At 44.6% G+C, this 134,555-nt stretch overlaps 4 protein-coding genes across 18 annotated transcripts; 3 read left to right on the top strand and 1 right to left on the bottom strand.

The window, feature by feature from the left end:
• Positions 1–24,375: 24,375 nt before the first annotated feature.
• CDC23 (cell division cycle 23) lies at positions 24,376–52,681 on the top strand. The gene is made up of 16 exons (XM_002710235.5): positions 24,376–24,571; positions 24,659–24,731; positions 29,127–29,264; positions 31,569–31,611; positions 32,788–32,893; positions 32,996–33,128; positions 36,957–37,134; positions 37,216–37,313; positions 37,738–37,819; positions 43,634–43,787; positions 43,906–44,025; positions 45,909–45,984; positions 46,292–46,353; positions 48,991–49,069; positions 49,146–49,265; positions 51,236–52,681. The coding sequence occupies exons 1-16, from the start codon at positions 24,411–24,413 to the stop codon at positions 51,404–51,406; spliced, it is 1,794 nt and encodes a 597-aa protein (XP_002710281.1). The 5' UTR covers positions 24,376–24,410; the 3' UTR covers positions 51,407–52,681.
• KIF20A (kinesin family member 20A) lies at positions 52,666–61,491 on the bottom strand. Of its 2 annotated transcripts, XM_002710234.5 has the most exons (19): positions 61,269–61,491; positions 60,659–60,845; positions 58,788–58,874; positions 58,572–58,691; positions 57,854–57,992; positions 57,541–57,728; positions 57,323–57,452; positions 56,965–57,159; positions 56,747–56,858; positions 56,571–56,639; positions 55,630–55,773; positions 55,326–55,491; positions 55,071–55,235; positions 54,799–54,938; positions 54,587–54,689; positions 54,119–54,317; positions 53,859–53,950; positions 53,493–53,630; positions 52,666–53,221 (listed from the first exon to the last, which is right to left on the bottom strand). In XM_002710234.5, the coding sequence occupies exons 2-19, from the start codon at positions 60,821–60,823 to the stop codon at positions 52,901–52,903; spliced, it is 2,673 nt and encodes an 890-aa protein (XP_002710280.2). In that variant the 5' UTR covers positions 60,824–60,845; positions 61,269–61,491; the 3' UTR covers positions 52,666–52,900. The 2 variants fall into 2 exon arrangements, with proteins under 2 accessions (XP_002710280.2, XP_051700213.2); XM_051844253.2 differs by lacking the exon at positions 55,071–55,235 and having other exon boundaries at positions 61,269–61,409.
• A 234-nt stretch (positions 61,492–61,725) lies between these two features.
• BRD8 (bromodomain containing 8) lies at positions 61,726–98,622 on the top strand. 12 transcript variants are annotated; one of them, XM_070076173.1, is made up of 29 exons: positions 61,726–61,859; positions 63,080–63,176; positions 66,361–66,430; positions 68,387–68,436; positions 68,637–68,759; positions 68,879–68,959; positions 69,381–69,445; positions 70,890–71,026; positions 71,532–71,750; positions 72,122–72,266; positions 73,119–73,328; positions 73,719–73,999; positions 74,336–74,788; positions 75,108–75,201; positions 75,400–75,446; positions 76,202–76,416; positions 77,671–77,763; positions 77,951–78,019; positions 78,548–78,725; positions 80,080–80,184; positions 80,640–80,684; positions 85,021–85,299; positions 87,412–87,681; positions 88,686–88,840; positions 93,429–93,512; positions 94,005–94,094; positions 95,313–95,381; positions 97,685–97,862; positions 98,430–98,622. In XM_070076173.1, exons 1-29 carry the CDS (start codon positions 61,841–61,843, stop codon positions 98,478–98,480), a joined length of 3,972 nt encoding a protein of 1,323 aa, XP_069932274.1. In that variant the 5' UTR covers positions 61,726–61,840; the 3' UTR covers positions 98,481–98,622. The 12 variants fall into 12 exon arrangements, with proteins under 12 accessions (XP_069932274.1, XP_069932277.1, XP_069932276.1 ...); XM_070076176.1 differs by lacking the exon at positions 71,532–71,750; XM_070076175.1 differs by lacking the exon at positions 73,119–73,328.
• NME5 (NME/NM23 family member 5) lies at positions 98,614–121,558 on the top strand. 3 transcript variants are annotated; one of them, XM_008255078.4, is made up of 6 exons: positions 98,614–98,748; positions 99,576–99,750; positions 109,771–109,976; positions 110,556–110,656; positions 113,413–113,531; positions 121,384–121,558. In XM_008255078.4, the coding sequence occupies exons 2-6, from the start codon at positions 99,622–99,624 to the stop codon at positions 121,462–121,464; spliced, it is 636 nt and encodes a 211-aa protein (XP_008253300.1). In that variant the 5' UTR covers positions 98,614–98,748; positions 99,576–99,621; the 3' UTR covers positions 121,465–121,558. The 3 variants fall into 3 exon arrangements, with proteins under 3 accessions (XP_008253300.1, XP_008253301.1, XP_002710156.1); XM_008255079.4 differs by lacking the exon at positions 98,614–98,748 and adding an exon at positions 99,057–99,129 and having other exon boundaries at positions 113,413–113,505; XM_002710110.5 differs by lacking the exon at positions 98,614–98,748 and adding an exon at positions 99,057–99,129.
• Positions 121,559–134,555: the final 12,997 nt, after the last annotated feature.

The raw sequence follows: 134,555 nt of genomic DNA, 5'->3' as shown, positions 1-134,555 counted from the left end.
GAGAAAGAGAGAAAGGTCTTCCTTCCGTTGGTTCACCCCCCAAATGGCTGCTACGGCTGGTGTGCTGCGCCGATCTGAAGCCAGGAGCCAGGCACTTTCCTCCTGGTCTCCCATGCAGGTGCAGGGGCCCAAGCACTTGGGCCATCCTCCACTGCCTTCCCGGGCCACAGCAGAGAGCTGGACTGGAAGAGGAGCAACCGGGACTAGAACGCGGCGCCCATATGGGATGCCGGCACTGCAGGTGGAGGATTAACCAAGTGAGCCATGGGCGCCAGCCCTGTGTCTTAGCTCAGTTTTAAAGCAGTGGAGGAGGTAACCGGGGATAGGATATACTTAGGAGCTGCTGGAGTGGTGGGTGGAATAGGCCAGCCTCACCCTGAGCATTCTTGTATTCCCATAGCCTGCCAAGCCCCAGGAAATGCTCAGCCAAGCTGACTCCCTGCAAACTCCAGAGGTACACTGGGTCGACCTTCCTTCCTCCTCCCTCCCAGAAAGATCTCTGAGCAGTCAAGGCTCCTCCATTTGACTTAGCTCCATTAGGCTGGGGCTGGGGGTGTGAATGGTACAGACATTCCTTGCTAAGTGCTTGAATTAGACTAATAGGTCATCTATGCTTTTCTCTGAAGAGGGTCCAAATTCCTGGTAAACAATCAGACTACTCTTGCAGCCCAGGGACCAGAGCCAAGACCTGGAGTGGGGGCACAATGACTGGGCTAAAGCTTTAAATGGTGTTATGGCTGGCTGAGATGGTTAATGCCATTAGCGTAGCTTCTGGGTGACACGGTGGGAAGGGCTACTGCAGCTTTGGTAAATGGAGAGGGCTGAATTACAGTCTGGAGTAGAAAGGCTGTCTTTTAAACAACTGTCTCCAAATTCAATCATTCATTCATTCAGTAAACCCTTGTTGTTGTTTGTTGTTTTATCATTCAGTAAACCTTTAATAACCGGTGTCTCTGTCTGAGGCTTTGAATTTTTTACAAAAAAAAAAAAAAAAAAAAAAAAAAAAAAGTCTGTCTCTGTCCACTCATGAGCTACAATTTCAGGGAAGTGGCAACCCAGGACTCACCTAAGTTTAGGCAGTTGGGAGTCTCCAGTTATCCTGATTGATTTATTTATTTTGTTTTCATTGCTTAGATGTTTTGTTTATTTTTAAATATTTATTGATTTGTTTGAAATATCTTGGTTGATTTTAACATTCATCTGTTTGACCTTGGGAAACCTTGTATACTTCTCTGAGCCAATGTTTCTTCATTGTTTTTGCTTTGCTATTTTTTTCTTAACAAATACATTAGCCAAAATCTGATTTAATTTAATTTCTATCAAAAGTTTAATTGGCAATGTCAAATAATATATCAATTTTAATGGTTTTATTTGGCAATGTTTTTGGCTTCCAATTTCTATTTATTTATTTGAAAAGTAGAGAAACGCAGACAGAGGCAACCAAAGAGAGATCTTCCATCTGCTGATTTACTCCTCAGTTGACTGCACTAGCCAGGGATGGGTCACATTGAAATCAGGAACCTAGAACTCAATTCCTATCTCCCACTTGGGTGGCAGGGACTACTTGAGCCATCACCTGCTGCCTCCCAGGGTGTGCATTATCAGGAAGCTGGAATGGAGGGTGGAGCCAGAACTCAAATCCAGGTACTTGAATATGAGATATTTCAAGCAGTATCTTAACATATCTTCCTGACTTCCTATTTCTACAGATGCTTATAAACGTGAAGTATCTGTGCCCATTTTTATATCCATGCATATTTAATTTAGATAACAGTAAAAATATTTAAAGTCAACTCAGTTATTTTGAGGAATGGAACTTGTAACACTTACTATGGTGCCTGGTACAGGTTGAACACTCAGTAAATGACAGCTTTCATTTTTACTACTTCTGGGAGGTACCATGTATTCTGTTCTCTGTCCAGGAACAGTAGTAAGATGATGGTGCTGACTCCCCCTCCAGTCGACTGAATTTTGGGTGGAGAAAGCAGGAGGACTTATTAATCAAGATGGAAGCCAGAGGTCTGAGTCTGTAACACAGGCCTTGAGGGGCCTTGAACAAATCATGAAAGCAGAGGAAGTCACTGTCTTAGCTAGTGCTCTGATGGGTAGGAGGAACAGAAACATGGCAAGGGTGGGGTTGGGAGGAGGCACAGGCATTTCATGTAGGGGTTAAGTTACCTCTTGGGTTGCTTCCATACCCTATCAGAGTGCCTGGTTAAAGTGCTGGCTAATCTGCTTCCAATCCAGCTTGCTGAGAACACACACCCTGGGATGCAGTGGTGATGGCCCAAGTACTTGGGTCCCTGCCACCTATGTGAAACACCTAGATTGAGTTCTGGGCTCCTAACTTCAGCCTGGCCCAGCTCTGCTTGTTGCAGGCATATAGAGAGTGAATAAGCAATTGCAGGATCTCCTTCCCTTTGTCTCTATTATTTTCAGATAAAATGAAAATAAAAAGAAACAACAGCAAAAAGAAACACTGGAATTACTTTGTAAAAGGGGAATGTTTTGCAACCCAGTCCCAGGAAGTTCGGCCAGCCCTTGGGAAAGTGAGGAACCAGTCTTGGGCCTCATCCCTTGAATGGCTGGACACCTTAGACCATCCACTGGACTCTCTGCAGACCTGCTTCCTTTGCATGACCTTCCACTCCAGGGTCTGCAGCTGCCTAATCTCCTACACCCATCCCAATTCCAAATTCACAGAGAAAAGAAATCTGATTATTTGGGTTCAGGTTCTAGACTGGCTTTTCGGGGTGAAGGATCCAGCCCAGACCTGTTAACTGGGTAAAAGAAACAAAGGGACATATACCACTGAAGTAATTATATGACCCCAAACCTTTTAGTGGAGAACAGTTCAGAGAAGGCAGTGCAGGTCCGGAGGACCCCCCAGGGAGTTGGAGTATCTATTAACAATCACCTGGGTTCTGACTTGGTTTCTTCTGTGGCTTACTCCCAGGCCTAGGAGTATCTTCCCTCAGTTTCCTTCTTGGATGCACTGAAGAGGTGGGCTACAGGATCGCAGAAGCAATGCTACAGCTCCTCCGTTTCTGAGAACCATCCTGGGAGTAGATCTGAGTGGAGGTGGTTCATGGGTGCAGGAGGGGGATTTGCTGTTGGGGTGCTTGCTAGACTTCTGGGGCTGACAGCTGAAGAATAAGGCAAAGGCAGGGCATCAGAATATCCCACGCCCTATGTGCCGCTTTGGGCGGAGCTGGCTTAGGGCTGAAGGCAGTTGAGTAGCAGCAGCAGCTGGAAGAGTTCTCTGTCCTCCCTTTAACTGCCTGAAAGCAGGATATAAATTTTCCTTTGAGGAAGGTGCCTTCCCTCTAGCAGAATGAGGAGAGTGACTTAGGATCAAAAACAGGGGCTTGACATCAAGATGAGTTTTCATAAACAGACCTTACCCAAATAGCACTTGGCTTTCGTTAGTTCTCTCGGTATATCCTGGTCGCCTTCCCACTTACTGTCCCTTCAAGTCCAAATCCTTTTTCTTAAGTTCCCAAGTCTAGCTGCTTCTTGCCTTTTGCTTCTTTTCTGTGAACTCTCATGCATATATTAATAAAAGTTGTGTGCCTTTTCTCCTGCTAATCTGTCATTTGTTAGGTTCGTGGGCCTCCACGCACTGAACATAAGAGAAAAAAGGAAAAGCTTTTTTTTCCTACCCAACAAAAACAGTACTACTTTCCTGGCTGATAACCTGCCATCTTCCCCTCTGTAGCCCATCTGACCAATAGTTGTGGGCTCTTGCCCTCATTCCTCTCTTGGGTTCTCTGGTTCTTAGAAACTTCAGTCTCTTTTTGGCATCTCTGTTTCTCTCTGGAGGAGGTCTGGAACCTGAGAAATTTGATTCAAAAAATTCTACCTTTAAATACTGAGCTAGTCAAAGGCTTATCTGGGATTCTGTGGATGGATGACAATAATGAAATATTGTATTTATTGAGAGTTTAATGTGTACCAGGCTCCCTGTTAATGACTTAATATGCATATTACATTTAATTTTCATAACTATCCTGTATTATTTTTCTGATTTTATAAGAAGGATTTAGCAAAGCCTACAAATTTGTCCAAGGTTATAGAGCCGATCCCAGAATCAAACCCAAGTCTTCCTGATTCTCTGGCACAGTGTGTGACTCGTCACATTCGTGTAGTATTTGGGTGAGATCACACATCCTGCACTATAGCAGAGGCCAGGATTGGGGGGTAGGGTGGGAGGGTTTTCTGTAAGAGAAGCTATTTGGGTCAAGCCTTGAAGAATGGGGAGGATTTAATAGGCAGAAACAGGAAAAGGGCACCCCAGAGATCAGAATGAGCAAACCCAGAGAAAGGAAAGGGCAGAGAGCATTGGGGGATGACAAGGAGGCTGCTGTGACTGGAGCTGTGTGAGCAGATTTGCTCCCAGGTCTTCCTGTCACTCTTCTCCCCACCACCCTCACCCCCTCACTGTGCAAGGGGAAGGGACAGCCTCTGCAGACACACCCAGCTGCGGGACTGTGGGTCTGCAAGCCTGGCCCAGTGAGCAGGCAGCAATCCTAGGAAACAGGTATGCAGAATTCTGCCCTAGCATGCTTAGTATCTCTGGCTGTGGGAAGCTCCATAGCTTCTCAACCCTTGTGTGACATCTCAGGGCAGAGGTCAGTGTGTGTGGGTGAGAGGATGAAGGGAGCCTGTGTTTGGGCTGGGAACAGTGACAAGCAGCATGGGATAGCCCATCCCCCACAGAAGGGGCCCTGCACACAGCCCTTGCCTGGCGCTGACCCTAATACCAGTTCCTGTGGTCTGCTGAAGCGGTAGGACATTTGTTCCGAAAGCCTAGTCTTCCCTGAACGTTGGTTGGCTTTGGGTTTCTGAGCACCTGCTGTGACCTGGGGAAGGCAGGCAGTAGGTTGACACAGAGATAGATAAAGACAAGTTTTGTTGTGGAAACAACCAATAGAGATGGCATGATTTGAGTACTTGGTTAAGTGTAAAACACTGCATTAAGAGCTCTATAAGTAAGTATATCTATTTTAAAGCTGAGCTGCCTAACGGTTTTGTCTCCACATGGTGCCAATCTGGGAAAAAATTAAATAATAATTGCAGTCTTTTGAAAAATATATTCAGAAAGATATAATACATTAATTTATTTTTATTTGAAAGACAGAGACATACAAATCTTCCATCTGTTGGCTCATTCCCCAAATGCCCACAACAGCCAGAGTTGGGCCCAGGCCAAAGCCAGGAGCCCAGAACTCAATCCAGTTTTCCCACGTGAGTGGCAGGTACTGAAGTACTTGAGTCATCATCTGCTGCCTCCAAGATTTAAAACCCTCTGTCCTCATCTCTCTGTGTATTGCACGCACAAAGCAGTCCCCCAGCCCAATCCTCTCTTCCCCTCCATACTCTCCCAGAGGAGAGACTGAGGCCACGAAATAGTATATAGTTAATGTTTTTTTCTTTAGCTCACATATGTAATAAAATTTAAACTTCCTCACAGAGCTGTGAGGGCGAGCACCTATGAATATTGTTCCCCTTTTACAGATGTAGAAGCAGATGTCTAGAGGTTAAATCTTGCCCAAGGTCACAAAACTAATCACTGACAAGTGGGTTTGGAGCAGATTCTGTGCTTGCTGTGGGTCTCTGAGATGTCTGAGGAGGAGGCAGGTAATTCAGCTTGGAGTGATCGAAACACAAATGATAGAGAAGCCCAGCCAGCAACGTAGCAGTGTCAAGTGTTTCTCAAGAAGGGAGGGCAGGAGGCCCAGGGAGAGAGCCTGTGGAATAATGGGATGTCAGAGGAGAGCCGATTTCACCCCTTTCCAGTAAAGGGGTGAGTCTGGCCCTTAGGACACTGGCCTGCTTCCCAACTTTGCCCCAGGCAGATCTGCTGTGGCCTTCAAACAGCCTCCACCACAAAGCCTCCTGTGTCTTCCGAAAGAGGCCTTCTGACTCAGACTGACTCCCCACTATAGGAAAGACAGCAAGATCTGTGATGCAGGGGCCCAGAAATGAACTCTCAAGTGAAAGGGACTTGGTTCCCCAGGAATTACATGTCACGACTGTCTTAGGGAACAGGGCCCTTTGGTTGTACAAGAAAAGCATGTTGTCATCTAACAGGTACAAGGCAAAGGGGTTCCAGCCCGATCTGGGTTTGAGTCAGCAAAACCACTTAGCTGGTGAACTTAGACAAGTTGCTTGGTCTTGCTGAGTTTCAGTCTCTCCATCTAAAAACTGATGCCCTGTTAGCTACAGAGTGGTGTCCAATGGACTTGTCAGGACAAGAAAGGTCTGACTGGGGAGTACACTGATCTAACAGTTAGGTGTTGGGTGGTAAGGACTTGTCAAATCCAGGTGTTTCCTACAGGAAGTGCACGGAGTATGAGATACCAGGAGCTTGGGCAGGAAGACAACGCCCAGCAAGTGAAGGGAAAGAGATGGTAGATGAAACAGGTGCGGGAGGTTTCCAGGCCTTACGCCTCATTGCCATGGCAGGACAATTCCATGATGCTCTCCCAAGCCTGTACCCTCACCTTCAAATGCCAGTGCAGGGGCAATGAGAGGTCCAAGACCCCTGGGAGTGCCTGCATTCCCATGCCTTGCTCCAGCTCCTGACTGCAGCTTCCTCTAATGCAGATCCTGGGATGCAGTGATGGCTCAAGTCACTGGGTCCCTGCCACGCATGTGGGAGACCTGGAGTGAGTTTTTCCCTTCTGCCTTAGCCCAGCCCCAGCGGTTGCAAGCATCTGGGGGTGTGACCCAGGGATGGGAGCTTTCTCTCCGTGTCTGCCTCTCAAAAAAAAAAAAAAAAAAAAAAAAAAAAAAAAAAGAGTTTGTGAGTGCCCACAGTCTGCCAGCTCCTCTTCTTCAATCTAGTATCTTTGGGAAGTCTTAATTATACACTGGAAGGTGGCCTGCCTGGAGGTTATCCACACAGACTTGTAGCTCAGCGGGCTGGTTCGGAGGGCTGGGAGCGCGGCCTGCCCAGTGTGTCTCGCTGCGCAGCCGCGGTCCCTGCAAGTGTCTCCCCAAACCTCCTCCCCAGTTTCGGCTCTGCCTCAGTCTGTGAGGTGCTTAGCGCAGTGTTGGCGCCCAGGGAGCCGCTTACATAAGGGAGGATAGAAATCCCCAACACTGGCTCTCCCCACTCCGGTAGCAGAACCCCGGCTGAGTGAAGGCGGTAGCTGCGGGTGGAGACGCGGCGGGAAGCCGCGGGCGGTGGGCAGAGGAGGTTCGCAGCCTAATGCAGTTGTCAGTTAATTAGGGGAGAAGGTTATGTCATTAACAGCGAGATCGATGCAAAGGGAATGAAGAGACTCTGGCAGCGCCGCCGCACTCTGAGCGAGCCGCGGGCCCAAGCGAGCAGAGATTTGATTCTCATTAGCCGACCCTCGGCCCGCAGCGCTCACACGGGTCCCTGCTGGGAAGGCTGGAAAGGCGGCGCGCAGGCTCTGCCTGACTGTGGGGGCGTGACCCAGGGCAGGCAGGGTCCGCACTGGGACCTCGGGAAGTGCTCCTGGCGCTGCTTCCAGTCTAGGTGTCATGGACTATGCTTAGATTTCATTTACATTTGCTCATTCAGTTTTCACAACAACCCTGTGAAATGGAAATCTTGCTTTATTTTAAATTTATTTATTAATTTGAAAGGCAAGAGTTACAGAGAGAGGGGAAGAGACAGAAATCTTCCATTTACTAGTTAATTCCCCAAATGGCTGCAAGGGCAGGAGCTGGGCCAGGCTGAAGCCAGGACCCAGTAGCTTGTTCTGTTTCTTCCACATGTGTGTAGGGGCCAAAGGACTTGGGCCATCTTCCACTGTTTTCCCAAGCACATTACCATCGAGCTGGAAGTGGAGCAGCCAGGTCTTGAACCAGCGCCCAGATGGGATGCCAGCACTGCAGATGGTGTCTTAATTCTCTGTGCCACAGCGCCAGCCCCAAGATGGAAATCATTTTATAAAGGAAGCCCTTAACTGGCAGGCGCTGGGCCCCTGCTTTGCCTGTTTGCCCTCAGATCCATTGCTCCCCTATGTCACCGCAGGTCACCAGAACTTATTGCATTGTGGCATAGCAGGTTAAGTCACTGCCTGCAACACCAGCATCCCATATGAGCACTGGTTCGAGGCCCAGCTGCTCCACTTCCCATCCAGCTTTCTGCTATGGCCTGGGAAAGCAGTAGAAAATGGCCCAAGTCCTTGGGCCATCTCTCTCTCTGCCTCTGCCTCTCTCTAATTCTGCCTTTAAAATAAATTTTTAAAAAATCAATCTTAAAAAAAACAGAAGAGGAAGCTTCTGGCTTCCTCCTGGCCCACCTCCAGCCACTGCAGCCATTTAGGGAGTGAACCAGCAGATGAAAGATCTATCTTCCTTCTCCCTCTTTCTGTCTCTCCTCCTCTCTCTGTAATGCTTCCTTTCAAATAAATAAAAAGTAAATCTTTTTTTTTTTTTTTTTTGACAGGCAGAGTGGACAGTGAGAGAGAGAGACAGAGAGAAAGGTCTTCCTTTTGCTGTTGGTTCACCCTCAAATGGCCGCCACGGCTGGCGTGCTGCCCACCGCACTGATCTGATGGCAGGAGCCAGGTGCTTCTCCTGGTCTCCCATGCGGGTGCAGGGCCCAAGGACTTGGGCCATCCTCCACTGCACTCCTGGGCCATAGCAGAGAGCTGGCCTGGAAGAGGGGCAACCGGGACAGAATCCGGTGCCCCGACCGGGACTAGAACCCAGTGTGCCGGCACCGCAAGGCGGAGGATTAGCCTAGTGAGCCGCGGCGCCGGCCAAAAGTAAATCTTATATCTGTCTTCCATAGCTAATATATTATTTACACTTGCCCAAAAGTATGAAGGTAATAATAACATCTACCTGGTAGACTTATGAAGATTAAATGAGCATCAGCATCAGTACACTGAGAATCTGATAAACCCACCCCCAACTCCTTATATATTAAACACAGAATATATATTTTTATTTTTTGAGAGGTAGAGTTAGAGGGAGAGACAGAGAGAAAGGTCTTCCATCTGCTGGTTCTCTCCCTAGATGGCCACATGGAATGGCCAAAGCTAGGCTGATTCAAGCCAGGAGCCAGCAGTTTCTTCCAGGGCTCCCACGTGGGTAAGGGGCCCAAGCACTTTGGCCATCTTCCATTTATTTCCCAGGCCATAGCAGAGAGCTGGATTGGAAGGAGGAGCAACAGGGACTGGAACTGCCATCTGTATGGGATGCCAGTGCCGCAGGTGGATGATTAAGCTGTGCCACAGTGCTGGCCCCAATATTATATATGTAAATGTTAACATATATTTAACATTGAATTTTTCACTATTTTTTTAAAGATTTATTTATTTATTTTAGAGTCAGAGTTACACAGAGAAAGGAGAGGCAGAGAGGAGGTCTTCCATCAGCTGGTTCACTCCCCAGTTGGCTGCAAGGGCCAGGACTGCACTGGTTCTAAGACAAGAACCAGGAGTTTCCTCCAGGTTTTCTCATACAGGTACAGGGGCCCAAGTACCTGGGCCATCCTCTACTGCTTTCCCAGGCCACAACAGAGAGCTGGATGGGAAGTGGAGCAGCCTGGACTTGAACTGGTGCCCATATAGGATGCCGGCACCATAGGCGGCAGCTTTATCCGCTATGCCACAGCGCCAGCCCCTGTTCATTATTTTTAAAAGATTTATTTATTTATTTATTTGAACAGCAGAGTTATAGAGAGAGAGGGAAGAGACAGAGAGAGAGAGGGAGAGAGAGACAGGAAATCTTCCATCCATTGATTCACTTCCCAAATGACCAAAATGGCTGGGCCTGTCGCTCCCCCTCTTCGTGGAGGAGCAACACTGAACCCTGCCTAGGCTTCATATCCGAGTCACGGCACCATTATGTCGCTCCCCCTCTTCATGGAGGAACGACACAGGACCCTGCGCTGTTCTTTCGTCTGCTCGGCCCTCCCCGGGTTTGCTGCTGGTTCTTCCCGGGTTGGCTACTATCCCTTCCACCTCCGTGGAAGGGCAGTTCCCCGTGGCCACATTCCCCACTTCCGCAGGGGAGCGGCACACCACCGGCCGGCTTTCTCGGGGGCTGCACGGGTGTTCCTTCAGCTAGATGTTCCCCCCAGATGTTCCCCATAGATGTTCCTGGTGCATGCCGTCTCTCTCCTCCTTTATAGTCCTCCTCCGCCAATCCCAACTCGGCTGCCCACACGCCGAGCACGCTGCTCTCCAATCAGGAGCCAGTCCTACAGTTTATTGGTTGAACTGGAGGCAGCTGTGCGGAAGCTGTTTACTTCTCTCCCAGCGCCATATTGTGGGAGAGCAGATGCATAGAATAAGTCTTAATTCCAGTAACTCAGTCCAGTCCGGATTGCTCCCCACATGGGCCTGTCCCAGGCTGAAGCCAGGGGCCAGGAGCTTCTTCTGGGTCTCCCATGTGTGTGCAGGGGCCCAAGCATGTGAGCCTTTTCTGCTGCTTTCCCAGGCTCATTGGAAGGGAGCTGGATTGGAAATGGTGCAGCCGGATTGCAAACTGAAACCCATGTGGGATGCCTGCATTGCAGGCAGTGGTTAAATTGCTATGCCACAAAGCCAGTCCTGACTTTATTTATTTTTATTTGAGAAGCAGAGAGACCGTGACAAAGATCTTGCATCTGCTGGTTCACTCCCCAAATACCTGTGATGGTGGAGGTTGAGTCAGGCTCAAGCCTGGGGGCTGGAACTCCTGCTTGGGTGGCAGACACTCAAGGACTAGAGCCGTCTTCTGCTGCCTCCTAGCACACACAATAGTAAAATGGGAAGTGGAGCCAGGAGTTGAACGTAGGCACTTGATAGGGGATTCAGGCCTAACCACAGAGCCAAATGCCTCTGCCCACGACTCCTTTAAAACTGCAACAATTTGCCATGCCTCAGTCTTCTGAGCTCAGTAGTCCTGGACTGTGGAGGACAATAGCTCTGTCTTTCATTCCCTAGTATTCTCCTTACCACACTGTATGCTCATCTTGCCCCTTGGGGCAGTAAACGTGAAGTTGTAATCAGATGGCTGACCTGGCAGCTACAACGCACAGAAGATGTATGCCGTGAACGTTCGCTCTGACTGAAGGCTTCCAAATCAATTGGACTGCCCCAGAGACTCAGCTGGCAATGAACGAGAGTGTGAGGTGCTTTTGACACACACACTCATGGCCTGATTTGAGCGAAGATGTCTGCTCAGTGGTCCCCAGGGTAATTTTCTCCTGATTGATTTGCAACTTTCAATCTTAATGGAAAAGAAGCCCAGTATAAATCAGGTAGTTTTCTCCCTAACCAGAAATCCTTGTTGTGTGTTTCTGCCTAAACGTGAGGGATACCATCTCTTATTATCAGCAAGGAGGTTACAGAGGCCAAAGTTTGCTGGGGGAGGGTACACAGGTTGGAGTGGGAGTTGGGGAGAGGAACTTCTAAAACCCACACAATCCTCAGTGACGCAGGAGAACCATGAGACTGGGGCATCTGTGGAGGTCCAGAAACTGCTCTTGACAACCAGACAACTACTGATAATAGACAGGTCTTCAGCCATGGAACCAGGAGTCCCACCTTTGTGGCTAGACAAAGCACTTGGTGTGAACCTGACCTGTTTCACATGTTGCTGTGGGCTCCTATGAGTCATTGATGTAATGCAATTTAAGGAAGTTTGTAGACCTTACATAAGCATTTGAGATTACAGTTTTAAGCTAATCCAGCAGCTAAAAACTGCTCTTTACTGAAATAGCAGAAACTTCCTATCTAGTGGTTAAAAGCCACCACCTGCAGTGCTGACATCCCATATGGGTGCCAGTTTGAGTCCTGGCTGCTCCACTTCCCGATCCAGCTCCCTGTTAATGTGCCTGGGAACGCAGCAGAAGATAGCCCAAGTCCTTGGGCCTCTGTACCCATGTGGGAGACTGGAAGAAGCTCCTGGCTCCTGGCTTCAGATCAACCCAGCTCCAGCTGTTGTGGTCATTTGGCGAGTGAACCAGCGGATGGAAGACCTCTTTCTTTCTCTGCCTCTGCCTCTCTGTAATTGCCTTTTAAATAAACAAATAAATCTTTGGGGAAAAAAAAAAAAAAAAGCACGATTCGGGCACCAGCACTGTAGCGCAGCACATTTAACTGCTGCCTGAGATGCCAGCATCCATATGAGTGCCAGTTGGAGTCCCAAGTGCTCCATTTCCAGTCCAGCTCCCCACTAATGCTCCTGGGAAAGCAACGGAAGATGGTCCAAAGGCTTGGGGACCTGCCTCCCATGTGGCAGACTCAGAGTTCCAGGCTCCTCATTTCAGCCTGGCCCAGCCATGGCTGTTGCATCCATTTGGGGAATGAACCAGCAATGGATGGAAGGCTTGTCTCTCTCCCTCCCTTTCTTCTCTCTACCATTAAATAAATAAAACTAAATAAACAAAGTAAATATCTGTTGTTTTAGCCATTTAGTTGTTGTACTTTGTTATGGCAGTCCTAGAAAAATGATACACAAAAACAAAAAAATCCAAGAATGCTACCTTTCTGGCTCTCCCAGGTCCAGGTATTTACTTCTGTATCTTCTCACCTTGAGTCATTTCTGCTATAACGGCTCCTGCCACGTGTGTTAGGTAAAACAAGGTAGAGGGGCCAGTGCTGTGGCATAGTGGGCTAAGCCTCCACCTGCGGCATCCAGGCTGCTCTCTGCTTATGGCCTGGGAAAGCAGTAGGAGATGGCCCGAGTGCTTGCTCCTGGCTCCTGGCTTCAGATTGGCCTGGCCCCAGCAACTGTGGCCATGTTGGGAGTGAACCAGCAGATGGAAGACCTCTCTGTCTCTCCCTCTCCCTGTCTGTAACTCTGCCTCTCAAATAAACAAATAAATAAATATCTTTAAAAAATGAAAAAACAAGGTGGAAAGCCCTTGACCTGTCAGTCACAAGGAGCACAGTAACTTGAAGTCCACTCAACATCAGCTATATAATTAAGAAATTACAATAATAATTGCTACTTAGATCTGAAGAGCTTTAAAAAGATGCTTGGAGTTACTTGGCTATTTCACCTTCACACTAATTTAATAAGTAATAATAACTGCTATACATTGATTATTAATGGGTCAGGGACTTGGCCAAGCACTGCGCACGTCATTTCTTTAATCAACCCCAGGAGATGAGAGCTGCTATTATCTAAGCTTCGTACATGAAGAAACTGAGACTCAGAGAATTAGCTTATCTATAAATGCACTGCTTGTCAGCAATGAAGCTGACTTCAGACCCAAGTCTGCGTGAACTCCAAGTTCACCTTCTGGCTCCTGAGAGGGTCCTGGGCAGCAAATCAAAAAACTCATGGGATATTAGATCCCGCCCCTTGTCTGACTTATTCTTGTTGTAATTGACATAAAAGCTGTTGCTGGTTCCGCCTGCACTTTTCAGCTCAAGATGAAAAAAGAAAAAGTGAGTGGCACATAGTAAGTGTTCATTAAGTGTAAGCTGTTTTGATTAATCTTGAATTATCTGTGTTTCTGTCTGGTAAGGGAGGTGAATCCCCAGTCTGTTGGTGATGGTAGGTATTTAGAAGTGTTCTTGAATGGGCAAGATCAGTGGGGTGGGAACCTGGAAAGCCAAGTTGATTGAGGGAAGAATGAGAAGCGGGGGGTGGAGAGGTTGGGACTGGGGGAAGGAAGGGGGAGGGGGGCACAGAGAAAGCAGTTGGCAGGGCGCCAGACTCCACTTTGCCTTTGGTGTGGCTGCCCCTGGGGGTTGGGAGGTGGGGGCTGAATGGCTCCTCTACTCCTGATTGGTCATGGCACCTTGCTTTCTCCTTTATTTCCTCCCTTTTGGGGTGATGGGGAAGCGGAACTTTGTGGTTACATAAAGCTTCCTGGAATTCTCCTAGGAAGAGGGCAAGTGTGGAGGTCTTGGCAAACAAAAATTCAGGGGTAAGGCAGCACGTGACAGAATATCTGTGTCAGCAGCCAGCACCACTGTGAGGCTGGAGGGCATCAGAACCAAGAAGATTGAGGTGTAAATCCCACCCCTCTGCCTTTTTCAAATTTTTAATTTTTACTGACTATTTATTTGAAAGGCACAGAGACAAAGACAGAGAGAGATGGTCCATCTGTTGATTCACTCCCCAAATGTCCACAACAACCAGCGTTGGGCCTGGCCAAGCCCAGAGCCCAGAACTCAACCTAGGTCTCTCACGTGGATGACAGAGACCCAAGTACTTGAGCAATAACCTGTTGCCTCCCAGGGTGTACATTAGCAGGAACCTAGGATAGAGAGTAGCACTAGGTACTTGGATACGGCATGTGGGCACCCAAGTGGCATCATTACCGCTGCACCAAATGCCAAATGCTGTGGCACCTTAACAGCTGCATGACCTTTGACAGGCAACTTACCTGCCGGAGACTGATTTCCTCTTCTGTAATAAGAGTGATGAAGGGCACCTCCCAAATAAGAATTTTGTGAGACAAAGCATTTAAATGCTTAACACAGTGCCTCATAAATAATAACCATTATTATTATTATTAAGTGTTTTTAACATTTGATTTCTCTGCTTCAATGTGTGGATCCCCTAGTTTCCTCCTCTTTCATTTGTTTCCTCACTCCTGAAAGTCTGGGACTAAGGCTCCTTGCTATCTCCACTGTCCCCTGGACACCGCACCCCCACCACCGTGGGGTCAGGCCTGCTGGGACCTCTGGGCAGGCCCAGAACAGTGGAAAGTGTCCCTCCATGACCCTGGGATGGTCTTTTTGTTCCACAGCCTGGGAAGCACTGATTTTAAAAGCCTTATCTGAGTCACATTCCATTATGGGATTAAATCAGTTGCTCTGGGGCCTTCTGGCTGCTACCTCAGGCTGGATGCCGGCAGCTCCTGGTTATTGCCTTTGGCCCAATCTGAGGTCATCACACTTCTTTGGGCCCAAGGGACCTTTAGAGACAAGGGCTAAGAAGAGGCTCTGGCAGGCATCGGGGCTTTGTTTCAATTAGCAAGCCCTGGCTACGTGAGGAGGCTACAGGCAGATCCATCCTGGGCACAGCACAGGAGCAAAGAGGGAGGCCTGGACCCCTGCTCAGTAGCTCCTTCTGAAACAGCATCAGCAGGGATGTGGGCCATCAGCAAACAGTCAGAGGGACAGAGGAATAGTTGTGGGATGGATTGCAAGGTTGTTACTAAATTTCTCTGAGTCTTTTTTTTCATCTGTGAGTTTGGAACATTAACCTTCCCTACAGAATAGTAATTTAAATGGAAATAGAGGCAGGCATTTAGTTCAGAGGTTCAGAAGCTTAGAAGCTTGATTCCCACATTAGAGTGCTTGGTTCAAGTCCCGGCTTCTCTGCTTCTGATTCCGGCTTCTTGCTAATGGGCACCCTGGGAGGCAGCAGATGATGGCTCAAGTCCTTGTGTTCCTGCATGGGAGACTCAAATGGAATTCCAGGCTCTTGGCTTCAGCCTGGCCCAGCCCAGCTTGCTGTGGGCATTTTGGGGAGTGATACAGCAGATGGAAATTCTTTCTGTGTCTATCTCTCTGTTTTTGAAATACAGTGAAAATAAATGCTGAAAAATGAAAAAAAAAAATCACATAATTATAAATAAATGGAAATGCACTGGTTAAAACAAGGTTTTGAGATAAATCTGGGTTTGGGTCCTAGCTTGGCCACACACCAGCTTCCTCCTTTTTCTGTTAACTTCTCACAGCCTGTTTCCTCCTGTGTGAAAAGAAAATGGTAACACTTCCCTCCCAGGGTGGTAAGGATTGGAGAAACCAGGCACCTGAAGTTGTTAGTGTTTTCCTGCATGTGCACTCCCATTCCTAACGCTGCTCCATAAATGGGAACTCACAGTCTTCCTCCTTAGGGCAGCATGAATGGGGCCATTTACTGGCCCCTCAGGGAAGATCCTGAAGCCACCTCCAGCATGTTACCACTGTAGAGATGTGTTTATGGAACCTGGGTCAGCCTGAGACCTGCCTCAGCTTGGAGGGCAGAGCAGGAGGAGGCGAGAACCACAAAGTTCAGCCTCCAACATTCAGATGGGGCTTGGAGTAGGCAGGTATGAGCTGCGTTATCTGGAGGCCATCCAAAGACAGGGGGAGACCTGTCACATACAACAGCTGGAGCTGGACTGGTTGAACCCTGAAAATGAGAACTCATTCCAAGTGCTCCCTTTGAAGTTTGAATCCAGGCAATCCAATAAGGGATGCAGGCATCCCAATCATCATGATAACCACTAGGCCAAAGACCTATCCCAAAAAGTTAATGTTAAGTAAACGTTCAGTTTTTGTACTTAAAAAAACGTTGGGGTAGACTGGCGCTGAGGCTCACTAGGCTAATCCTCCACCTGCAGCGCCGGCACACCGGGTTCTAGTCTCGGTCGAGGCACCGGATTCTGTCCCCGTTGCTCCTCTTCCAGTCCAGCTCTCTGCTGTGGCCCGGGAAGGCAGTGGAGGATGGGTAAAGTCCTTGGACCCTGCGCCCGCATGGGAGACCGGGGAAGCACCTGGTTCCTGGCTTCAGATCGGCGCAGTACGCCAGCCGCAGCAGCCATTGGGAGGTGAAACAACGGAAAAGGAAGACCTTTCTCTCTGTCTCTCTCTCTCACTATCCACTCTGCCTGTCAAAAAAAAAAAAAAAAAAAAAAAAAAAGTAAGGCCGGCGCTGCGGCTCACTAGGCTAATCCTCCGCCTAGCGGCACCGGCACACCGGGTTCTAGTCCCGGTCGGGGCGCCGGATTCTGTCCCGGTTGCCCCTCTTCCAGGCCAGCCCTCTGCTGTGGCCAGGGAGTGCAGTGGAGGATGGCCCAGGTGCTTGGGCCCTGCACCCCATGGGAGACCAGGAAAAGCACCTGGCTCCTGGCTCCTGCCATCGGATCAGCGCGGTGCGCCGGCCGCAGCGCACAGGCCGCGGCGGCCATTGGAGGGTGAACCAACGGCAAAGGAAGACCTTTCTCTCTGTCTCTCTCTCTCACTGTCCACTCTGCCTGTCCAAAAAAAAAAAAAAAAAAAAAAAGTAAACGTTCAGTTTTTGTACTTAAAAAAATGTGGGAGTAGACATTTGGCATAATGATGAAGTTGCCACTGGGGTGTCCACATTTCCCATCAGTTCCAGTCATGGCTACTCTGCTTCCCATCCAGCTTCCTCAATGCACATCCTGGGAGGCAGCAGTGATGGCTCAACTACTTTAGCCCCTGCCACCCATGTTGGGAGACCTGGGTAGAGTTCCAGGCTTCTGGTTTAGGCCTGGCCCAGACTCAATTATGTTGCAGGCATTGGGGAGATGAATCATCAGAGGGAAGATCTCCATCTCCCCGCCTTTCAAATAAAATGAAAATACATAAACTTAAAAAAAAAAAAAAGGTAAGCACCTCTCTCTTTGATAAGGGTTAGTAGTGGGACCCTCATCCCAACAGGATAAGGATGAAGCCAAGGCAGTCAACACAGAGCTGGGCTTAGCCTGCCTCTGTCCTCGGACTACTGGAACCATTGAAGTGCCTGGGTATAGGGTGTGAGTTGCTCTTGCCTGTCTGAGGGGAAGCTTGCTGCAATCAGGCTCAGCCTGTTGCCCCGAAGGGGAGTTCCGCTGGATCACTTTCCCTAGACAGATGGAAAAGCAGAGCAACACAGTGACGTCAGCCCAATCAATTCTCCCTCTTTCCAGCAGTGCTCAACAGTGACCTTGGAGGTGAGGCATCCTTGGGGGAACTTTGTTGAGTAATAGGAACGAAGGATGCTGGAAAGGGAAGGTACCCAGGCTGAGCCATACAGGGTAGGAGCCCCCAACACGCTGAGTTGGCAATGAAGGATCCCATTATGTCCTGGGGTCATTACCATGGGGAGCTGGAATTGGACAAGCTTGCCTTTCCATTATGCAAAGAAAGGGCTTTTCAAGTGAATTTCCATTTAAGTATGAGCTTCATCAGTGAAGATGGGGCCATAATAGCTTTGACGGCCATCATCGCTATTAAAAACACATTTCTCCCTTGCTCAGGCTTCCTTGTCATCCTCATGGCATTCATCCCCAGAAGGCAGTGACTCAACCTTCCCCAAGCTTCTGGGAGGCGCGTTAATGTTGATCTGTATTTTCAATTTTTGGTTCTTCAACATACCATAGTGGATGAGATGTAGGTACTTGACACAGCCCATGGATGTACCTAGAATGTGATAAAACCTAAAAGTTGGCCCAGGGATGGAGGTGGATGGTGGGTGGTAAGTCAAACACTGCCCTCACTGGTCAGGGTCTACTTAACCTAAGTGTAAGTTGGGGCATAAAGATAAGTGGAAGACAGACTAGTAGAGCACAAGGGAATGGCACCCAGGCAGCAGAGACAACACTTGGAGGGCTTTGTGCTAAGAACTACATCTACCTCTTCAAGGAAGCCTTCCCTGGTCCCCTATCCTACCCCAAGCCAGGTTAGGGTAGGGACTTGTATCAATTTCCCATTGCTGCACAGCAAACAGTTCCCAATCAGGTATTTACTCTTGATTCTGCATTTCTGGCTGGGCTATGTCTTTTTTTAAAAATTAATTTATTTGAAAGGCAGATTTACAGCAAAAGGTAGAGACAGAGATCTTCCATGTGCTGGTTCACTCCCTAAATGGTTACAATGACAATGACTCAGGCTGGGCCAGGCCAAAGACAAGCCTGGAACTCCATCCAGGTCTCCCTTTTGGGTAGAGGGGCCCAAAGATTTGGGCCATCTTCCACTGCATTCCCAGATGCACTAACAGGAAGCTGGATCAGAAGTGGTGCAGCCAGGAATAATACTGGCATCCATAGGGCATGCTGGTGTCGCAGTTTGTGCTTTAACCCACTGAGCCGCAACGCTGGCCTCCTGGGGAGGTCTTGCTGGGGCCACCTCTGCAGCTGCAGTCAGTTGTCAGGTTGACTGATGCTGGCTGGTCCTGCATATCCTTGGGCATAGGTGTGGAGCCTTAGGTAAAGTGGTGGGGACAGCAGGAGGCGCTGAAAGGACTGGGACAGCTAACAGGCCAATCTGGGGCTTCCTTGCGTGGCGGCTTCAGTGAAGCCAGAGAACAAAAGTTAAAGGTGCAAGGTCTCTTGAGGTCAAGACTCACTTCTAATGAATACATTCTTTTGGCTAAAGCAGTTCACAGGGCCAGTGCAGATTCAAGATCCGGGATATAGACTCATCTCCGATGCAAAGTAATATTGCAAAAGAGCATATAGCCAGGGGTGGAGGACTTGTGGCCATCTTTGCCCACAGCCTAGCACAAGCTTCTGATGTAGCTCCATAAGAAAATAGTTGCTGGGGCTGGCATAGTGGTGCATCAGGTTAAGCAACTGTTGGTAATACTATCATCCCATATTGGAGCACAGGTTCAAATCTCAGCTGCTCTGCTTCTGATCTGGCTCCTGATACTGTTCCCAGGAAAGCAGTAGAAGATGGGCTCAAGTACTTTGGCCCCTACCACCCACACTGGGGACCAGAAGGGTGTTCCTGACTCCTGGCTTTGGCCTGGCCCAACCTTGGCTGCTGCAGGAATTAGAGGAGGAAACCAGCAAATGGAAGATCTCTCTTTGCCTTTCTGTTCCTCTGCCTTTCAAACAAACAAACAAAAAATGTCCACAAGAATAAAGACTGACTATCACGTTCATCCGTCTATTCCCATACCTTGGCACATAGTAGGGGCTAAGAAGTTGTTAAATGGGTACACTGCTCATCCTAAAATCATTCAGGCCAAAATGTCACTTGTGCTGGAGTTCAGAAACTTTGCTGGGAACTGGCTGTTTTTTCAGGGTGCAGATTTATTAAGTTCTTCCAGGTAGCAGCCAGGCCTTGCATTGCTTTCGTCCCCCTTGTGCTTCCACGAGCGGGGAAAGGAGGGAATGGCTCCACCTGTTGGCCAGATCCGGGACCACAACAGGAGAAGGCAACAGTTTTCCAGGAAGGGCCTCTGGTGGGTCGACTTTGGGAGTGGGACAAAGTTCTCTGGGGCAGCATGTAACTGGAAAGTTGTTACTGAAGCTAGCATGTGTGACAAGCGTGAGTTTAAGGCCTGGAGTTATATTTAGCAGCCTGAAATGCATTCCTTCTGATTATTTCAAATTGTGAAACGTGATACATTTATGTCATTTGCAACACATTCATGTATGTACATATAGTACACAGTATACAGATATAGTTTAAATAATAAGATTAAAGGCTGGTGCTGTGGTGTAGCAGTTAAAGCTGCCGCCTGCAGTGCCGGCATCCCATATAGGCGCTAGTTTGAATCCCGGCTGCTCCACTTCCGATCCAGCTCTCTGCTATAGCCTGGGAAAGCAGAAGAAGATGGACCAAGTGCTTGGACCCCTGTACCCGCATGGGAGACTCGGAGGAAGCTCCTGGGTCCTGGCTTCAGATCGGCCCAACTCCAGCCATTACGGCCATTTGGGGTTTGAACCAGGGAATGGAAGTTTCTCTCTCTCTCTCTCTCTCTCTCTGCCTCTGCCTCACTGTAATTCTTTGCCTTTAAAATAAATAAATAAATCTTTTTTTTTTTTAAATAAGACTAAAGGAATCAGGCACATCCCTCTACCCAGATTAAGACAGACCACGACCAGATCTTTAGAAACCTGCATGTTGCAGTGACACAAACAGCTCTGTTTCCTTCCTTTCTCATTTTCTCTTTGATTTTTTCCCTTTCCTTTTTTCCATATATGCTGTACTTCTTCCATTCTAGAGGAAAATTCCTTCTTTTTTCTCTTTTTCAAGACTTATTTGTGTTTTATTTATTTGAAAGGCAGAGTAACAGAGAGAGAACTTGTCCATCCACTGGTTCACTCTCCACTTGGCCACAGCAGCCAGGGCTGGGCCAGGGCAAAGTTAGAAGCCTGGAACTCCATCTGGGTGTGGGAAACCCACATATTGGGCTTGGCAGGGACCCAAGCACTTGGGCCATCTTCTGCTGCCTTCCCAGGTGTATTAGCAGTGAGCTGGATAGGAAATGGAGCAGCTGGGACTCGAACTGGCATTCATATGGGTTGGTGGCACCTCAGCCATTGGCTTTACCTGCTATGCCAAAGCACTGGCCCTCAAAGGAATCAAGTTGGAGAAGCTGGGGCTCAAACTGGTTCTTCCATCTGGGATGCCCATGTCACAGGCAGAGGCTTAGCCCACTGTGCCACAGTGCAGCCCTTTTTTTTCACATCTTTTTTCCCCCACATTGTCCTTTTCCATAAAATGGGAATAATAACAGTACCATTCTTACTGTCTTATTGTGAAACTTAGTGACATAATGTCTGTGTAAGGGTTAAATGGGAGCCTTTGTGTCAAGCCCTAGCACAGATATTGGCATACAATTGGCACTCAATAACTGGGAGCTGTTTCTATATATATTATTATTTTAAAACACCTTCTCCTCTGATAGGACTCTGTGGCACCATGGAGATAAGCGTGCACTTTGGAATCAGAGACACTGGTTCTCTGATTCTCCAGCAGTGTGGCTTTTTTTTTTTTTTTTTTTTTTTGACAGGCAGAGTGGACAGTGAGAGAGAGAGACAGAGAGAAAGGTCTTCCTTTTCTGTTGGTTCACCCCCCAATGGCCGCTGCGGCTGGCGCATTGTGGCCGATCCGAAGCCAGGAGCCAGGTGCTTCTCCTGGTCTCCCATGCAGGTGCAGGGCCCAAGCACTTGGGCCATCCTCCACTGCCTTCCCGGGCCACAGCAGAGAGCTGGACTGGAAGAGGAGCAACCGGGACAGAATCCGGCGCCCCGACCGGGACTAGAACCCGGTGTGCCGGTGCCGCAGGCGGAGGATTAGCCTATTGAGCCACGGTGCCGGCCGGCAGGGTGGCTTTATGCAAATCACAGACATCCACAGAGTGAGGGTGATGCCACCCATGGGTGGCACTGACCACACAGCAGACATAAAGGTTGATGTTTCTCTCCTCCCTCTCACTTCTTCCTCTTTATACAGATCCATTTTCCCACAAATGGAGAATTAACAACAGCTGTGTGCTTGCAGCAGCTTCTCCAGAACTCAGAATTCAGCTCTGCTAGCTTTACTTTTTTTTCATTAAACAAAATTTTTTTTAGAATATTTGCCACTGAAGTAGTCATTTTTTTAAATTAAAGATTCATTTATTTGAAAGTCAGAGAAACAGAGAACGCGGCCTTTCATCCTCTGGTTCACTTCCCAAATGGTCGAATTGACCAGGGCTGGGCCAGGCCAAAGCCAGGAGCTGCATCTGAGTCTCCCACGTGGGTGTAGGGGCCCAAGCACTTGGGCCATCCTCTGCTACCCTCGCAAGCATATCAGTAGGGAACTGAATTGGAAGTGGAGCTTTATCCGAGTCTGTCAAGTGCAGGGGCCTAAGCATTTGGGCCATCTTTTGCTGCTTTTCCCAGGCCATTAGCAGGAACTCGAACCAGCACCCATATGGGATGCTGGTGTCGCAGGCAGAGGCTTTACCTGTTAAACTAAAACTCTGGTCCCATGCTGAACATTGTTGTTCAGACTTAAGAGAGAGCATCCCGACCAATGAACAGATACAGTGGGGACTCATTCCAAGGGAAAATACAACCTGGGACAATAGTACAGAGATCCACAGGGAGCTAGGGGACTGGGACTCTGGTCTCCTCTGTACCCTCCTTCCTTTGGGGGGGAGGGCTCCGTTTCATCTTATGGGGAGGGAGTTTTAGTGGTAAATCAGGTAAGATAATTAGAGAAAGGCCTGGGTCTCCGACTTGTTTCTGGAGGAGGCTCAAGAGTTTCCACAGAACCAGGAGCTGCACATTCTAAACACAGCAGTGACTTATTATACATTTTTTTAAAAGTTTGTTTATCCTCATTTTATTTGAAAGGCAGAGAGATCTTCCATCCACTGGCTCAATCCCCAAATGCCTACAGTATTCAGGGCTTGGCCAAGTTGAAGCCAGGGGTCTAGAACTCCATCAAGAAAGCTCTGAGGTTTCAGAAAGCAGTGTTACTGGGACAGTGGTTAAGATGCTGCTTGGGATGCCAGAGTCCCCTATCAGAATGTTTCCAATTCCAGCTTCCTGTTAATGCACACCGTGGGAGACAACAGGTGATAGCTCAACTACATGGGTCCCTGCTACCCATATGGGAGCCCTATTGTGGGCATCTGGGGATGAATCAGCAGGTGGAAGACTTATTTCTGTGTGTCTGTCTCTGCCTTTTAAGTAATTATAATAAACAAATAAAAATTTTTAAAAGCAAAAAAATGTTGAAAAGGGGCCGGCACTGTGGTGTAGCAAGTAAAGCTGCCACCTGCAGTGCCAGCATCCCATATGGGTACTGGTTTGAGACCTGGCTGCTCCACCTCCGATCCAGCTCTCCGCTATGGCCTGGGAAAGCAGAAGAAGATGGCCCAAGTCCTTGGGCCCCTACACCCAAGTGGGAGACCCGGAAGAAGCTCCTGGTTCCTGGCTTCAGATCGGCCCAGTTCTGGCTGTCGCAGCTATCTGGGGAGTGAACCAGTGGATGGAAGACCTCTCTTTCTCTCTGTGCCTCTGCCTCTCTGTAACTCTGCCTTTTAAATAAATAAATAAATAAATATTTTTTTAAATGTTGAAAAATATTCATGTAATGTTTAAGAACAACAGGCTGTGGCGTCAGATCTGAGTTATAATCTAGACACTCTCCCTGGAAGAGTAACAGAACCTAGGTGAGCTGGTATCAATATCCTCCTGCTGTTTCTAAGGTTTCCTGAGAAAGTACAGAACCCAGGGGCGGTACTGTGGCATAGTGAGTAAAGTCACTGCCTGCAGTGCTGGCATCCCATATGAACGCAGGTTTGAGTCCTGGCTGCTCCATTTCCTATCCATCTCCCTGCTGATCCACCTAGGAAAGCAGAGGAAGATGGCCCAAGTGCTTGGGCCCCTGCACCATCACGGGAGAACCTGAAGAAGCTCCTGGCCCCTGGCTTCGGATCTGCGCAGCTCTGACCATTGCAGCCATCTGGAGAGTCAACCAGTGGATGGAAGATCTCGCGCTCTCTGCAACTCTGCCTTTTAAAAAAAAAAAAAAAAGGCACAGAACCTGTCGCAGCGTAAATCCTCGGTTAGCTGTCTACCCCGGGGATTTAAAAATAAAAAGGTAAACAAAGAGGAAGAATCCTCCGCATGGGGCGATTCACCCTCTTAGGGTAGCTGAAAGAAAAATCCAGAGGCTACTCCGCATCCTTGCTAGACCACGGACAAGCACAGATCTTCCCTGAAACCACACCTTCACCCTTTCTCGTTCCAGCCCGCCTTTCCAGGGCTTTTATTCCTCTGTGCCCCTTGCGGAGCTCTCAGATCCTGTCCTTCCTTAGCTCTTACTCTACCTTTCCCGCCTCCGCAGCCCGTGGCCAATCGGGGATGTAATTGTCTATTTTTCCCGCCTTTTCGTGACGTTTACAAGAGAGACTTGTGATTGGTTTTTGCGGAACAAGATCCGGCCAATGCTAGGCAGACGTTTTAGAGGCATCCGATCAGTTAGTATTGTCTCCGGTGATTGGCTGGAGTGGCCCGAGCCAGGAAAATGGCTGCGAGTACGTCTGTAGTCCCGGTGGCTGTGACGGCGGCTGTGGCGCCTGTTCTGGCCACGAACGCCGATTTCTCAGATTTGCGGGAAATTAAAAAGCAGCTGCTGCTTATCGCAGGCCTTACCCGGGAGCGGGGCCTGCTGCACAGTAGCAAATGGTGAGCTATGGGGGTTGGCAGGGGCCGGGCTCGGATACGTGGCCTCGGGGGCTTGTGGAGCTGATGCAGTTTGTGTGGGTGTTGCAGGTCGGCGGAGTTGGCCTTCTCCCTCCCGGCCCTGCCTTTGGCCGAGCTGCAGCCGCCGCCGCCTGTTACCGAGGTAAGGAGCGGTGTCCGTGCACTAAGGGTTGTATCTCGGGAGGATCGCCGACAAACGGAATCCGAAGATAAACTTATTTTGGTGGGAGGAGTTTTGCAATCTGTGCCAAGTTTTTTTTTTTTTTTTCCCCATTTCCACGAACTTTTGGGGGGCCCCGCGTGCTGAGGGCTCTGTGATGGAGGAGAGCGGATTGCTCTGCCCAGCAGGAGGGAGTCGCGGGGAAGGCGCGCCTTGGAAGAGCAGGGTGCTAACCAGCGGTTTTACCCGTTTTGAAACATCTGGCGATGCTCTTACTTGTGCTGGAGAGAATTGCTAAATAGTCATTGCTAAAAATTTCAACCTTTTAAATTTCTGTACCCCAAGTTGGAGACAGCCCTCATGAAAATGAGAACCGACTTTTTTGTTTGTTTGTTTTTAATTTTTTTACAGCAGCGTGAAACTGTTCCTGTGCTGTTCGTGTGGCGTAGAGAATTGGTTAAAAGTGTGGTCTCTGCGCTAAGAAGGTTTTGAGTTCAAGTCTCAGTCAAACTGGTGGCATTTGGCACCTGTCTCTCCTGATCCCGTTTCCTTATTCGTGAAATAAAGACAAAAAGTTTGTAGTTTATGGGGATATTGAGAGAATTAAGTAAATAATATTTACATTCTGAAACCCCTTAGAAGTGTACCTGGCACATGGGACTGAGTAAAATGAGCTGTTATCATTGTTTCGATTGTGAATAAGGAGTGATAGTGGATTGCTAGGTGGGCGTAGATTTGCATCTGGATTCTAGACAGGTTCTTAACTAGTAGCATCGATGTGGGCAAATGATTTCTAAATGACACCGATCTCATTTGTAGATACTATTAAGTAATCATTGCTGGGCTTTTAAAAAGATTTATTAAGACCATAAGGATAAAATGTACATTATACTTATATTAATTTTTGTATGAATGTGAGTTATATCTATATTATTAGCATTCTCCCCTCTGTATCTCCTTTCACTGTGCCTAGGCACCTTCTCCATCCTGTAAAGGAAAATCAGTTGTTGAATGAGTAAATAGAGCACAGAGCCTGAGGAAAAGAGTCTGTTAATAGCCCGCTCTCCCGAGTTTGTATAATACGTCGGGATTAACATACTGCAGATACCTGACCATTATTGAATTATTGGAAAGTATTAGCTATTGGTTGGTTTAGTAACTTTCTTTTTTTTTTTTTTTTGTTTTTTTTTGTTTTTGTTTTTTTGACAGGCAGAGTGGACAGTGAGAGAGAGAGACAGAGAGAAAGGTCTTCCTTTTGCCGTTGGTTCACCCTCCAATGGCCGCCGCGGCCGGCGCGCTGCGGCCGGCGCACCGCGCTGATCCGATGGCAGGAGCCAGGAGCCAGGTGCTTTTCCTGGTCTCCCATGGGGTGCAGGGCCCAAGCACCTGGGCCATCCTCCACTGCACTCCCTGGCCACAGCAGAGGGCTGGCCTGGAAGAGAGGCAACCGGGACAGAATCTGGCGCCCCGACCGGGACTAGAACCCGGTGTGCCGGCGCCGCAAGGCGGAGGATTAGCCTAGTGAGCCGCGGCGCGGGCTTGGTTTAGTAACTTTCAACTTGCTGTGGGGTATATTGCTTCAGTAGCCTGTTGGCTAATTTGTTGCACATTTAGTGTTTTGTGGTGGTCTCTAGGTAAGGAGTATCTCTGAAAAACCCCAGAGAGACATTTTGTTTTAATTTTCTGCCTTGACCTAAACTAGACCAAACTTCTTGTTGTCTTTAAAGAGTTGCTGATATTAATTATTATGCTTTGCTCAAATCTGTTTAGTAGATGTTTGTTATAGCTTACTGTTGATGTTATATAAACATTAACAAGAAAACATTTGAGTATTTTAGCTTGTTATACTCTTGTCTTGAACCCTAAACTTACCTTTTCTGAATATGAAATGTGACTAGGACCAATTGTGACAACTTGATTTAAAAGCTTAACCACACTGCTAAATGCTTCTTGATGTTATATGTAACTTTCAGTGGATCTTTTTAGGTATTTCCCATATGCAAGGATGGAATTGGAGTTGGCATTGTGGCATGGTAGGTGAAGCCTTTGCTTGAGACACTGACATCCCATATGGATGCCAGTTCATGTCCTGGTTGTTCCTCTTCCAATCCAGCTCTCTGCTTATGGCCTGGGAAAGCAGTGGAAGATGGCTTAAGTGCTTGGGCACCTGCATTAATGTGGGAGACCAGGAAGAAGCTCCTGGCTTCAGATCAGCTCAGTGCTGGCGTTGTGACCATCTGGGGAGTGAACCAGTGAATGGAAGACCTTCCTCTCTCTCTCTCTCTCTCTCTCTGTCTATAATTCTACCTCTCAAATGAAGAAATAAAATCTGAATAAAAAATAAAGAATGGAACTAAAATTTTAAGCACTTTATAATTCAAATACTAAAACTTTCTGAGTTATAAAGATAAAAGGATAATTATTAATATGTATATATTTTTAAGATTTTGATTTGAGAAGATTACAGATAGAGACAGACAGAAAGGTCTTCCATTCACTGGTTCACTCCCAAATGGATGCAATAGCCAGAGCTGGGCTGATCTATTTTATTTATTTGAGAGGCAGAGTTACAAAGAGAGAGGTCTTCCACCTGCTGGTTTACTCCCCAAATGGCTTAAACAGCCGGAGCTGGGCTGATCCAGAGCTGGGGCCAGGAGTTTCATCTGGATCTCCCACCTGGGTGCAGGTGCCCAAGCACTTGGGCCATCTTCCACTGTTTACCCAGGCCATCAGCAAGGAGCTGGATCGGAAGTGGAGCAGCTGGGACTTGAACCAACCCCCATATAGGATGCTAGTACTGCAGGCGACATCTTAACCTACTATGCCACAGTGACAGCCCCGTGAATGTATTTTAATGTATGGACTATAGTGTGTATGTTTACATAGCCTTTTGTAATCTAAATGATTTTCATCATAATCCATTTGTTTTTCCTGAAGATACAATTTATTTTTTTCCTCCACTCAAAACCAATAAATATCTCTTACTCAAAAAATGGTATAATGCAAGTGAGGGTGGCAGGGGCAAAGAAATAAGCACTTAGTGAGTGGATATGAAGAGTGTTTAGAATCTGAAAGCTGAACGGCTCCATTTAGTATATGTTGATCCAGTGGAACAAAACACCAAGTATGTTTTAGTTCCAGTTTTGTACTGGTTATATTTGGGATTAGAAGAATGAGGAAAATTAAATTCAAGTTTTAATCAACTCATCCCTAGAATTTGGGGAATTGTGGTTTTGATTGTGCCATTTTTTACATAGAGAATTATGGCCATGTTCTATGCTCTCAGCAATACTAACTTATGACAAAACTATTGAAATGTAAAACATATAAGTAACTGCACGGTAGAGTACATTTATAAAGGAATTTATTTGAGAGTGGATGCATTTCTAGCTGCTGGTTCACTTCTCAAATGTGTACAATGGCTAGGGCTAGGCCAGATTAAGAGCTGGGAACTTCATCTGGGTCTCCCACGTGGATAATAGGAACCCAATTACTTGAGCCATCACTGCTGCTTCTCAGGCTCTGCGTTAACAAGAAGCTGGAGTCTGGGGCCTGGCATTGTGGCAGAGTAGGTTTAGCTGGCACCTGCAGCGCCAGCATCTCATTTGGGCTAATCCACCTGGGAAAGCAGCAGAGAACGGCTGAGTTCTCAGCTTTCAGCTTTGGCACCTGGCCCAGTTCTAGCTCTTGTGGGCATTTGGAGAGTGAACCAGTGGATGAGAGAGCTCTTTGTCTCTCTGTTCCCCTCTCAAATAAATTTAAAAATATATATATATATATTTTTTACTTTTTATTTATTTATTTATTTATTTATTTATTTATTTATTTTTTGACAGGCAGAGTGGACAGTGAGAGAGAGAGACAGAGAGAAAGGTCTTCCTTTGCCGTTGGTTCACCCTCCAATGGCCGCCGTGGTTGGCGCGCTGCGGCCGGCGCACCGCGCTGATCCGATGGCAGGAGCCAGGAGCCAGGTGCTTTTCCTGGTCTCCCATGGGGTGCAGGGCCCAAGCACCTGGGCCATCCTCCACTGCACTCCCTGGCCACAGCAGAGGGCTGGCCTGGAAGAGGGGCAACCGGGACAGAATCCGGCACCCCAACCGGGACTAGAACCTGGTGTGCTGGCGCCGCAAGGCGGAGGATTAGCCTAGTGAGCCGCGGCGCCGGCCCAAAAATATATATATATTTTGGAAAAAAATTCTATAGCTTTACATGGTAATGAAATATAGCAATAGTATATATACATCTTTATGTATGTTAAAGTTCTAGAAGGAGGAAAACAACATTTTTGCTGTGTTTTGAATTTAGTGGCTGTGCTTCTTAGATCTGAACTTTTGTCATCCTGTTCACAACCATTTATATAAACCTGTCTCTTTCCAGGAGGATGCCCAGGACATGGATGCTTACACCCTGGCCAAGGCCTACTTTGATGTTAAAGAGTATGATCGGGCAGCACATTTCCTGCACGGCTGCAATAGCAAGAAAGCCTATTTCCTGTACATGTATTCCAGATATCTGGTGAGGACTGTTTGAAGCTGCCATTATGCTTGCAGTGAAGCATCCATTTTGAAAGCCCAGTAGAAAAAGTTTAATCTTTTAAATAGCTTAGCAGTGGCCCAGATATACCATAAATAAATTTTTAAAAACACAGTATGATAGGTAATATCTTTAGAAATAAGAGGATGATTAGTAACAATCCTGATCATTTTCTTTAGATTACATATGATATTATATATATTATATAACATAATATATATATTATATATGATATTATTGTTTAAGAATTAAGTTAGAAAAAAAATAAAGTTCAAAAGCCTGGGTTGATTTTTAAATTTATAAAATCAATCATAGCATTTATATTGTTTTAATTTCTTGGCTATTAAAATTATGAAAGTGAAGAAATGCAAGTAAAATAATTTAATACTATATTGAATAACAATTCAAGTATGATTTATTAGTATACTTTCTTAGTTTTTCTTTGTTCTATTCTATGTAAATGAATTTTAAAAAAATTTTCTGTATTCATACCCAGGTTATTAGCATAGTCTATTTGCAGTATGGATTACATTTAATTCATCTTTTTCCCCCAGTTTTTTTTGGTAATAAATTATATGTAAAATTCACCATCTTAATCATTCTTTAATGTGTAGTTCAGTGGTATTAAATACATTCATAATATTATATAGCCATCATTACTATCCATTTGCAGAACTCTTTTCATCTGGTCAAACTGAAACTCTACCAGTTTAACAATAACTCCCTATGTTCCCTTCCCCAACCCTTTAAGCCACCTTTGTGTTTTCTGAGATTTTTGACTACTAAAGAACTATCCGTGGAATCCTACAGTATTTATGGTTTTATGGCTGGCTTCTTTTTTTTCTTTCTTTTTTTTTTTTTTAAGATTTATTTACTTGAAAGTCAGAGTTAGAGAGAGAGGTCTTCCATTCGCTGGTTTACTACCCCGATGGCTGCAACAGCTGGAGCTGGGCCAGTCTGAAGCCAGGAGCCAGGAGTTTGTTTCGGGTCTCCCAAGCAGGTTCAGGGGCCCAAGGACTTGGGCCATCTTCTACTGCTTTCCCAGGCCACAGCAGAGAGCTGGATAGGAAGTGGAGCAAGCCGGGTCCCGAACCAGTGCCCATATGGGATGCCGGCGCTTCAGGCCAGCGCGTTAACCCGCTGCACTACAACGCTGGCCCCTTACCATTGAATTCTAATCTTGTCAGTTGACCCAGCAATGTCTTCTGTAGTGTTTCCCCCTCAGTAAAACTATTATCAGGAATTATATTTACTTTGCATGTTCCTTTAATCTATAATACAGAAAGTTTTTGTCTTTTACAACATTGAGAAGTTTCAAAGCTGACAGTTCTCCCTTTCTCCTTTTCCTTTTTAATTGACAGACTTTATTGTTTTACAGCAGTTTTAGATTCACAGCATAATTGAGCAGGGAATACGTGAGTTCCCATATGCCACCTTCCTCTCTATCAGTATCCTGCACTAGTATGGTATATGTATTATAACTAGTGAAATAGCATTGACACATTATGTTCAACAAAAATGCATGTTTCGCTCTGTATTTTGCGTTCTATGGGTTTTTATCCCTTTTCTTTTTAAAAATAGAACATTTTTTACTCTGGGTATGTCTGATATTTCTTCATAGTTTTATTCTAGTTATATACAACCTAGCCAGTATAGTATGTAAGTAGAATCTCACAAGGGCATTGTATCTGGTGGTATGTGATATTTGTACACCCCTCACTGATAATGTTAATTTTGATCATTTGTTAATAGTGTTGATAGTCCTTCTCCACTGTATTTATCACTTCTCTAGCAGCTAATCAGCAGTCTATAAGAATACACTGAAGGATATGCAGATGTCCTGCTCTTCAAAATTTCTCCCTAAATTTAATATCTATTGTTAATTATTGCCTAAAGCACTCTTTACTATGATGTTGCAAAATGATGATTTTCTACTGAAGCATGAATAATAGTACATTTACTATTGAACACTTGATACTCTAAGCAAGAGCCTTCCTTCTCCTTCCCCTTTTATTTATCCACTTATCACCAATATGGACTCATTAATTCTTCTTTTTTCATGAATTCCTATATTTTAATTGTTTATAATTCATTACTTAATTGCTTTGATACTCAGTTGTCCCAGATTTGTCTGGTGAAAGCCCTGCAATACTTATTTTACATAGTAATTAAAGGTAGATGCATTTTGGTTGGACTTGGGCCTTTTAGGTAGAATCACATTGCAAGTTTTAGAATGTATTTTAGAATAAACTGAAAAAAGACCTATTTGTTGATTTTCTCTTACAGTCTGGAGAGAAAAAGAAGGATGATGAAACAGTTGATAGCCTAGGTATGACTGTCTTTCTCTTACCTTTTCACCTAAAAATCAGTTGCAAACTGAAATGCCTGCTGAGGCAGGCAGATAATACAAATGGACTGAGAGGACTGTTGCAAATTGGAGAGTACATGGCTTATGTCAGCTGCCTGGTTGTCACCTAGCTGCGGTTGAGCTTCAGTGCAGGCATCTGGGCCTGATGTTGTAGTGTTTTTATCCCTTGGCCCTTCTCTGTCCCTTTAATATGAAGCTGGAAATTCAGATTTTTAGTTGAGGTTTCTTTGAAACACAAATTCAAAATTTTTTTGCTTTTAAAAATTTATTATTTATTTGTAAGGCAGAGCCATGAGAGGGAGTGGCAGAGAGAAAGAGAAAGAGAGCTTCATCTACTGGTTCACTCCCCAAATGGCCACAATGGCCAGGGCTGGGCCAGGCTGCTGCTAGGAGCCAGGAGCTTCACCTAGATCTCCCACGTGGGTGCAGGGGTCCAAGTACCTGGGCCATCCTCCACTGCTTTCCCAGGTACACTGGCAGGGAGCTGGATCACAAGTGGAATAGCTTGGATTAGAACCAGTGCCCATATGGGACACCTACGCTGTAGCAGTAACTTTACCCACCATGCCATAGCGCTGTCCCATGAATTCAAAAATTTTAAAAACTGTATGAGTCTAGCAAAATATGACTACAGACCCATTATCAGTGACAAATTTTAGAATAAAGTAAATTAATTGTGTAAGATACTATTGGCCACTTGGGAATGTGTTTTTTTTTTTTTTTTTTGACAGGCAGAGTGGACAGTGAGAGAGAAAGGTCTTCCTTTTGCCATTGGTTCACCCTCCAATGGCTGCCGCGGCCTGCACGCTGCGGCCAGCGCACCGCGCTGATCCGATGGCAGGAGCCAGGTACTTATCCTGGTCTCCCATGGGGTGCAGGGCCCAAGTACTTGGGCCATCCTCCACTGCACTTCCCTGGCCACAGCAGAGAGCTGGCCTGGAAGAGGGGCAACCGGGACAGAATCCGGTGCCCCGACCGGGACTAGAACCCGGTGTGCCGGCGCCGCAAGGCAGAGGATTAGCCTAGTGAGCTGCGGCGCCGGCCGGGAGTGTTTTCTAGAGGTTTCAGGGATTGTCTAGGTCTATGAAAATGAAAACCATTATCCTTCCCCTGGATTAGAGACTGTTTCTTTCCTAGGCCCCTTGGAAAAAGGACAAGTGAAAAATGAGGCTCTTAGAGAACTGAGAGTGGAGCTTAGCAAAAAACACCAAGCTCGGGAACTTGATGGATTTGGCCTTTATCTGTAAGTGTAATAGTAATTTGGAACGTTCCATAGCATATTCTTATGAGTAGAAGGGTGATGTTATAAAGCATTAACTTGTGTGGTTGTGTCTTTCTTTCCCAGATATGGTGTGGTGCTTCGAAAACTGGACTTGGTGAAAGAGGCCATTGATGTGTTTGTGGAGGCCACCCATGTTTTACCTTTGCATTGGGGAGCCTGGTTAGAACTTTGTAACCTGATCACAGACAAAGAGATGGTAAATTGAGAGGAGCTACATGAAAATGTTCTGCTCCAATCTTATATAATTTTGCAGTAATGTAGGAAGGAGTAGGCAGAGTTTTGCCTGACCTTTGGTTAAAGCCAGCTCTTTGCTGTGTCTCTTTCACTGATTTAGAATTCAAGTCTTGATTTGAAAGACAGATGACTACATTTTGTTCAGTAGTTGTTGAATTTTTTTCCAGTTCTATTAGAATATTTTCTCTCCTTTTTTAAAAGATTTGTTTCTTTATTTGAAAAAGTTATAAAGAGGGAGAGACAGAAAGAGGAAGAGAGATCTTCCATTCGTTGGTTCACTCCCTAAATGGCTGCAATGGCTGGGGCTCAGCCAGGCCGGAGCCAGGAGCCAGAGCTTTATCCCTGTCTCCCATGTGTGTGCAGGGGCCCAAGCACTTGGACCATTTTCCACTGCTTTCCCAGGTGCATTAGCAGGGAACTGGATCAAAAGTAGAGCAGTGTCCATATGGGATGCCAGCATTGCAGGTGGTGGCTTTACTTACTACACCACTATTCTGGCCTCAGAATATTTTTTCATATTCAAGTTTTCAATTCAATTTTTACTATAATTTGTTTTGTATACTAAATGCTGCAAATATTAGAGTTCTTCCCTAATTCCAAAGATGGCATAGGAAAGTTCTTTCTGATATCAAGGATTGAATTAAAACATTTTTTAGGCCTCTTTTTTTTTTTTTTTTTTTTTTTGGTCAGGCAGAGTTAGACAGTGAGAGAGACAGAGAGAAAGGTCTTCCTTTTCCGTTGGTTCACCCCCTAAATGGCCACTACGGCCGGAGCTGCGTCGATCTGAAGCCAGGTGCCAGGTGCTTCTTCCTGGTCTCCCAAGCGGGTGCAGGGCCCAAGCAGAGAGCTGGACTGGAAGAGGAGAACCGGGACAGAATCTGGCGCTCCAACCAGGACTAGAACCCCCGGTGCCGGCACCGCAGGTTGAGGATTAGCCTAGTGAGCCATGGTGCCGACCTAGGCCTCTTTTGAGCTATAATGGATTCTATAAAAATTTGAAGAGTTGTTTGTTAATGAAATAATGTATGTGAATACTTTATAAACTACAGTCATTTTATTAGTCATTATTAGAGAACATTGTTCATTGTGTTAATTTTGCTGTTCTTTATAGTTAATAGAAGCAATGACACTCTTCCTTTTGTTGGCTCTAAAGAGCCAAAGACTGGTTGATTTTCCCTAATAATGATTCAAACTACTAATTCTGTGTCTAGAACCTTATCTTGGTTTATTTGTATTCCTGTCTTTCTAATAGACTTTAATTGGAAGTTTCTTTTATCTCTGAATTCAAAATATGCAAAACCAAATTTCTTTTCTTGATTTCCAAATTCTCTTTCTTCATCTCAACCTAATAGACCCTCACTGATGTCACTAGTGTTTTTCTTTTCTTTTTTTTTTTTTTTCTTTTTGACAGGCAGAGTGGACAGTGAGAGAGAGAGAGACAGAGAGATAGGTCTTCCTTTTTGCCGTTGGTTTACCCTCCAATGGCTGCCGTGGCCGGCGCATCGTGCTGATCCGAATCCAGGAGCCAGGTGCTTTTCCTGGTCTCCAATGCAGGTGTAGGGCCCAAGCACTTGGGCCATCCTCCACTGCCCTCCTGGGCCATAGCAGAGAGCTGGACTGGAAGAGGGACAACCGGGACAGGATCCCGTGCCCCGACCGGGACTAGAACCCGGTGTGCCGGCGCCGCTAGGCGGAGGATTAGCCTAGTGAGCCGCGGCGCCGGCCTCTCTTTTCTCTCTTTAACTAGTCAGTCATGAGACATTGCCATGGTTACTTTTGTATACATCTCTTCTCTTGGTGTCTCTTGCCATCTCAATTATCATCTCACATTTGGATTACATATAGATAATAGTTTCCATCTAGCTTTTCCATTCTTGCACTTCCATTTCCAATCCATCTTTTATCATTTTTCCAAACTTACTCTTTTTTTTTTTTTTAAGATTTATTTGAAAGTCAGAGTTATACAGAGAGAAGGAAAGGCAGAGAGAGAGAGAGAGGCTTCCATCTGCTGGCTCACTCCCCAGTTGGCCACAATGACTGGAGCAGTGCCTATCCGAAGCCAGAAGCCAGGAGCTTCCTCTGGATCTCACACGCGGGTGCGGGGGCACAAGGACTTGGGCCATCTTCTGTTGCTTTCCCAGACTGTAGCAGAGAGCTGGATTGGAAATGGAACAGCCGGATGTGGAACCATCAGCCATACGGCATGCCGGCACTTCAGGCGGTGGCTTTACCTGCTGTGCCACAGCATTGGCCCCAAACTTATTTTTAAGATTTTTATTTATTTATTTGAAAGAGTTACACAGAGAGAGGAGAGGCAGAGAGAGAGGTCTTCCATCCGCTGGTTCACTCCCCAGATGGCCACAACGGAAAGAGCTGCGCTGATCTGAAGCCAGGAGCCAGGAGCTTCTCTTCTTCTGGGTCTCTCATGCGGGTGCAGGGACCCAGGACTTGGGCCATCTTCTACTGCTTTCCCAGGCCACAGCAGAGAGCTGGATTGGAAGTGGAGCAACCGGGACTAGAACCAGCACCCATATGGGATGCCGGCACTTCAGGCTAGAGAGTTAACCCACTGCGCCACAGTGCTGGCCCCCCAAACTTATAACACACGTCATGTCATTTTCTTGCCAAAAATTTACAGTAGTTTTTTATTACATTGCCTTTTCTGTTGCACAGTAGAACCTCTCCTACCAGTTCAGTCTTATTTTTCCACTTCTTTGCAATGCATAGCCTCATGTCAGACCAAGCTAGTTTCCTTATCCTGCTTGCATACACTTATGACTTCCATTTTTGTTGTTGCCTGAGCCTACAATACTGTTTTCTTTCTCTCCCTTTCCTCTTTTCTATTCAGATCTTTCTCATCCTGTAAGATTTACCTCAGATCCTTTCCTGACCAGGCCATTCTTCCCTGTTGTGCTTGTATGTCATATTCACTTAATTGGACTACCTGTGTTCATTAGTAGGCACTCTAATAAAATTTTAGTGACAAAATTTCTTTTAGAGGGGCTGGCATGGTGGCATAGCAGTTAAAGCCACGGCCTGCAGTGTTGACATCCCACATGGGCGCCAATTTGAGTCCCAGCTGCTCCTCTTCCGATCCAGCTCTCTGCTGTGGCCTGGGAACGCAGTGGAAGATGACCCAAGTGCTTGGGCCCCTGCACACGTGTGGGAGACCCGGAGGAAGCAACTGAATCCTGGCTTTGGATAGGCACAGCTCTGGCCATTGTGGCCTACTGGGGAGTGAACCAGTGGATGGAAGACTTCTCTTTCTCTCTCTCTTTTTTTTTTTTTTTTTTTTTTGACAGGTAGAGTGGACAGTGAGAGAGACAGAGAGAAAGGTCTTCCTTTACTGTTGGTTCACCCTCCAATGGCCGCTGAGGCTGTCGTGCTGCGGCTAGCGCACCGTGCTGATCCGAATCCAGGAGCCAGGTGCTTCTCCTGGTCTCCCATGCGGGTGCAGGTCCCAAGCACTTGGGCCATCCTCCACCACACTCCCGGGCCGTAGCAGAGAGCTGGCCTGGAAGAGGGGCAACCGGGACAGAATCTGGCGCCCTGACCGGGACTAGAACCTGGTGTGCCAGCGCTGCAGGCGGAGGATTAGCCTATTGAGCCACAGCACCGACCTTTCTCTCTCTTTCTCTGTGCCTCTCCTTCTCTCTCTCCTTAACTCTGACTTTCAAATAAATAAATAAATAAATATTTTTTAAAGAATTGTTTTAGATAATATAGTTTCTTGATGTTTGGGGTAGAAGTCAAATTATATTAATATGTCCCTCTCTCTCCTGCTGCCCAGCTGAAGTTCCTGTCTTTGCCAGACACCTGGATGAAAGAGTTTTTTCTGGCTCATATATACACAGAGTTGCAGTTGATAGAGGAGGCCCTTCAGAAGTATCAGAATCTCATTGATGTGGGCTTTTCTAAAAGCTCTTATATTGTTTCCCAAATTGCAGTTGCCTATCACAATATCAGAGGTGAGTTAATAAGGACAATGAAATACCATCATTCCTGGAGTGCGCTTGATGTTTTTTCTGAATTCTGTCATCTTTCTGCAGATATCGACAAAGCCCTGTCCATTTTTAATGAGCTAAGGAAGCAAGACCCTTACAGGATTGAAAATATGGACACATTCTCCAACCTGCTTTATGTCAGAGTGAGCTGCTTCCCTTTCTCAGGCTTGATTATGCTCATTTATGTTGTACTGCTGGGTTGGATCGTCACTTAGTACATGAAAAATTGAGTCAGTTCCTGTTTGTTTAATATGGGAGACATAGAGAATGTTCCCATCTGTTTGTTCACTCCCCAAAAGCTTGCAACAACTGGGACTGGGCCAGGCAGAAGCCAGGAGCTGGAACACAATCCGGGTCCCCTATATGGGTGACAAGAATCAGCCACTTGAACCATCACTGCTGCCTCCTAGGGTCTGCAGTAGCAGGAAGATGGAGTCAGGAGTGGGGGCAGGTATTAAACCTAGGCTGTTTGACACAGGCATCATAGCTAGTATTTTAACCACTAGGCCAGATGTGCACCCCTTAGGGAGTTCTTTTTCATGCTTAGATTATCTTTGTCTTTTCCAGAGTATGAAATCTGAATTGAGTTATTTGGCTCATAACCTCTGTGAGATTGATAAATATCGTGTAGAAACATGCTGTGTAATTGGTAAGAGTTAACTACATTTTTTCTTAATAATATTTTAAGTAACAAATATAAAAATAACTATTAAGCTGTCAAAAGTAATAAAATAAATACACCATAGAATGTGAGAACTCACTATAATCCCACTGTAAGACTGATGAATGTGACTCTAGGATGTTTTTCTGTGCAAATACTTTGAAAGTGTGACTGTGGCATGGAATAGTTTGTTTGCAATGACTAGATCAATATGCTACCTATTACTTTGCAACTCCCTTTTTAAAAGTTTGATATATCTTTGCTGTATTTCCCTGTTAGTACATGTTAATTTATATTACTTTTATGTAAGTTTTCTATTATGTAAATTGTGATTAGTGTTTCTATTATAAAGATTGTTTCAGGGAATATGTTTGTGTATGTACATTTGTTTCTGCATGCCTGTGCAACTGTCTCTGTATAATAAGTTCATAGCAGTGAAAGGCTGGGGCAAAGGTGAGTATGTTTAAACTTTAATGTAACTAAAATGTTTCTAAGACAATCCTACAGAAAGATATGAGAGTGCCTATTTCCTGGATTAGGATGTCCCATTCTCAGGAGTGTTGACTTTGGGGACTAGGTCATTTTGTTGTTGTTGTTTGGGATGGTCTGTCCTATTTTAGGTGTGAGTAGTATCCTTGGGCTCTACTCACTATATGCTAGAAACCCATTTCCCCCAGTTAAGACAATTAAAAGTGTTTCTAGACATTGTCAAATGCCTTGTGGAAGTTAGAGTCATCCTTGGTTGAGAATCATGGTTCTGTATACTTGGCCATACTGTGGCATGATAATCAGTTGACAGGTAAATAACCATTCCTTGATGAAAGTAACCTTGGTTGGTTGTGATTGAGAACCTAGGCTTCTTGGAGATGAAAGAGAGATGTGTGTTCCTTGGGCTTTGATCACATTACATTGAAATCATACATTTGTGCTTTTGCAGTTCAGGATATTACTAATGAACTGATGGGATTTTAATTTATCAGTGATTCAATAAGTATTTCTGGCTCTTTTGAGAAAGTTAGGTTCTAGTATGGGAAGTGCTGTGAAACACAAATAAGGTAGGAATAAGTGATCTTTTCAACATTATAGCTTTACGGATTAAAGTCTATTAAGGTGAGAGTAGAACCCTAGTTTGGGCCGGCGCCGCAGCTCAATGGGCTAATCCTCCACCTGTGGCACTGGCACCCCGGGTTCTAGTCCTGGTCAGGGCGCCGGATTCAGTTCCAGTTGCTCCTCTTCCAGTCTAGCTCTCTGCTGTGGCCCGGGAGTGCGGTGGAGGATGGCCCAGGTCCTTGGACCCTGCACCCGCATGGGAGACCAGGAGGAAGTACCTGGCTCCTGGCTTCGGATCCCAGCCGCAGCGGCCATTGGGGGGTGAACCAACTGAAAAGGAAGACCTTTCTCTCTGTCTCTCTCACTGTCCACTCTGCCTGTCAAAAAAAAGAACCCTAGTTTGTTTAAGAAACACCTTTTGAGCATCATTTGTGTCTTAGGTATTGTGCTTTGTATTGAAGTACCTACCCTAGTTGTCCATCAAGGAAGACTGATAAAACAGCTTTAACGCAGTGGATTGAGTATTGCGATTGAGGTAAATGTAGGATGCTTTGGGAGTATATAGAAAAAGTGTCTGATCGAGTTTGAGACTCAGGGAAGTTTCTTGAAGAAGGTGATTTTTGGCAATACTAAGTGTGGAACAGACATTGTGCTTGAAAAATTTGAGGACTTCAAAAAGTTTATGGAAAAATGGAATTACAAAGTGTGTTTTGGTACAAAAAAAATTTGAAGTTTTGGGCAGGTGGCACAAGGCTTAAGATGCTACTTGGGACCTGTATCCCATATCAGAATGCAGATTTGAGTCCTGGCTACTCTCCTGATTCTGACTTCTACTAATGTACACCCATGGAAGCAGCAGGTAGTGATTCAAGTCCTTTAGTCCTTGCTACTCACCTGGAAGGTCTGGGCTCCTGGCTTTGGGAGCATTTGGGGAGTGAAACAGTGAATGGAAAATTTCTTTCTTTCTTTCTAAGATTGATTGATTGATTTAGAAGGTAGAGTTACAGAGAGGCAGAGGCAGAGAAAGAGAGAGAGATCTTCCATCTGCTAGTTCACTCCCCAAATGGTCACAATGGCCAGAGCTGGGCCTGTCCGAAGCCAAGGATCCAGGAGCCTCCTCTAGGTCTCCCATGTGGCTGCAGGGGCCCAAGCACTTTGACCATCCTCTACTGCTTTCCCAGGCCACAGTAGAGAGCTGGATCAGAAATGGAGAAGCTGAGTCTCGAACTGGCACCCACGTGGGATGCCGGCGCTGCAGCTGGTGGCCTTAACCGCTGTGCCATAGTGCTGGCCGGCCCCTGAATGGAAGAGTTCTATTTGTCTCTCTGTCTTCCAAGTAAAATGAAAATAAATGAACAAATAACTTATTTATTTGTAAAGATTTATTTATTTGAAAGACAGATTAACAAGGAAAGAGGGCAAGAGACATAAAGAGAAAGAGATCTTCCATTCACTGGTTCACTCCCCAAATGACTACAGGGGCTGGGCTGGACCAAACTAAAGCCAAGAGCCTGGAACTCTATGCGGGTGCCCTGTGTGAATGTCAGGGGCCCCAGCACTTGAGCCATCTTCCATTACCTTCCCAGGTATGTTAGCAGGGACCTGGATGGAAGTGGAGCAACTAAACTTGAACCAGTGAGCCAATACAGGATACCAGCGTCACAAAAACAGCTTAATCCACTACACCCCAATGCTGGCCCCTCAAATAAACTTTTGATTTTATTAACTGAAATTTTTTTTGTGTAATAATTAAAAAAATTGTTTTTAAATGTTTGGATGTGAGTGTTGTGTTGCAGCAGGTTGGGCCACCATTTGGGAACTCTTATCTCCTATCAGAGTAAGAGTCCAAGTCTGTTCTCTGTTTCTGATTCACCTCTCTGCTAATGCACCTGCAAGGCAGGAGATGATGGCTCAAGTACTTGAGTCCCTTCCACCTTTGTGAGAGAGCCCAGTGGAGTTTTGGCACCTGATTTTGGTCTGGTTAAGCCTTGGCTGTTGTGGGCATTTGGGGAGTGAACCAGCACATAGAATCTCTTTCTCTCTCTTTATGTCTCTCTCTCTTCTTCCCCCAACTCCTCTGTCACTCTGCCTTTGAAATTAGTAAATCTTCAAAAACAGTTTTTTTTTTTTTTTCAAGGTCAAATGCCCACCCTTCTCTGTGCTTTAGTTTTCTTGTCAATAAAGGGAGAATAACAAGTAGAACCTTTCCTCATGCATTTGTCAAGATCGAATAAATTAATACCTGTGTATACAATTAAATTTTTTTTGCCGAAATAAACTTATCTGTTACTTCCTTCCACAAATTTGAAGTCTTCCCTTTCTGTATAAAGTATTTGTAACAATGTAAGTTGCCAAGTATATTATATTCATTCAGTTCATTTTAGCTGTTCCAACTGGTTAACAAGTCTCATCTACTTAATTTTTGGACTTGCTTATTCTGCTTCCCTTAACATCACCTTGTCATTCTGACTTCTTTAGCAGCCAGGGTCTGAACTCTTGTTGCCGCTAACCTACTTCTCTACTCTGTTACAGAAGTTAATCTTTAGGGACTCTGCCTAGAGTCTTCTTACACCTCATATATTTGAGTCTGAGTCAGTGGCAAAAGCAAATATATCCTGTAGGACATTCAACCCTCCCTTATTGCTTTTTCCCAGATGAACATGAAATTGAGTTTGAACCTAAGTAATCAGGTATGAAGGGTAGATAATTGGTGTGATTGATTTCTCCTGAATCAGACTAAAAAGCTAAATCTAGACAGTTAAAACATATATGGATAAGGCTGGTGCTGTGGTGTAGAAGGTTAAGCCTCCGCCTGCAGTCCCAATATCCCATATGGGTGCTAGTTCGAGTACTGGTTGCCTCCATTTCTGATCCAGCTCCCTGCTGATGTGCATGGGAGAACATGGCCCATGCATTCATGTGGGAGACCCAGAAGAAGCTCCAGGCTTCAGCCTGGCCCAGCCCCAGCCATTGTGGCCATTTGGGGAGTGAAGCAGCAAGTGGGAGATCTCTGTCGCTCATTCCATGTCTCCTCCTCTCTCAGTATTTCTGCCTTTGAAATACATAAATAACTTGCTTTTTCTTCTTGACAGTATCTGATGATCTTTACACATTAGTATATGTAACATCTAACTCTGTCTCTTCATCTGATTTGTTTATGCAATACAATTTATACATAAAGCAGGTTTTTTTTTTTTAGTATAGAGTTTTATGTTTGCTTTTGCTTGCTGTACCCTTCTCCCATTATATATATTAGCATATTTTCATATCACATAAAAGTGTGTATATACACATATGTGTGGTTTAATGGGCTATTTAGATATACATATATCTGCATTTCACTTTTCTCATTCAACTATAACTTATGAAAATCCCTCCAAGTCTTTATAGTTCTGATTCATTCCTTTAAAAAACTTAATTGAAGCACAACTTACGTACCATAAAATTCACTACTTTTAAGTTTATAGTTCAATGAGTTTTTGTAAATTTACACAGTTTTGTAGCTTTCACTGTAATTCAGTTAGAATGCTACAGCACCCTAACATGTTTCCTTTTGTCTCTGCAGTCAGTCCCATTGCCTTCCCCCAGCAACCACTGCCCTGATTTCTATCTATAGTTTTGCCTATTCTAGGGATTTCATATAAATGGAATCCTATAATATTTAGTCTTATTGTATGGCTTTTTTCAACATATTTTGGGTATTCATCCATGTTGTATGTTTATCAGTAATTCTTTTAAAAATAATTTCATTTATATGAAAGGTAGATAGTTGGAGAATGAGAGAGAAAGATTCAGAAACAGAGAACCCTCCCCACACCCATCCCTTGTTTGCTCCCAAATGCTCACACATGAGTTGGGCCAGGCCAAAGCTTAGAACAGGGAACTTAATGTGGGTGGCAGAGACCCAGTTACTTGGGCTTGCTGCCCTCAAGGGTGCATGTCAGCAAGAAACAAATCAGAAACAGAGCTGGGACTTGACTTGCACATACTCTCACATGGAATGCAAGTGTCCGAGGTGACAACTTAACCACTATTCCAAATGCTCACCCCATGTGTTACCATATTTTGTTGATCCATTCACCGGTTGATATAAGACAGAGCTTTTATACTCTTCAAATAAAATCTTTCACAGAGCCTTAAAGCCTTTCATTACCTTTTTCAAAACTAATGATACTAGAGCTGCTCTGATTCTTGTGGGAGAGGGAAGCTCAGAGTTCCCTTCCCAGTGTGTACTTTTCTTGTTCACAAAGATCAGAATAAAGAAAAATTCGAGCACAGATAGTTCCACCTGCATCTAAACGGCAGGTTTCCATTCAGACTTTTCAGGGTCCAATTTCAGGCACATTTTTGGCTTCTGAGCTAAAGGGAAGCTCAGAGCTCTGCCTTTCCTTGGACCCTGTGAAACCCAGGCTCAGAGGAATACAGATAGAAAACCCTAATCTAAAGCATACTTTAGAAATTTCCTGCTCTTAATTAAGAAACTGTATGTAAGTGCTATATCCAGATCAGATACAATTTAGAGAAACTTGCAGTGTTTCATAATACTTTAAAAAAAAAAAAGGAGTGTACAAAAGATGAACTATATTTCCCAAGAGAATGATGATACTCCCTGTGTACAATTGAGTTTTTTTTGCCAGAACTTTGGGGGTTAGGAGGTTATAGTTTCATGGCTGTTTAGTGGATTATCTATTTTAGTAGACTTTTATTTTTACCTTTCTACTTATTTGTAGTTTTCTGTTGTTTTTTAATCAGGTAATTATTATAGTTTACGTTCTCAGCATGAGAAAGCAGCCTTATATTTCCAGAGAGCCCTGAAATTGAATCCTCGGTACCTAGGGGCCTGGACACTGATGGGACATGAGTACATGGAAATGAAGAACACCTCTGCTGCTATCCAGGCTTACAGGTGAGCATATAGTGGAGGGTGAGGTGGAGCAGACGGCGTTACTGTCGGACAGTGATGCACATGCATGTGGCTATCCTTGATTCTGCCCTCTGACCAGTCTGTCTTTTCTGCTTCTTAGACATGCCATTGAAGTCAACAAGCGGGACTACAGAGCCTGGTATGGCCTTGGGCAGACCTATGAAATCCTTAAAATGCCATTTTACTGCCTTTATTATTACAGACGGGCCCACCAGCTTCGGTAAGTCTGGTCACTTGACAGTGTATTTGGTGTGGGAAGATCACCCATTTTTCCCTCTTGCTCTCTCTTCCTCTTCCTCCCTCTCTTCTACTGCAGTAATAAGACTCAAAACTCATGTGTAGTGCCAATGGGCAGGGATGGTTAGCAGTATTTTCTGTCACCAGGATAGCAGCGGGGTGCGAAGGGCTGGGGAAGAAAAGCCAGGAAACTGAAATGAGCAGAGAGCTAAGCACCAAACACGGGGAGGTGCTGAACCTGTGATTAGCAGCATCACCTTCTCAGGAGAGTGCTCAAAAGATCTGTTGTGATGGCCAGGCTATTACAAATAGCACCTTCAATTTAAACTGTGAATTAAAGTTTCTTACCATTTAGGAAGTGTTGAAGAGTTTGGAGAGTTAGGAGATTATAAATAAATAAGCCAGGTCACAAAGAAGGCTTCATTGGTCCCCGGAGACAGGAACCTATAGTGTTTCAGCATCAGAGGGAGGCTGGGCTGGGGCTGTGGACGCAAAGGGTTTCCCCCTCCCAACTTCAGTTTTGGGCAGGGTTGTTAATCTAACCCAAGGACGTCGCTAAGATTGCAGAATAATTCAGCATCTAGAATCTGCTGACTTTGCAGTGCAGTAGCAAGATGGTTTAATACATAATAGATAGAAAATTCATCCAAAAAATAATAAAAATAAAGATTCTCAAAAACCTGTCTCCCCACCACCAATTCCTGTTCTAAGTTTACCTAGCACCTGTTAATACCTGACTGCATCCCAACTGGAAACCTAGATCCAAGACTGAAACTCAGTCTTCACCCCAAAGTGAAAACAAAATAAAAAGAGTCACTTGAGGTTCATCGTGTACTTAGGTGAACACACACAGGAGGAAGGGAAGAGGAAATAGGGGTGTCAGAAGCAAAGCTGAGTGACAGAATCCATTCAGTCAGGCAGATGTTTGTATAGAGCGTACTAGAACCACAGGCAAAGCTCTGCATGAAGCCATGTTTACACATCTTGAGTACCGGACCTCTCCGCGGCAGATACAAGAACCAGGAGCTAAGAGGGGATACCATTTGTGTCATTCCACTTTTGGAAGCTCCACATCAAAGATGAGAGTGGCATGTGGTAGGATGGTGCCCAGATGCCCAGTGACATTGTGGGCATAGTTTGGGGACTTATCTGGGCAACCTCTTCTTCCCAGCCTCAGGTCACTCCCTGTTGCCCAGTATAAACTTAAAGGGCTTGTTTCTGTCTCTGGAGGAATGAAATTTATTTCATTCTGCAAGCATCCAGGTGTAGTGCACCACACAGTTCTGACCTTGCTTCAGGAAGATGCAACCTGAGGAGACAGGCACGGTGGGCAAATGTGCGCAGCAATGGAGGTACCCCAGGTGCCACCAGTGCCACTACTCACCATCTCCTTTCTCTTTGATAGCTGTTAACCACAGCAAATGTTTATTTTTTTTAAATTAATTATTTGCAACAACCAGGCCTAGGTCAGGCCAAAGTCAGAAGGCTGGAACTCTGAGTCTTCCACATGGTTGGCAGGGGCCCAAGGACTTGCTAGACACGTTAGCAGGAAGCTGGATCAGAAGTGGAGTAGTTGGGACTTGAACCAGAACCCACATAGGGGATACTAGCATCACAGGTGGTGACTCAACATGCTCTGCCACAATGCTGCCCCACAGCAAATGGTTTTGATTATTGGAGACCTGAGTTTAAACTTGCTAATACATGTTGAATTTAGTATATTCCACTAACAGCATAATTATGAACACTAATTAATCTAATTACATGAAGTGTTAGAGACCAGTCCTTGAGTAGATGTAAAATAGTGGGAAGAGGGCTTCCGTTAGTGATCATGTGTTTGCTGAGACTTCTGCTCTTCTTCCTCAGGCCCAATGATTCTCGTATGCTGGTTGCTTTAGGAGAATGTTATGAGAAACTCAATCAACTAGTAGAAGCCAAAAAGGTACCTGAAATTGGGCCCTGAAAAATTTGAATGGAAATTTGTTGTTTAGATGCAGGTGGAACTATTTGTGCTCTAAGTTTTTATTCTGATCTATGTGCATAGGAAAGTCTGAATATCAGTTATATAAGATAAAAACAAAGCCGAGCTGAGATGATCAGAGGGAGTTTCAGCACCTATCAGAACTAGTTAAAATGCCTTGTATTCTGCAGGTCAGAACTTCTGGGAAGTTTGCAGGGCCTTACCCTTTTTGTGATTAACTGTGACACGTGGGTCAGTGGTCAAAATGATCAGTGTATTTTTTTGACAGTGTTACTGGAGAGCTTATGCTGTGGGAGATGTGGAGAAGATGGCTCTGGTGAAACTGGCAAAGTGAGTGAAAGGAGTACAATGTTACTGCTGTTTCTGTTGGTTTCTCTGGGCTAGTGGGTCCTACCTGCGTGCTCCATAGCCTCCTGTCACCCATCTTCCTATATGAGTGTGTGGATACTGCAGGATGTCTGAATGCTGGTCTGGGAATTTGGCCATCTTGAAGAATGTTACTTCTCCTTGAAAGGAGAATTGCTTTCTTATTGGGCAAGGGATCAGGAGTGAATTGAAGAAAAAAAATGGTATTTTTATGTGAGAGCAATCTAGGAAATGGCCTTTTTTCCTTAAATATTTATTTAGTAATTTATTTGAATGGCAGAGTGACAGAGAGAGAGGAAGAGACAGAGAGAGACAGAGATCTCCCATCCAGTGGTTCACTCCCCAAATGCCTGCAGCAGCCAAGGGTAAGCCAGGCTGAAGTGAGGAGCCAGAAATTCCATCTAGGTGTCGGTTTCTTTTCTTTCTTTTTTTTTTTTTTTTTAAGACTTATTTATTTATTTGAAATTCAGAGTTACTCAGAGAGAGGAGAGGCACAGAGAGAGAGGTCTTCCATCCGTTGGTTCACACTCCAGATGGCCGCAATGGCTGGAGCTATGCTGATCCGAAGCCAGGATCCAGGAGCTTCCTCTGGGTCTCCCACGTGGTTGCAGGGACCCAAGGATTTGGGCCATCTTCTCCTGTTTCCCAGGCCATAGCAGAGAACTGAATTGGAAGGGGAGCACCTGGGTCTTGAACTGGCACCCATATGGGATGCCGGCACTTCAGGCCAGGCGTTAATGCGCTGCGCCACAGCACCAGCCCCCATCTGGGTCTCTTACATGGGTAGCAGGAACCCAGTACTTGAGCCATCAGCACTCTACCTCCCAGGGTCTGCATTAGCAGGAAGCTGGAGTCAGAAGTTGGAGCCATACTTCAAATCTAAGCACTCTGAACTGGGATTCAGGCATCTTAATAGTTAGGTCAAACACCTGTTTCATGTTCAGGAGGTAGATATATCTATATCTATCTCTATATAGAGATGGATATGTTAGACTTATTGGCATATTTATTTGAAAGAGATACAGAGAAAGATAGCGGCTGGCGCTGTGGCATAGTGGGGGAATCCTCCACTTGCAGTGCCAGCATTTCATATGGGCACTGGTTCAAGTCCCGGCTTTCTTCCGGTCCAACTCTGTTGTGGCCTGGAAAAGTGGTGGAGGTTGGCCCAGGTCCTTAGGCCCCTGTACCCATGTGAGAGACCTGGAGGAGGCTCCTGGTTCCTGGCTTCAGATTGGCTCAGTTCCAGCCGTTGCAGCCATTTGGGGAGTAAAGCAGCAGATGGAAGACCCTTCTCTCTCTCTCTCTTTGCCTCTCTGTGATTCTGCCTTTCAAATAAATAAATCTTGAGAGAGAGAGAAAGAAAGAAACAGAGAGATGCTCCATCCTTTGGTTCACTCCCCAAATGGCTGTGATGGCTGGAGATGGGCCAGTCTGAAGCCAGGAGACAGCAGTTTCTTCTGGGTCTCCAACGTGGGTGCAGGGTCCCAAGTTCTGGAGGAGCTAGGACACGAACCAGCACACATATGGGATGGCAGCACTGCCAAGGAGGTTCTTAAAATGCAGTTTCATTTCTATCAGTTCTTTTCTGTATTTTTTTTAAAAGATTTTTATTTATTTGAGAGGTAGAGTTACAGACAGTGAAAGGGAGAAAGAGAAAAAGGTCTTCCAACCACTGGTTCACTCCCCAAATGGCAGCAACAGCCGGAGCTGCGCTGATCTGAAGCCAAGAGCCAGGAGCTTATTCCAGGTCTTTTGGGTCTCCCACATGGATGCAGGGGCCGAAGGACTTGGGCAATCTTCCACTGCTTTCCTGGGCTGTAGCAGGGAGCTGGATAAGAAGTGGAGCAGCTGGGACTCAAACCGGCACCCATATGGGATGTCGGCGCCACAGGTGTAGAGTTAACCTACTGCACCACAGTGCTGGTCCATTCTGTATTCTTTAATCTTGAATTGTATCATGTCCTTTTTTTTTTTTTTTTTTTTTTTAAAGATTTATTTATTTAATTTGAAAGTCAGAGTTACACAGAGAGAGAAGGAGAGGCAGAGAGAGAGAGAGGTCTTCCATTCGCTGTTTCACTTGCCAGTTGGCCGGAGCTGTGCCGATCTGAAGCCAGGAGTCAGGAGCTTCCTCCGGGTCTCCAACACGGGTGCAGGGGCCCAAGGACTTGGGCCATCTTCTGCTTTCTCAGGCATAACAGAGAGCTGGATGGGAAGTAGAGCAGCCAGGATTTGAACTGGCGCCCATATGGGATGCTGGCAGTGTAGGCAGTGGCTTTACCCGCTACGCGACAGTACTGGCCCCTTAATGTCCTTTTAAAATCTCATTCTGGTTATTAGCAGACAATTTAGTGAGAATGTGTTATCCAACTTAAGTATTTACTAACTTTCCTTCATCATTAGTAGCAGAATAATGAATCTACTAGCTTTGATAACAGAAACCATGACATCTGTTGGTATTCATGCTTACAGGTCTCAGTGTACCATTTATGCCAAAATTTATACCCATCTGTGCTGTAATTTCATGTCTTCATTGTGTGCTTATACTTATCATTAATTTGCTCTGAGATCTGATTTGTACTGAAAGGCTAATTTTTTTTGTAGGCTTCACGAACAATTGACCGAATCAGAACAGGCTGCCCAGTGCTACATCAAATATATTCAAGATATCTATTCCTGTGGGGTATGTGTCGTAGCATGAGAGCTGTGTCGTTCACCTTGTTCTTGCCACCGCAGTCATTCCTGCTTTCCCTATCTAGGAAATAGTGGAACACTTGGAGGAAAGCACAGCCTTCCGCTATCTGGCCCAGTACTATTTCAAGTGCAAGCTGTGGGATGAAGCTTCAACTTGCGCCCAGAAGTGTTGTGCATTCAATGATGTGAGTATCGGTTCTTTAATAAATAAAGGGTTTGGATTTTAGGCTAGAATGTAAGGTCTTTACCATAATGTGAGGGTGGAGAGTGGTTAAGAATAAGTGAAAAGCCTGCTCTGATTCGTGGAACTCGTATATCATCAGTACCTCAATAACTTTTTTCTTTTTTAAAGATCTATTTATTTATTTGAAAGTCAGAGTTACACAGAGGAGAGGCTGAGAGAGAGAGAGAGAGAGAGAGAGGTCTTCCATCCGATGGTTCACTCCCCAATTGGCTACAATGGCTGGAGCTGTGCCGATCCGAAGCCAGGAGTCAGGAGTTTCTTCTGGGTCTCCCACACGGGTGCAGGGGCCCAAGGACTTGGGCCATCTTCTCCTGCTTTCCCAGGGCACAGCAGAGAGCTGCATCAGAAGTGGAGCAGTCGGGTCTCGAACTGGTACCCATATAGGATGCCAGCGCTTCAGGCCAGGGCGTTAACCTGCTGTGCCACAGCACTGGCCGCAATAACTTTTTTTTTTTTTTTTTTTTTTTTTAAGATTCATTTTATTTATTTGAAAGAGAAAAGGAGAGAGAGAGAGAGTCTTCCATCTGCTGGTCTACTTCCCAATTAGACACAATGACTGGGACTGGGCCAGACTGAAGCCAGGAATCAAGCGCCTCCTCCAGGTCTCCACATGGGTGTGGGACCTCAGGACTTGGGCCGTCCTCTGCTGCCTTCCCAGGTGTATTAGCAGGGAGTTGGATGGAAGTGGAGCAGCCAGGACTCGAACTGGAGCAAGCCAGGGCTTTAACACACTGAGCCCCAGCACTGGCCCCGGGATGGTTTTGAAACCCAGCTACCATATCGTTGTTTGTTCTTTATGGCTGGAAGTTATTTCTGTGTCTGGAAATCGTTCTGGTTCTGTCTGCTTTGTGCAGAGAAAGAGGCAGCAGCACAGCTGGGTCCTGGCTGCACCGTGGGGTCCCAGAGGGGGTAGAGGTTCTATATGGTGGTGTCTTCACAGCAGCCGAAGTGGATGATTTGGTGTCCTCCAGAGGGGTCCCTGGGGACTTTAAGCCTGGGGTAGATGCTGAGGTGCAGTGAGGGCGCCACGTGGTGCGGGTAAGCGAGGCCCTGGGGGTAGGCGTCTTCAGGGTATCTGGCTGGTGCTTCCACTGGCGCCTGGAAGGAGTCGGGTGTGACTGGGTCCTCCAGGGGTCTATGGTGCTGAGCTTCCTGCGGGGGTGGAACTTGAGTGCATTTTGCTCTCTTGAGTTTTGCTCTGTGGTTCTTGAACCAGACCTGCACCACCGTGGGGTCTATGTTCATTTTGGAGGCTACTTCTACCTGAAGGTCACGGTCTGGGTACGGGTTCTTACTGAACAAGATGTTCAAGTCTTCAAGCTGTTCATCAGTGAATATGGTTCTTTTCCTCTGTGATGTCTTGTTATATTTGCCTTGAAGGAAGTCCTCTGAGCTGGACATCTTTGTACTTTGACCCGTTCCCGTGTTCTGCTCCAGAGATGAGGACTGGAGCAGTTGTTTCTAAGATCACATGGCAGGAACACCTCCCTCCTGCAATGCCTCTCCCAATAACTTGTTTTTAAAAATAGCCTTGCCCTGGCACCTCAGCTCACTAGGCTAATCCTCTACCTGTGGTGCCGGCACACTGGGTTCTAGTCCCAGTTGGGGTGCCGGATTCTGTCCTGGTTGCTCCTCTTCCAGTCCAGCTCTCTGCTGTAGCCTGGGAGTGCAGTGGAGGATGGCCCAGATCCTTGGACCCTGCACCTGCATGGGAGACCAGGAGGAAGCACCTGGCTCCTGGCTTCGGATCAGCGCAGTGCGCCGGCCATACCGGCCACTTGAGGGGTGAACCAACAGAAAAAGGAAGACCTTTCTCTCTGTCTCTCTCTCTCACTGTCTAACTCTGCCTGTCAAAAAAAAAAAAAAATAGCAATGGGCATATTTTGAAACAATCATCTGCTTTTGTTTCAGACCCGGGAAGAAGGTAAGGCCTTGCTTCGGCAAATCCTACAGCTCCGGAACCAAGGTGAAACTCCGACCAGTGAGATGCCTGCTCCCTTTTTCCTCCCTGCCTCGCTGTCTGCCAACAACACTCCCACCCGCAGAGTTTCTCCACTCAACTTGTCTTCTGTCACACCATAATTGGCTACTTCAAGCAAGTACATTGCTACACCCATAGTAAGCCTTACTTCCATGTAAAGAATGGCCATGTTGTTCATCCAAGGACCTCAGCTCTCATTTCTACAGATGGAAACAGCTGCTTGGGGACAGTGTATATAATCACCTCCAGAGGCAGACTGACAGATGAATATTGGCAGGTACAGATTTTGTCTTTTGCCAGTTAGGAGCACTTGTGTCTCTTCCGTTCACAGAGTGGCTGCAGATCTTGGTCTTCTTCACAGAGCCATTTTTTATCCCCCCCCAAAGTATCCCTTTTACAGCACTTTAGCACAGGCTACAGGAACAAAGTGTTAATGGTTCTGGAGTGGGAGACCCAAGGAAGGAAGCAAAGTCTGCCTGCCACTGTACTTTCTGCTGGCAGTAGCCATAACTGAGTACCCTAGGAGGAGGTCAGGGCACTTTGTAGAAATGACCTCATTCTTGGATTTGCTGAGCATGACCCCAATTCTGAAGTCAGAGATTAGGTTTAAATGGAGTAGAGCTATCCATTTGTACTTTCTCAAGGGAGGCATTCTTCCAAAACTGGTGTGAGAAGGAGTCTTCTAAAAGCTTTCAAGTTGGAAGTTACTAGAGTTGAATAAAAGGACAAAAGAAACTCACTGAGCATGGAACTGCTGATGACCCTTACCGAGGGCAAAAGATGGCTATAGTGCTAGCTATACCCCTACCAAAGCAAACCAAGGAGACTTCATGGACATTTGAAAATGACTTTTGCTACTACACCGATGAGAATAAACACTTCAAACTAGTCTGTTTTAATAATTTTTTTATGCATAATTGTTTTTTTGCCGCTTATCTCCAACAGAACACATGTTTTTCAGCCTTTATCTGTCTAGACAAGGTAAAGGGAATCATTCTTACTGTGGTCTTGGAGGGTTCCAGCCCTGTGCATGTGTGTTCAGGAGGTAATTTGCTCTCATTGTAATGTCTGCTGTAATGAATTTGTACAGAAGATGCTGTGGACCATTCTGAGCTCAGGTTCCAGCTTTCCTTCCTTTTTATTCTTAGAACATCATCTGTTACCTGTTCACCTCCTTACGTATGACATTTCATTTTATATTAAGTTAGAATAGCTCATGCCACTTGAATTTATTTCTTAATAAGTCAGATTAGTTGTACACTAGTTACTCGTCTCCACTGCCATTCCCAGGTGTTTGATTCTGTTTTTACACCCATTTTATAATGTTTTAATTATTTTTCCTAAATTTGGAATTCCAATAAAAATGTAAACAATAATATCTTTATTTTATATACTTCTTTGTGTGCATAGATACCATGTGAGTGAAAAAATATGAGCTTGCATAGGTGATTATAATACAAAATGGGAAAAACAACTAGCGCCCGAGTATTTCATTGTGCATAGAGTTCCAAGTATACGGTAAAGCCCAAGAGAGACCTGTCAAGCTGAGCAGCTGAATCATCTGAGAGCAACAACCGAGCTCTCCTTCTACAGACTTAATATTTTTTGCCAAAAGGTCCAGATTTTAGTAGAGGGGAGCGCCGTGAGCGCAAGAGCCGGGCGTAAGGGCTGCAGTCTGTTGAGCTTTGGCAGGTGGGTGTCCGGGGAAGTAAATTTCGAAGGAATGGTTTCTTCCCTGGGGGTTGCTGGTTTGGCTGCTGGTTTTCCTGGTTGGCACCAAGACGTTTTTTGGCAGAAGAGGCCTGGCCTTGGAGTTTTAGCACAGTGTGATACTGCTCAGCAATGCAGGCTGCCTTCTTCCGTAGGTCCAGCTTCACTAGCATCATGTTATTCTGCAGCTCAGCCAGGGTCTGGTCCTAAAGGAAGATCAAAAAAGAACACATTTCTCACATTTCTTCCTGGTATGTTGGAGAAACAAGACAAGGCTTGACAAGGCTTTGACCTGGCATACCCCTGGCCACTTTGGCCATCTGGAGAGTGAACCAGTGGATGGAAGATCTCTAACTGCCTTTCAAATAAATAAAAAAATAAATCTTCACCTTTTCTCTTCCACCCCTCACTCCTGTTTTCTCACATGCGCTCTGGGGAGGGCTGGCAGGACAGGAGAGGTATATAGGCTGCCCTAACCTGTTTGAGCAAGATGTCATCACAAGTGGTGAAGGCTTGCCGGAGTTTTCCTGCCCCGGTGCTGTGGCAGCAGGCTCGCTCTGCCGACTGGAGAGACTCACCGAGTTTCTGAAGCTCTGTCCGCAGCAACCTTATATTCTGAAAAAGGAGAAATAAGAGCTAAGAGATTCATCCTGGATAATGATCTGAATAGACTCGTTGTCCATTTGAGAAAAGTAAAATTAGAAAGGGCGGTTGGCTAAATGAAATAGCCACTCTAGGACCATTATATATATACAAAGTATACCTTGTCCTCACATGAATCAGTGATGATGATTCTGGATATTACAGACAAAAAAAAGGAGCTCTGGTAACACAGGAAATTACCTTCTGGCCCTCCTCTAACTTCTTGTCCACATCAATGGTGAAGGGCTTGGCAGAAGGTGGTGGTTCTAACATTTTCTGATACTTCTGCAATTCTGAGGGAAGGAAGCAGAAAACCTAAACATGTAGATTTACTGAGTTAACAGTAGCCTGTAGCAGATAGAAGATTGGGGACATAGCTCAGAGTTGAAGAAATTATGTTGGAATTGGATTCAGCTGTTCCTGAACCACTGCCAGGCTTTCTGCCTTCTCTCCTTCCTCACCTTCCGTGGTGGAGTGTAGCTCTGCTTTGCACTGTTCTAGTTTAGTTTTAACCTCCTGGAGCTGCTGAGTGGAGGCAGAAGCTGCCAACCTTTGTGATCGCCGTAGGGACAGTTCAGACCCTGATTGTTGATTGGCTACTGGCTGCTGTCTGGCTTCCTGCAAGAGAGCTTCTAGCTCTTCAATCCTTTCATCCCGCTCCTAAGAGGGAAGCAGAAAGCACAGTTTTGTCCAGAGTCAAATACTGCAGGAACAGATGTCTGAACAAATAAATAACTTTCCTGACACTCCAGACTTGAAAGCCTGGCCAACTAAAGCCTTAATTATTTCAGCAAATAGACTGAATACCTACAAAGCTCTAAAGGGAACAGAGAAGTGACTTAACTCATTCCTGCCCTCTGCCAGCATTTATAAAATCTATTTACCTAGTGATCTGAACAGCTAGTTGGGGCTGATTCAAGGTAACTTACCTGAATCTCTTCTTGGTAAAAACTTGTTAGGGACTCCTTGAGGATTTTTAGTTTCTCTTCATACATTTCCTCCAGTAGTTCCTTTTGGGTATCTAAATGTTCACTGTCAGAGAAGTGAGTAAAGATTGTGAGGGACAATTCCATCTCAGTCCCTACTTTCCCACCCTGTCCCAGGTGGGTCTGTGACAGGGCCAGAGGGTCTTAGCTAGTACCTGCACCACTGTTCTCGCTGTTGCATCTGCTCTACCATCTCATTGCAGATTTCATCACGGAGCTGCATCTCCAGCTGCAACTTTTCCTGTCTTTCTTTCAATAGCAGTGCTTTCATGGCTTCTACCACCTGAAGGAGCTCCTAAAAGGAACACCCATGTCAGAGGTCACTATTTAAAGAGGCATGCCTCAGAAGGGTCAAGTCCACTGAGACGGCAGCATGGAAAATGTGTAGCCATTAAGCTGTGGCCCCAAAGCTTCCTTGTATTCTCACCTCCTTGCCATACACAGAGATGTCAGCTTCATTTTCAATGTCGTCATCAAGGCCTGGGCCTGCCTTAGCCCCTTTATCTAAGCTGGGGGATGCATGAAGACTGTGTTCCTTGATGAATGCATGCAGGGATGGAAGTCCCAGTTGTACAGGTGGGGCATGTACAAGCTAGAGGGGGGAAAAACTTAATTGATTCTATAACCAGTCCATGATAGCTTTTTTTAAAGTTATCAGACCATTACCTCTTTAGTGTCTCACCTGGCTGGCAATGGCTGAGAACTTGGCTACATGAAGAGTCTCATCGTAAGCAGACGCACAGGGATTGATGTTGACGATCATGCAGGAACGGCCTCGGCCTGTGAAGAAGCCTTGGAATACTCGAGTCAATTTGCTGTCACGGAAGGGAATCAGGTTCTGCTTGGACCTGGCAGAAAAATCAAAAATAGAGCTGTCAGCACAACTACAGCCATTGGGGTATCCCAGCACCATACCCAGTGATGACCAGGAAGTCTCTTAGCAAACTGCAGCACCCAAGGACATCCCAGCTTACAGTCAAGCTCACCGGTTCTGCTGGTTTTGCCGCAGGGCAGCAATACAGCGGCCCAGGGTGTGCAGAGAAGTGTTAATATTTCCAGCTTCCTTCAGCCGTTCACCACTCTTCTGATCTTTACAGCGCTCTGAGCCAGCCAGATCACAGAGTGACAGCCTAGAATAATGCACAAAATCTGATGGCAGGGCCTCACGTGTTAGAAACCTCTTAGCTCTTCATATGGTTCTGAGAGGAGAGAGTCCACCAAGAATCTCCGTACCCAAAGAAGGAAAAGAAATCATTTTGAGGGCCTCCTGATTCCCCAGCTACCATTTACAGATAAGAAGCCCAAATTTCTTTTTAAAATTTATTTGAAAGAGTTAGAGAAAAAAATCTTCCATTCTCTGTTTCACTCCCCAAATGGCTTCAATGGCCAGGGCTGGACCAAGCCAAAGCCAGGAGCTTCATCTGGGTTTTCCATGTGCGTACAGGGGCTCAAGGACTTGGGCCATCTTCCACTGCTTTCCCAGGCACGTCAGCAGGGAGCTGGATCGGAAGTGGAGCATCCAGGACATGAACCAGTGCCCATATCAGAGGTTTAACCTGCTATGCCACAACACTGCCCCCTCTCCCTTTTTTTCCAGAAAAGATTATTTACTTGAAAGGCAGTCAGAGGGAAAGGAAGATAGAGAGATCGATCTTTTCACCTACTGATTCACTCCCCAAATGGCCACAAAAGCCCAGGGTGGGCCAAGCTAAAGCCAGGAGTTCTATTTTGATCTCCCACATGAGTGGCAAGGGCCTAGAGATTTGTTGCCTTCTCAGGCACATTAGCAGGAATCTGGATTGGGAGCAGAGTACCAAGGACTTGAACCTGCATTCTAATATGGGACGCTGATGTCACAACAGTGGGCTAACTTGATGAGTCACAACACAGGCCCCCAAAGCCCAGATTTCTAAATGGAAAAACTTACTCGCTGATCTTGGGGACTATATCCCCTTCCCCCTGAAGGTGCAGGATCCGGATTGAGAAGATGCTGTGACTACAAGGTAAGAAAAAGGGGAGAAGTCATTGCATATTTTCCATGGCGAGATGCAGGACTGATAATGCCTGGATATAGTGAAGAGTTTATTTTTACAATCCACTTACCTGCGGCTGGAATTCTGGTTCAGGTGGGTGCTGGCAAAACTCTGGTTCTTACGACCCACCTTCAGGAGTTTCCAGGCCTCCTCAGCATCTTGAACATGAATCCAATTGAGATCTGAGGTCAAAGTAGAGAGGGGCATAAGATACAAACTCCTAGCTCTTCCTAGTGTCTTCCCAAGTCCCCTCTAGGGTTCACGCCAGCCTCCCCAGTAGTCCCATACCTTTTACATAGGGATTGCCATTTTGATCTTCACATAGCCGTAGAGTCTGCCTTTTGCGCTGCTGGTTAGGCGGTTCTAACAGATCATAAATCAGTTCATTATAGATCTCAAAGAAGGAGATCCAGATGGAGAAGCGAATGTCTGCTGGGACACTTACTGGGGCAGTGTCTGGCTGTGCCCATCGGTGACTTGTTTCTGGGGAAGAAGCCAACATATAAAGCATTAGCCCTAGCGCAGTCTATCTCACTTTTGGCCTATGGGGAGCCTCAGAAGGCAGAGCTCAGACCTCTGGCACTTATTGGTATCAAAGAATGGATTCCTGCTGTTACCTGACATAGAACTAAGTCACAGTACATACCATCTAACTGGCTACTGCTGGTAAACTGACTGGTGGACGACAGCCCAGCAATGCCACTGTCAAAGCTGATGCTGGTACCCATCCGGCTCTCAATGTAGACACTCCTCTTCAAGGAGGTGGACAGCTCCTCCTGGAGGGGTGGCAAGGACAAGGTTAGCATAAAACTTTCTTGAGATTTGTAGCTACTGCCCCAGCGTCCATGTATACCAACATTTTACCTCCTGGAGGCCTCCATTTAGTAGGGAGAGCTTCTTCATTTCCTCCTGTCGGATCTGCTTGCTGTCTAGCCAGATTACCTCATTGGAAAGCAAGGGCTTCAGGTCAGGTGTCGGATGAAGTTGGCCTTGGAGGCTGCTGAAGATCAGAGCCAGGGATCGGGGCAGGATCCCTCCATCCTTGATGGTACCTAGAGGTATACAGAAGATGCACAGCTGAAACAAGTCCTTTCTGTCCCTAACTTGCAGGATCAAAAAGTAAAGAAAAAAAATCATTATAAGCCAGTCAGCAACACTGTGTAGCTGTACTACTCACCTTGAATTGTGTGGGTTTTCCCTGAGTTGGTGACTCCATAGGTGTAGATGAGCCAGCTCTGCCCTTTGATTACATCCTTTACCATTTCCTTCACAGTCAGGTTGAAGAAGGATGCCTGTCCGACTTCCGGCCCGAAGATCTAGAGACAGACCCAGCTTCTCAGAGACGGATCCTTTCCCTTCCCTTCTCCCATGCAGAGCCAGCATGGCATATCCCTTCATAGTGGTTTGCTCTGGAAACCACCCAAGGGTTCCTTCTTATAGTGCTGCCAGAAGTTCCCCAAATGCCAACAACTCAACCACTCTGCTAGTGCGTCTTTCATCCAGCTCAACACATACTTAGGCAGTGCTATGCACTGGGCCTCGTGCTGCACACTCAGCGAGGCAGCACAGTGGTCCCAAGCACAGGCTTTGGAGATGGACGATCAGGATCCAAGTCCTAAGTCCACCACTAACAATCAGCTCGGCTTTGGCAACATTACTGCTGCTGAACCAGAGACTCCTTGTCAAGAAAATAGGGATAATGGTAATAATAAGAACTGTTGGATATTAATGCACATGAAGTAATTGGCATAATGATGAGCACATGTCAAGGGCCCCCAGAATTGTAGATGTGTGCATAAATAAGGAACTTATAACAGAGAGAAGCCCTCCTTCTCAAGAGGAAACAAGTTGCCACTAGAAGCTTGTCCCTTATTCACAGACCAGTTCCTCCATACCTGGGAAAAGGTAAACTTGTGGGTGGCTTGACCAATTCCTCGCTCAGTGCTCTTCTGGGCAAAGGAATCCTTGGGTGCTTGTAAAACCAGGGTCTCCACATTCTCCACACGGACACAGCCCTTTGATGGAGGAAAATAGTTGTCACACAGGAAAACATTCCTGGGAACCTCTTCTCTACTACATGATTCCATTTAAATTACTCCCTCCTCACTCACCTGATCCTCTTGTCGTTCCAACTCTGAAGGTAACAAGGGCCTGACCCTCAGGTAAACTTTCACCTTCTCTGCACTGTCTGGTGGAACCTGTGGCAGAATTCCAATCCGGAACCATGGATTAATCTCAGCAGCCCCCTCTGAGCAAATGGCAAACAGCACAGTTCCTAGGAATCACACTGACATCACCCCATTCCATTCCAAATGTCTGTGCAGCTAGTCTTGGTTCCACAATCATTCCAACCTACACACACTTTTCTTTTTTTACTACTTTCTCACCCTTTTCTGTCTTATCAGTATCCTCCAAACCTAGTTTGCCATACCAATTATCTGAGTTAGAAGTGGTTGATTGGTATGAAAATCTGTATGTGATACTATTGGATATCAAGTCATTAAGCTGCTGGGAGGCTGCAAGGCAGACGCAATTGAATTTGAGTTCCAATTCCATCATTTAGTAACTATGAAGCCTTGAACAAGCTTTTAAAATGTTTTGCCTCAGTTTCCTCATCTGTAGAATGGAGTTAATAGCACCCAGTTCAAGCATTCAACAGACATTCAAAGTGCCCACTATGGCCCAAACTCCAACAGGTTCTGGTAGTCCATGAGGGACACTGTCAAGGACTCGATTCTGATGGAACTTTAAGTTCCTAAGAAAAACTCTAAGAAAGGACAGGAGTTGTCACTGTGGCATGCAGTGCAGATGCCTGCAGCGCCTGCATCCCATGAGTGCCGGTCTGTTCCTATCCCGGCCGCTCCTCTTCTGATCCAGCTCTCTGCTATGGCCTGGGAAAGCAGCAGAAGATGGCCCTCAGGCATAGGCCCTGGGAGTCCCAGAAGAAGCTTCTGGCTCCTGGCTCCAGATCAGCCCAGCTCCAGCTATTACAGCCATTTGGGGAGTGAATCAGCAGATGTAAGATCTCTATCTCTTTCTCTCTGTAACTTTATCTCTCAAATAAATAAACAAATCTTAAAAAAAAAAAAAAAGATAAGAAAAAAAAGACAATATAACAAAGCATGTTAACATTTAGCAGGGGCTGGTGCTGTGGCATACTGGGTAAAGCTGTCATCTCCAGTGTGAACATCCCATATGGACACTGGTTCAAGACCCGCCGCTCCACTTCCGATCTAGCTTTCTGCTATGGCCTGGGAAAGCAGAAGATGGCCCAAGTCCTTGGGCCCCTGCACCCGTGTCGGGGACCCAGAAGAAGTTCCTGGCTTCTGGCTTCAGAACAGCTCAGCTCCGGCCCTTGTGGCCATCTGGGGAGTAGACTAGTGGATGGATACCTCTCTCTGCCTCTGCCTTTCAAATAAATAAATAAATAAATCTTATAAAAAAAACCACACAAACACATTCAGCATTGGGCCTAGTAAAGTGGCTCTCAACCAGGGCCATTTCTCCACTTCTCCCAGCTACAAGGGGCATTTAGTGATCTCTAGACTTTTTGGTCATCAGAATAGGGAAGTTACTACTGACATCCAGTGGACAGAGGCCAAGAATGCTGTTAAACACCTTACCATACAAAGGCCAACCCCCACAAGAAAGACTATGGCCCCAAATGTCAAATAATGCTGTGGCTGAGAAACCTTGGCCTAGCGGAAAGCTAAACAAATGGTTGATGTTGCTAAGCCATTGCACTTAACACCAGGACGAACTTGTGCAAATTATCCAACACTTAACTGGGCCTCGTGGTGAAGAGAAGGAACTGCTCTCTCCCTTGGAGCTAACCATGAGCAGGAACTTGAGGCCACATATTCTACGGGGTTTTTGCTTGTCATACCCTTAATTCTGAATTGCTATCTCAGAACTTCTACCTTGCGTGGACAACTGTGGCTAAGGCCTTCCGCCGCCCGAGCCACTCCCCCTAGTCCTTTACCTGTGGCTTGTCCTCTAGAGAGGCGGAAATGACGGAGCAGTCCGACAGCAGTTCCTTGCGAACCACAGACCCCAGATCTGCAGCTGTGGACTCAAACATGGGGGAGACGCCCACCTCCTCATCTGACAGAAAGCCCGTGGGCGGAGAAAGGATCCCATGCGACATGACAGCAGGGGGCAGCCGAGGTCTGAAAGGAGACAAGAAAGTGAAGCAAGGACTTGGGACGAAGAGGCTTCAAACCAGGTTAAAAAAAAAAAGGCCCAGTCCCAAGACACCTGGCCCGGCTGCCAGAATTGCTACGCCCTTCCCCACCCACTGCCCCAGCCCCAGTATCTTATCTGCAGAGGGAAAGGCGATGAGGATTGAAAGTTAATCCAGCCTAAGGCGGCATTTTCGAAGGCGAACGTTAATCCTGGGCTATCAGGTTGCAAAAGCGGAAGGCCACGCTCCGAGGAGGGAGCCTGGCTCGCCGGGGCTGGGAGGATCGCAGGCTCCACCGACTGCACCCCAACGCCCACCGAGACGAGGCGTCTCCAGTTCCGCTTTCCGGACGCCTACTCCTCGCGGGCAAGAGCTGGTAACGCTGCGTGCAGCCCGTCCGCACACTCACCCGAGGCCGTGACACTCGCTCCTTCTGCGGTACCAGCTTACGTCTCGTTCCGAATCACTTCGTCGGCTGCCTGAGAGTAAAACTCCACCCACGAGGTGCAGCTTTGTTCCCGATACAATGTTTTAAACTACGCGCTGCGTTCGCTCGGCCAATCAGCTGGCGAAGCCTGTAGCTACCAATCAGCGTAAGGGAAGGAGGCGGGGACGACTGGGAGACCGTTTACTTGAGCGTGACCTCTCAACTGCAATGTGGGTCCGGGTTACCAACCGTTGCGGGCTCTCAGGTGTCTCACCTGGGATTCCTGACTCTTTTCCTTGAAGTCTAGACATTTCGTTCCCAAGAGGCCTAAAAGAAGTGGTGAAGTTTTAGTCGCCATTTTGTCTTTTATGTGGTAACAGCCCTTTCCCGGAACGCACAAGACCGCTGGTTCAGAGCGTTCGCTACGTCTTCGGAGAGAAAACTACATTTCCCAGGAGGCACCGCGAAGCAACGCCCGTACTCTATTTCCCAGAGTTCCCGGAGATCGGCCGAGTCGGACTGCCTCTCCTCAGGAGCTAGACTTCGGAGCCAAGATGGCGACGGGGACGGGCAGTGAGTATCGGGGCTGCTTTTGTTTGGGAGGCCGTTGGGGAGCCGGGGTTAAACACCACATTTCTGTCGCACGGCTAGGAAATCGAAAGAGTGGTTTGGCGGGGAGCCCGGAGTCCTCAGGGATTTGGGCTAGGCCGTGTCGTGAAGATAAGCGTCGGAGGGCCCCAGAGTTTACGGTCTTTCACCTCAGGGAGGGAGAAGGACGAGAAAAACAGCTCCGTGAATTTTTGTGTTATGAGCTGTGTAGGGTCAGAGGTAAAGGCAGCTTGGAAACCTGGGGTTGCTGATGAAGAGTTGTCGCGAGCTCTGTGGGAGTGGCAGGCATTTCAAAGAGCCAGTCATTCTCGGACCAACGTTGCGAGGCAGTGGAAGTGCGTATTTGAGCCGTGGGCTTTTTTCTGTCCGTGGGGAAGTTGCGTTTCGTGCGTTTCAGCCATTTCCGTGTTTGGGGTAGGAGAGGACCTTCAGGCCCGACGGTTGGGGGGAAGGGGCCGTTGGGAGTAAACAAGTTTATGCTAAGAGGGAGGCGGGGCCGGCGGCCGCTCGGAATCCTGGGAAATAAGCCCTTCCGTTCAAATTGGAATCCTTGTATTCTAGTGACAGCCTGATTCACCTTTTTTTTTTTTTTTTTTTAGATTTATTTATTTTTACTTGAAAACCAGAGTTACACAGAGAGAGGAGAGGCAGAGAGAGAGAGAGAGGGAGAGAGGGGTCTTCATCCACTGGTTCACGCCCCAATTGGCCTCAACGCCAGAGCGGCGCTGATCCCAAGTCAGGAGCCGGGAGCTTCCTCCAGGTCTCCCTTGTGGCTGCAGGGGCCCAAGGACTTGGGCCATCTTCTGCTGTTTTTCCAGGCCACAGCAGAGAGCTGGATTGGAAGTGGAGCCGCCGGGTCTCGAATCGGCGCCCTTATGGGATGCCGGCACTGCAGGCGGCGGCTTTACCCACTATGCCACAGCACCGACCCCAACTGGTTCGTCTTAATCTGGCATTCTCTCCCCATTCCCTGCCTTTTTTTTTTTTTTTTTTTTAATCTGAGCTTGAGCTATGGCATTTGAAAAAATATAATGCTATAATGCCAGTGTAAAGAATACAGTAGGTGCCATCGCCGGTGGTGTGGTGAAAATCAAGAATCTTTGATATTTGTATTGGGCTTTCAGTCCTTTCTTTGACACAGAAAACTTTCCCAGTGGTGGTCTCCAAGCCTTTTTTCCTTTCAGAACACAAGCTGCTGAGTACTGGCCCCACAGAGCCATGGTCCATCCGAGAGAAGCTGTGTTTAGCATCTTCTGTCATGAGGAGTGGAGATCAAAATTGGTAAGATGCTTTTTGGATCTTAGGAATTGTTGCATATTTTCAACATTGGGTTTTTTAGTCATATTAGTGTGAGTAGTATTTCTTTCTTAATAGCTTTAGTGGTATATAATTTGTAGAACTAACTCATTTAAAATAAACAATTCAGTGGTTTTTAGTATATTCACAGAATTGTACAACTAACATCATAATTAATTTTACATTATTCCTTCTCCCTAAAAAAATTATTTTCATTTTATTTGAAGAACTGAGACAGATGGGTCTTCATCCTGTTTCACTTTCTAAATGCCTGCATCAGTGGGAACTGAGCCCAGAACTCAGTCAGGCCTCCCGCATGGAAGGTGGGGTCCCTAGTACTTAAGCCATCACTGCTGCCTCTCAGAATGTACATTAGCTGGAAGCTGGAATTGGAATCAGAGCCAGGACTTGAACCTAGGCACTCTAATATGGAACGTGAGCATCTCAATCAGCATCTTCACACCACACCAAAGGCCTGCTCTTGCACTATTATTATTTTTATTGTTTTACAAAATTATTTATTTCATTGTGCAAATATATAAAAGGTTTACTTAATTATCTGGAAGGCAGAATTACAGAGAGAAAGGGAGAGCTCTTCCATCTGCTGGCTCACTCCCCAAATGACCACAGTTGCCCAGGGTGATCCAGGCTAAAACCAGGAGTCTGTTTTGTTTTTTTGTTTCAGTTGATATCTGTTATTTAAAAGGCAGACTTACAGAGAGAGAAAGAGAGATACCTTCCATTCACTGTTCACTCTCCGGATGACCATAACCACCAGGCCAAAGCCGAGAAATTCATCAGGGTCTCCTAAAAATGGAAGCAGGGTCCACCTTCTGTTGCTTTTCCAGGCTTATTAGTGTGGAACTGGATCTGAAGTGAAATAGCCAAGATTTGAACTGGTGTCCATATCGGATACTGTTATTGCAGGTGACAGCTTAACATGCTGTGCCACAGCACTGGCCCCTATCCCTCATTGTTCTTTTTTATTTTTTTAGATTTTATTTGTTTGAGAGACAGAGTTACAGACAGAAGGAAAAAGATATCTATTTGCTGGTTCACTTCCCAAATGGCCACATTGGTTAGAGCTGGGCAGATCTGATTACAGGAGCCAAGAACTTCTTCCAGGTCTTCACGTGGGTACAGGGGCCCAAGCACTTGGGCCTTCTTACACTGCTTTCCCAAGCCAAGCAGAGAGCTGGATTGGAAAAGCAGTACCTGGGACACAAACTCGTGCCTATACCCTCATTGTTCTTAATAAAGAAATAAACAGACACAGTTGGACACAATTTACACCCTTCCTTGATTTGAAAGGCAGAAATAGAGAGAGGTGGATCTTGTATCCACTGGTTTACAAACCCCCCACATGGCTGCAATGGAAGTTCCAAGAGTCAGGAACTTCTAATAGGTCTCTCACATGGATACAGGGGCTCAAGGACTTGGGCCATCTTCTGGTGTTTTCCCAGGCACATTGACAGGAAGCTGAATTAAAACCAACATTCCTACTTGGATTGTATTAGCTGGATCAGAAGTGGAGCATCTGGGTCTTGAACTGGCACCTATATGGGATACTGGCACTTGGGCAGAGGCTTAACTTTAATGTCACAGTGCCAGTCCCATACCTATGACTTTTTAAAAGGCATTTACAGGAGTTGTCATTGTAGCATCATGGGTAAAGCTTCTGCCTTCAGTGCCAGCATCCTATATGGGTGCAAGTTCTAGTGCCAGTTGCTTCTCTTCCGATTCAGCTCTCTCCTGTGGGTTGGGAAAGCAGTAGAAGATGCCCAAGTGCTTGGGCCCCTGTACCCGTGTGGGGGCTGGGAAGAAGCTCATGGCTCTAGGCTTTGGGTTGGCTCTGGTCATTGCAACCATTTGGGTAGTGAACCAGTGGATGGAAGATCTATCTCTGCCTCTGTCTCTCTGTAACTCTGCCTTTCAGATAAATAAAAAGATCTTTTTTAAAAAAGAAAAAGGCATTTGCAATCATAACAAAATTATATCCTTTCTTCAGTTAACATTGTATTATAAATGCATTCCTAATCATCATGTTTAATTATTTTTATGGGCTTTTTAACATTCCATCAAATTGAGATGAATAAATTAGACATCCTGTTGAATTTTTTGTGAAGAAAACCAACTGTTAATCAGTCTGAAGAGGTCTATATGAACCTCTTGGTGCTTGCTTTCTTTTTGTTGAATTACATCCTTACATTATATTCTCAGGAACCATAATAGTGACTCAAAAAGATAATAATTTTTTGGCTATAGAGTATATTACAAGTCGCTTTTCAAAAGGCAGATCTTTTTTTTTTCTTGAAGATTTATTTGTTTATTTGAAGGGCACAGTGAAAGAGAGAAACAGATTTTCCATCCACTAATTCACTCCGCAGTTGGCTACAACAGTCAGGGCTGGGCCATGCTGAGTTCAGGAGCCAGGAACTCCATTCTGTTCTCTGCATGGGTAGCAGGGGCCCAAGCATTTGGGCTGTCTTCCATTGCCTTGCCAAGCATATTAGGAGGAAGCTTGATTGAAAGCAGAACAGCTGGGATTCAAACTGGCACAGATATATTAAGCTGGCATCACAAATGGCAGTTTAACCTGCTGTGCCACAGTACTTGCCCCAGGCAGCTATTTAGAAAATCCAAACCAGATGAACATATTTAATATCTTAGGAGGTTGACTTCACTTCACCCAATAAGTATTTCACCCAGGAAAACTATTTAGCAAAGACTTTCTCTTTCTCTCTTCCTGAATATTTCCCAGTGGTAGTCACCCCCCCCCCCCCATGGTAGTTTTTACAATTTTTTTTCTTTTATTTCTTTGAGAGGCAGAGACAAAGTTAGACATAGAGCTTTGATCTGTTGGTTTGCTTCCCAAGTGCCTGCACTAAGTGAAAATGAGCTAGTCCAAAGTTTTCCACATTGGCAGGAACCCAGTTATGTGACCATCTCTGCTGGTTACCAGGGACTACATTAGCAGGGTGCTGAAGTCAAGAGCTGTGACTGGGTATCAAATCCAGGTACTCTGATGGGTATCTTAAGCTGTTGGCTAAACATCCACCCCACAATGGTAGTTTTTTATTTCAAAACTTGAACTCCAAACCTTGAACTCTCAGCATACTTTCCCCTCTTTTTTTGTTTGGTATGTAATAAAGCTTTTCTTATTTTGTAGGGTATCAGTTAGCAGAGCAATCAAGCCCTTCGCAGAACCTGGACGTCCTCCAGACTGGTTTTCCCAAAAAGTAAGTTCCCAAGCAAATGCTTTTTTATTCTTACTATTTTTTTAAAAGATTTATTTGAAAGTCTGAGTTACACAGAGAGAGAAGGAGAGGCAGAGAGAGATAGGTCCTCCATCCACTGGTTCACTCCCCAATTGGCCACAATGGCCAGAGCTATGCTGATTTGAAGCCAGGGAGATTCTTCTGGATCTCCCACATAGGTGCAGGGGCCCAAGGACTTGGGCTGTCTTCTTCTGCTTTCCCAGGCCATAGCAGAGAGCTGGATCAGAAGTGGAGCAGCCAGGTCTCGAACCAGCACCCATATGGGATGCCGGCAATGCAGGCAGTAGCTTTACCCGCTAAGCCATAACATCGGCCCCTATTCTTTTTTAAAAGCTTTTATTTTTATTTATTTGAAAAGCATAGCAACAGAGACAGAGGTTTTCCAACTGCTGGTGTACTCCCCAAATAGTTGCAACAGCCAGTGCTGGGCCAGGACAAAGCCAGGAACCTAGGTTTTGGGAACTCCATCCAGGTTTCCCACGTGGGTGGCAAAGACCCAAATACTTGAGCCATGTTTCGCTGCCTTCCCAGGCACATTCACAGGAAGCTGAATCAGAGCCTGCTTGGGTTGCTGGTGTTACAAGCAGCAGCTAATCAGCTGGGCCACAACGATGGCCCTACAACTGCTCCTTTTTTTTTTTTTTTTTTTTTAAGATTTATTTATTTGAAGGCAGAATTACAGAGAGGCAGAGGCAGAGACAGGGGGAGGTCTTCCATCCACTGGTTCACTCCCCAGATGGTCGCAGTGGCTGGAGCTGTGCCTATGTGGAGCCAGGAGCTTCCAGGTCTCCCATGTGGGTGCACAGGCCCAAGGACTTGGGCCATTTCCTACTGCTTTCCCAGGCCATAGTAGAGAGCTGGATCAGAAGAGGAGCAGCCGGGACTAGAACCGTTGCCCATATAGGATGATGGCACTGCAGGCGGCAGCTTTACCCACTGCATCACAGCACCAGTCCCTACAACTGCTCTTTTAGAGCAGTCTTTGGGATGTGAGATAGGTTCTGCTTAGGTCCTTTGTTAAAATTTTTTTTTTGATAATTTTATTTATTTAAAAGACTTCATTTATTTTAAGACTATTTATTTGAAAGGCAGAAGGAAAAGATAGGGAGAGACAGTTTTTCCACCCATTGGTACACTTTCCAAATGTTCACAGTGGCTGGGGCTGGGCAGTTCTGAAGCTGGGAGGAGAGAACTCAGTCCAGGTCTTCCTCATGGGTGGCAGAGGCCCAAGTGCTTTAGCCATCTTACACTGCCTTCCCAGGTACATGAGCAGGGAGCTCGGTCATAAGCAGAGCAGCTGAGACTCGAACCTGTGTTCTGATATAGGATGCTGGCATTGTAGGCAGCAACTTAGCTCACTGTGCTACCATACCAACTTCAAGTCTTTTAATTGCAAGGCTTTTTGAAGTGGGAAAATAATATGGAATGCCTTTTCACTTCATCCTTGTTTGTAATGTATGTTTGTTTGTTTACAATCTCTTTGTCAGTGTAGCATAACAAATAAGAACCCACAATTGCAGATTAGATCTGGGTTAATTATGTCTTTACCTAATTCTTTGGACTTTCTCATTTATAAAATAGAATTGCTTCTGGAGTAGTGTAAAGTTAATTGTAATACTAGTATGTGTAAAGCTTTTAGCACAGAGCCTTTCATGTGGTGAGCAGTTGATAGTAGCTGTAAATATTGACATACAGTTTATTTTCCCCAAAGACACAAATTGTAGACCAGAAGATGGCCCTATCTGTGTCTTGGTTTTGATTATTTTGAACTAATTTGATTGGAAAAGAAATTGCCCTCCTTGAAACCACTCACATCTTACATGTAGCTTTCTTCTACCAACCTTAATCTGTTGAAACTTTGAAAGATCACTCCTTGCAAAGCTTGTTTATCATGTTTTCACTTTTTTTTCTCTGTAGCATTGTGCTTCTCAGTATTCAGAGCTTCTGGAGACCACTGAAACTCCAAAGTGAGTACAAAGCCAGATCTTTTAGTGGAGAGTGTTTACTGAGGAAGTCTCGTTTTTGTTTATATTAGTGGTGAAAGTATAGCAGAAGTTATCTGTTACTGAGTGGTGGAAAAGGCAGAAATCAAGTGGGAGTGAGAACTAATGTTGTCTTATTCAAATGTGAATTTATCTTATTGTTATTTTAAAAATTTTTTCCACAGACGGAAACGGGGTGAGAAGGGAGAAGTGGTAGAAACTGTTGAAGATGTGATTGTTCGGAAACTGACGGCTGAGCGAGTAGAGGAGCTAAAGAAAGTGATAAAGGAAACCCAGGAGAGATATAGGTACTTATCAGAGAAAATGCTAAGTGGTTGGGAAAAACAAGTGGCTGACTTGTGATATTAGTCAGCATTTTTTAAATAGCAGATTAAAAGGCTAAGTCTACCTCTCTTTCTTCCAACAGAAGGCTAAAAAGAGATGCAGAACTAATTCAAGCTGGACACATGGATAGCAGACTGGATGAGCTTTGCAATGACATTGCAATGTGGGTTATATTGTGGTGTTCATATGTTCGTGCTTTTTTCTGTTGTTTCACTCTCTTTCCCTCTCAATAATCTGGCTTATTTCCTGCAACTACCTTCCCTTTAAACTTGAGAAAGTTCTGGAAAGGGAAACATGTAGAGTGGCTTGGTGGCTGGGAGTGGGAGTGAGTCCTAGATGGGGATGCAATTGGACATTTCAATACGCAGACATAACTTTGTTCTGCCTCAAAAGTGAGTCGGTTTTGCCTGAGTAAAGAACTGGGAATTAATAGAATCCAATTCTCTGCTTTGCTGATTGGTATTCCTATTGAGACCTTTTCTCCACAAAATACTGGTTTTCCTAAAAATTTCTTTGGAAGGCAACTGTGAACTGTGGAGAGGAGCTAGAGCTTGCTGACATTTAACCCTTAATTCCCTTTCAAGGAAAAAGAAATTGGAGGAAGAAGAGGCTGAAGTAAAAAGGAAAGCTACAGATGCTGCATATCAGGGTAAGCTAAACCTAGTGTGTCTTAGCAATTTATACAGTACTACATACTAATGACATTTAGGGCCTTTTTATTTTTTTAAAGATTAATTTATTTGAAGGGCAGAGTTAGAGAGAGGGAGAGACAGGAAGGGATCTTCATCAACTGATACATGCTGCAAAAGACTCTAGTGGCTATTGGTGGGCCAGGCCAAAGCCAGGAGCCTGGAATTCCATCTGGAGTTTCCCATATGGGTACCAGGGGCCGAAGCACCAAGGCCACTTACTAATGCTTTCCCTGTTGTGTTAACAGGGAGCTGGATTGGAAGTGGAGCAGGTGGGACTTGAATTACTGCTCATGTGCTATGCTAGCTTCATAGGTGGCAGCTTAACTTGCTATACCACAAAGTAGACCCCTTACAGACTTTTAGAAAATTTATTTATTTGAGAAGTAGAGAGCTCCCATCTGTTGGTTCACTTCCCACATGTTTGCAGTGGCTGCAGCTAGGCCAGGCTGCTAGTAGGGAACTCGGTCCAGGTCTTCCTCCATGAACCAACCCAGGTGTACATTAGCAGGAAGCTGGAATTGAGAGTGAGCCAAGAATTGAACCCAGGTACTCTAACATGGGATGCAAACATCTCAATCAGTGTCTTAACCACCAAGTTTAACACATGCCTCTGAAGAGTGTTTTGTAATATGTATTTCACCAGTTTAAATTTACTTGCAAACCTTGCCCTTTGCTCTTCTCCTTTACTAGAATATAAACATTCTGTAATGCCTAGAAGAAAAGTCTCTTTAGTTCTCTTCAGATCTCACTTGACTGAATCAACTTTGAGGACACAGGAACTCGATAATAGCACACTGAACATAATTAAGGTTTTAGAAGTCAAAGGCCTGTGAAAATACTGAAAATAACTGAGTCATTAGATGAGGACAGGAAAATTAGTTGTTTCCAACTCTACAAATATATGGGGTGAACCGATGAGATCTTTCCCTCATTTTAAAAGCAGTATCTTAATCTTTTTTTTTTTTTTTTCCAAGATTTATTGATTTATTTATTTGAAAGTCAGAGTTGCAGAGAGAGAAGGAGAGGCGCAGAAAGAGAGGTCTTTCATCTGCCAGTTCACTCCCCAATTAGCCGCAACAGCCAGAGCTGTGCTGATCCAGAGCCAGGAGCTTCTTCGTAGTCTCCCGTGCGGATACAGGGGTCCAAGGACTTGGGCCATCTTCTTTAAGTTGCTGAAGAGGATATTGAGGGATTTTTTTTTACCCCCCTCTAAGGACTTTTTCAAATAATTAAATGTTTAAATGAGTTTGTTTAGTATGCGCATTGCCCCTAGGAAAACCTGGGACAAAAAATGACCCTTCTCCAAAAGCATTTACAGAAGGTTTTCTAATCCCAGGGTTCTAATTTTGTTCTGGTGATGGCTTCATTCCTGTTTTCCTTTATTGTGTATTTATATTCTAGCCCGTCAAGCAGTAAAAACACCCCCTCGGAGGTTACCCACTGTGATGGTCCGCTCTCCTATAGATTCTGCCTCCCCTGGAGGTGATTATCCACTTGGGGACTTGACTCCGGCTACTATGGAAGAGGCCACCTCTGGGGTGAGTATATTTCCATTCTTTGGAGTTGATCAGCAAAGGGTCCATAAGCCAGGAGAGAGATCAGTGATGAGGAAACCACTTTTGGCCTAAAGCAAATTTCTCTCTTGGTCTGATTACAAAAGATTTAATTTAGTTCTAAGTTAAGGTTGAATATAAAGAGACAAAGGCATTTTGTGAGATAGATAAAGGACCATGTTAATCATTGTTTGCTAAGTACTAGGCATATGACATTCCTGATGAAATGAGAGAGAATTTCCTTGTAAATAAAATTGCTAGTGAGTGAAGAATTTGTAAAAGGCAGGAATGGTTGGGTCACTGTAGGTTTGAATGGGTGGGTGGAAGAGAAAAAACTGTAAGAACATGGGTTAGAATAGGAGGGGTAGAGGGTTTCTGGGTAATTTCACTCAGAACTAATAAAGTAATAGGCAGACACACTAACCCATCCAGATTAGTAGAACCTTCCATAGTTTGAGAAGTCAGATAAAGGTTCTCTGTTGTCTCTTAGGTAACCCCTGGGACTTTGCCGAATACCCCAGTCACCTCGTTTCCTGGGATTCCTGACACCCTTCCTCCAGGCTCTGCACCCTTAGAAGCCCCCATGACCCCAGTAACAGATGATTCACCCCAGAAAAAGATGCTTGGACAGAAAGCAACTCCACCCCCCTCCCCTCTGCTGTCAGAGCTCTTGAAGAAGGGCAGCCTCCTGCCTACTAGCCCCAGACTGGTATGGAGACTTCTGTGGGTGTTTGAGAGCTGTGGTGATTAGTACTTGGAAGGGAGTGCCTGGGACCTAAAATATAACATGGAAAAAAAGTTCAAAAGAGGAAGACATCTTTTAGTTAAATTGTTGACTTTTAAAAAATATATAATAAGTTGCTAGTGTCCTTGGGCCCCGAGGTTTCTGAACTACAATTATTTTGGTTCTCTTCTCCAGAGAACTCTTGTCAAATAAGTTCTGAATATTACAGTTTACATTTTCCCTCTCTGTGGATATTATAGTTTTCATGAAGTTTGGTTGACTGCTGGAGCTTTTTTTGGGAAATAGTAGTAAAGGAAAGCTTGAGGGTAGTCTTCACCTCTATTCTTCCCTGTTAGGTCAATGAGAGTGAAATGGCTGTGGCTTCTGGCCACCTGAACAGTACAGGTGTTCTCCTGGAGGTAGGCGGGGTCCTTCCCATGATACATGGTGGGGAGATACAGCAAACACCCAATACTGTTGCAGCCTCCCCTGCTGCCTCAGGTAAGTCATTTCTTTACTCCAGAGATGCTGTTTTTGGCATTGACTGTCCATGGTTTTAGAGTTTGTTACTAAGCAATTGTCAATCCTAAGATTTAAAGCCCAAATGCTTTTTGTAACTTTTTTTTGGAACTACCTTACCTATTAAACGACATAATGCTACAAATTACAAATCCATTCCCTATTCAGATTATTCACTGTTGACCACAGCATACATACTGATAAAAGTCACAGTAAAGTTGCTTTTATGTGGTTTGCAAAATTGTGGAAAAGCTTTATGTACACTTTATGTACACTAGAGAGAGCTTGAGAACCAATGAACTATGCTTGCCACACATTGGTTTTGTGACCTTGGATGAGTAGCTATTGAGCATTGGTTACCCTTTTTACTAATGGTGATGCTTCACAAGCATGTGATACTTGAATGATGTAGTGAATGTAAAGCCAAATTAAAAGTTCTTTGAGAAATGCTATATAGACATAAGATACTGATACTTATTTGATGTTGAACTTGGATGGTTTACAGCATGCTGAACCAAAACAGAAGTGACAGGTTTATTCATACTAGTTATTTGTTTTGTTTTCGAAGATTATTTCTTATTCCTCTGAAGAAAAATTGCCACTGTTTTCCTTACACATTGTGTGTTCTAGTGCTTTGATTCATTCTTAATTTGGAGAAGAGTCTTTAAGTGAGATTAGGAGAACTAAGGATATAGATAATTAGCTTGTTCAACACAGGAGTTGGCTTTCATCCTTTGAGACTAAAATTTTTATTGGTTGAGTCTTTAAGTGGCTATTACTTCTTGTTCACATGCTATCTTCTTACATCATTTTGTGTACCTCTTTGTCTGTTAGGTGCTCCCACTCTTTCCCGGCTTTTAGAAGCTGGTCCTACACAGTTTACCACACCTCTTGCTTCCTTCACTACTGTTGCCAGTGAGCCTCCAGTTAAACTTGTGCCACCCCCTGTAGAGTCTGTGTCCCAGGCTACCATTGTCATGATGCCTGCGCTGCCAGCACCGTCCTCTGCTCCGGCTGTCTCCACTCCTGAAAGTGTAGCTCCAGGTGCGTCCTTGACCCACGCCCTGAGCAGCCACTAGGTCCAGAATTTCATTTTGAGCTTCAGTTAGAGAAAGATAACCAAGCGCATCAACTCCATTCAGATGCATCTGTTCTGTTCTCCATAGACATAAGCTTTCCTTAGCCTTAGAAAATAAAGAATGTGAGAAGAGGTGGGTGGGCATGAAAGTGTTTGGAGGTAGGGAAACGGCTAAGTATACAAATATGAGCAGGCTTAACTCTCAAAACTGGGGTGGAGAAAACCATGGGCAAATGCAGCTTTTTCACTGCAACTGTGTGGGTTCTTGACATCTGTCTACAGTCCTGGTGTGATCTCTGGGTGGTTACTTCGTACTCAATAAGTGTCTGAGATGTGTTTCTCTTCCTGTTATTCAGTGAGTCAGCCTGATGCCTGTGTTCCTATGGAGACTGTGGGAGATCCACATACAGTGACTGTTTCCATGGATAGCAGTGAAATCTCCATGATTATTAATTCTATCAAAGAAGAGTGTTTCCGATCAGGGGTAGCAGAGGCCCCTGGAGGATCAAAACCTCCCAGCATAGATGGGAAGGAAGATTTAGATCTGGCTGAGAAGATGGATATTGCTGTGTCTTACACAGGTGAAGAGCTGGACTTTGAAACTGTTGGAGACATCATTGCCATCATTGAGGACAAGGTAACTATTCAGCAAGGCCCTAGAGAGTCTCTCGTGCGTCCTACCTAGGCCACTCTCCTCTGCCTGTCTTAGAATTACTTAAACAGCTCTCCTTCTTCTGCCTACCTCCATATCTGTAGTCCACAAGTCCTTTTGGTGCTGACTTGCTAGTCATCTCCCCAGCCATTCCTGTGTTACTGGTTTGCATAGGACAGGTGGGTGTCCACTGGTTGTTTCCACTACATGGAGAAGATGGAGAGAGAAGCTGCAGATTCAGGCCATCTCATTCAGTGCTAACAAAATTAAGGGACTCGGGCTTCTTTCTGTGACCTCAACAGTCTGTGTATTGTGGGACAGGTAGATGATCACCCTGAAGTGCTGGATGTGGCAGCAGTGGAAGCAGCACTATCATTCTGTGAAGAGAATGATGATCCCCAGTCCCTGCCTGGCCCCTGGGAGCATCCTATCCAGCAGGAGCGGGAAAAGCCAGTACCTCTCCCTGCACCCGAATTGATGGTTAAGCAAGAGAGATTGGACTTTGAGGAAACAGAAAACAAGGGGATCCATGAACTGGTGGACATGAGGGAACCCAGTGTTGAGATCAAGGTGGAACCTGCAGAAACAGAGCCAGGCATTTCGGGGCCTGAAATGGTAGCTGGAGTTGTCCCAGCCACAAGTATGGAACCACCTGAACTCAGGAGTCAGGACTTAGATGAAGAACCCAGAAGTATTGCAACTGGAGAGATCTCTGAAGCAGATGTTTCCAGTGGGAAAGGCGATGAGACCACACTTACAACTGTGAAGACAGAGGTATTTAATAAGATTGAGGGTTGGGAGGATGGAGAGTTATACTATAGGGAAAAGGTGACAGGCTTTTGTTTTCTTGTTCGGTTCTGAAGTTCTCACATGTTTGGTGCATCCTACAAAAGCACTTATGTTGTGAATATTGTTGTATATATTTATTCCAGTTAAGATGACCACTGGAGTCTTTATATGAGTAGGACTTAGAATTCTCTGTACAGGTTCATTATTATTGAAAAATGAAATTTTGTGAACTCTTAGAATTCACCATTACTTAGAGTATTGATGTTTGTTTGTTTGGTGTGTTTTTTTTTTTTGGGGTCTTTAGGCATCCCCTGAGAGCATGTTATCTCCCTCACATGGCTCAAATCCCATTGAAGATCCTTTAGAGACAGAGACTCAACACAAATTTGAAATGTCAGGTAAATAAAGACCAGGAAACCTGTACTCTGTGACTAACTTGAAATCATTTGCTTTGGCTTCTAAGGGATTGTGGGTTGTGGGCAAGTACAGGAAGTAGAATAGGTCAGCATGGAAAGGAGAGCTGCAGGGGATTACGGTCCATAGTAGGGGAAGGCTAAGGTGGAAAAATCTTCAGGTAGTCTTTCTCTCCTCTGCAGACTCATTGAAAGAAGAATCAGGGGCTATTTTTGGAAGCCAGATAAAGGTATTTCAGATTTTTCTTTATTCCTCTTGCCATGTGATAGATTTCCCTATAGCACTCCCTTTTTTAATGAATTTCAGTAAACTCACAGCTTTATTCTCTGAGATGAGACTGGTAAGGAGTTGCATGGGGAAAAGCTGTAGTGGACAGTCAGGCATATGGGAGTACATATAATTACTGCACGTGCTACCCATCTGAACATTACATGGTTATTTTCTTGGCATGAAGTATACAAAGAAGCTCTGATGCACCCCAAGTGATTTGGAGTCAATAGGAATACTAGAGCCAGGAAGAAACTATAGAAAATCAGATTTTTTTAGACTATTCAAAGAGAATCATCTGAAGTTTTTATTTTAGAGTTACTAGAGCAGTAATAAAAAAGATTTGAAGTAATGCGATGTGAGCTTGCTCCATCAAATGAGACACGAAGTAAAAACTATTTTTGATAACTTTGTACCCAGGGTCAGAGTTCCTCTCAAGAGCAAGGGGAAAGAAGGAACGCCTCTTAGCTTAGTCTTAAGTAAGTAGCTTTTTTTTTTTCTTCCTTTTAAAAAGATCCTGGATTTTATTCTTTGTCCAGGTTCTAGATTACTTTATTTAGTCAGTGTCTGCTAAGTAGATGGTAGTATGAGTGATAGAGGGCTCAAAGTGTGAGGCCATTTCTAGAGTTGATCTAACCCAAAAGACAGACCATGTTTAATGATGCTTTGCTGGATAGCTTTACGTGCATTTGTTGACCGGAGCACACTGTGTCTAAGGATGCCCCAGGTGAGGATGAGGAAGAAGATGGGGTCAGTGAAGCAGCCAGCCTAGAGGAGCCTAAGGAAGAAGATCAAGGAGAAGGCTATTTGTCAGAAATGGATAATGAACCCCCTGTGAGCGAGAGTGATGATGGCTTTAGCATACACAATGCTACACTGCAGTCACATACACTGGCCGACTCCATCCCCAGCAGCCCTGCTTCTTCACAGTTGTGAGTATTAGAGATTTCTTTGTTTGAGTCCAAGGCAGTCAAGGTGAGAAGTAGGAGAAAATCTTTCCTTTATTTCTTTTTTAATTTTTATTTTTTAATTTTTTTTTTGACAGGCAGAGTGGACAGTGGGAGAGAGAGACAGAGAGAAAGGTCTTCTTTTTGCCATTGGTTCACCCTCCAATGGCCGCCGCGGCCGGCGTGCTGTGGCCGGCGCACTGCACTGATCCGATGGCAGGAGCCAGGTACCTATCCTGGTCTCCCATGGGGTGCAGGGCCCAAGCACTTGGGCCATCCTCCACTGCACTCCCTGGCCACAGCAGAGAGCTGGCCTGGAAGAGGGGCAACCGGGACAGAATCCGGCGCCTCGACTGGGACTAGAACCTGGTGTGCCGGCGCCGCAAGGCGGAGGATTAGCCTAGTGAGCCGCAGCGCCGGCCACTCCGCCTTTCAAATCAATAAAATAAAATAAAATAAAAAAACAGTAAGACTAAAGAAAAGATTTTTGGCCAGCGCCGCAGCTCACTAGGCTAATCCTCCGCCTTGCGGCGCCAGCACACCAGGTTCTAGTCCCGGTCGGGGTGCTGGATTCTGTCCCGGTTGCCCCTCTTCCAGGCCAGCTCTCTGCTGTGGCCCGGGAGTGCAGTGGAGGATGGCCCAAGTGCTTGGGCCCTGCACCCCATGGGAGACCAGGAGAAGCACGTGGCTCCTGGCTTTGGATCAGTGCGGTGCGCCGGCTGCGGCGGCCATTGGAGGGTGAACCAACGGCAAAGGAAGACCTTTTTCTCCGTCTCTCTCTCTCTCTCACTGTCGAATCTGCCTGTCAAAAAAAAAAAAGAAAAGAAAAGAAAAGAAAAGAAAGGCGGAGTGATAGAGGGAGAGAGATATCTTTGATCCTCTGGTTAACTTCCCAAATGTGGCAACAGGTGGGGCTGAGCCAGGCTGAATCCAGGTGCCAGTAACTTCATCCCAGTCTCCCACATGGGTGCAGGGGCCCAAGTACTTGGGCCATTTGCTGCTTTCCCTCCCTGGAGCATTACCAGGCTCAGCAGTGGAGTAGCCAAGACTCGAACTGGCACCCATATGGTTGCCAGTGTTGCAGGTGGTAGCTTAACCTGCTATGCCACATGCCAGCCCCCTTTTCTTTAATCTTATTTTCTCATCTTCCTATTCTTGGCCTGGAAGAAATAACTGACATGAAATAATTAGGGCTTTTTTTTCTTTCACCTTGCCTACTGATCTGTGTGTCTATTTCAGTTCTGTCTGTAGTGAGGATCAAGAAGCTATTCAGGCACAGAAAATATGGAAGAAAGCCATCATGCTTGTGTGGAGAGCGGCAGCTAATCATAGGTGAGTGGCTTTACCCATCAGTAGGTTCATTCCCTCCTGGTCCTCCTCTTTGTAGATGAAAAGAAAGCAGTCTAAGTAGGCTTCTGTGGGACTGTTGGTGGTGTCTCTACCTACCTTTAGCTACTTGATCTAAGTTCCTTCCCATGTGCATCTGTTTAGTAATTGCATGTTAATTATTTTCGGACAGATATGCGAATGTCTTCTTACAGCCTGTTACAGATGACATAGCACCTGGTTATCACAGCATTGTACAGAGGTAAGCCATGCTCTGCTGACTTGCCTGAATTATAAATTGTCCAGTCTTAGTGAATTTTTACTTTAGATCTAAGTACAAAGGTAGATGTTGTGGCATAGTCTGTTAAACTGCTGCTTGAGACACCCGTATCGCGCATATTGCAGTGCTGGTTTGAGTCCCATTCTTCCGCTTCCAATCCAGCTTACTGCTGATGCACCTGGGAGGCAGTGGATGATGGCCCACGTACTTGGACTCTTGCCATCCATGTGGGAGACCTGGGTGGAGTTCCTGGCTCCTGGCATTGGCCTGGGCTGTCCCCAGCTGTTGTGGGCAATTGTGGAGTGAACCAGTGGATGCAAGATTTCTCTCTCTGTCTTAAGTGCATGTTTTGGAGTGGGGGCTTGGCATTTGTGTCCTAGCAGCTAATAATGAAGGAATAAGGTATATGTAAGAAAGTTTATCATGTATTATCATGTTTATCATTTATTCAGAGATCAGGTGAGTCCTTTTCCCACTTCTGCTGCTCTTTACTCCTCTTCATTTTTTTAGGCCTATGGATTTATCAACTATTAAGAAAAACATTGAAAATGGACTGATTCGCAGCACAGCTGAATTTCAGCGTGACATTATGCTGATGTTTCAGAATGCTGTGATGTACAATAGCTCAGACCACGATGTCTATCACATGGCAGTGGAGATGCAGCGAGATGTATTGGAACAGATCCAGGTACTTCACGAATCCTTTGTGTTTTGGGAAGAATGAAGTGAAAATTCTCAAGGAAAGGTGCTGTGGCTTTTATTCGGAATAGCCACTGGGGACATAGTTAGAATATTTTGGTTCATACTGAACTCAGGTTGATTTTCCCTGGTTTGATGAAAGAGTTATGATAGAATACCTTTCTTGGGCAAATAGCTTAAGCTCCCTGAAGTTTTTTAATAAAATTTTCTGTAAGTAGTAAATACATGTTTTTAAATTTTTTGAAGTAGTAATACATAACAGACACTCAACAAGAGTTTTTCTTTTTTCTTTTTCCTTAATGTTTGCTTATTTGAAAGGCAGAGTGACAGATCTTCCATATGCTGGTTGACTTCTCAAATGGCTCTAATGGCCAAGGCTAGGCCAGACCAAAGCCAGGAATCTGGAACTCTATCTGGGTCTCCCAAGTGGATTAACTGTGGCCCAAATACTGGGGCCATCTTCCACTGCCTTTCTAGGCACATGAGCAGGGAACTGATGAGAAGTGGAACAGCTGGGACTTAAACTGGCACTCTGATATAGGATGCCGACAATGGCTTTACCTGCCTTGCCACAACAACAGGCCCTTTTCTCTTTTTTATGTTACAAATAATATGTCTCTGTACTTGAATTGCGAGGTACTCTTTGGGATGTTGAACCTAAAGGAATATTATCTATCTTCGTGGAGTCTGCCTAATTACTTAAATTGCTGAATAGTTTTTGGTTCATCCTGTTCTTTCTATTTTTCTCATTCTTAAAAGATAGAGGTTTTGTTCAAGTAGGCTATATTTTAACAAAAAAATTAAGGCTCTTTGGCATTTCAGATTCTTCAGCACACCTGTAACTATAATTAAAGTCTAAGGTAGGGGCTGGTGCTGTGATACAGTGGGTAAAGCCGCCACCTGCAGTGCCGGCTTCCCATATGGGCGCTGTTTCGGGTCCCAGCTGCTCCACTTCCCATCCACCTCTCTGCTGTGGCCTGAGAAAGCAGTAAAAGATGGCCCAAGTCCTTGGGCCCCTGCACCCACATGGGAAGACCCGGAAGAAGCTCCTGGCTTCGGATAGGTGCAGCTCCGGCCATTGCAGTCATCTGGGGAGTGAACCAGTGGGTGGAAGACCTCTCTCTTGTTCTCTCGCTCTCTACCTCTTCTCTCTCTCTGTAACTCTTTCAAATAAATAAATAAATATTTAAAAAAAAAAAATCTCTAAGGTAAACTTCCAATAAGTCAAAAAGTGTTTAAGTAGCAGGGTGCTATACAAAGTCCTAATTGCAAAGCCTGAAGTGTTGTAATTTTTCCCCACTGAATCAAGTCTCTATGCCCAACTCTGTTTCTTTTATGTATAGCAATTCTTGGCCACACAGTTGATTATGCAAACATCAGAGTCTGGTATCAGTGCTAAAAGTCTTCGAGGGAGAGATTCTACCCGCAAACAGGATTCTTCAGAGAAGGTGAGGATTCCAGGAAGGAGCCACTGAACCATTGTTTTAGTGCTAGAAGTCTGAACTGTTGAGGGAACCTTGTGTTACTACTTGTATTTCTAAGCTTCTACCTTCAAGTGGTGGAAAGACATTCAGGTCTTAGAATGATTGTTATTTGCTCCCACTTAAAACACTAAACACTGAAGAAGCTTATGACTGTGAGGTCCAGTCACATGGGAGAAATTGTGAGCTAAGTAAGTGAATTAATTCCTCTGGGAAAGTACTCTCAAAGGTGGGGGAAAGGCCTTAGCTTGCAGCAGTTCCTGTTGAGAGACAAAATGGCTAGAATGCCATGGGATATCTCTCTTGCTGCTAAGTTTTTGAATTTTGTCTCTGTGTGTTTGGTGCTTGTGTCTGTCCTGCTATGTAGGGTGCTTGTAGCTGACTTTTTGGAACCTGATCAATGTGTGTTTGTGCTCTCACAGGACAGTGTCCCCATGGGCTCTCCTGCCTTCCTTCTCTCTCTCTTTGTAAGTATTGAATGGCTGCAAAGGGTGGTGTTGCCAGAAAGTTTCAGCTCCTTCTGGGGATGAGTGACAGAGGGAAATCCAATACTCAGACTGTTGCAATGTCTTGAACTTTTGTTTATTCGGGTCATTGAATAAGAAAATGTCTTGTCTTCTGCATTCCTGTCTTTGTGCATGTGGGGGCGGTTAGGGCAAGGGGATGCTGGGTAGAGATCGTTTATGAGATCACTGGGCTGAAATGAGGTATTCTGGGGATAAAGTATCTAGGATGCATCTGCTCCTCATTTCTTTACTACATCTTTTATCAGTTCTTTTCTTACAAATGGGTTTTGCAAAACAGCAGCTGATACCTGGCTTTGTACTGGTACTGGCAGATACTTGGCACATAGTTTTTCTCTTTTCTCCTAAAATTAAATTGCAAGACTAATATCTGGTACACAAACAATATAAGTAAATTATAAGTTAAATATTTCAGTAACAATGACAACTGTATACTGTAGTGACTGATGGAATTACTTGTAAGCTTAGTAGAACTAGCCTAAAGAATTTTATTCTTTTTCTCCATGAATTAAAAAGTTCTGACTCTGTTTATTCATTATGGGGCAATGAGCATGATGTAATGGAAGAGGGGCATCAGGCTAGAAAACTGTATGGTCTTAAGCTACTCAGATAATTTTGGGGGGCCTTATTTTTCTCTTATGTGTGATGGAGCTCATGTAACGAGGTACCTGTCCAGGCTACCTCACAGGGGTGTTGTGAGGATCAAATGAGATAATAGGTATGGAACTGGCTTGGAAAAAAAAAAAAAAAGAAGAATGTTACGTAAATGCAAGGTGGTATTTTGATTCTTGCTGTTGCCACATATGCAACTTAAGTTCACAAACTCTAAAAATGTAAGAGTCCTTGCATATTAGAAATGTTAAAATGGTCTGGCCCAACAAAGTGTTCACTAGTTCATCTTGCCTGCAGGCCTCTCAGCCTGTACAACATACAGAACACTATAATCTCCGTTTGCTCTTATTGGCCTGCGACAGTGACTCTGGATCCCCAAGCAATTGGCTGGCTATTGCAAGGCTGGTTAATAGGATCTTTTATCTGATGAAGACAGCAAAGTATTGCACAAGAGGAAGGAGCTGGGCTGCAGGGAGAGAACAGCAAATGGAAAGAAGCCTTCTGATTGTCCTGATGTCATGGAAAACAACTGTCAGGAGGTGCTAGGGAACTAGTGCCAGGGTCAGTCTGCAGGAAAGGCCTTTCTTATAGGGACCAGCAGCTGGACAGGTATGTTAGCCCAGAACCTCACTATCCACCGCCCTTTTACTTTCCCACCTTTCTTTCAGTCTTCCTTTCCTTTACACATGATTTGGACCTGGGTGGGATGACTATTCATCACTCTGTGGGACCCCAGGTGAATTTCAAGGACTGTGTGGTGGGCAAGAGCAGGATACTGTCCTACATTTCTTCTTAAAAACTACCACGTGTTCTTTAGCCACTCTCTGGGAAGACAGAAATACACCCCTCATAACTCTGGATTTTTCTGCTGATTCTTTCCCTTTTACCCCCAAGAAATCAAATCCCCAACCTTGTTGTACTTTGTTAGCGGCTAACCAGCTCACTCATTTTCACTCATGCTCCATTTCTTTTTCTGTTGTCATGTAGGATGGAGGAACCAGGGGACGCCGCTGTGCCATTGAAGCAGATATGAAGATGAAAAAGTAAAGCCTGAAAGTATCCTCTTTGAGCTGACTCTGAAATAGAAGTAAACAAGATAAAGCTTGGGCTTGCAGGCCCAGTTCCAGAAGTGGAAGTTACAGAAGAGGAGTGCCTGGGCCACATGACATAAGCTGGGAAAATCTCTCTCAGAGAGTTGAAGTAGCACAATTGTCTGTTTTAGGGCAAAAATCATGGGCTGTGTTAATGTCCTAATGTGTAGCTAACAGATTGTAGCTAGTTTGTACTGTCTGTGAAGTGTACAGATTTTTTTAAAATAAACCTGTGAAGTGTATGTGTATACAATAAATGTAAAAGAAAAAATGCTAGCCTTTGGTGTGTGCTTTTTGTGTGTATATTTGAAAATTTTGTTTCTTCCTACATTATTTGTGAAAATATTATTAGAGGATAAAGTGACTTTATAATGTGAATTGCCTACTTAATTGAGAGACGGTGAGTAAACAGGATTGAATTTATAATTACTGTTTTGAGATATTGTTCAACAATAACTTAGTTATTCAGCTTTTGAATGAGAAAACAAGTTTTTTAGAGTTGAATTCATAGCACTTTTAAAAGAAGATTCAAGCATGCTACATGGGTAGCATTAACCTTTCTTTCAGGAAAATTTGTCCTACTTCAGACTATCTGTAGATCATACCTTTTTTTTTATTTTTATTTTTTAGGGGCTTATCTGTGTCTTAAGAGCCCCTGATTTATTTTTTATTTTTTATTTTTTTATTTTTTTTTTTTGACAGGCAGAGTGAACAGTGAGAGAGAGAGACAGAGAGAAAGGTCTTCCTTTGCCATTGGTTCACCCTCCAATGGCCGCCGCGGCTGGCGCACTGCGCTGATCCGATGGCAGGAGCCAGGTGCTTCTGGTCTCCCATGGGGTGCAGGGCCCAAGCACTTGGGCCATCCTCCACTGCACTCCCTGTGGGTAGGGCTCTTGTGAATAGAATTCTTTATATTGCTGTTGGAAGGCTAATCTCAGTTTAAGAATTAACAAATTTAGGCACTGAGTTCTATTCCAATTTTTGTTAACAACAAAAACTTTAGCTCATTAGTGATAATGAACTAATTATGAGCCTTTTTATTGTATAGAGATATTAATGGGGTGTTATCTAGACTCTGCATTGTTGAGAAAGTTTTAAGAAGATCATGATAATATTTTTTGGCCTTCAAAAGGAATTACAGCAGTTGTCAGGAAGTAGGAAATAATAGTCCTATTGTGGTGATGGAAAGAAATCAACCCAACAGTTAGAAAATGAAGTACCTATAATATTCGGTTGCCAAAGCTATCCACAAACAGGCATGTGATAAAAACACTGAAGCAATAAAAATTGCAGGTTTGTGGGGAAAGTCCATTAAAGGACATAGGTATTGCTTTAGAAAAGGGATGGATGTGCTTTGCAAGATGAGTTAATAGTGTTGCACATCCATGGTAGGAGCAATGAGATAAGAGAACAGTGATCATACTAAGGAATAGTGAGATATAACACCAGTCAAGAGGATAAAGTAGGACTAATTATGGAGGACTTTTAGTGGTAGACTAAGAACATGTTTGAGATGAAAGCTGTTCTTAAGCCTTGACACTTGGCAGAGAGCAGGTTGAAGTAAAGATTGTTTAACTCTTAAGGAGCCTGACATTTCCCCAGAAACAAAGGATGATGACAGAAAATTGTGAAAAAATTGCTGACTTTAAGAATAATTTTGAGTTGCGTAGACTAAGAAAATAGTGTTGGTGATAGGGATAAAGAAATTGAGAGCAAATTAGGAAGAATATTGATTTTAGTTATAAAAATGCTGAGTTGAAGCAGATAGTAGGATTTCAAAAGAGAATTTGCTTTCAGATGCGTGGAGAAATGAGATCAGAATGTATAAAAGGTTGAGAGATTTGATAGAGTACAAAGTTGAAACAGTATGCATATATGTGTACATTGTGTGTATACACAATGACAAGAAACAGGAAATCATCTTCATAGAGGTCAAAGTTGAAACTTAAAAAATGCTTTATTTTTTAGAGGAAGTGTTAAGGAAGCTGGACTATGCAAGGAAATAGAAGACCAAAGTTTATTGAAAGTCAAAAGGGATTGGAGAAAGTTGTAAGAGAATCAGAATAGGGTAGTTAAGAAAGCAAGGGAAGGTATTTTTGAAACTTGAGGATCTCGTTTTGAGAAGTGATAGTGGATTTGACGATAAGGATGCCAAAGGTAATATCAAAGTGTATTTTCAGTATGTAATGGTAAACAGCTTAAAAAAACAAGGAAAGTATCCCGTGTTCCTTTTAAGTTTATTGCCTTGCAACTGAGTTTATGGGTGATTGGGGGATAGAGGAAGTCTGTTAAGCTAGCTATGCTCTAGCTCTTTCCCTTTTGGAGTATAAGGAAATAATAGTTATTGGGTAATACATTGTACTGCACTGTACAGTATAACATCTTTATTTTATTAAAATGGGACTTCTTTATTCCTAAAGATCATGTCATCTCCCAGCATTTTTCTTCTGCTATGTTTTATACTTCTTGATGAGACATTTCTGATATTTATCTTTCTACTGAACTTAGGAGATTGAGGTCCCTGGGAATATGAATTGGAATGATTTTAATGCTCTTTTTTTTCTGTGTATTTACAGATGGGGCATGAGTGGGTTTGGTTGGATTCTGTACAAGACTATCCCAGTGACTCTGAGTTGAGCAACTACTACAGGTCCCTCTTCAGCTCATGGGACTCCAGTCTGGATCTTGATGTGGGCAGCTGGAGGGAAACTGAGGATCCAGGGGCTGAGGAACTAGAAGAAAGCAGCCCAAGGAGAGAACCTAGTGAGCTGCTTGCAGGGGATGAAGGCAGTGAGGAATCTCAGAGAGAGGCAGAGCAAGTGAACCGCCAGAACCTCCTCCACTTTCTTTCTGAGGTAATGGTGAGCTGCTACTTCCAAAGCTGGGAGAACCTCCACTTTCTAAGAGAATGTTTACCCTCACATGTTTCTAATGCTCTTAATATTGTTTACTAAAATAGGAGACTCACATTGACAGAAATGATTTAATATTGTATCCCTGGCACTTGGTGCTGATACAGAGTATGCACCAAGTGCATTCTTTAAAAATATATTTATTTATTTATTTGAAACGCAAAATGACAGGAAGGGAGAGAGAGATCTTCCATCCACTGGTCCACTCATGTTCTCAACAGCCAGGTCTGAGCCAGGCAGAAGCCTGGAACCAGGAACTCCATTCAGGTCCGACATGGGTGACAAGAGTCCAAATACTTAGGCCACCTGCTGCTGCTTTCCTCCATATGCATTAGCAGGAAAATGGATTGGAAGTAGGGCAGCTAGAACTTGAATCAGCACTCCAGTGTGGGATGCTGACATTGCAAGTGGCAGCTGAAACTGCTGTGCCATAGGGTAAGCTCCCAAATTTTTGACATTGTTTCAAGATTCCAGTCATTAGGGGCCTGATTCCCACCCAGAACTGGAATTTCTGAGTGTAAGATTGCCTTGAGAGTGTCTGAAAGATTAATCTTGTATAAACTCTCCTTGAGTTTTTTTTTTTTTTTTTCTTTAAAGATTATTTTCAAAGGCACAGTGATGGAGAGACAGGCAGATCTTCCATCCACTGGTTCACTCCACAAATGGCCGCAATGGCCAGGGCTTGTCCAGGCCAAAACCAGTAGCCAGTAGTTTGGAACTTCATCCAGATCTATCAGATGGGTGCAGGGATCTATGCATTTAGTCCACTTTCCACTGCTTTTTCAGGCACATTAATAGGGAGCTGGATTGAAGTGGAGCAGTCGGGACTCCAACTGGCTCTCATACTAGGTGCCAGCCTCACAAGTGGCAGTTTAACTCACTGTGCCATCTTGCTGTCCCCCCTGCTTGAAGTTTAAAAAGCTATGACTTCTAGATGCTATTTTTAAAAAGATTTATATATGTATTTGAAAGGGAGAGTTACAGAGAGGCAGAGGCAGAGAAGCTTTCCATCCACTGGTTCATTCCCCAAAAGGCCACAGTGGCACGAGCTGGGCCAATCCAAAGCCACGAGCCAGGAGCCAGGAGCTTCTTCACTTCTGGCTCTCCCAGGCGGGTACAGGGGCCCAAGGACTTGAGCCAGCCTTTCTACCAAGCATAGCAGAGAGCTAGATCAGGTGGAGCAGCTAGGACTTGAATTGGTGCCCATATGAGGTGACAGCACTGCAGGCTATGCCACATTACCCGCTATGCCACAACTCGAGCCCCATAAGATTGTTTGTTTGTTTGTTTTAAGATATTTGTTTATTTGAAAGGCAGAGTTACAAAGAGAGAGAAGGATAGCTAGATCTTCCATCCTCTGGTTCACTACCAAAATGGCCTCAATGACCAGAGCTGGACCAGGCTAAAGCCAAGAGCCAGAAACTTCATCCAGGTCTCCCATGTAAGTGTGGAGGCCCAAGCACTTGGGTCATCCTCTGCTGCTTTCCCAGGCCATAAATGGGGGTGAGGAGAAATCAGAAAAGGAGCAGCTCGAACACGAACCAGTGCCCTTATGGGATGCCAGCACTGCAGATGGAGACTTAGCCTACATGCCACAGTGCTGGCCCCAAGGTAGTGTTTTTAAAATGTCATTACCCTCAGGAACAAAAGTAAACAGAATTGGATAGCTGCAACTGAACACAGTGAAAAGAACCTAGGTAAAGATCTTTAAGTATTCAGTTCATATGTTGCTCCTTCTCTCTGAAGTGTCTGTGACACAAAGTTGTCAATATTTTTCCTAGAAAGCCACTGTGGTTGATACTTCAGATGAAAAACTAGAGCATAAGCTCCTGGAAGAGGCAAGAACCGTTGTCTATTTTGATCACTGTTATAACTTAAGCAACTAGTCTAGTACCTGTGTATATGAGATGTCATGAACTTTAAATGATTGGATTAAGTAAGCCCACTTGTCATCTCAGACTTAGTCACAGTAACAGTGTGAGCATGTGGCATTATTATGAAGATGATGATTTCCCTTGATGTTTCTATGCATCTAATAAGAAACTTGGATTACAGGTAGCTTATTTAATGGAGCCATTGTGCATTAGCAGCAGAGAATCAAGTGAAGGCTGCTGCCTTCCATCCTGTACCAGGCAACAAGAGGAAAGGAAAATTGAAGCTACGAAAGGAGAAAGGGAGTCCTGTAGAATGACTGAAGAGCTCTCAGCCAGTGTAGACCCCTTAGAAGCTGAAAAAATGTCACTGAGAGACAATGGAAAGCCAGAGGAAGCTCCAGTTCCTTTGGATATTTGTGCAGTTCAGGGACTAACCACAGAGAGTGAAGAGGTAAGTGAATGATTAAATCAATTGTCTAGTTGGTATTCTGCACAAGTTAGCATGTAGGCTAACTCCAGAGACTTAACACCTGAGTCCAAATCATGGTGTTAGCACCAGTTTTAGTTGTGTGACCTAAGGAATGTTACTGAACATTTTAGAAGCTCAGTATTTTCTGCTATAAATAAAATAATAGTGCTCTACTTCTACTTGGTAGTTTGCTGTGTGGTTTGAATAAGACAGTTCATGTAAAGCAATTAGAAGAGTGCCTCATTTATAATAAACAATCAATAAAATCTAGAATACCGTTATGGGGGCCGGTGCTGTGGTGTAGCAGGTAGGGCCACCTCCGGCAGTGTCAGCATCCCATATGGGCACTGATTCTGGTCCCGGCTGCTCCACTTCCGATCCAGCTCTCTGCTATGGCCTGGGAAAGCAGTGGAAGATGGCCCAAGTTCTTGGGCCCCTGCACTGGCTTGGGAAGACCCAGGGGAAGCTACTGGTTCCTGGCTTCGGATCAGCATAGCTCCAGCCATTGCAGCCAGTTGGGGAGTGAACCAGTGGATGGAAGACAACTCGCTCGCTTGCTTGCTCTCCCCGCCCCCCTTCTCTCTGCCTCTTCTTCTCTCTGTGTGTAACTCTGACATTCAAATAAATAAATAAATCTTTAAAAAAATACCATTATGGTTATGCATATTATCTGGCCGGGTGGTGTAGTTAACCCCAGGGCCACAGTGATGGTGGTTTTTAAAGCATGTAGCATCCAACTAGAATTGACTAAGTAGTGATTTTTCATTGTAGGGGAGTGGGAAAGAGGGGCAGAGTCAAATTTGTCCAGCAAGATTGTTACTAATAATTCATTGACTTGGGTCTGTTAAAATCAACTTTATCTAGTTTCTATTACAGTTTCATATAATTGGCCTCTTCTTATGTTAACATTGGCCTTCATTTACTCTGTGCAAGTAAATTATCGTCAATCTGTTTCTAAAATTGCCTGCGTTTGCTTGGATTCCTAGGAGCAGGCTCAACAAGAATCCAAAGAGGAGGACCAGGGTGAAGGGTATGTGTCAGAGACAGAAGAGTCCCCTTCAGGTGAGTGTGATGATGGCTTCAGCATTCAAGAGACTCCCCTGGTGGATATCCTTTTCAGCCGAGCAACCTCCTCAAAGCTGTAAGTATAGATTTTTATACAAGTTTGTGAAGATTTATATTTTACTTCTATTTATGCCTATTTGAATTTACCATGAAATTTGAAAGTTTTTTTAAGATTTTTTTTTTTATTTGAAAGGCGAAATTACAGAGACAGGGAGAGACAGACACAGAGAAGGGCTACCATCTGTTGATTTATTCCCCAAATGACTCCAGGTCTCCCACACGAGTGGCAGGGAACAAAACACATCAACCATCTTCCATTGCTTTTCCAGGCTCATTAGCAGAAAGCTGGATCAGCTGGGACTCAAACCAGTGCTCATATGGGATGCTGGTGTCACAGGTGGCAGCTTAACCTACTACACCACAATGCCAGGCCCATAGAATTAAATACAATTTTAACATTACATAACTAGAATCCTGTATGCTTTGCTGTTAAAGTTGTTTCTTTAGAAAAAAAATTAAAGATTTACTTGAAAGACAGAGTGACAGAGAAAGAGAGAGGGAGATCTTCCATCTGTTGGTTCACTCCCCAAAAGTCTACAATGGCCAGAGCTGAGCCAGGTTGAAGCCAGGAGCCTGGTACTCCATCTGGGTCTCCCACATTGGTGGCAGGAGCCAAAGTACTTGGGCCATCCTCCACTGGTTTCCCAGGCACATTAGAAGAGAGCTGGATTGGAAGTGGAGCAACTGGTACTAGAAACAGCATTCTGATATGGAATACTAGCATTGTACATATGAGCTTAACCTGCTGTGCCACAACACAAGCCCCAAACAAGTATTTGATCAACATTAAGATTCTTTTTCATATAGGCCAGGTGTTTAGATTTCCATACTCAGCTCTGGCTCTTGACTCCAGCTTCCTTCTAAAGTAGAGACTAGGAGGCAACAATGATGGCTCAAATAGTAGGATTCTTACCACCCATGTGGGAGACCTAGATTGAGTCCCTGGCTCCAGCTCTGAGGGCCCATGTGGACATTTGGGGAGTGAACCAGCAGATGGGAGCTTGCTCTCTGTCTCTCACTGTCTCTCTGCCTCTGAAATTAATTTTTAAAAAAGAAATATGTCCCATAAATAATCCTAATTACTAGCTTCATTTATTCAGGAAACATTACTGAGTCATTAACTCTTAAAGTCTAATATCATACAAACTATACCTTTTTTTAAAAAAAAAAGATTTATTTATTTATTTGAAAGAATTACATTGAGAGAGAAGGAGAGGCAGAGAGAGAGGTTTTCCACCTGCTGGTTAACTCCCCAAATGGCCACACCAGCCAGACCTTTGCCTATCCAAAGCCAGGAGCTGAGTGCTTCTTCCGGGTCTCCCGTGTGGGTGCAGTGGCCCAAGCACTTGGGCCATCTTCTTCTTTTTTTTTTAAACATTTATTTAGTAAATATAAATTTCCAAAGTACAGTTTATGGATTACAATGCCCCCCCCCATAATTTCCCTCCCACTCGCACCCCTCCCATCTCCCACTCCCTCTCCCATTCCATTCACATCAAGATTCATTTTCAATTATCTTTATATACAGAAGATCGATTTAGTATATATTAAGTAAAGATTTCATCAGTTTGCACCCACACAGAAACACAGTGTAAAATACTGTTTCAGTACTAGTTATAGCATTACTTCACATTGGACAACACATTAAGGACAGATCCCACATGGGAAGTAAGTACACAGTGACTCCTGTTGTTGACTTAACAATTTGACACTCTTGTTTATGGCATCAGTAATCTCCCTAGGCTCTAGTCATGAGTTTTGGGCCATCTTCTACTGCTTTCCCAGGCCATAGCATAGAGCTGGATTGGAAGTGGAGTAGCGGTGATTCAAACTGGTGCCCATATGGGATGTTGGCTCTGGAGGTGGCGGTTTTATCTGCTATGCCATAGTGCCGGCCCCATTATACCTCTTTTAATATTTATTTATTTGAGAAGTAGAGTTACAGACGTTGAGAGGGAGAGACAGAGAGAGAGAGAGAGAGAGGTCTTCCATCCCACTGGTTCACTCCCCAAATGGCTGGAGCTGAGCCAATCCAAAACCAGGACCCAGGAGTGTTCTCCAGGTCTCCCACGCGGGTGTAGGGGCCCAAGCACTTGGGCCATCTTCTACTGCTTTCCCAGGCCATAACAGAGAGCTGGATCAGAAGAGGAGCTGCTGGGACTCGAACCAACACCTGCATGGGATGCCGGCACTGAAGGCGGAGGATTAACCTACTGTGCCACAGCTCCGGCCCCCAAACTATACCTCTTTTAAAAGTACTAAAATAACTCCTCTGAACTTAAAATAAAAATTATTTTGAAGTTTATGATTTCTTTGGTTTCTTTTTCACATATCTTGGAAAATTGTTATATAATTGTCTCATTTTTATAGATAATTATGGGGGCTAAAGAGCCCATTTTAGAATATTGATTTTTTTTAGTGAATTGAATGAATTTTTAAAGCTGAATATGAAAGTTATTTTTATTATGGCAATAAATAAGTAGTTATTTTTCTGGTCTTTATCTAATGAGAGAATATAGTCTGAACTATTTTTTTCTTTACTACATCCCAAATCCATCCACATTAGTGTGGGAAGGCAAAACCGATAATTGTCCTAGTGTAATTTTGTGTATACAGCTGAAACATACATATATTTTTAAAACATTTCAAATTTGTGTACCTAACTATAGCTTGAAACCTAGCTTGTTGAAGAATGACATCTTTTGCTTTTTTATAACTCCTTATGCAAGTAAGAGCAAGAGAATACTTCCATGACATTGTGTGACTTTGCCAAGAATAGAAAATTTTGACATCTGAGACATTTTATCTCCTAACAGTTTAGTCTGTTAGATGGCACACTTCTTATCAGCTTATCTTGGAATTTATGTTAAACATGAGATCTTTATTAGAAAATAATAGATACCAATTATTAAGTCTACTTGACCAGATACCTTAAGGGGAGATAGAGAGCTGGGTTCTTAAGGGTGTTTTTTTTGTTTTTTTTTTTTGCACTTTGAAAATTTATTTATTTACTTGTTTGTTTATTTGAAAGGTAGAGTGATAAGGGAGAGAGAGTGAGAGGGAGGGAAAGAGAGATCTTCTATCTACTGGTTCACCCCTTAAATCCCTGTAACAGCCAAGTCTGAGCCAGATTGAAGCCAGGAGCTGAAAACACCAGGTTTCCCACATGGGTGGCAGTAACCGAAGTAATTGGGCCATCCTCTGCTGCTTTCTCAAGTGCATTACCAGGAAGCTAGATCAGAAGCAGAGAAGCCAAGACTTGAATCAGCACTCTGATAAGCGGTGTGAGTCTCCAGAGGCAGCTTAACCCACTGTGCTACAACACTTGCCCCTAAAACTACTTTAAAACATAGACATTCTCTAGGCACCTCTTCTCTGGCTTTTCTCTTAAACTATTTTAACTCCGAGGAGTAGAGAATTAGAGCCTTTGGAGCACCACCTTTCTGCTCTCCCAGTTTTACTTGTAGTTGCTTGACATTTATTCCCCAGCAGATGGATATAAAAATGTGCAAGATATTGTTTCATAAAATGTAACAAAGTTGGTTGATTTTAAGGTTACAGAAACTAGCATAATATCTTTCATACACTGGAAACATTAAGTATCTGTTAACGCTGATGTATGAATGAAGTTATACCACCAGTACCAAGAAATTATTGTTCATTACAGTTGAGTGACCAGAAACAAAGAAAAAAGTGTTTTGGGGGCTTTAAATGTGTTGTTCTGGTAGGATCCTATAACAGCATTGAAGGGTATGTTGACTATAGACCATAGTGAAACCTGTATGATTTTTGTGGTATGTGATTTAGATATAGGTGAAGTGTGATATAATGAAGATGAATAATTACGTGGAAGTGCTCCGATTGAAGAAAAATAATGAAGGTTATGGTTCTCAAATTGGTGGACAGGGGCTGATGTTGTATCATAGTGGTTTAAGCTGCTGCTTGCAATGGTGGGATCCCATATTAGAGTGCCAGTTCAACTCCTGTGTATTATTCTGATCCAGCTTCTTGCTTATGTGCCTGGGAAAACAGCAGAAGATGACCTGAGTACTTGTACATTTGTCACCCACATGGGAGACCTGGATGAAGTTCCAGGCTCCTGGCTTAAGTTTGGTCCAGCCCAGGCCATTGTGGTTATTTGAGGAGTGAACCAGCACATGGAAAAATGGCTTGCTCACGCTCGCGCTCAGCGCATGCACTCTCTCTCTCTCTCTCAAATAAATAAATAAATAAATAGATATTTTTAAAGATGGGTAAGCACCATCTGGTTCCATTATACAAAATGAGGATGTGAAGAGAACCTATTTAAGGGTATAAAGTAAGCAGTGTAACATGATGTTTAACTATCCAGTAATTAGACAGTTTTCCAACTGGAAATATAATATTCATTATAAAATTCATTAATTCATTATAAATATGAATTCATTTAAAATTCATTAGACATTTTCATTAAAAATAAAACATTAGACAGTTGCATCTCTAAAGAAAAGCTAAGTAAATAAGACAATTCCTTCAAAGAAGGAAAGACGGAAGGGAGGGAGGGAGGAAGAATAGGAGAGGGGAAACAAGGAGAGGGATCATGAGAAAAAATGAAATTTTCTTAGGTATCTTAAAGGTTACTATGTGGAAGAGAGCGAAAAAGAAAAAAAGTTGTACGGCATTCAGATGAAACATAAGAGAATTCTTTGGTATGTAAACAAAATATTTCCTTCCCTGGAAACATGGGCAAGATACTTATCATTGTAGCATGTTTCTGCATAAAAACAGGATCAGATTAATTTATTAGATATTTATTGAGCACCTGCTATGTATTAGGAACTGTAAAAGGCACTTGGTAAACTTCAGTGAACAGACTACTTTCATTGACCAGTTCTTTAAAATCACAAGTGCTAAAAAGCAAATCAGAGTGAGTGGAAAAGGCACCACAGGCAATTGTAGATTTGTAGTACACTTTGTAAGAAGGCAACTACTTCATTGGGTAATAGTGATAAGTAAGGGAATAAACAGAAATATAGAGTTTGGAGTCCATTAAGAAGCATTAAGTATATTTTTATTCCTGTGGTGTTATATTCCTTCAGATGTTAATTGGAAGCAGATGTCTTGAGAAAACCTCTTTATCCACCTGGGGAGACAGAATACCATTTGTGAAGTTACTGTCTCTGTCATGTTTTATGCCATAGGACTGATCTAAGCCAGGGTGACCCTCTTCAGGATCATTTGCTGTTTAAGAAGACTGTTATGCCAGTTTGGAAGATGATTGCTAGTCACAGGTAGGTCCCCAAAATGATAATAAGATTATGTCTAGAACTAAAGCAGTATCATGTATTAAGGAGACCATTCACCCATCACACAATCCGTAGTTGGGAGTCAGATCTTATATCTAAACCTGGCCTATTCACAAGTACACATATCTGCTTTCACTAGTCTGTACAAAAAATAGTTGCTGGGGCTGATATTTTGGCACAGTGGGTTAAGCTTGCAATGCCAGCATCCCGTATCAGAGTGCCAGTTTGAGACCTGGCTACTCTGCTCATTACCCAGCCTCCTGCTAATGCACTTGAGAAATAGCAAAAGATGGTCCAAGTACTTGGGCAATTGCTACCCATATGGGAGGACCTGGATGGAGTTCTTGGTTCCTGGTTTCCGCCTGGCCTACACAAAGCTTTTGTGGCCATCTGAGAGTGAACCAGCAGATAGAAAATCTTTCTCTCTTTCTCAATCTGACTTTCAAATAAATAAATAAATCTTAAAAAACATACTTGCTGTGACATTTAAATTGCATTTACAAATTCGTTCCAATGAGATGATAACATTTGTATTTAGACTAGGTGTACCTCCTTTTCAATATGGTGGATTATCTTTTTTTCCACAGAGAACACAGGGACTTTGAATAAATTTATTTTTTAAAAGGTTATTTATTTGTAAATCAGAGTTACACAGAGAGGGAGAGGCAGAGAGAGAGAGAGAGAGAGAGAGAGAAAGTCTTCCATCCGTTGATTCACTCCCCAATTGGCTGCAACAGCCAGAGTTCCACTTATCCGAAGCCAGGAGCCAGGAGCTTCTTCTGGGTCTTCCCCGTGGGTGCAGGGGCCCAACAACTTGGGCCATCTTCTACTTTTCCAGGCCATAACAGAGAGCTGCATTGAAAGTGGAGCAGCCAGATCTTGAACCGGTGCCCATATGGGATGCTGGCACTTCAGGCCAGGGCGTTAATCCACTGTGCCACAGCACCAACCCCTTGAATAAATTTTTGAACCATTAATCAGTATAGTAGTAAATATTTCATAGTTTTTTGTTCAACTCTTCCTATTTGGCAAGAGAAAACTAATAGATTTCTTCCTAATGGCACTCACAGTTGGCATTCCCCTAAGACAGGTCTAACAAGAACTAAGTTCTACTCCATAGTTTATAAGTGTTTTTGTTCACTCTTTTCATTTAGAATGATTTTCCAGCATTACTTCATCCTCTTTGGGTTTGTCCATTAACAGATTCAGCAGTCCATTTCTGAAGCCCGTGTCAGAAAGGCAGGCCCCAGGATACAAGGATGTGGTAAAAAGGTCAGTGGAAAAGGGGTTAAAAAAAAGGTTGGTAGCTTTTAGATCTGACTTCGATTTTTATTTCCCATCCATTAGATTATTTATTTTTACATGTAAACTCATGATACATTTTACAACCAAAGAAGTTTGTAAGTTATGGTGAGCTCAGTATATTCTTTAGGGAAAGAATACAGGGAACAAAAGGATCATGTAGGCTATTTGTTATTTATTTGAAGTATTGACTTTTAAGTACTACAGTCCGTTCATTTTATATTAGTCTTTGTTAGTTTTGACCCTGTTCTTTGGAATGAAACTTTAAAAGAAATCCTATACTTATTCAGGTAGTTGGTTATAGGTGTGCTGAAGCAAAGATGTTAACCCAAACCTTGGTTACAAACCTTGGTTAATTGTAATATTTTGGATTTTTGTAGTATACTTCATCTAAAATTGTGTCATAAATGCTGTCAGTATGGTAATCAGGAAAGAATCTTTAGAGATTGTCTTAGTCCATTTGTACTGCTAAAATAAAATGCCACAGACTGGGTAATTTATAAACCACAGAAATTTATTCTCATGGTTCTGGATGCTGAGCAGTTCAGGATCAAGTTGCCTGCAGGACTGGTCTCTAAAGGGCTGTTCTCTGCTTCCAAGATGGTGCCCTATTGCTACATCCTCTTGAGGGGGCAGATGCTGTGTTCTTACATGGTAGGAAGAATAGACAAGCAAGAGGGCTTCCATCAATCTCAGCCTCCTTTATAAGGGTACTAATCCTATTCATGAGGGTGGCATCCTAATGACTTAATCACCTCTCCAAGACCAATAACTCAGAACTGTTGCATTGGGGAATATGTTTCAACGTGAATTTCAGAGAGAACATCATCACTGAAACTATAGCAGAGACAAACTCCTTTGTAATATAAATGGGGAAATTAATGTCCAAAGGTAGTTGTGACTTACCTATGAACAACCAACAGTTAATAGCAGAGTTAAGCTATAGATTCTTTTTTTTTTTTTTTTTTTAGATTTATTTATTTGAGAGGTAGAGTTTACAGACAGTTAAAGGGAGAGACAGAGAGAAAGGTCTTCCCTCCGTTGGTTCACTCCCCAAATGGCCGCAATGGCCAGAGCTGCGCCAATCCGAAGCCAGGAGCCAGGAGTTTCTTCCTGGCCTCCAATGTGGGTGCAGGGGCCCAAACACTTGGGCCGTCTTCCACTGCTATCCCAGGCCACAGCATAGAGCTGGACTGGAAGAGGAGCAACTGGGACTAGAACCCAGGGGCCCATATGGGATGCCGATGCCGCAGGCAGAGGATTAACCTAATGCGCCACAGCCCTGCCCCAAGCTATAGATTCTTCCAGTTCAGCCCTTTCTACACTGCTGTGCTTTCTCGTATATATCTATTCTTTGTAAATATTTATTTGTGTGACTATTCATTTGATCTCCGTTCTTTTCATCTTAGTGAAAGGGGAAAAAAATTCACTTTTGATTTATGCAACAAGAGAAGTAGATTAAATACCTATTATATGACTACATTGCCAACAGCCAAAAACTATTGTGTGGCAAACTGATTGATAATCGGGTCCCCTTACAGCTCTGATGCCTGGCCAACCACCCACAGTAAGAATAGTGGCTTGGACCATGGGGTTCTGTAGTCAGGTTGATTTGAATTTGAATCCAGGCTGTGTGTCATTAGGCAAGTACTTAACCTCTCTATAGGTTAAGTGGAAATAATAATGATACCTACCTTATGGATTCAGAGGACTAAGTTACTACAGAAAGTGCCTACAGTAGAAGTTAGCCTACTATGAACAGTCAAATGTTAATCGCAGTTGCTTTTATCTGATGGGAGTTGTTACTTTGCTATTTATTTTTATTTATTTATTTTTTTTATGTGACAGGTAGAATTACAGACAGTGAGAGAGAGAGAGACAGAGAGAAAGGTCTTCTTTTTGCTGTTGGTTCACCCTCCAATGGCCGCTGTAGCCAGCGCACCGCGCCGATCCAAAGCTGGGAGCCAGGTACTTACCTGGTCTCCCATGGGGTGCAGGGCCCAAGCACCTGGGCCATCCTCCACTGCACTCCCTGGCCACAGCAGAGAGCTGGCCTGGAAGAGGGGCAACCGGGACAGAACCCGGCGCCCCGACCGGGACTAGAACCCGGTGTGCCGGCGCCGCAAGGCGGAAGATTAGCCTAGTGAGCCGCGGCACCAGCCTACCTTGCTATTTATTTTTATTAGGAACCAGTTCTCCAAAAGAGCATGGTAGGTCACCACATCTTCCATACTAATGTTTGATCTCCTCTCTTTCTCTTGGCCAATTTACAGACCCATGGACTTAACTAGCCTGAAGAGAAATCTGTCTAAGGGACGAATTCGCACCTTGGCTCAGTTCCAGCGGGACCTGATGCTGATGTTCCAGAATGCTGTGATGTACAATGATTCTGATCATCATGTGTACCATATGGCTGTGGAGATGCAGCGAGAAGTCTTGGAGCAGATTCAGGTACTGTTTGTAGAGTGCTGCAAGTAAAAGGGGTGTAGCCACTACGATCTGATTTTGGAAAGTCTGTGACAGTAAAGGTGATGTTGAAGTGGTGCTGTGTTTCCAAAGTTTATATTTAGAAGTGATTCAACACCTGGTGTTGTGTCTACTGCTTTGGACCCCGAACCTCAGTAGGTTCTATTTTTAGTAGAGAGTGAGGTGAAGTGATGTAGTCTAGCAACACAGGCAACAGTGAAGACCTCTCAAGAAAGCTGGGGATAGGCGAGTGATGGGAACTCCGGCTTCTAGAGCCTCAAGTGGGAAGACTGAACAGCAAACCAAAGGCTGGAGCCACTGTCCATTTGTTGGTTACTACAACTGTTGCTATTAATCACATCACAGGTTTCTATCTTTGGGGGAAAAGACTTAGTAGCTTTAAAGAAACATTTGGGGGTTTCTTTTCTGGGCAGCATTATACTTTAAAGAAAAAAAGTGTAATTGCATCTATTTGCCAAATAAGGGGGAAAATTATGTTGAATCATCTAGCTTTTAAGTTCATAGCTTACTATTTGTGCCTTGACCCTGCAGGTGCTGAGTATTTGGTTAGACAAAAGGAGAGACTTAAGTAGTCTGGAGTGAGAACCAACCAATCCAGTGGGTGATGAAAACGTATTTGGTTGACCTGGAGCTGCTACTCTGACGTTTTTTCTCAAGTTTGGACCTCTTCCTGAAACTCTGGCCCAGAAAAATCCCAACACTTTGTTTACCACTTCTCTGTTGTCTTTTCTAGTAAAAGGAGGCACCAGTGCCTGTGGATATAATATTAAAACAAAGGGAGGAGGGTTGAGATTTGGATTTATGTCATAAATGTTACCCCACATCTTTGTTCCATAGGCCCAATTTAGAGGTAATTAAACATTTTATTACTGCTTTATAAATAAATATTTCACAAACAAAGATTGCTTTTCAATTTTAAAGAAACTGGGTATAGAGAGAACAGCATGATCTGGTAGAACAAGAAGGTGCTTGCCACAGGTCTGTGTGGACGGTAGTGTCTAATTGGCAGGAGAGTCGCATAAGAAAAATTGTGAGGGAAATGTTAGGAAACAAATAGCGCTCTGAGATTCACAAGGAGAGTAAAATGCCGGTGGCTGACGTCCTTGATTAAAACGATCCGGAGAAGTTCCAAACCTGTTGCTGGGATTGGCCCTCAGCGGCCACTGTCCCTAGGCCGAGGCTTCAGGTATCCTAGCAACGAGCTGCCGCACTGGGAGCAGCTAGCGCTGAGGTGAGTGAGAGGTTCAGACGTGGAGTGTGTGAATCCAGCCCAAAGAGAGACAGAGGACCTGGGGACCTGCATGTATGCAGAGAGGGTCCTGTGGGGCGGGGAGTCTCCACTAAAGCAGCTGACTATAGCCGCTCCCCTCACGCCCCCGGAGCACCATGAAATGTCCACTGGTCCACCGTCTGCAGCAGGGAGTCTGCACTAGGCGAGTCCTTCGGGTCACCGCTGGTCATGTGAGCCTCTGGGTCCTCCCTGCTGATGAAAGCTCCTTACAAAACCAATGACCCCACGTAGATGCAGTAGAAATCATGTTGAGACACTGTTTATAGGAAGCCAGGGCAGTTTCTACCTTTATGAAAAACAAACCAAAACAAACAAACAAAAAACTCTTAATACTGCTGTTTTTAATCACACCTATATTTGGGATGGGGGAAATGCTGTCATTGCAGTTGATACCTGTCAAGAAACTCTTAAATTGTATCCCGAAAAGCCAAAATGGAGGTATCAATGTCTCCACCTCAGATATATGTAGAAAAAACCCTGGCCATTATCAAACCAGATGTTGTTGACAAAGAGGAAGAGATACAAGATATTATTCTCAGATCTGGATTCACCATTGTTCAGGTAACTTCTGGGCATGTTCAGGGCTTTTAGTCTCTAATTGCTTTTTTATTATTTTATTTTTTAATGCTTATGGAATTGTGTCCATCTATTTAGATACTTAGTGTTTACCACTAAATTTAGATACTTTAAATATAGAAATTATATGTGATAGTTCTGACTTTTTTCCCCCATACTTCAAAAGGATGTACAATGGGAACTGAAATGGCCTTTTCTTTTACCTGTCCTTTCACACTGCAAGTCCAGTCTCCAGAGATACCACTTGACACTCTTGAGTTCTTCCACCAGTTTTCTTTCTGTCAATTTACAAAGATATTTCTCCCATAAAATAGACCAATTCCCTCACCTTCACTGCCTTAGAATTTCATGTCATTAATCTGAACCTACCCATTCTTTTTAAATTCTAAGTAATATTCTCTATGTTAGAATTGCAGTTAATTTATTTGATCCTCTGCTGATAGATTTTTTAGGTTGTCGGTATTTTTTTTTTCAGTTATAAAACACTGAATATTGAAGCCTTACATTTTTTTCTGTAGTTGATAACACTGACATTTTTTTTTTAAAGATTTGTTTGGGGCCAGCACTGTGGCATAGCGGGTAAAGCCGCTGCCTGCAGTGCTGGCATCCCATATGGATGTCGGTTTGAATCTCTGCTGCTCTGCTTCTGATCTAGCTCTCTGCTATGGTCTGGGAAAGCAATATAAGATGGCCCAAGTCCCTGGGCCCCTGTACCCACATGTGAGACCTGGAAGAAGCTCCTGGTTCCTGGCTTCAGATCGGCATAGCTCTGGCCATTTCGGCCAGTTGGGGAGTGAACCAGCGCATGGAAGATCTCTCTCTCTGCCACTCCTTCTCTCTCTGTGTAACTCTGACTTGAATAAATTAAAAAAAAAAAAAGATTGATTTGTTTATTTCAGAGGCAGTTACAGACAGAGGAAGAGACAGAGTGTCTTCCATCTGCTGGTTCACTCCCCAAATGGCTGCAATGGCCGGAGCTGGGCCGATCCAAAGCCCGGAGCCAGGAGCTTCTTCTGGGTTTCCCATGCAGGTACAGGGCCCCGAGTACTTGGGCCATCTTCCACTGCTTTTCCAGGCTATCAACAGGGAGCTAGATTGGAAGTGAAGCAGCCAGGACTTGAACTGGTGCCCATATGGATACGGGTGTTGCAGACGGAGGTTTAACCTACCATGCAACAGCACCAGCCCCCAACGTTGTCATTCTAAAGAACTGAAAATGAATAGAAAAAGTGTTTTTAAAGGTTATTGAATAGGGGCTGACATTGTGGCATAATGGGTTAAGCCATGCCCGAGATGTCTCCATCTCATATGTGTGCCAATTAGAGTCCTGGCTGCTCCACCTGTAATCCAACTCTGTAGCAAAGATGGTCCAAGTACTTGGGCTCCTGCACCCATTGTTGGAGACCCAGATAAAGCTCCTGGCTTCTGCCCAGAAAAATAAATAAATCTTAAAAAAAAAAAAAAGGTTTAGAAGCCAGCACTGTGACACAGTAAACTAACTTTTTCATCTCCTACTGAAACAATGTGCCCATAAAACAGTAGGCCAGGGGCTGGCACTGTGGCGCAGCAGGTTAAAGCCGTGGCCTGCAGCGCCAGCATCCCATATGGGCGCTGCTTCATGTCCCGGCTACTCCACTTCAGATCCAGCTCTCTGCTATGGCCTGGGAAAGCAGTAGAAGATGGCCCAAGTGCTTGGGCCCCTGTGCCCACGTGGGAGATCCGGAAGAAGCTCTTGGCTTCGGATCAGCTCAGCTCTGGCTGTTGCGGTCATTTGGGGAGTAAACCATCGAATGGAAGACCTCTCTCTCTGGCTCTACCTCTCTGTAACTCTCTGTCTTTCAAACAAATAAAATAGATCTTAAAAAAACAAAGCAAAACAAAACAGTAGCCCATTAAAACAATACCACCCAGTTTTCCTCCTGCCCAGTCCTTGGGTGTTTGACTATTCTAGCTATCTCATTAAATTGGAATCATACAAAATTTGTCTTCTGAATTGTATGCTTGTATAAGATATTGTAGTTGGGAGTCCTTTGAACTCGAGAGGGAAAACCTTGTGAAAATGATGTCTTTCAGTAGGTGGCAGTCTTTCCTTTGGTACAGACTAAGGGTCTTGTTCCTGATTGTTTTTGATATCACTGCTTTTTCTTCTAAAGATTTGTTTACTCATTTGAAAAACACAGTGACAGAGAAAGGGAGACAGAAGGAGATGTTCCATCTGCTAGTTTACTCCCCAGATGGCTGCAATAGCCCAGACTGGGCCAGGCCCAAGCCAAGAGCCAGAAGCTTTCTCTGGGTCTTCCAAATGGATGTCAGGGCCCAAACACTTCGTCCTTCGTTGTCAGCCCTCCAAGGCATATTAGTAGGAAGCTGGATAGGAAGTGATGGCAGAGAGAGAGAGAGGTCTTCCATCTGCTGGTTCACTCCCCAACTGGCCACAACAGCCGGAGCTGCACCAATCTGAAGCCAGAAGCCAGGAACTTCTTCCTGGTCTCCCACATAGGTGCAGGGGCCCAAGGACCTGGGCCATCTTCTACTGCTTTCCCAGGCCATAGCAGAGAGCTGGATCAGAAGTAGAGCAACTGGGACTCAAACCGGTGCCCATATGGGATGCTGGAACTGCAGGCAGTGTCTTTACCCACTACAGCACAGCACCGGCCCCATCACTGCTTCTGTTTCTGAAACTATTCAACCTAATTTCAAAAGGAGTTTGTCTGATACAATCTTATTTAAAATTTTCTTGATCTAGTTGTAAAGCTAACAATGGAATTATTTATTCTATATTGATGTTAATTAAAGGAAGCCTTTACTTTTTAAAAAAAAAGACATTTATTTGAAAGGCAGAGTTGGGACCAGAACTGTGGTATAGCAAGTAAAGCCACCACCTATAGTGCTGGCATTCCATATGGGTGCCGGTTCAAGTCCTGGCTACTCCACTTCTGATCCAGCTCTCTGCTATGTTCTCGGAAAGCAGTGAAAGATGGCCCAAGTGCTTGGATCCATGCACCCATGTGGGAGACCTGTAGGAAGCTCCTGGCTCCTGGCCTCAGGTCTGCCCAGCTCTAGCAGTTGCAGCCATTTGGAGAGTGAACCAGTAGATGAAAGACCTCTCTTTCTCTCTCTGCCTCTGCCTCTCTGAAACTCTGCCTTTCAAAAAAATAAATAAATCTTAAAGAAAAAAAAAGTTACAGAGAGAGAAGGACAGAGATCTCCATCTGCTGGTGCACTCCCCAAGTGGCTACAATGGCCAGGGCTGGGCCAGGCTGAAGCCACGAGTCAGGAGTTTCTTCTGGGTCTCCCATGTGGGTGCAGGAGCTCAAACACTTGGGCCATCCGCTGATGCTTTTACAGGTGCATTAGCAGGGAGCTAGATAGGAAATGAAGCAACTGGGACTCCAAATGGTACCCAAATGGGATACTGGCATTTCAGATGGCAGTTTAACCTGCTGCTGCACAACACCAGCTTCCAAGGGAGCCTTTAGTTTTTAAAATTATTCTATAGGGGACTGGTTTTTGGGCAAAGCAACTTAAGCTACTGCTTTGGTTGCTGGCATTCCATTCTGGAACACTGGGTGGAGTTCTGGCTGCTCTGCTTACAGTCCAGTTTCCTGCTAATCTATTAGGAAAGATAGTAGAAGATGGCCCAAATGATTGGGCTCTTGCAACCTGTGTGGAAGACCTTAATGAAATTCCTGGCTCCTGGCATTTGCATCCACTTGGGAAATTCATCAGGGAATGAATCAGAGATAGAGGATATCTCTCTAATGCTCTGCCTTTTAAATAAATAAATGAACCTTTTTAAAAATTAGACTACATTGGGCTGCTGTTATGGCATGATAGGTTAAGCCACTGCCTGCAATACCAGCATCCCATATGAGCACCATTGTGAGTCCTTGCTGCTCTACTTCTGTTGCATTTCCCTGCTAGTATGCCTGGGAAAGCAGTGGAAAATGTCTCAAGTGCTTGGACTCCTGCCACACATGCCCAGGAAACCCAGATGGAATTCTAGGCCCCTGGATTCCACCTGGCAAAGCCCCAGCAATTACATCCATTTAGGGAGTGAATAGCAGTTGGAAGATATCTCTCTCTCTCTCTCTCTCTCTCTCTCTCTCTTTTGACAGGTAGAGTGGACAGTGAGAGAGAGAGACAGAGAGAAAGGTCTTCCTTTGCCGTTGGTTCACCCTCCAATGGCCGCTGTGGCCGGCGCACCACACTGATCCGAAGGTGGGAGCCAGGTGCTTCTCCTGGTCTCCCATGGGGTGCAGGGCCCGAGGACTTGGGCCATCCTCCACTGCACTCCCTGGCCACAGCAGAGAGCTGGCCTGGAAGAGAGGCAACCGGGACAGAATCCGGCGCCCCGACCGGGACTAGAACCTGGTGTGCCGGTGCCGCAAGGTGGAGGATTAGCCTAGTGAGCCGCGGCACCAGCATCTTTCTCTCTCTTTCTCTCTGCCTCTATGTAACTCTGCCTTTCAAATAAATATAAGTCTTAAAAAAAAAAAAAAGATGCCACATTAGCTAGTATACATGCAAGAGGTACCTTCCCCTTCTTATTAAGAGACATGTGGCCAATAAGGGATTATACTGCGACAGAGAGCATCTTATTTTTAATCTCAGCTAGAAAAAAAATACTAATAATGCAAAGAATCATAGATAACAGTAATGTATTTTTAAAACTAGTTTTGAGAGATGGAGATGGACAGAGATCTTCCATTTGCTGGTGTCTCCCCCAAATGCCTACAACAGGCAAAGCTGGGCCAGGCCCAAACCAGGAACCTGGAACTCATTGAAGTCTCTTATATGGGTAGCAGGGAACCAAATATTTGAGCCATCATTTCTTTTTTAAAAAAAATTTTTTTTTGACAGGCAGAGTGGACAGAGAGAGAGACAGAGTGAACAGTGAGAGAGAGAGACAGAGAGAAAGGTCTTCCTTTGCCATTGGTTCACCCTCTAATGGCCGCCACGGCTGGCGCGCTGAGGCCGGCGCACCACGCTGATCCGATGGCAGGAGCCAGGTACTTCTCCTGGTCTCCCATGGGGTGCAGGGCCCAAGGGCTTGGGCCATCCTCCACTGCACTCCCTGGCCACAGCAGAGAGCTGGCCTGGAAGAGGAGCAACCGGGACAGACTCCAGCACCCCGACTGGGACTAGAACCCGGTGTGCTGGTGCCACAAGGCGGAGGATTAGCCTAGTGAGCCGGGGCGCCGGCCTGAGCCATCATTTCTGCCTCCCAGGCTGTGCAATAGCGGGAAACAGAGAATCTAGGACTTCAGCCAGGCACTCCAGTATGGGATGAAGGGATTCCAGTGAGCATGTCCACCCCTGTGTCTTTATTTTATTTTATTTATTTAAAGATTTATTTATTTGAAAGAGTTACACAGAGAGAGAAGGAGAGGCAGAAAGAGAGAGAGGTCTTCCATTCAATGGTTCACTCCCCAATTGGCTGCAACGGTCAGAACTGTGCCGATCTGAAGCCATGAGCCAGCAGCTTCTTCCAGGTCTCCCATGCAGGTGCAGAAGCCCAAGGACTTCAGCCATCTTCTACTTTTTTCCCAGGCTATAGCAGAGAGCTGGATTGGAAGTGGACCAGCCGGGAGTCAAACCGGCGGCCATATGTGATGCCGGCACTGCAGATGGCGGCTTTACCTGCTACGCCACATCGGCCCCTTTATTTTATTTTTTAAAAGTATTGGGAGTGGTACTGTGGCATACTGGGTAAAAGTCGCTGCCTGCAGTGCTGGCATCCCATTTGGGCGCCAGTTCAAGTCCTGGCTGCTCCACTTCTGGTCTAGCTCTCTGCTATGGCCTGGGAAAGCAGTAGAAGACTTCCCGTGTCCTTGGGCCTCTGCACCTGCATGGGAGACTTGGAAGAAGCTTCTGGCTACTGGCTTCTGATTGGCTCAGCTCCTGAGGTTTCAGCCGTTTGGGGTGTTAACCAGCGGATGGAAGACTTGTCTCTCTCTCTCTTTGCCTCTGCCTCTCTGTAACTCTGCCTTTCAAACAAATAAATAAATCTTTAATTATTTATTATTTATTTATTTGAAAGAGTTAGAGAAAGAGAGATCTTACTTCTGCTAGTTCACTTCCTAAATGGCTGCAGCAGACAGGGCTGGGCCAAGCCAAACCCAGGAGCCAGGATCTTCATCAGGGTCTCCCATATGGCTGGCCAGGGCCCATGTTCTTGGGTCATCTTATGCTGCTTTCCCATACACATTACCAGGAAGCTGGATGGGAAGTGGGGCAGCCTGGACTTGAACCTGTGTCCATATGAGATACCTGTGCTTTAGGTGGCAGCTTAGCCACAGCACCGACCCCTAATTTTAAATAATAGAATCAGGGGCTTGCACTGTGGTGCAGTAGGTTAATTCTCCGCCCGTGGCGCCAGCATCCCATATGGACACCAGTTCAAATCCCAGCTGCTCTTCTTCCAATCCAGCTCTTTGCTATGGCCTGGGAAAGCAGTAGAAGATTGCCCAAGTATTTGGGCCCCTGCACCTGTGTGGGAGACTTGGAAGAAGCTCCTGGCTCATGGCTTCGGATCTCTCCAGCTCTGGCCATTGCAGCCATTTGGGGAGTTAACCAGCAGATGGAAGACCTTCTCTGTCTCTCCCTCTCAGTCTGTAACTCTACCTCTCAAAAATAAATAAATCTTTTAAAAAAATAGAATCGGCCGGCGCCATGGCTCAATAGGCTAATCCTCTGCCTTGTGGCGCTGGCACACTGGGTTCTAGTCCCAGTCGGGGCACCGGATTCTGTTCCAGTTGCTCCTCTTCCAGGCCAGCTCTCTGCTGTGGCCTGGGAGTGCAGAGGAGGATGGCCCAAGTCCTTGGGCCCTGCACCCGCATGGGAGACCAGGAGAGGCACCTGGCTCCTGGCTTCGGATCAGCGCAGTGCGCTGGCTGCAGCGTGCCAGCCGTAGCAGCCATTGGAGAGTGAACCAACGGAAAAAGGAAGACCTTTCTGTCTCTCTGTCTCTCACTATCCACTCTGCCTGTCAAAATAAATAAATAAAAATAATTAAAAAATAGAATAAAAAATTATGCTAAATCAGGTGTTCTAGTAACTTCTCATGTATCTTAATTCTTTGACTATATGAATTTCATGTGAGAACAGATACCAAGACCTTTTAAGTAGTCTTTGACTGGTGAGAATGTCCAGCAGGGCCTGTTCATAACAGTGCTGAGCCACCTAGACAAACATGTTCCTAAACTGCTTGATCTATGCAATTTAGATTTCTTGCTGCAAACTAAGCAATTTTACCAACTTTCAGAAGCCTGAGGAAATGAAAGTTTTGGAAGGGGCTTTAAGATGTAGGTAACTAAGGGGCCAGTGCTGTGGTGGAGCTGGTAAAGCCTCTGCTGTCGCTCCCCCTCTTCGTGGAGGAACGACGCAGGACCCTGCGCTGTTCTTTTATCTGCTCGGCCCTCCCCGGGTTTGCTGCTGGTTCTTCCCAGGTTGGCTACCGTCCCTCCACCTCCATGGAGGGGCGGTTCCCCCTGCCACTTTCCCCACTTCTGCGGGGGAGCGGCACACCACCGGCCGGCTCTCTCGGGGGCTGCTCAGATGTTCCTTCAGATAGATGTTCCTGGTGCATGTTGTCTCTCTCCTCCTTTATAGTCCTCTTCCACCAATCCCAACTCTGCTACCCACACGCCAAGCACGCTGCTCTCCTCCAATCAGGAGCAGGTCCTGCAGCTTGTCAAGTTGGTGAGAGGCAGCTGGGTAGAAGCTGTTTGCTCCTCTCCCAGCGCCATATTGTGGGAGAGCAGATGCATAGAATAAGTCTTAATTCCAGTAACTTATACATTTTTTTTTTTTTTTTTGACAGGCAGAGTGGACAGTGAGAGAGAGAGACAGAGAGAAAGGTCTTCCTTTGCCGTTGGTTCACCCTCCAATGGCCGCCGCGGCTGGCGCGCTGCGGCCGGCGCACTGCGCTGATCCGATGGCAGGAGCCAGGAGCCAGGTGCTTTTCCTGGTCTCCCATGGGGTGCAGGGCCCAAGCACCTGAGCCATCCTCCACTGCACTCCCTGGCCACAGCAGAGAGCTGGCCTGGAAGAGGGGCAACCGGGACAGAACCCGGCGCCCCAACCGGGACTAGAACCCGGTGTGCTGGCGCTGCAAGGCGGAGGATTAGCCTAGTGAGCCGTGGCGCCAGCATAGACCTTTCTCTCTGTCTCTCTCACTGTCCACTCTGCCTGTCCAAAAAAAAAAAAAAAAAAAAAAGACACCCCCACCCCATAACTCTGCCTTTCAAATAAATAAATCTTAAAAAAAATGTTAGGGGGGCCAGCGCTGTGGTGTAGTGGGTAAGGCAGCCGCCTGCAGTGCCAGCATCCCATGTGGACGTTGGTTTGAATCTCGGCTGCTTCACTTCTGATCCAGCTCTCTGCTATGGCCTGGAAAAGCAGTAGAAGACAGCCCAAGCCCTTGGGCCCCTGCACCTATGTGAGAGACCCGGAAGAAACTCCTGGCTCCTGGCTTCAGATCAGTGCAGCTCCGGCCATTGTGGCCTATTGGGGAGTTAACCAATGGATAAAAGACCTCTCTCTTTCTCTGCCTCTGCTTCTCTCTCTGTGTATCTCTGACTTACAAATAAATAAATAAATCTTAAAAAAAAAAAAAAAAAACAAGTAGATGACTTGGAAGAATCCACACTATAGTGTTAGGAAACTAACTCATTTTAGAAAGGTGAATTTCCATCTTAAGTGTATTTTTAGCCTTACTGACTTATCTCCATGTCTCATCATATTTTTAAAAAATTATTTATTTAAAAGGAAGAGTTACAGAGAGAAGGAAACACGGAGATTTTCCATCTGTTGGGTAACTCTCCAAATGGATACAACACCCAGGACTGGAATAGACTAAAGCCAGGAGCTTCATGTATGTCTCCCATGTAGGTTCAGGAACCCAAGAACTTGGGCCATCTTCTGCTGCTTTCCCAGGCACATTAGCAAGGAGCTGATTAGGAAGTAGAGCAGCTGAGACTTGAACTGGTGCCTACATGGGCTGCTGGTGTTGCAGGTGGCAGCTTACTTAACCTACTGCACCACAACACTGGCCCTCACTGTCTTATTTTTAATCCCTCTGTTGTATTTTTGAGCATTTCCCCTACTGATCTATCTTTAGGTGGAATTGAAAAACATCAGTAATAGATTTTTTGTTATTTGAGAGGCAGAGAGACAGAGATTCCCCAAATGCCTGCAAGAGCTGGAGTTGGGCCAGAGTCAGAACTAGGAATGCAATCCATTCCAAGCAGAGTTCTCTAAAATATTGTTCCAGATGCCCACCCCAGATAGGGAAAGGTGGATTTGGAATATTCTAAAGCCTAGTTTTGTTCGCTGAAAAAATTCAAAGTACCATTTACAAAGTTTCTATCATTAGAGAGCTGTTTGCTTTAGGAAGGTGATATGGGTGCAGGTGTTTGACACGGTGGTTAGGATGCTGCTCTGGACACGCATATCCCATATTGGAATGACTGGATTGGAGTCCCGTCTCTGCTCCAAGTTCTAGCTCCCTGATGATGCACACATGGGAGACAGCAGTGATAGCCCAAGTAGCAGCTTACTACCACTCATGTGGAAGACCTGGATTCAGTTTCTGGCTCCTGGTTTTAGCCTGGTTTTGGCTTTGCCACTGATGTTGGGGGCATTCAGAGAGTGACCCAGAAGTGGAAGACCTCCCTCTATCTTCCTCTCTGCTTTTCAAATAAATAAATAAATAAATAATACTCAAATAATTTTTAAGAGAGAGATATAATGAATGTATCATTAATAAACTTATGCTGAGGGAGGTTGTCGAGCAGTAATCATTTTTCCTAAGTAGGTTAAATAATTTCTGTTATTGTTATATTTATAAAAACCATTTAATTGTCATGTCCTTTCTTCATAATAAAAAGATGAACCTCATATCTGTGATCAGATTGGTACCAATTTTAAATTATTTAATACTTTAATGAGGTATTATTAAACTGTCATTTTAAATGCTGTTGTTAACTTTTTCTCTTATAGAGAAGAAAACTACGTTTCAGCCCTGAACAATGTAGTAATTTTTATGTGGAACAGTATGGAAAAATGTTTTTCCCCAATTTAACAGTTTACATGAGTTCTGGACCACTTGTTGCCATGATATTAGCTAGACACAAAGCCATTTCTTATTGGAAAGAACTTTTGGGACCAAGTAACAGCTTAATAGCTAAGGAAACACACCCAGACAGGTAATGTCTATAAAAATTTTTTCAAAAATCTGATTTCATTGTAATGGTTTCATTTGTTTTTCTAAATCAACTTTTTTGGGGGAGGTGGCGGGGGGGCGGTGAGTGTGTTTTACGTTTTAACCATTCAGAAGTTAGTTTTAATATCAAATACCACAAAAGATCTCATGAAATGTTCAGTTAGCTTTATTCTTTCTTGAATTAAAGTGCCACTGAAGTAGGACTTTTTTGTGGGAAACTTTGGGTGGCATTTTGAAAGAATATTGGTAATACAGGAGCAGAAATACATATTTTCAGTATCATAAATAATGTATGGAAACAAGAAGATATTGAGTGTATGCATTTTTGAATATGTGCTATTTTTTCACTTCTTATAAAACAATGCTTTTTTTTTATCTAGAGAACTATTTTCCCTGTATATCTCTCCTACAGTTTTAAATATATTTGATCCTCACTTAGATCTGTTTAAGCTTAAATTAAAAATAGATTGAAGTCTTTTTATAGAATCCTAAGTGGAATGCATGAATATGATTAAGGAAAGGATGTCAAAGTGGATGGACATTGTCTTTAACCTGTGCTTAGTCTAAGGGCAATTTATGGCACAGATGACCTAAGGAATGCACTTCACGGGAGTAATGACTTTGCTGCAGCGGAAAGAGAAATTCGTTTCATGTTTCCTAAAGGTGAGTTAGAGCTGACTAATTTTTGTCTCCTTATTGTTTGCTTTTGTAGCTGTAAAGGAAGATAATAGGATTTTTCTCCACTCTATACTATTTTCAAGTTGTACTTACCTAAAAACTCACAGTCACCATTAGAAAACTCAAAATTTCTCTCGGAACTAAATTGTACCCTCTAGGCAATTTTTTAAGAAGAATTTAATACTTTTTTTTCTTGGTTGTCTTTGGACTAGACATATTTAGGGTTTCTCTTCTCGAAGTGTTATAATTCTTTATAAGTATCCTTAATGTTTAGTAAAGTTTCTACATATGAATAAAAATAATCTCTTTTGGAAATTTTGGTGGATTTACCATCTTCTCTAACAGTTTACTGTTTGTCTAACAAAGTCTCATGTGCTATAAAATTAATTTTTTAAAAAAGATTTATTAATTTATTTGAAAACCAGATACAGAGAAAGATAGAGATGGAGATCTTCCATCCACTGATTCACTCCCCAAATAGCCACAGAAGCCTGGACCTCCATCTAGGTTTTCTATGTGGGTAGCAGGTTTCCAAGCACTCAGACCATCTTCTGCTCCCTGCTAGACACATTAGCAGGGATTTGGATCAGAGTGGAGGAGCCAGTACTCAAACTAGCACTCATATGGGATGCTGGTGTCACAAGCAGCAGCTTAATGCACTGTGCCACAACACCTGTCCCAATTAATGATAGAGAATTATTAATATTTTTAAACTTTTTTTAAAGTTTTATTTATTTACTCGAGAAGCAGAGTTACAGACAGAGAGATCTTCCATCTGTTGGTTCACTCCCTAAATGGCTGCAATGGCCAGTGTTGTCCTGATCCAAAGCCAGGAGCCAGGAGCTTCTTCCAGGTTTCCCACATGGGTGCAGGGGCCCAAGGACTTGGACCATCTTCTTCTACTGCTTTTCCAGGTCATAGCAGAGAGCTGGATTGAAAGAGGAGCAGCTGGGACTTGAACCTGCGCCCATATGGGATGCCAGCACCCCAGGTGGACGCTTAACCTACTATGCCACAATGTTGGCCCTCCAAAATTATTTTTGAATGTATTTATTTGAGAGGCAGAGAGACAGAGAGAGCTCCCATCCACTGATTCATTCCCCAAATGCCCAGAATGGCTGGGACTGGGCCAGGCCACAGCCAGGAGCTGGAAATTAGATCCAGGTCTCCCACATGGTGGTGGGAGCCAAATTAATTGAGCTATCATCAACTCTCAGTGTCTTTATTAGCAGAAAGCAAAAGCCTAATCCGGGAATGGAACATAGTTAAGAATCATCTTAGTTGGCATCCTAACCAGTAGGCCAAATGCCCATCCCATGTTCTCAGTATTTTCTATTGAAGATTTATTCAAAGAAAGCTAAAAACTGTGTTGGAAATTTACTAACATGCAATGATGTAGAATTTCTGAATTTGTCTCCTAATTTGATCTGTTACTTTTTGGCACCAGTAGGCTTGGGAATAGCCTGATGCTGACCTGTTGATAGGTGAAAACCTTCCTCCATTGGCCCTTCATTCTTCTTCTTCTTCTTCTTCTTTTTTTTTTTTTTAAGATTTATTTTATTTATTATTTGACAGCCAGAGTTACAAAGAGAAGTAGAAACAGAGAGAGAGGTCTTTCATCGCCGGTTCACTCCCCCGATGGCTGGAATGGCCGGAGCTGCACCAATCCAGAGCCAGGAGCCAGTAGCTTCTTCTGGGTCTCCCACAGGGGTATAGGGGCCCAAGGACTTGGGCTATCTTCTATCCCAGGGCATAGCAGAGAGCCGGATGGGAAGAGGACCAGCCGGGACTAGAACTGGCGCCCATATGGGATGCTGGCGCTTCAGGCCAGGGAGTTAACCCGCTGCACCACAGCGCAGGCCCAATCCCCTTCATTCTTCTTAATAACAGGTCTTTTTATTTGCCTGTCACTCTCCCAAGGGACAGCCTACTGCCCTCCTTCTATTTTTTTTATTTTTTGAAGATTTACTTATTTATTTGAGAGGTAGAGTTACAGACAGACAGAGGAAGAGACAGAGAGAAAGCTCTTCATCTGCTGGTTCACTCCCTAAATGGCCACAATAGCTGGAGCTGGGCCGATCCAAAGCCAGGAGCCAGGAATGTCTTCCGGGTCTCCATGTGGGTGCAGGAGCCCCAACACTTGGGCCATCTTCTGCTTTCCCAAGTCATAGCAGAGAGCTGGATCTGAAGAGGAGCAGCTGGGACTCGAACCAGCACCCATATGGGATGCCATTACTGCAGGTGGAGGCTTTACCCACTATGCCAGAGCACCAGCTCCAAAATGTTTATTTTCTATTCTTCTTGAAAAGCAGAGTGACAGAGGGAGAGACAGACATCTTCCATCTATTGCTTCACTCCCTAGATGCCTGCAATAACCTGGGCCAGTCCAGGAACAAAAGTCAAGAGGCAGGAGCCAGGAACTCCATCAAGGTCTCCCATGTGGACAATAGGGACTCAAGGGCTTGCGTCATCATCTGCTGCTTCCCAGGCTCATTAGAAGTAGAGTAGGATGATTCAACTGGCACTCCGATATGGGATGTGGGTGTTCCAGGGAATAGCTTTACCTGCTGTGCCACAATGCTGCCTATTTGTGTGTGTTTTAAACAAACTGTTATGCTGTGTATGTAATTATTTTTTGAGTATTTTTCTTGACAAAAGTTATTTAAAGATATCCTTCTTAATGACCATGCAATATTTAATCATTTATGTTTGCTCTAAAGAGAATGTTTTTGTATTTGCAGTGATTGTTGAGCCTATTCCAGTTGGACAAGCTGCTAAGGACTATTTAAATTTGTATGTAATACCAACTCTGCTTGAAGGACTCACGAAGCTTTGTAAGCAAAAACCAGCAGATCCTTTTGTAAGAAATATTTTCTTTTACAATATAGAATAGTGTCTATCATTTTCCTGCTTAAAATAGTGTTCTTTGAGGGCCAGCACTGTGGCATAGCCGATAAAGCCACCATGTGCACTGCCAGCATCCCATATGGGTGTCTGTTCGAGACCTGGCTGCTCCACTTCTGATCCAGCTCTCTGCTATAGCCTGGGAAAGCAGTAGAAAATGGCTCAAGTGCTTGGGCCCCTACACCCATGTGAAGACCCAGAAGAAGCTCTTGACTCCTGGCTTCAGATTGGCATAGATCTGGCCATTGAGGCTATTTGGGAGTGAACCAGGGGATGAAAGACTTCTCTCTCTCTCTACCTCTGCCTGTCTCTCTGAAACTCTGCCTTTCCAATAAATAAATAAATTTTTTTAAAAAATAGTGTTTGTTGAAACAAGGAAACAGTTTTTGGTGATGAAAACTGGATTGAAGTGATAAATGCATGTCAGTAAATACACTAAAACTAATTGAATTGTATACTTCAGTGGGAAAGTTTTTTGACATGTGAATTGTATCTCAAAAGAATTTTTTTAAGTTTTTTTTTTTTTATTTGAAAGGAAGAGTTACAGGGCCATCATCTGCTGCTTTCTCAGTCTTGAGAACATTTTTAAGTAAGAATTTATAGAAATGATTTTATGCATATTTTAGACACTTCCTTATGTATAACTATTGATGATTTTCTTGCTGCATTTTAATTCTTTTTTTTTTTTTTTATTTATTTTATCTGAAAGAGTTACAGAGAGGGAGAAACAGACATTTTTCCATTCCTTGTTCACTCCCTAGATGGCCACCAACAGCTGGGGCTGGGCCAAGCCAAAGCCAGTAGCCAGGAGCTCCTTCCAGGTCTCCCATGTAGGTGCAGGGGTGCAAATACTTGAGCCATCTTTCACTGCTTTTTCCAGGCCATTAGCAGGGAGCTAGATTGGAAGTTTAGCAGCTGGGGCATGAACAAGCACCCATATGGGATGTTGGCATTGCAGGAGGCAGCTTTACCTGCTATGCTACAACACTCTCATGTGTTTTAATTCTTTTTTTTTTTTTTAATTATTTCTTTTTTTTTATTTGAAAGGTAGAGTTAGAGAGAGAGGAAGAGACAGAGACATCCTCCTTCTGCTGGTTCACTCCCTAAGTGACTGCAGTGGCCAGAGCTGCAAAGGTCTAAAGGCAGGAGCCAGGAAACTCCTTCAGGTCTCCCACGTGGGTGCAGGGGCCCAAGCACTTAGGCCATCCTTCGCTGCTTTCTTGGGCATATTAGCAGGGAGTGGGATTGGGAGTGGAGTAGCCAGGACTCAAACTAGTGCCCAAATGCTGGTGTTGCAGGCAACAGCTTTACCTGCTACATCACAACACTGGCCACATGTGCTTTGATTTTTAAAAAACATGTTTCTAGGCTGGCGCCGTGGCTCACTAGGCTAATCCTCCGCCTTGCGGCGCCGGCACACTGGGTTCTAGTCCCGGTCGGGGCACCGGATTCTGTCCCGGTTGCCCCTCTTCCAGGCCAGCTCTCTGCTGTGGCCAGGGAGTGCAGTGGAGGATGGCCCAAGTACTTGGGCCCTGCACCCCATGGGAGACCAGGAGAAGTACCTGGCTCCTGCCATCGGATCAGCGCGGTATGCCCGCCGCAGCGTGCTGGCCGCGGCGGCCATTGGAGGGTGAACCAATGGCAAAGGAAGACCTTTCTCTCTGTCTCTCTCTCTCTCTCACTGTCCACTCTGCCTGTCAAAAAAAAAAAAAAATGTTTCTAAATACTTTTTCAGTGACTGTATTTCAGTGAACTGTGCTTTTGTGTATAGTTTGAGTAATCATGTTTAAATGATAGATAAATCTTGAATTGTATTCAACATTTTTTGTTTCTTGTGCTATCTATTTTTTAATAATATTTATTTATTTAAAAGGCAGAGTTAAGTTACAGAGAGAGAGGTGTAGGGATAGAGAGAGAGAGCTCTTTCATCTTTTGATTCACTCCCCAAATGGCCTCAACAACCAGGGCTGGGCCAGGCCAAAGCCAGGAGGCAGGAGCTTCATCTAGGTCTCCCACACAGGTACATGGATCCAGGCATTGTGCCATCCTCTTCTGCTTTCCGAGGCACATAAGCAGGAAGTTGGATTAGACGTGGAGAAGGCAGGACTCAAACTTGTGCCCACATATGGTATTGGCATTGCAGGTCGCAGCTTAGCCTGCAGTATCTGGGGTGTAGCTGGGACCCAAGCTGTCACTCTGATAGAGCAGGCAGACATCCCCAGGAGCAGCCAGCCCACTGCACCACGATGCCTCCCCCAACCTTAGACCATTTCAGACTGAAGAAGAAGATACACCTGGTTCCATTTCTCCTTCCTTCAGATTAACCCTGAAGTCATCTTGCCCAGTAAGGGTCATTCAACTCCAGCTCCAGACACCTAACTTCTCTCTGAGTCTATTTGACATTAATAAAATGTAAATATTTTAATATCTACCTGCCCAGCAGGGCTATTGTTAAGATTAATTGTATAAATGCATGTAAAATTATTAGAGTGTCTCTTGAATGAAAAATGCTCAGATATTAGCTGCTAGGGCAGGGAGTTAGGCTGTTGTTCTGGGAAACTCACAATCTATAATAGAGTGCATAGAATTGAGTCCTGCCTCTGCTTCCCGCTAATGTTCCTGGGAAGCAGCACATGCTGGCCCAAGTACTTGGGCTAACTGCCACCCACATGGAGACCTGGAAGAAGGTCCTGGCTCCTGGTTTCATACTGGTCCAGCTCTGGCTGTTATAGCCATTTGGGGAATGAACCAATAGGTTGAAGATCTGTATAACTCTGTTTTTCACATAAATAAATAAATCTTTAAAAAAAATTTCCCTGGGGCCAGCATGCTGATATAGAGGGGTAAGCCACCCCCAGCGATGCCAGCATTCAATATGGGCGGCCAATTCAAATTCCACCTGCTGTGCTTCCAGTCTAGCTCCCTGCTAATGCACCCGAGAAAGCAGCAGAAGATGGCAGAATCCTTGGATCTCTGCCTAAATAAATAAATGGACAAATATTTTTTTAAATTTATTTTTATTAATGTTCAGTTTTGCCTTTTAAAAGTTATTTAATAAGTCAAATCTTGATTTTTTTCCCTTCTCATATACTTTTCCAGTACTAATTAGGTTTAAGAAGTCTTACCCAATTATTTTGCTAAATATTCACTTTTTTTTTCTAGATTTTTAAAAATGTCTTTACCTGCACCTGGAATTTATTTTCATATATAGCACAAAATAAATATCTAAATTGATTTTTTGAATATTTTTGGGGCCAGCATTATGGTACAGCTGGTTAAGCCAACACCTGTGATGCCAGCAATCCATATGAGAACCAATTCAAGTTGTGGCTGTTCCACCTTTTCCTGGGAAGATAGCAGAGAATGGCCCAAGTGGTTGGGCCCCTGCAACCTCCTGGGAGACCAGGATGGAGTTCCTGGCTCCAAGCTGTGGCCTGGCCCAGCCCTAGCTATTGTGGCAATGTGGGGAGTGAACCAATATTTGGAAGATCTCTCACTGTTAATCTGCCTTTCAAATAAATAAATAAATGTTTTTCTTTTCAAATTGTATTCACAACTTTGTGCAACCATTAACAGTATCTTATTTCCAAAAATTTCCCATTGACCCAAGCAGAAACTCTAACCCTTAAGTAGTAATTCTCCATTCCCTCCTTCTCTCATCTACTGGTAACCTCTACTTTTTTCTGTCTCTCTGGATTTGCCCATTCTAGATATTTCCTGTAAGAGGAATCATATCATTTTTGTTATTTTATATCTATCTGGCTTGTTTCCCTTAGTGTAGTGTTTTCCAGTTTCATTCATGTTATAGCATGTATCAGAATTTCATTCTTTTTATTATGATGAAATAATATTTTGTGCATGTATATGGCATATTTTTTCTATCCATTCATCTGTTGATGGACACTTGGGTTGTTTCTACCATTTGGTTAATGTGCATAACATTGTAGTGAACATTGACGTGTGAGTATCTATTTGAATTTCTGTTTTCAGTTCTTTTGAGTATATACCTAAAAGTGGAGTTGCTGTGCTCATTCATTATAGATTCCTTTTTTTACATAAATGTCCATAACAGTTTTATTTATGATGGCTCCAAATTGAAAACAATGCAAGTGTTCATCAACATGTCATGGAGAAATAGTTTACAAGATATGCATATAGATAATGAAACACTTCCTAGCAATAAAAGGCAATCAGCTATGGATAACCACAACAGCATTTGTAAACTGCAAATATAGTATATTGAAGGGCCAGCACTGTAGCTTAGCAGGTTAAGCTGCCACCCGCAGTGTTGGCACCTCATATGGGCGCCGGTTTGAGTCCCAGCTGCTCACTTCTGATACAGCTCTCTGCTATGGCCTGGGAAAGCAGTAGAAGATGGCCCAAGTCCTTGGGCCCCTGCACCTTTGTGGGAGACCCAAAAGAATATCCTGGCTCCTGGCTTCTGAACAACCCAGCTCTAGCTGTTGTGGCCAACTGGGGAGTGAACCAGTGAATGGAAAACCTCTCTCTCCCTCTCTCTCTTTCTCTCTCTGCCTCTCCTTCTCTCTCTGTGTAACTCTGACTTTCAAATATATAAACAAATCTTTTTTTATTTTATTTTATTTTTTGACAGGCAGAGTGGACAGTGAGAGAGAGAGACAGAGAGAAAGGTCTTCCTTTGCTGTTGGTTCACCCTCCAATGGCCGCCGCGGCCGGCGCGCTGCGGCCGGCGCACCGCGCTGATCCGATGGCAGGAGCCAGGTACTTCTCCTGGTCTCCCATGGGGTGCAGGGCCCAAGGACTTGGGCCATCCTCCACTGCACTCCCTGGCCACAGCAGAGAGCTGGCCTGGAAGAGGGGCAAGCGGGACAGAATCCGGCACCCCGACCGGGACTAGAACCCGGTGTGCCGGCGCCGCAAGGCGGAGGATTAGCCTAGTGAGCTGCGGCGCCGGCCAAATCTTTTTTTAAAAAAATAGCATATTGAGTGAAAAAATAAAAAGACTATTTTTTATTATTCTATTTGTATGAAGCTCTCAAATATGCAAATTAATCTATGGCAACAGAAAGCAGATCAGAGTTTGCCTAAGTTGGTGTGGGGAACAGGCAGAGATGGATTACAAAAGGTATGAGGAAAATTTTTTTCTTTTTTTGAGAAGCAGAGAGATAGAGACAGAGAGACAAATATAGAGAGCTTCCGTCTGCTGGTTTACTCGCCAAATGCCCACAACAGCCAGTGCTGGGGCCAGGGACCCAAATATATTAGTCATCATCTGCTGCCTCCCAGGATGCATAGTAACAGGAGGCTGCAGGAGATGTGGAGTACCTGGCACTCCAACCAGGCACTGAGTTAGGGTGCAGGTCTCCCTGGTAGGGACTTAAGCTGCTGAGACAACTGTCTGTCCCCAAGGTGAGGAAATTTAGGGATGGTAAATATGTTCATTACTTCATTGTGGTGATGGTTTCATGTGAATATAATATGCCCAAACATATCAAATTGTACACATTAAATATTTACAGTTTATGATGTCAATTTGATTTCAATAAAGCTGTTTAAAAAACTATCTAGGTGTGGGCTACAGTCCAGTACCCTAATATTATTTGAAAGTTTAATGGTTGTGGTGCTTCCTTCCACATAGTAAACGCTCTATCAGTAACTTGAATTTCCTTTCTTGAACAGCATAGCTTTTTTTTTTTTTTAAGATTTATTTATTTATTTGAAAGTCAGAGTTACACGGAGAGAGAGGAGAGGCAGAGAGAGAGAGAGGTCTTCCATCCGATGGTTCACTCCCCAATTGGCCGCAACGACCGGAGCTGCGCCGATCCAAAGCCAGGAGCCAGGAGCTTCTTCCAGGTCTCCCACATGGGAGCAGGGGCCCAAGGACTTTGAGCCATCCTCTACTGCTTTCCCAGGCCATAGCAGAGAGCTGGATCGGAAGAGGAGCAGCCGGGACTAGAACCAGCGCCCATATGGGATGCTGGCGCTTCAGGCCAGGGCGTTAACCCACTGCGCTATAGCACCGGTCCCTATTTATTTATTTTGAAAGGCAGGGGCTGGCACTGCATCAGAATGCAAAGTAACCAGGACTTAAACCAGACACTCTGATGTAGGATGCAGCTTAACCCGCACTGCCACAACTGATTTTTGAGTGCAGATTTTGCAGACAACAACTTTGCTAAATTTAATTAGCTCTAGTAGCTTTCTTGCGACTTCTTTGGAGTTTCTCATATATGTATAATCCATCATACCATCTCTCAATAGAAATAGTTTTACTTCTTTCTTTCCAATTTGGATTTTTTTTACTGTTTACTTATTTTCATTTATTTAAAAGGCAGCAAGATAGAGACAGACAGACAGAGACAGAGACATCTTCCATCCACTGGTTCACTCCCCAGATGCCAGCAACAGCCGGGGCTAGGCTGAAGCCAGGATTCAGGAACCCTGTCTGATGTCCCATGTGAATGGCAGGGGTGTAAGCACTTGAGCCATCATCTGCTGCCTCCCAGGATGTATTAGCAGGAAGCTAGATTAGAATCCAAGAAGCTGAGACAAAAACCAGCCCTCTGATCTGTGATGTGGGTATCCCAAGCAGTAGTGTGACCTACTGTGCCACAACATGTACCCTGGATCTACTCTTGATAATCTTATTTAATGTAAATCAGTGTTTCAATTTTTAATGCACTTTTTAAAAAATATTTATTTATTTATTTATTTGAAAGACAGAGTTACAGAGAGGCATTCAGAGAAAGAACTTCCATTGGCTGGTTCACTTGACAAATGGCTGCAATGGCCAGGGCTGGGCCAGTCCAAAGCCAGGAGCCAGGAGCTTCTTCCAGGTCTCCCACACAGATGCAGGGATGCAAGCACTTGGACCATCTTCTACTGCTTTCCCAGAACATTTCAGAGAGCTGGATTGGAAGTGGAGCAGCCAGGACTTGAACTGGCCCCACTATGGGACATCTGCACTGCAGGTGGCAGCTTTATCCACTACACCACAGCACCTGCTCCACAGTCGTTATTCTTTTATATTTTTTTATTTATTTTTATTTATTTATTTTTTTGACAGGCAGAGTGGACAGGGAGAGAGAGAGACAGAGAGAAAGGTCTTCCTTTGCCATTGGTTCACCCTCCAATGGCTGCCACGGCCGGTGCGCTGCGGCCGGTGCACTGCGCTGATCTGAAGGCAGGAGCCAGGTGCTTCTCCTGGTCTCCCATGGGGTGCAGGGCCCAAGAACTTGGGCCATCCTCCACTGCACTCCCTGGCCACAGCAGAGAGCTGGCCTGGAAGAGGGGCAACCAGGACAGAATCCGGCGCCCCGACTGGTATGCCGTGTGTGGCGCCTCAAGGCGGAGGATTAGCCTATTGAGCCGCGGCGCTGGCCAACAGTTGTTATTCTTTTAAAAAGATTTATTTATTTAGTTGAAAGTCAAAGTTATACAGAGAGAGAGAGGGAGAGAGATCTTTCAACTGTTGGTTCACTCCCCAGATGGCCACAATGGCTGGGACTGGGCCAGGCCAAACCCAGGAACCAGGAGCTTCTTGCAGGTCTCCCATGTGGTTGGCGGGGGGCCCAAACACTAGGGCTATCTTTTGCTGCTTTTCCCAGGCCATTAGTGAGGAACTGGATCAGAAGTGGAGCAAGTGGGACTCAAACCAGTATTCATATGGGATGCTGATGTTGTAGGGAGTGCTGTAACCAGCCATACCACAACATCGTTCTCCATTTTCTTAAAGTGATTTTTGAAAACTACTTTTGTTTCCAATTGATAGAATAGTATATATTGAAAGGAAATGTTTACTGACTTTTTTCCCCTCTCTTTTTCTACAGATTTGGCTTGCTGATTGGCTGCTGAAAAATAATCCCAACAAACCCAAACTTTGTCACCATCCAAATACAGAACAATGTTAAAGTACTCCAAAGACCAAATCATGAACTGTCTTATTGTAGAAAGTTGTGCTCTCCTTTTTCTCCTACTTCTATTAAAGGTTTAAGTACCTACCTACATATGTAATATATTATTTCTTTTTTTTAAGATTTCTTTTTTTTTTTTATTTGAAAGTCAGAGTTACACAGAGAAAACAAGAGGCAGAGAGAGAGAGGTCTTCCATCTGCTGGTTTCACTCCCCAGTTGGCCACAACTGCTGGAGCTATCCCGATCCAAAAACCAAGAGCTTCTTCCTGGCCTCCCCACATGGTTGCAGGGGCCCAAGTACTTGGGCCATCTTCCACTGCTTTCCCAGGCCATAGCAGAGAGCTGGACTGGAAGCAGAGCAGTCAGGATTTGAACCAGCGTCCATATGGGAGGCAGGCACTGCAGGTGGCGGCTTTACCCACTACACCACAGTGCCTGCCTCCCATGTGGGAGACCTGGATGGTGTTATGGGCTCCTGGCTTCAGCATGGCCCATCCCAGCAATTGCAGCTATTTGGGGGTAAAACAGTAGATGAAAGATCTCTCTTTCCTGCTCTCTCTCTAACACTGCCTTTCAAATATCTAAATCTTAAAAATCTTAGGGGACAATTGAAGAGATTAATTGTAGACTAAGTGTTATATTAGAGAATAATTATAGATTTTTATAGGATGAAAACATCACGATGCAAGGAGAACATTACATTTTTGGGTTATGCATTCTGAAACATTTAGGAAAAAAATTAATGATGTTTAGGACACTTTCAAATGATACAGCAAAAAAAAATTTTGTACATTCAAAAAGTTAGCAGTCTAGGTGGTGGCCACCCAAGTGCTCATTGTGCTATTTTTTCAAATTCTGCATACTTTAAAAAAAATTTGCTTGTTGAGCCGGCGCCGCGGCTCACTAGGCTAATCCTCCGCCTAGCGGCGCCGGCACACCGGGTTCTAGTCCCGGTCGGGCCGCCGGATTCTGTCCCGGTTGCCCCTCTTCCAGGCCAGCCCTCTGCTGTGGCCAGGGAGTGCAGTGGAGGATGGCCCAGGTGCTTGGGCCCTGCACCCCATGGGAGACCAGGAAAAGCACCTGGCTCCTGGCTCCTGCCATCGGATCAGCGCGGTGCGCCGGCCGCAGCGCGCCAGCCGCAACGGCCATTGGAGGGTGAACCAACGGCAAAAGGAAGACCTTTCTCTCTGTCTCTCTCTCTCACTGTCCACTCTGCCTGTCAAAAAAAAAAAAAAAAATTTGCTTGTAACGCAGAGTTACAGAAAGAAATTTTCCATCCACTGGTTTACTCTCCCCAAATGGTTGCAATGGCTGGGGGCTGGGCTGGTCCAAAGCCAGGAATCAGGAACTCTATCTGGGTCTCCGACATGGTAGCAACAGTCCAAGCACTTGAACCCATCCTCTGGTACTTTCCCAGGCACGTTAGCAGGAGCTGGATCAGAAGCAGAGCATCCAAGATGTGAACTGGCACCGATATAAGACACCAGCTTCATGTCCATGTTCAGTGCCCTTCCACATGGGAAAAAGAGACAATATTTTGTATAGTGGAAAAAATTCATGCTGGAAGTCAGTTCCAATATCCAAATCTGTCATTTTTTAAATGGAGAGAAAAATATACTATTTTGAGATTTTAAAAAACATATGTAATTATTTATTTGAAAGACAGAATGATAGGAGAGAGAGAGATCATCCATCTGCTGTCCATTCCCCCAAATGCCTGTAGCCCCAGGGCTGAGCCAGGCTGAAGCCAGGAGCTAGGAGCTCCACCCAGGTCTCCCATGTGGTAGAAGGAGCCAAAGCAGTTGGCCATCATCCACTGCCTCTCGTGCATTAGCAAGAAGGTGGGCTGGATATGTTGAGTAGCTGAGACTCGCAATGGCACACCAAAATGGGATGTGGGCATTCCAAGCAGCAGTTTAAACTGCTGTGCCACAGTGCCTGCCTCTGAGATACATATATGTATTTTAAAGATTTATTTATTCATTTGTAAGTCAGAGTTACACAGAGAGGAGAGAGGAGAGAGGAGAGAGAGAGAGAGGGAGAGAGAGAGAGAGAGAGAGAGAGAGAGAGTTTTCCATCCGATGGTTCACTCCCCAGTTGGCTGTAATGGCCAGAGCTGTGCCAATCTGAAGCCAGGAGCCAGGAGCTTCTTCCAGGTCTCCTGCACAAGTGCAGGGACGTAAGCACTTGGGCCATCTTCTACTGCTTTCCCAGGCCACAGCAGAGAGCTGGATAGGAAGTGGAGCAGTCGGGTCTCAAACCGGCGCCCATATCGGATGCTGGTGCTTCTTCAGGCCAGGGTGTTAACCCACTGCACCACAGCACCAGCCCTCTGAGATATTTTTTACAGAATAGAGAAAACTTATGCAAATGGAAAATAATATAATCAGTCATAGAATTCTTTAATTTTGCACACAACTGAATTCATGACCCAGGAATTTGAAAGTTTAGTGCAGGATGAATAGGAAAATGAGAACACTGTCTTGTCGCCTCTGTATGTAACAAGAGGGAAGAAATCTGTCTTCTGCCATAAGCTGATAGGTTATATCAAAGTGCTGTGCACACGTTTGTTTTTGGTAATTTCTGGTGCATTAATACTTTGTTCTCACACTAGATGATAGTATGTTATCCTGGATAATTAAGATTATAACTTCATTAAGTTCCTGTCTCCAGAACTCAAACTAAAGAGGGGCAAAGAAGGAAATGCATAGCTTCCCTGTACCTTCCATTTTGTTCCTTCTTTACTTTATCAAAAATTTATTCATTCATTCGTGTCATCTTATATATGTCATGCACATATGAACACTTTACACATTATACATGTTCATTAAATAGATTTTCTTTGTGTTAAAAGAACAGAAGCATAATAAAGCAAAAAAAAATTAATCTTGGTTGACATCTGGAAATTCCCTCTTCTCAGGCCTTGTGCCAGTCGTCTTAGAGTTAACCAAGAGATACACTGCATGTCTAACCTGGGATTTCCTACCTCAGCTTCTGTTTGGACGTTCTGAATAGTGAGGTAGTCCTTGAAGAAGAAAGCCAATGGCAGAAGCTTTGTGTCGTAGGTTCAGGGTGCCATGGATTAGTCTGATTTGAAAATGTCATGGAAGTATTTGAGAAGTCCTTTCCCAGCTCAGAAATACAGCCTCTTCTCTAATGCAGTTAGCTCTTTATAAGAACTATTCAGGGAGCCTGCGCTGTGACATAGTGGGTAAAGCCACTGCCTGCAGTGCCAGTATCCCATATTGGTGCTGGTTCGAGTCCCAGCTGATCCACTTCTGACCCAGCTCTCTGCTAATGGCCTGGGAAAGCAGTAGAAGATGGCCCAAGTCCTTGGGCCCCTGCACCCATGTAGGAGGCCTGGAAGAAGCTCCTGGTTCCTGACTTTGGATCAGGACAACACTGTCCATTGTGGCCACCTAGGGAGTGAACCAGCAGATGGAAGACCTCTCTCTATCTCTGCCTCTCCCTCTCTGTAACTCTGCATTTCAAATAAATAAAATAAATCTTAAAAAAGGAAAAACTATTCAGATTAAGCTTTCATTTATGGTCCAGCGATGGCCCAGTTCTTCTCAGTTTGCTGTTTCTGTGACTTCAATTACTTTTCTTGGGTTCTCTGTTTTTATTAGTTGTTAGTAACATTTCCTATGTTAACTTTCATTTAAGATCCATAATTCCTTTCTAAATGTTAATTAAATCACAAACTTCCAAGCTTATGAGAGACTTTTTACTTCTGAAGAGAGAGTTCAGTGGTTTGTGTCAACTTGAGGCAGCGTTTTCCTACCTCACCAAAGGATGTGACCAAAGAAAAAGATCACTGTGCAGCAGTCATGCCTTAGCTGTCCTACTAATCTAAGTCCACGGAAAAAGCAAGGCTACTAAATAAAATCATGTTTCTTCCTTTCCTGCTTCCAGGGTGACCCAGGAAAACTCTCTGCCCCTATCCAAATCGCAAGTGGATTACACTGCTGTGATTGATGCCTTTTGTTTCCAAACCAAATTGTTTTTTATAGCCCACCCCCTGCCAGCACTTACCAAAGTGCCACTGCCATCAGCTCCAGAGGGAGTCCCTTCCTCTGGCTTCCCGGGCAGCAGCTGCACCTGATGGCAGGGAGCATAGAATGGGTGGAGAAAGCAACTGCAGACAAATGGGCAGCTAATCAGACCAACAGCCCCATCACTAGAACCATAAAAAAATTCCATTTTCTTCACTTGTCTCATTTGCATTTCTTGGCTGAAGGTGGGGAATGCACCTTGAAAAAGCTGGTGCTTCATATGGTCTCTGTCAAAGCGGGCTCAAATCCCCCTCCCCCTTTTCTTCAGACCAGCTGTGCTCATTCAGCCCAATTGTTGTCAAATCACTGCAGGCCTAATGTTTACTAAAAGAATAATTAGGAGATACTATGAATAACTTTATGCCAATGAATTGGACAAAGTAGGTGAAGTAGACAAACTCTTTGTAAAACAAACTACCAATAGTATGTCAACCTAAACCATAATTTCTGTTTTCTTTTAAATTTTCAAAGTTTTAGTTTCTCTCAATACTCAGTTTTTTTTCCTTTTGAAGCAGCCCTACTGAGCTTGCTCAATGAACATTGTCAAGTTTCTGCTAGGAGCTGGTTACTTCTCATCACAAGTTATCAGATTGTGAGATAGAGAGGGCTGTAATTTTCTAAGAATAGGCATCTTCATCTTGGGCTGGGGACAGTTAATAAATCTTAATCAGGATTATAATATATCCTGATCATTCTGGGTGGTCTTTCCACTGAGACCAGAAGACAGCCTCTCTGGTCTTTATCTAGTCCTTGCCAATGTCAGAACTTTTCTGGGGGTCTTTAACATACATATGTGGTTAGTGCCTCCTCGCACCATAAAATGGTTAGACAAGGACCAATTTAAAGCAGTCAGTTCACAAAGAGGTTGAAGCTTTGGAAATAAACACATCCTTTTCAGTGGTGCTGGCTTTTATAAGGTGTCATTTAGCAAATGGACTGTAAAGAATTAGTCATGCCAAACTCCTAACTTTCAGAGGACTGGGTATGTACTAAACATACCCAGTGAGAATTTTTAGACTTTGAAGTGTCAGTCTTTCATTTCAAAGCTCAATTAACATGTTTTATATATAAGAGATCCCTCAAGTTCAAATCTAACTTTATTAGCTTTGTACCTTTTAGAGGTACAAATTCAACATATATATATATATATATATATATATATATATATAAAACCATTATTAATTCCTTCTGGCCTCAGAGATAGTTTGAGAAAATGTAACATTTGAGGCACATGTTGTGATACAAATGTAATATTTTAGGCACATGTTGTGAAACAGCTAAGCTGCCTCTTAGGACACATGTATCCCATATCTGAGTGTCTAGGATCAACTCCTGCCTCAGCTTCCAATTTTAGCTTCCTGCTAATGTGCCTTGGAGGCAGCAGATGATGGCTCAAGTATTTGGGTCATTGCTACCCACATATCTGTCATTTTGCCTTTCAAATAAAAATTAAAAAGAAAAAGAAATTGACCTGGCCAGGTTTGCTTTTTATTTTATTTTTTAATGATTTATTTATTTCAGAGGGAGAGACAGAGAGAGGGGTTTTCTATGTGCTGGTTCACTACCCAAATGTCCGCAATGGCCAAGGCTGGGCCAGGCTGAAGCCAGTAGCCAGAAACTTCATCCAGGTCTCCTATGTGGGTGCAGGGACCCAAAGCACATGTGTTATTCTCTCTGCTACTTTCCCAGGCCATTAGCAGGGAGCCGGATTGGAAGTGGGGCAGCTAAGACTCAAACCATATAAGGTGCCAGTACTGTAGCAGCACTGGTCCCTAGTGCTTGTCTTTCTATACTTATCTCCCAGGATCTGCCTTTATGGACCAGGCTCCAGCTACAGTGGTCTCTTTGCCCACCCTGCTCTTTCCTGTCTATATTTGCTAAAGCCATCCTCTTCCTTTGCTTCCAGTGCTCCATATCACAAACACTGGAAGACTCTTTTACTCTTTTCTGCTACTGCAATTTGTATCGCAAGAGATAATCTAAGATTTTGCTTTAATCTATGGTTATCTCTTGCCTGTGAATCACTCAGACTTAATTTCTTGACTTTCTGGCAGTTAATATACTCCCTTGACATAATGTCCTAGGCAGTCCATGGTGAAATGATTTAGCATTTGACATATGGAAGCAGCAAAGCTGATTTCGGCATAATTCCATGACTTCCTAGCTTTGTGACCGTGAGGATTGCTTCATTTTACTAAGACTCAGTTTCTTAATCTGTAAAAATGAGAATGATGATAGTGCCAATCTCAGAGGGTCATTGTGAGCCGTGAATGTGATAATATAAGTGAAAGTCCCCACCAGAGCCTGCTGGCACACAGTGACACTCTGTCAAAGGTTGTGATGATTATTTATCTCTAGGTATTTTTATATGTGAATTATATTCTCATCGTGATGAGAATAATGAAAGGATCATTATTGATTATTGCCAATTATATAGTAAGCACTGTATTTAACATTATTTTCTCTATTATTTAATTCTCACAACAACCCTGAAGTTAAAAGTGATTTGATCTAGATGCCTTATATATGAGTTCGTGGGGCCAGGATTTTCTTTTTAAGATTGATTGATTTATTTGAAAGGCACATTTTTAGAGAAAGAGGGAGAGATAGAAAGAGATTTTCCATCCTCTGTTTCACTCCTCAAGTGGCCACAACAGCCAGGTCTGACCCAGGCCAAAACTGGGAGCCAGGAACTCCATCCTGGTGTCCCACGTGGGTAGCAGTGACCCAAGGGTTCAAGCCATCTGCCGCGGCCTTCCCAGGCAAATTAGCAGGAAATCTGCACTGGAAATAAAGTGTAGCTGAAACTCAAACTGGCACTCTGATATGGGATGCTGCAGTCATAGCAGTGGACATTTTCTTTTGTTATATGGGATCCTCAGCTTTGATGGGTGAGGAAAGACATTTTTATTCCCCTGCAGAACTCAATCATATTTGGCTTTAAACTTTTTCCCACTACTTCATGGAGCTTTTTTACAGACACAAGAAGCTTCTTGTGTTCATTCACAGGAGAGAGTTATTATGTATAAGTCAATGGAGTGGAAGTCGAAGCCTTGTTGGTTTATGCTGTTGCTTTTCTTGGCTGACAGCTTTTCACTCAGAAAGCACCTCAAATCCCTTTTCTGTCACTCAAGACACGAACGTCCACATTTACACTTAAGTACTGCTTGTTCGTAGGAGGAAAAAAAAACTTCACCAATTAATTTAAAACCACATAATCCAACCCCTTCATTTATAATTGAGCCAAACAAAGCACAAGATAGCTAATATACATGTCCAAGGTCACACATCACACAAGGCTGAATCTCAACCCGATCCAGGTCCATTCATTACAACAGGAGCCCCTTGAAAAGCAGTTATTTGAAAAGGGTATTGTCCTAGGCAGTTACAAATCAACATCTGCCGTCTGATTTGTGGTGTTAATTTAATAGCAACCCCTTTTGAAATATACAAATACATTTTCTTCAGCACAAGATTGAAATTAGATGTAATCATGGGACTATATGTGCCTTGGAAACTGTTGCTGCTTTGAAAGCTCTAAACTTCTAGAAGGCAGGAGTGGTTTATTCTGTGTGGCACTTAGTGGGCATGGAGGACCATGTGAAGGCTGAAATTTTAGAATTTGAAACAAAAGGTGTGAATACGCAATAAAACCTAATCCAACCCCCTCTCTTTGTAATTCAGACTTTGAAGCTAGAAAGTGATTTTAATGGCATTATATTAAAATTGGTAAAAAAAAAAAATTAGCAGCTCTTATGCCACAATACTAAACAGCCTTTTTTTCTCCTTCCTTTTTTTAAAGTTTATTTTATTTATTTGAAAGGCAGTGCTTTCACGTAGCGGGTAAAGCCACCACCTGCAGGGACAGCATCCCATATGGGTATTGGTTCCAGTCCTGGCTGCCCCACCTCCAATCCAGCTCTCTGCTATGTCCTGGGAAAGTAGTGGAAGATGGCCCAAGTGCTTGTGCTCCTGCAGCCTCGGGAGAGAACTGGAGGAAGCTCCTGGCTTCGGATTGGCCCAGCTTTGGCCATTGTGGCCACTTGGGGAGTGAACCAGCAGATGGGAGACCTCTCTCTCTGTCTCTGCCTCTGCCTCTGCCTCTCTGTAACTCTGCCTTTCAAATAAATAAGTAAATGTATAAAAAAAGAAAGGCAGAATTACAGAGAGAGGGAGAGATCTTCCATGTGCTGGTTCACTCCCCAAATGGCTGCAACCTTTCCCATGCATTTTCCCCAGTTTAGGCTCAGATTCTGGCCAGGTGTTCTTTATCACAACATGATACCCAGGCTGGATCTTGAGAAATGAGGCTGAGCTGGACCACAGGACACCTGGGGAGATGAGTCCACTCCAGCCCTCAACCCAGCCCTGCCCTGGAGCTCCAGAGATTGTTTAGAGCCAACTCCAGGACACGGAGTCAGGGGGGTGGTGGGAGGGTGCGGGGCATAAATGGTTTCATGAAGTTCCCTTCCTCGCTGGCCTGGGATTAACCCATCTTTTCCCAGCCAGAGCTGTCCCTGCTGCCTGGCTTTCCTGGGGACTCTCATGTTAATCTATGGAATTGACCAGCTGAGTTTGACCGTGACTGGCTTTGTTTTGCAAAACAAAATTGGTAAGGCAGGCCTCATGCTGACTGACTGAATGGTGTCATCAATCCAATTCAAGGGGTGCCACAAAAGCGAGGAAATGAAACTTCAATTTCCTCCTCCTGTCAAATGATAGCTTATCATACCGATTATGACCCTTATGCAGCTCAGGGCAAAGTATTTTATTGCTGTTTTTGTGAAGAGCAATAAACCACTCTCTTTTCCTACTTTGTCCTCTGGTTCCCACCCCCCACTCCACGCCTGATTGATTAAGGTACATTGGAAAGAGCTGTTTTCTGTTGTCAGTGGTCAGAAAACCAAAAGCCTCCTTTTTATCTACACCAACCCATCATGATATTACCTTATCTTAGGATTTGCAAGATTTTTAAAACAGAGCATGGAATAAACAAGGAGAATACCCTTGTCATATCCAGCTCCTCTCACCCTCTGCGTGAGCTCTGCTTCCTTTCTGGGCCAGCAGATGTTGGTTGCTTTCATCACTGACTTTGCACTGCTTCTGTTTATACCTCCATTAGAACATTGATCACAGTACATCGTTTGCTTCTTGATTGGGAGGGACCATGTCCCTGGACTTTATGTACCTGGCAGGCACCCAGTATAGTTCCATACCTAAGGGAGACATCCGGTGGGTGAATAAATCAACACATCGATGGGGAAGTCTGTCCCCCTACCAGCAAGCCTCTGCCTATCTAGTACCAGAAGCAGAGAAGTTCAGTTGCTCAGCTTCCTCACTGGACAGCTTGTGGACATCAGTGAGGAAGACATGGTATTTCTTTTTAAAGTTTATTTATATAAAGAGAACAGATTTCATGTATTTCATATACACAATTTTAAGCACATAACGATATTTCCCATCCTCTCCCACCTCTCTCCATCCTTCTGTGATATTTCTTAGGACTTGAACCTATGCTCTCTCCCTTCCATGTCCAAATCTCATTTATTCCTATGACTTCAAAATCTATTTCTGTACTGATAACTCCATTTCAGACTTCTTTCATTTATGTAGCCAGATTTCCTAGACATAGCCAGTTGCCTGCTTGATATTCTGTATATGAATGTTTCAGAAAGACTTCACAGTTGACATACTTAAAATGATTCCTATGTGCCCAGCAGACCCAACCTGGTCTACATGCAGTGGTCCATAAATAATTCTACCCACCCACCATGTCTATCGGATGATTTTATTGATTCTTCCTCCTCTTTACATGTTGTTCATCTTCCTTCTCTCTGTGTCCTCAGCCAAGCAGCTCTTGCCTGGACTAACACAGTTGTCTGCTGGTCTTCCAGCTTCCACTCCTGCCCTTCTCTAGTCCTTGTTCCAGCCTCTTTGATGCAAATGCCTGATAACATCAGGTCCTAGTCTCCCAAGGTCTCCTAGCTGCCTCCCTTATCTTAACATTTCCTTACCCTGCTCTTATTAAAATTAGCTTGTTGATCTGGGGGAGATTACAGCCCATCCTACATGGTCCTAGAACACAAGACTCATGAGGTCATTAAGCTGCCCACCATGGGTAACATCTTGATGTTCAGTCTTACCTTGAGAGGTTCTTTTCTGGAACCCCAGTCTCAGAGCAAGAAGTTGCTGGGGCAGGTGGTGTGGTGCAGCAGAGTAAGCCACTGCCTGAGATACTTGCATCCTCTCTCAGTGCCTTGGACTGAGTCCTGGCTCCTCCACTTCCAGTCCAGCTTCTCACTAATGCACACTGGGAGGCAGCAGATGATGGCCCAAGTACTTGGATCCCTGCTAGCCATATGGCAACTTGAAGAAAATTCCTGGTTCCTGGCTTTAGTCTGGCTAGCCTAGCTGTTATGGTTGTGTGGGGAGTGAACCATTTTATGGAAGGTCTCTCTCTCTCTCTCTCCCTTTCAAATAAATAAATAAATGTCTTTATTTTAAAGTAACCACCACCTGCATGTAAACCCTACATTGACAGAAGCTCACTTTGCCACCATCAAAATTCCATAAAGGACGTGATATCACCAACCAATCAAAAGAAGGCTTACAGGCACTGCAGAGAAACCAGGAACCTAGATATGAGCTGAGCACACACTTTTCAACCTCACCTTCAGTCTATAAGAACCTTTACCCCTAACTCCTTAGGAACCCTAGAAATTAAGCAATAGCTTCCTGGCTCCTGGCTCTGTGCTATGCAGTAAACACCTGCTTTCTTCCGCTGCCCCAGGGTCAGCAGTTGGCTTGCTATGGGTTGAGGAAAGTGGACCGGTTTTAAGGGCTTTATAACCACTCCTTCAACCAGTTTGGGAGGTGTTCTATAGCACAGAGAGTTGAATTTTTTGTTTTAAGTATGTAAGGTCCTATCACCATCCTGGTTAAATATTTTAACATCATCCTGTTTCTTTTGAACAAAATTCAAAGTTTTTGCTGTGGTTCACTTCCTTATCTGTTCTCTGTCCACTTCTCAAAGTTTGTCTCATGGCACCATGTGTAAGCCATGCTCTAGTTACATCAGGTTTTGATCACGTCCCAGAATCTTCCAAATTACATTACTTGTTAATGTTTCTGTCTGAATATACTTCTTGTCTATCCTTGGGGTATTAGCTTAAATATCAACATCACAGCAAGCCTTCTCAGACTAACCTTTCTAAATATGTTGCTGCCTTATTATAAGAATATCACTTATTTTTTTCATGGTGCATATGATAATCTGTGATAATTTTCACTTGAGTATTGTATGTGCCCTCCACTTGAATACCAGCTCTGTGAGGGCAGAGACCTTGTCTGTGTGAGGAACCTATGCATCCCTCTCAATAATGCTGTGCATGTAATAGAACGGGTATCCAGTAAACATGACAGCATTTCAGAAGGTTCATGGGGAAATGGTGCTAAAAGATAATGCAGGGATGGTTGTTTATCCTCATGTTTAAGACGCTGGTTTACGTGCTTATGTCCCACATTGGAGTACTTGAGTTTGATACCTGGCTCTGCTTCCTGACTTCAGCTTCTTGCTAATGTAGACCCTGAGAGGCAGCAGGAAAATGGCTCCATTAATTTGGTTCCTGCCACCCCTGGGGGAGCAGTAGAAGATGGCTCAAGTGCTTGGGCCCCCGCACTCATGTGGGAGACCCATAGGAAGCCGGTTGCGGCCATCTAGGGAGTAAATCAGTGGATGGAAGATTCTTCTCTCCCTTTCTCTGTAACTCTGCCTTCCAGATACATAAAATACATCTTTTTTTAGGAGCCATAACCCATGAAGTAATAGAGCACTAGATTTCAAGAGATAGCCGAAGTCCAATGTGATTCTGATTCTGTGTCCTGCAACATTTCTATTGGGTGAAGCTAGGTTGAGATGAGTCCCAAGGAAGGGGAGAAGGATTGTGTACATGCATCGAGGAGCAAAGCAGGAGGGAGAGCAGCGGTAGCAAGTGGAGTAACGTGGTCCCACTGCCAAGGAAGAGACTTGCTGATCTCATTGTTGAGGCATAAAAAATAACACCCAGAGGACATGGACAGTGATACATGGATCCTGCAAACAAACAGAAGGCAATGTCAAGGAGCACATAGACCTTAAGTGAGTATTTGGACTTGGAGAGACAGGATGTAGGACACAGGTATTTCAGGGATGGAAATGGCCTCAACTGGAATACAGAAGTGGAGTGGGAACAGTGTATGCAGTGAACTGAACTGCCATAACCTGATTTAGCTGAGGGTGAGGAAGGAAACTGGAAAAGCAAGCAAGGAGTGGCACAGCGTTTAGGAGGGAAGAGAGTGAAGGTGATTATTCACTTGTTCTATTCTTTTTATTTATTTATTAAAGATTTATTTATTTTATTTGAAAGGCAGAGTTATAAGAAGAGACAGAGAGAGGGAGAGATCTTCCATCCACTAATTCATTCTCCAAATGACCTCAACGGCCAGGGCTGGGCCAGGCCAAAGCCAGGACGCAGGAACTTCATCCAGGTCTCCTGTGTGGGTGGCAGGGGCCCAAACATTTGTACCATCTTCCACTGCTTTTCCCAGGCCATTAGCAGGGAGCTGGATTGGAACTGGAGTAGCCAGGATTCAAACTGGTGCCCATATGGGATATTTAAAAATATAATTTTTAAAAATTATTATTCGAAAAGTAGTGAAAGAGAAAGAGAACTTGAGGCAGAGAGACATCTTCAATCTCCTGGTTCTCTTTCCAAATGAATGTAACAGCTGGGCTGTTAGGAGCCAGGAATTTAACCCAGGTCCTGACAGGAGTGGCAAGAACTCGAGCACTTGAACCATAATCTGCTGCCTCCCAGGGTGCACATTATCAGGAAGCTGGAATTGGAAGTGGAGATAGGACCTGAATCTAGACACTCCAATATAAGATGTGTGTCCCCTTTTTTTTTTTTTTTTTAAGATTTGAAAGAGTTACAGAGAGGCAGGCAGAGGCAGAGAGAGAGAGAGAAGTCTTCCATCTACTGGTTTATTCTCCA

The sequence above is a fragment of the Oryctolagus cuniculus genome, chromosome 6 (assembly GCF_964237555.1).
Source record: "Oryctolagus cuniculus chromosome 6, mOryCun1.1, whole genome shotgun sequence".
In the NCBI taxonomy this organism is placed as follows: domain Eukaryota; kingdom Metazoa; phylum Chordata; class Mammalia; order Lagomorpha; family Leporidae; genus Oryctolagus; species Oryctolagus cuniculus.
The sequence above is the reverse complement of the archived record's forward strand: the minus strand, read 5'-3'. Positions and strand labels throughout refer to the sequence as shown.

What these genes read in the sequence shown, in the direction of transcription:
- CDC23 (XM_002710235.5), top strand. Translation starts at nt 24,411, where the DNA reads ATGGCTGCGAGTACGTCTGTAGTCCCGGTGGCTGTGACGGCGGCTGTG. An exon ending in CTGCTGCACAGTAGCAAATG is followed by an intron (nt 24,572 to 24,658) that starts GTGAGCTATGGG and finishes TGGGTGTTGCAG; the next exon opens with GTCGGCGGAGTTGGCCTTCT. An exon ending in TGAAACAGTTGATAGCCTAG is followed by an intron (nt 31,612 to 32,787) that starts GTATGACTGTCT and finishes TTTCTTTCCTAG; the next exon opens with GCCCCTTGGAAAAAGGACAA.
- KIF20A (XM_002710234.5), bottom strand. Translation starts at nt 60,823, where the DNA reads ATGTCGCATGGGATCCTTTCTCCGCCCACGGGCTTTCTGTCAGATGAG. An exon ending in CTCTAGAGGACAAGCCACAG is followed by an intron (nt 58,875 to 60,658) that starts GTAAAGGACTAG and finishes ATTCTGCCACAG; the next exon opens with GTTCCACCAGACAGTGCAGA. An exon ending in CGGCAAAACCAGCAGAACCG is followed by an intron (nt 55,492 to 55,629) that starts GTGAGCTTGACT and finishes TTTTTCTGCCAG; the next exon opens with GTCCAAGCAGAACCTGATTC.
- BRD8 (XM_070076173.1), top strand. An exon ending in TGGAAGAGGCCACCTCTGGG is followed by an intron (nt 71,027 to 71,531) that starts GTGAGTATATTT and finishes GTTGTCTCTTAG; the next exon opens with GTAACCCCTGGGACTTTGCC. An exon ending in AACAGGATTCTTCAGAGAAG is followed by an intron (nt 80,185 to 80,639) that starts GTGAGGATTCCA and finishes GTGCTCTCACAG; the next exon opens with GACAGTGTCCCCATGGGCTC.
- NME5 (XM_008255078.4), top strand. Translation starts at nt 99,622, where the DNA reads ATGGAGGTATCAATGTCTCCACCTCAGATATATGTAGAAAAAACCCTG. An exon ending in CTGGATTCACCATTGTTCAG is followed by an intron (nt 99,751 to 109,770) that starts GTAACTTCTGGG and finishes TTTCTCTTATAG; the next exon opens with AGAAGAAAACTACGTTTCAG. An exon ending in TCGTTTCATGTTTCCTAAAG is followed by an intron (nt 110,657 to 113,412) that starts GTGAGTTAGAGC and finishes TTGTATTTGCAG; the next exon opens with TGATTGTTGAGCCTATTCCA.